Raw genomic sequence first — 144,179 nt, 5'->3', positions numbered from 1 at the left:
TTGATCAGCTGGTATACGTTGATGATTTGCCCAAAGTGGCCGAAATGATATGATGGGATGCCCTCAGAGGCTTGATGATGTTATGAACATGTATACCTATGCATGGTATGACATTTATACGCATATGCATGATATTATAAAAATGAAATGATTCACGGAGCTATGCAGATGTACATGTCGAGTCTTTTACTCCATGTTTCTCTCATGTCTATTATTTACTAATTTTCATTCCTTACATACTCGGTACATTATTTATACTGACGTCCCTTTTGCTTGGGGACGTTGCGTTTTATGCCCGCAAGTTTCGATAGACAGGGCGAGAGTCCTCCAAGTAGGCGATCAGCTCAGCAGAAGATATTGGTGCACTCCATTTTCTCCGGAGTTACTTGTTTGGTCAGTATGATTTAGATGTGTATGGTTTGGTATGGTGGGGCTCTGTCCCGACCTTTTATGATAAATATGTACTCTTAGAGGCTTGTAGACATATGTCGTGTACGTAAAAGATTGTACGGCCTTGTCGGCCTATGTTTTAAGTTTATAAATGATCATGTTAGCCTGTTAGGCCCGTATGTCATGTGTATATAATAAAGTAATAAGAAAGATACGTTACGTTGGTACTCGGTTGAGTAAGTTACCGGGTTCCGGTCTCGCCCTCAGGTTCGAGGCGTGACAAACATCGTCGGCCCTCTACCATCGGCTCCAGGTAAAGCTCAGTTTATTTTATTTATGATTGATTATTTTTCGAAGTGGGTTTAAGCATATGCTTTCGAGAAAGTCAGAGAAAAAGAAGTCATAGACTTTATTTGGAACCACATTATATGTCGATTCGGGATGCCTGCCGAGATTGTGTGCGACAATAGGAAATAATTCATCGTCAGCAAAGTGACTAAATTTCTCGAGGATCACAAGATTAAAAGGATTCTATCAACGCCATATCATCCCAGTGGGAACGGACAAGCTGAATCGACCAACAAAACCATTATTCAAAATCTTAAAAAGAGATTGACCGACGCTAAGGAAAAATGGAGAGAGAGATTGCCCGAGGTTCTTTGGGCGTACCGCACGACGTCGGAAATCTAGCACGAGGGCAACACCGTTCTCTTTGGTCTATGGTGTCGAAGCTCTTATCCCGGTCGAGGTCGGGGAACCTAGCCTCAGGTTTCGATATGCAACAGAAGAATCAAATAACGAGGCCATGAATACGAGCTTAGAGTTATTGGATGAAAGGCGCGAGGCCGCCTTCATTCGATTGGCCGTACAAAAATAGCGGATCAAAAGGTACTACAATAGAAGAACCAATCTTCGACACTTTAAAATTAGGGACTTGGTGCTAAGAAAAGTCACCCTCAACACTCGAAACCCAAACGAAAGAAAACTGGGTCCAAATTGGGAAGGGCCATATCAGGTCCTCGATATCATCGGAAAGAGATCCTACAAGCTCAGCACGATGAATGATGAACAATTACCAAACAATTGGAACGTATCACTCCTAAAGCAATACTACTGCTAAGGTACGACCTTCCCCATTTGCATTTATATTTTAAGTAACAAATTGCAGGTGTTCGATCGTGGATGGCGATGGATTCTTCAACACGGAATCTTTAGGTCTGAAAGCACGCGTTGTACTCTTTTTCCCTTAGACTGGTTTCTGTTCCAAATGGATTTTTTCCGGTGAGGTTTTTAACGAGGCAACCATTGTTCGTGCTAACGTAGAACAATTCAATAGTATCCGAGGCTTCTCTATAATCAACCTCAAATACTAGGGGATATCACCCCTGAATGACAACTTTGTTGTAAGAAAATCACTTCGTGACAGTAGGGTCTCGATAGGTAAATTTTGTAAGGGCCAAACGGTCGAGTGAACCATGCCCATATAGGTTGTTCAAGCCCTGATGTCAAACATGTACGCGTGTATCTATTAAGAGAAGTAATTTTTCCTTGCCAAATATCTCATGCCTTAAAAATTTTGTTTACTTTACAATTTCATACTTTTGATCTATTTTGTAAACAGGCTTAAGGGCCGACCACAGCTGAAATTTGAACAACTAACTCCACACTCGGGGACTGCCGTCCAAAAAATAGACAAGATAAATAGAAGAGATCGAATTATTAAAACCTCGAGATTATAAAACCTTAAAAAGGCAAACCTCGATTTTTATAGGCCACGGCCGCCCCACTCGGGGACTGATAATTCGGTCAAGCTCGAAGTAAAACGGGAGAATAAGCCCAAGGGATAAATCCAGAATTAAAAGGCTACGGGAAAATTAACACGGCTCAGAGACGTCCGAATTCCATAACAAAACAGTCCTTCAAACTTTTTCACAACCGGTTCTAAAAGGCTACCCTCGGCGGAATCCTAATACTTAAGATATTTTCGAGAAAAAACGTCAATAAATATAGAACTCCGATAACTCCCTAACCCAGAAAGTCAATTAAAGCAAGAATTTGTTCGAATTCTCGAATACAACTTCATTATTTCATGCTAAGGCATTACAACCTTTGCGAACATGAATTCTTGAAAACCAAAAGGGGTAGAAAGCCTTATATATGTTAAAACGATCGTTCTACAAAGGCCAGATCGGCCAAATACGAAAGCCTAAGGGCTATTCTCACTTCTAGTTCGAAATATCACTCTTACTCGGCTACTAACTCAAGTTCGAATAAACTCCCACTCGGGAACTGTTCTTCGAGCCTAAGGGCCACATGATTTCGAATTCGAGATAACATTCTCACTCGAACATCAAACTCAAAGATTACCTTATTCCGAGTCCAGATAAATAATCTCACTCGGCTCCGATTTATCGAAAACTGCCTCAGGTTAAGTTCGGATGTCCGATCTGGGACCGATGAATACAACCATATAACTTTGCGCTAAAATGCTTTGACATTTGCATAAAATAACTAAAAGACAACGGATTCGGGAACCATGGAAAGAAAAAAGTTTTCATATATCAAAGTTTTTCTTACAAGGGCGGCATGGCCCGATCAAAAAGTTCTTAACAAAGGCCGATCGACCTCAAAGCAAAAACGAAAATTACTAGGCCTAAGCAGCACAGTCATTATCAGAGGAAGTTTCTTCACCCTCGGAGTCTTCTCCACCAGATCCACTCGCATTCTCAGAACCCTCGTAAAGAAATGCTAACTTCCGAGCCTTTGCTTCCTCAGCCTTGGCGATCTCAAGTTCGGTAGATACGTCGAAGCTTTGCTCAACGACCCCTTCGAGAGCCTCCCATCGGGCCTGCCACTTCGAATGATCCACCATGCCCCTGACTTGCCCGAGAGTGGCTTCGGCGTCGACTCTATATTGGGCCGTAGTAGCCTGGGCCTTAGAATTGGCAATGGCCGCTTCATATCTGGTAACCTCGAGCTCTTTGACTAAATTGGCTAAATTAGACTCGAGCTCCTCGACCTTCTTCGCCTGAACCGAGGCATTCTCTTTTACATATCGAAGCTGTGACTTGGCCGAATCCAGCTCTGCTTGAGCGGTTTCCTTCTGTGCGGCCAAAATGTCCATGCATCCCTTGAACTCTTCAGCCTCGGTTAACACTTCATCTATTTGCTTTTGGAAGTCCTTGATCTGTTCAAACCTTTGTCGGACATGCAGAAATGGATCGTTAATCGTTATCTCCAACTCAACCTCATTATCATGAAGAACTCAGAATACCTGCTCAGCCATCTCGGCACGCTTTTCTCGAGCCTCCACCAAGTCTACCTGAAGCTTCTCACTAAGAAGCTTGTAAGCATCATATTTCTCTGTGAGTCCCCGGACCTCGCCCCTGCGTTCCTCTCAGATTCGGAGAAAGGCCTTGTGGTGCGACACCGAAGCTTACGAGAAAGGAAGAAGATGTTAGAGATATCTGCAATTCAAATTCATAAAAAGATAACGACCCTTAAACTTACCCGATTCAGAGCATCTTGGGCCTCGTTGAACAAACACGCAACGTCCGCTGCATCCATTTTTGCTTGGTCCTCTTCAGTGACCAAGCATCGAAGATAGCTTGTCACCCCTACGAGGGTAGAGAAAACTTGAGTATCTTCCGGGATCGAGATGAAAAGAGGCCGCTTACGATCAGGGTCAATGCTGGGGGCCGGGAATTGGTTGGTCAGTGTATAACTCGAGGACGCCTCATTCGAGTTCTTCCTCGGTACGCCCAAATCACCCAAATCGGTAACATCTTCCACGTCAATGAAATAGCCATGGAAAAGGTCTTCCTCTCTGTAGGCCCCCTCTCCGTGACAAGTCTCCGCAGCCCGAGCATTACGTATCATCAAATCCGGAACTGGAGGGAATGAGCAGGAGTCCCCGATCACTATTGCCCCAAGTGGGTCTTTAGAGGCATCATCTTCATTATGGGGGCCTCGAGCTCAGTTCTTGCACCTGCCTCGATTGCCTCCTCGGTAGCCTCCCAGCCTCGAAGTAAGGCATTTTTGACTCTTTCTGGCTCGGGCTCATCGGATCGGGGCAAAGCTGATTCGGCTCCCGCCAGTCCAATAGTTCTTTAAAGCTCGGTGATAGCTCGCACACGAGTAATCAATTCATAGTTTTCTTCTTCTTCTTCTTCTTCTTCTTCTTCTTCTTCTTCTTCTTCTTCTTCTTCTTCTTCTTCTTCTTCTTCTTCTTCCCATCCATTATTCGTTGGGCGGACTCCAGAGATACGTGGATGACATTCCCCTTAGGCTTACGGGGTCTCTTGACCGGGTTTTTCTTTTTCGAGCCCGAAGGACTCATAGCCTCTTTTCTCCTTTTCGCTTAGCTCTACTTCGGTGCAGATAGGGGGAGAAATGCCTCTCCTTCAGCAGATGGGGGCCTCATGGGCGCATCCTTCCCGAGACCTGCAAAATGACAAATATAAGTAAGCACAATAACAAAACCCGAATAGAAACCTTTCTAAAGAAAGAAGATTGCCATGGTTACGGGCTTCTCATTTGACCCTTTGATAACTCTATCCATGCACGCTCGGAGTAAGATTTTTGCGATACTAACCCCTCGACCCACTGCCTCAGGTCGGGGATCACTTCCGGCACAACAACCATAACTACAACATAAAAAACTTAGAAAAGAGTAAGGCAAGAAGCAAAATGGCGAAATGAATATTCAAAGGCAAAACTGTACTTACGTTTCATGTTCCACTTTTCGGGGAACGACGTGTCTTCGGCAGGGATTAGATTCGAAGTCTTTATTCGAACAAATCTGCCCATCCAACCTCGGTCTCGGGTCTCATCTATGCTCAAGAACGGGGGTTTGGTGGCTCAGCGGTTAAGCTTGATCATGCCACCACGATAAAGTCAGGGACTGTAAAGGCGCATGAGGTGATCGATGGTAAAAGGATGTCCCTCGATCTTGCTTACAAAGAATCAAAAAAGGATTACGATCCTCTAGAACGACGGATGAATTTGGCCTAGGGTGATATCATACCTCTTGCAGAAGGCGACGATGATGAGATCTAAGGGAGATATCATGAAGGGGTCAGTATAGACACTTAGATACCCCTCCACGTGAGTTGTGATGGATTCCTCGGGGCAAAGAATTACTATATCCTTTCCTACCCAGTTGCACTCCTCTTTCACCTTCTCGAGGAGACCTTCCGTAATCGTACACACGTACCTCGACATCGGCTTACATCGACTCGAAATCGGGGGTGTGTTCTCCACCTTGAAATCAACAACAGTAGCATACTTCGTTGGAACAAAGTCCTCAAGGGGACATTCCGCTACGGTCGTGGCGCCGACGGACTTTGATTAAGAAACGGTTTCCTTATGAGGGATAGTTTTAGAAGTCTTAGCCATTTTTGTGAACAAGGAAGAACATAGGTTAGGATATTTGGTGTTTTAAAAGAGGTTAACAATAAAATTATAAGATTTGCAGAACGAGGAACTTGAGAAATGCAAGGAGCTTTGAAGATTAGAGTAGAAGAGATTGAGAGTAAAATTTGAATGAATGGAAAAGAGTCCTATCTATGGGTTCCACGACGACGGTTCAAAGTTGCTAGTGGCCGACCGACAACTGACGTGCAATAAATGCATGGGAAACTGAATTGATGGGACGTTTCGGTCACCCCTGTCGCTTACGTCATGATGCTTACGACATGATAAATCGAGGGTAGATTCGAAGATTCATTCGTTTCTTGTCATTGCACTCCATAAAACGAGGGGACTATGTGTATACGGTTAGAATTGGGATTGTTTAATTTCATACGACTAACCAAAATCGGGACGGAAGATCAAGGTCCGACCTCAATTATATCGGAACATGGTACGGAGATGGATTGGTAAGCTCGTGGATCAATGGCCGATCAGGATCGAGGTCAATTCGAGACCGAAGCAGAGATTGAGCAAGATCGAAGGACGCCTGCTACGCCGAATAACATAAAGCCGAGATATCCGTGATCGGGCGAGGATCGTGGTGGGAATCTCGGCACATATCAAGTTAGGATTGAATATTTAGCCTATCATGGGATTTACTTCTGTAATTAGAACTATACCATAAATAGGATTCCTCTACTTTATAAAGAGGGTCTTAATCTTTTTGTAACCATCATACATTCATGCATAACAAAGCAATGTATCATATTTTCTCTTGCAAGCTCTGTTGTTAAAGTCCATACTTTTTAATAGCATATTTAGCTGGTTCGAGGGCGGTCTAGCTCGAGGGCCGTGGTTGTTCATCACATTGGTTAGCTTTATTTACAATTAATCCCTTGCATTAATTCTGACATTTATCAGTTAGTGCCAAGTGAAATTACATATCCTTAAAACCATTTATAAGTTTAATTATTGTCCGATTTTAAGGCAAAACAGATATGTTGAATGTAGGGGTGGCAAAAACATGCCCAACCAGCCCAACCCGTCAGAGTTTATATGGGTTGGGTTGTTATTAGAATAGCTGATGGGTCAAAATTGGTTCAACCCAAACTGACCCATGAGAGTATTGGGCTAAAATGAGTCCAAACGAGTGTAACCCAACGGGTTCAAAATTAACCCAACCCAACGGGTCAATACCTGTTATGACTTCTTCTTTCTTTGCACTTTTCCCTGCAATTGAGATGGGGCAGTAAACTATTCCATCTTTACAAATCAGCAAAAATAATTATCATGTGGATCCCATTCAATATTTAAATGTTTGTATCCATCCTTTTATATTATTATTTCCTTCGATTCCAATGAAATGATCAATGCACCTCCATGTCAACGTGAATTTATATATCAATGCTTTTATTTTTTTAAAATAAAATTTATATATTTACATATTATATAGGAAGTATTCCACCTACTAACTGTCTAAATTATGATAGTACTAACTTTTTTAGATGGCAGTAGTATGAATAAAATTTAAAACTTTCATATCAAAATCCAAATTTAAAGAATAGAATAATTTTTAAGAATAAAATAGTACGTGATCAATATAATAGCAGTATAAATTGTATGAGATACAAAAATTTGTCTTACATTTTAGAAATCACCTACGTACTAGTTACGATATACACAGAGCTTGTTGCTATGTGTTTCCGTATTCATTGTAATTTTGCGTCAAAAAATGCATGTTTAATTTTGTAATGGTGATCAGCATAGCTGAAAGCATATAAATGAGGGGATAGTTGGGTCAAGTTAGGCGGGTTAGGTCATGACCCGTAGTTATACACAACTTGGCCCAACTCATTTTGACCCGAACAAACTGTGGGCAGGTTGGAGTCTTGACCCATTTATGAACTTGACCCTTTTTGACCCGCTAAATTTAACCCAACCCTCCCATTTGACACCCTAGATGATGACCTTGATATAAGCAACACTAATCTTTTGGATTGGAATGGCCGACTATCATTCGCTGAACTAGTAAAAGATGACCTCCATGTCTTGGTATTAGAGGATTACAGGAAGCTCAAATGGACTGAAAAGATCATCAAGGTGACATTCTTGAAACCGGATAATAAGGAGTTAATGGCATTTATTACTTCTGCTGATAAGTCTCTATTATTCTTTCTGAGGCAGGACGAGAAATCTTTCTCCAAGTATGACATCAGTATGCAGGAGTTAATAACTCGTCCACTATCAAGCTGGCATCAACTATGGTGAAGAGGTCGCAGTTAATGTCGCACGTTTAATGTTCTTCAGGAGATGTGTCTAGGAGGGGTGGGGGTTTCAGAAGGAAACTACTATTTTGAGATCTTTGCTTAAGAGTTAAAAGATAATCTCGCAGTAATCTAGAGGCCCTGAGGCTTGAAAGCTAGACTCATTAAAAGAAATTTTATGACTCTTACTAAGAGCACACATGTAGGACATAAACTAGAAGATTTAACAGAGGGTAAACTCAAAACAAGAGACTGCAAAGCTTGTCGAACTGTAGGATAAGATGCATAAGCCAGACGAGCATGCCAAACGCTAAGTGATGCAGAATGAGCAGCGGGTGAGGATGGTTTCGATACATGAAGAAAATATAGTTCTCCACTACGCGACCCCGTGTGCAGAGTGTCCCTCGTTGCCAAGTCCTTTATCAAAAAATGGTTAGGACAAAATTCAATTGAAACTTGGTTAGACACTTAGACTTAGTAAAAGAACTAATAGATAACAGATTTTGAGTAGCATTAGGCACGCCTAAGATGTCATCAAGCATGAACTTCTTATCAAAAACAAGAATGGAACTTTTACCTATATGGGAAATAGGGAGTTTGGAACCATTACCTAGAGTTACTTCATCGGGATCTTGGTACTCAGAGTGAATACCAAGTTATCAAGCTCAGATGTAAGGTGATGTGTGGTGTCACTATACATTGACCAATTTTGTGTGGGTGGAGTTGGGGTGGTAGCTAGATTGGAGGTAGTTCGTCCAGAAACCTTGTTACTATTGTTGTTGGTCTTGGGCGATGGGCACACATGAGCAATATGACCTTTACCTTCGCAATTATGACAAATAATCCCTGACATATCTGAAACTTGTGATTGTACATTAGAACTTATTCGTTGTGTGAAATTCTGAAGATTGCGATTTAGAGGAAATTGAGAGAACCCCTGATTTGAGGAGCGTCCATGGCCTCGACCCCCACGACCTCTACCACGACCACGAGTAGTAGGGATCAAGCTCTGAGTAAATTGTGCTGTGGGTGAACCCCTGATTTGAGGAGCGTCCATGGTCTCGACCCCCACGACCTCTACCACGACCACGAGTAGTAGGGATCAAGCTCTGAGTAAATTGTGCTGTGGATGAACCCTTGATTTGAGGAGCGTCCATGGTCTCGACCCCCACGGCCTCTACCACGACCGCGTGTAGTAGGGATCAAGCTTGAGTAAATTGTGCTGTGGGTGCAATAACATTAATAGATTCATCTCTTTTCAACTGTCGTTCTTCATTCAACAAGGGCCCATATAAAGCATCAAAACTGATGTCCTGTTGACGCGATTCAAGTGACCTAGTGAAAGGGCGATAGGCAGGGCCTAGTCCAGCAAGAACAAATTCCACCAGATCATCATTAGTAACTGGATGCTTTAATGCAGCCAACTTATCCGCGATTCCCTTTGCCTTCTGCATGTAAGATTCAATACTTGCAGTGTCGCGTCGTAGAGTGCAATTACGTCTTGAGTTCACGAATCTGTGGCTTCGATCCCGAAGCATATGCAACAACAAGTTGTCCCAAGCTATACGAGCAGTCTCTGTTCCGATCAATTGGGGCAAGATACTCTCAGAAATGGAGGCAACAATCCAACTTAAAACAAGTTGGTATTCACGGGTTTGGTTGATTATTGACCAAAAATTGTGGTGGAACTGGTTCACTACCATCAATATGGTGGTTTAGACCATATCCGCATACCATAGGCATAAACTGCGTCTTCCAGCGCAAAAAGTTTGATGACGTGAGCAGTTTGGAGAAGAGAAGTAATTTTGCAGCGAAGGATTTCCTGAAGATGTTGTTGCAACACTTGAAGTTGAGGAAGAGAGAGTTTCATCCCCCATCGTTGTTTTTTTTTTGTTTAAAGGAGAAAGAGAGGAAAAATTGTGGGTTGTTTTAACCTCTTTTGGCTTCTGATATCATGTAAAAGCTCTTTTTCTCTATCTATTAGAACGTTTGGTTACATCAGAATATACATACAAGGAAAATCTTGGAGAGCAAGTCTCCTAAGTCTACAAGGAAACTCTTGGAGATCAAGTCTCCTAATTCTACAGGAATATCAATTCTATACATGGAATCCTTAGCAATATGAGTTACCCTTTACAGAGTGATTCATCACGTAAACCTGTCATGTTTCTGGTGACTCCTTTAAAATAAACAGGGTAAAGATTTACATGTGGTTGATAAAATACTACTGCTTTGCTTGCTTCCTCTGTTTTATCATATGTACACCAAGATTATAAACTTCAATGTTATCATATGGACACCAAGATTATAGTGACCAAACACTTAATTAGAACTGTGACTTAGCCACAGGCTTAACCATTTGATTAATTACCTGGCATATTTTCTACTGACTGTCTGGAAGCTGGTGCAAATTGTCCCTGTATTAAATTGTTCAAAAGCCTGGTATTAAAATTCATGGTGCACTTCTATAATTACGAAGTTGCACAAAACTTTCCAAGCAGTTTAACACAACTCCTCTTATAAATAGTGATATATGTATTTTCACTTTGATTTGTTAATTCTTAAAGTTAATTGTGAAGTTGCAAACAAAACTTAACAGGCAGACACAATTACTCTTATAATAGTAATATGGATTTTCACTTTAATTTGTTAACTCTTAAGGTTAATTGTTTAGTATGTACCAATTCGTACTCTCCACATTCATGGGCAAAACACAATTACAATTACCATTGCTACAGCTTCGACTTGCGGCATCAGGTAACAAAATACTACCGTACAAGTTAAAGCTTCAATCCTACAAAGGTACACCAATTTACAGCACCTCAAGATGAGCAGCTTCAACACATAATTGTTGAACTCTGCACAAGCAATCAAATAGCAGAAAAGATAGTACATAATTACGTACTATAATTTATTGCAATCCCAATAAAATTCATAATCTAAATTCTAAAGTGGACAAACTTCAAACACCAGTAATCCTTCTTTCTCAATACATCAAAATTTCAGGCAGTTAAGCCAGTTCGAACCACTACGTATTACAATATGATACCATAATCTTCAATTGGACAAAAAAAACCTAAATTTTGAGGTTCTCAAGCGACAGCAATTGGCTGTTGTTTCGAAGGCTCAACGTGTTTATTGGAATCTCCGAGGAAATCTTCCATATTATAAATAACAGTGATGTACAGGGAACAGCTAGGGCATCGAGCGATCTCTTCGCCTAGCTTCAGATCTTCCTTTGTGATTTGGAACAGGTCGCCGCACGGACAAGGATATGTGAAAGCTTGGAGCTCGTCGTTCCACTCCATGTCCTCAATCTCCACGTCGTCGTACGACATCCTCGCTGGTTTTTCTTCGTTTTTCACAGAGATTAGGGTTTTCTTGTTCGGGAATTTGGTAAAGATTATAAAGTCCGGTCGTCGAAGTTGATGGGTTTTTAAGGATGAGGAAAATTGCATCTGACGTCCTTTTAATAACTTAGAAAAAATGTAAATGACCCTGAACATTAGTAAATTGCCACTTCAGCATGTTCAGGGACTTGCGGCGGTGGGAAATAACAAACCATCATATACACGTGAAAACCAAATTTTATTTATATCTACTCCCTTCATTTGAAATTACTTTTAGAGGTAAACTTATTATTAATAAATGTTTAGACCTCAAAATATAATATTATTATTATTTTTTAAATAGAGTCTTTAAAATTCCTTAAGTGCCCAAGTAAATATGTTAAAACTTTATTTGTATTCATCAGCTTTAATATCATTTACTTGAGATTAATGTTTTAATGCATAAAACCAACAGTAGATCATCATGTAATATTTATCAACAACATTAATTGATATTTCCTCCGGTCCACAATAAGTGACCAATTTATCTTTTTATTTTGGTCCAAAATAAGTGTACATTTATATAATCAAAAAAAAATTTAATTTATTTTTTCAAAATTACCCTTATGTACGTATCCTTAAAAAGTCTTTTACCCCTCACATTAACTATGCTGCAACATTTAAATTAAGAGTAGTTTAGTCACACTAACTATTTTTGTCTAGAATTTTATATTTCCATAATGGGTGTGTCCAAGTCAAATTGGTCATTTATTGTGGACAGAGAGAGTATGAGGCTAATTGTGAGGAAGAAGATTAAGGTGTAACTTTGGATTAGGGTAAATTGCTCTTATTTTTTTACATTTTCTTTTTTGAGAAACAATAATAACTAAGGTTCAATTCCTAATATCATTGTAATGTCACACCTCCTTTATCCCGAGGGGATAAGGGATAGGGGATAGGGAGTTTTTTCAATTAAATTGACATTATTCAAAGATGAGATTATTTATTTTATTCAGAGTCGCCACTTGGAATAATTTATGGTGTCCCAAGTCACCGATTTATTTTAGAATCCCAAATCGAGGAAAATTAACTCTTATTTATGATCTGCGAACACAGAAGACCAGGTAAGGAATTATGTGAACCCGAGAGAAGGTGTGAGGCACTCCCGAGTTCCGTGATTTTAGCAAGGTCGCTCAACTATTAATAATTGGTCTAGTTATCTGATTTAATAAATATTTTAAACCTATATGTGTATTTTATTCCTTTTACCGCTTTTATTATATTACTGCATTTTAAACTTTTATGGAATTAATATGAGACGAGTTACATTGTCGTACACTCGTTGTTTATACACATCACAAATCGCGTCACGTGAAACGCACTCGCAATCTACGACGTGTTTAATTTTATTTATTATTGTTTGAAGTTGTAGTCGAGTCACGTGAAACGCACACTCGAATTGGGGATTACGTGTCGTGACCATGCCACGGGAACCGTACCTATAGTCACGATGATTTATTAATCGTGCCTGAAGCAAGCTACGAATGTATAATTAATTTATTTTTTCAAAAAGTTTGAGATTATTGTGAAGGTCATAGGTTATGAAAATTATTGTAGAAAAATGCAAGATTTGGCTTTTATGAATTACTAACAAAATCAATTGTATTGCTAAACGATTAGAGATATCTACGACTAAACAAATTACTAACATTCTATCTTGAAATCATTCAACGTTTTAAGCCTATTAGTAGAAATTACGTTTGGCCCATTTCTTTTACAAGACAATAACAACCAAAGCTCAATTATGGTGATAAGCTTCACCCAAAGCTAACAATCCTTTTAACTCTTAATTTTTAACTTTACAAATTAGTTTAAACTCAAATAAAGGGCAATTCAGTGAGATGAAAAATACCCTCTTACTTTTGTTAATCAACGATATTTGCTCAATTAATAATAGATTGTCTTGTTCACTCAAAACAATTAACCTCAACATAATTACTAAGACAAGATGCATCCATCCAATAATCAAACAATTGACATATTCATAGAAAACATGCCAAATAAAACCTCACATACATATAAAATTAAAAGGAACTAATAGATGGGGGAAGAATTTGGACCTTTATTGATGTATATTTTTTGTCATGTACAGTGAAATAAGATCTCTAAAATAGCAAACCGAAGTGAATGAGCTATTGACCAGAACCTCGAACCGGAAAACTCGAACACTCCCTCACTTTGGCAATGATTTCGGAATTAATTTTGCACTTATTTTGAATCTGTATTCTGGGTATTTTGGAGTGAGTTTACAGCAGGTTTTGTTAAGTTTTTTTTTTTTTTGAAAAGGAGCTGATTTTCGTCACTGTTTTCAACTGGTTTTGGGTGAGGTTTTCGGAGCTAAAATGAGGTGTTTCAAAGGTGCTTTTAATGGTGCTTTTTGGAGGTGGTTCAGCTGGATTTCGTGACTGTTTCTGAAGCTATTTTCGCAGTTGTTTTGGGTGAGATTTTGGGGCTGATTTAGAGCTGAAATTTGGGTGGTATTTTACAGCTGTGTTTGCTGCGTTTTTCAGCTGATTTCAGCAACTTTTAGCTCGTGTTTGGGGGCTGGTTTAGGTGATGAATTGCTGAATTTTTCGAAAGAAAGCCGAAGAAAGAATGACACGAGTAGAAATTCCCTTATGCTAGAAGAAGAAAAATAAATTTCTCTCAATTCCCTCCTCCCTCTTTTTTTTCTCCTTCTCTCCCTTTCTTTTTTCCTCACATTTCTCTTCTATTTTTTTTTCGAAATTTTCAGATTTTTTTAAAATTATTTTTTAATTAAAAAGAATTTTCACTTCCCATTTTTCTTATTTTTTTAAAAAAAATAATTCCCCACTTTCTTTTACTTTTATTTTTTAATTTCTCGCTTTTTAAAATTTTAATATATTTAAAATCCCACTTTTTTACTTTTCTTTTTTTATTTTCTACTTATTTTACTTTCTTTTTTTAAATTTTCACTTACTTTTATTTTTATTAAAAAAAATCAGATACCCTTACTTTTATTTTTTAATTCCAACTTTATTTTACTTTTCATTTTTTAAAATTTTCACATTCTTTTACTTTTATTTTTTTAATTTTTTACTTTTTTTTATTAAACAATTTCTACCTACTTTTACTTATTTTTGGTTTTTTAAATTCATTTTATTTAAAAATAAAGAAAATAAAAATAAAACTAAAAATAATACTAATATTAATAATTAACCTTTTAAATTATTATTAATTTTTACCCTATATAAAAAAATATAATAAAGCTAAAAATATATATATTAAATTTCTGAAAATATTTACATAGTAGAAGGTGATAAAAATTCAAATATAGTCAAATATTAGGTGCTCATAGCTGCCCCTCTTTGCTTGAAAACATGAAGAGTTTTTAGGCAAAGACTAGGTGAGCCATGTGACTAATGTTTGACCAAACCATTATTCAAAAGGAAAAGAAATAAAAGATAGGGTGCAACCGAGTCCTGATTTTGGACAGCCTACATATCCCGGGTTATAGGGGAATCAGGTCGCGTGTAGTTCAAGGAGAATGGTGTAATGATGAGTTGAGGAGTCGAGTGAGATTCCGTCGAGGCTCCGGTCCGCGGGCCTGCTATTATATAAAAATGAAACTAAACAAGTCTATCAGTTATGAGTTACAAGATTCTTATCTATGAGTCTTCAGAAACTTGATCTTGAGTCTTGACTGGTTCTTCATGCAGACTCTGATCTAAACCTTGCTGCTCGCTAGCTGTAGGTTCTAGTTCATTTTTCCTATAGCTTCTACTAATCAAAACGGGACTCCAATGCTCGTGGCTTCAGTCATGTCTTGAGCATTCCACATCTTTTTAATTGCTTTTGCATTTTGGATTCACTTATTTTTTCTTTTCTTTTATTCTGAATTGAGACTTCTTCTTTTGGTCATCTTGAACCATGTGCCTCGAGGTAAAACCTACTCAGACACCAAAACAAACAAACGAATGAAATTTTTCTGCCCCAGTTTGCACTAGGAAAATTTCGTGAGTTATTGTAATAAAATTCTAAACTACTTTTTTATTGAAAACAATAAAAGATCGAGAGTGGTGTACCCTGAAAAAGTCATGTTTTTTTTTGGATGGTGTTCTATTATTGTCAATAGGATGTCTCAGCTAAGGATTGGTGTACCTTATGTTGGGAAAATGTGGCCAAGGAATGGGATACCCTATATTTGCAAAGATATCAGGGATTGGTGTACCCTGCATTTAAGATCAAATCAACTAGGGAGTGAATACCCTATGTTGAAAAGGAGACTAGGGAGTGGAGACCATATGTTTAAAATAAAATCAACTAGGGAGTGGAGACCCTATGTTGGAAAAGCAGATTAGGAGTGGAGACCATATGTCTAAAACATCAACTAGGGAGTGGAGGACCTATGTTGGAAAAGCGACTAGGGAGTGGAGACCCTATGTCTAAAAATATCATCTAGGGAGTGAAGACCCTATGTTGGAAAAGCAGACTAGAGAGTGGAAACCTTATGTTTAAAAATTATCAGCTAGGGAATGAAGATCCTATGTTGGAAAAGAGACTAAGGAGTGGAGACCCTATGTCTAAAATAAAATCAACTAGGGAGTGGAGACCCTATGTTGGGAAAAAACCTAGGGAGTAGAGACCCTATGTCTGAAATAAAATCAACTAGGGAGTGAAGACCCTATGTTACAAAAGGCAACTAGGGAGTGGAGACCCTGTGTCTAAAATAAAATCAACTAGGGAGTGGAGACCCTATGTTGGAAAAGTGACTAGGGAGTGGAGACCCTATGTTGGAAAATAGACTAGGGAGTGGAGACCCTATGTCTAAAATAAAATCAACTAAGGAGTGAAGACCCTATGTTGGAAAAGATACTAGGGAGTGGAGACCCTATGTCTAAAAAAAAATCAACTAGGGAGTGGAGACCCTATGTCTAAAAAAAAAATCAACTAGGGAGTGGAGACCCTATGTTAGAAAGGGTGACTAGGGAATGGAGACCCTATGTCTAAAATAAAATCAACTAGGGAGTGAAGACCCTATGTTGGAAAAGAGACTAGGGAGTGGAGACCCTATGTCTAAAATAAAATCAACTAAGGAGTGGAGACCCTATGTTAGAAAAGAGACAAGGGAGTGGAGACCCTATGTCTAAAATAACATCAACTAGGGAGTGTAGACCCTATGTTGGAAAAGAGACTAGGGAGTAGAGACCCGATGTCTAAAATAATATCAACTAGGAAGTGGAGACCCTATGTTGGAAAAGAGACTAGGGAGTGGTAACCCTATGTCCAAAATAACATCAACTAGGGAGTGAAGACCCTAGGTTGGAAAAGAGACTAGGGAGTGGAAACCCTATGTCCAAAAACATCAACTAGGGAGTGGAGACCCTATGTTGGAAAAGAGACTAGGGAGTGGAGACCCTATGTCCAAAAATCATCAACTAGGGAGTGGAGACCCTATGTCTAAAAATCATCAACTAGGGAGTGGAGACCCTATGTTGAAAAAGCGACTAGGGAGTGGAGACCCTATGTCTAAATATATCAACTAGGGAGTGGAGACCCTATGTTGGAAAAGGAGACTAGGGAGTGGATACCCTATATCTAAAATAACATCAATTGGGGAGTGGAGACCCTATATTAGAAAAGAGACTAGGGAGTGGATACCCTATGTTTAAAATAACATCAACTAGGGAGTGGAGACCCTATGTTGGAAAAGAGACTAGGGAGTAGAGACCCTATGTCTAAAATAACATCAACTAGGGAGTGGAGACCCTATGTTGGAAAAGATACTAGGGAGTGGAGACCCTATGTCCAAAATAAGATCAACTAGGGAGTGGAGACCCTATGTTGGAAAAGCGACTAGGTAGTGGAGACTCTATGTCTATAATAATCATCAACTAGGGAGTGGAGACCCTATGTTGGAAAATCAAACTAGGGAGTGGAGACCTTATGTCTAATAACATCAACTAGGGAGTGGAGACCCTATGTTGGAAAAATGGCTAGGGAGTGGAGACCCTATGTCTAAAATATCAACTAGGGAGTGAAGACCCTATGTTGGAAAAGCGACTAGGGAGTGGAGACCCTATATTGGAAACATCAACTAGGGAGTGGAGACCCTATGTTGGGAAATAAACTAGGGAGTAGAGACCCTATGTCTAAAATAACATCAACTAGGGAGTGGAGACCCTATGTTGGAAAAGAGACTAGGGAGTGGAGACCCTATGTCCAAAAATCATCAACTAGGGAGTGGGGACCCTATGTTGGAAAAGTGACTAGGGATCGGAGACCCTATACTACCATGATTTTGAATTATTTTTTTATTTAAGAGAATGAGTAGAATCCGGGAAAGAATTTGGAGAAGACTTCCCTTTTTAGAGTGGTTGTTGCTGTAGAACTATTTTAGTCTCCGCGCGGTTTCTTTTTGGTTGCACCTGCTTCTTGCAAGGTTGCTTTGTATTGCACCTGTTTCATGTGGTTCAAACAAAGAACAATTTGTCAGTTTGAAACGGTGGTTGGTTTTGCGGCCTTGAGTGTTTCAGTCACTTAATCTTGACCGACTTATTTGATGGTACTTTCAATTGCAACTGGTTGTTCCCTGAACACCGATTTCATTTCTATCCTTGAGAACCCTTGGCTTTTCCAAAACTTTACCATGACGGTTAGTCGCGTGGAATTTAACCTTTTTCAGCTTCATTTTGCCTTTGTAGGCTTTTCACTTCTTTCCTCTAAATTTAACTTCAGAGCATTGGGAAACCTTTGGCTTTTCAAACTTTGCCAAGACGGTTAGCCACGTAGGACTTAATTTTTTCAACTTCATTTTGCCTTTGTAGGCACTTCAATTTTATTTCCTCCTTCTAAGATTTTTTGATTTTGGAGCATAGGCTGCCATGGCCAGTCAAGGTTGACTTGATGCCCCTGCCAAGGCTGTGGGTGTCTTTTTTTGCATATTATCTTGTATCAAACGAGAGCCCTATAAATCAGTCTTACCATCCTTTCTTTGTCTTAATTTCGGAATAGAGTTAGACCGAAAGGGATTCAAAGAAAAACAAACAGTAGAATAGAGAATGAATTTAGGCAAGAAGTGTCCCTTTCGGGGAAAGGAAAGAAGGACTCATCTAGAGTACATGCAGACTTCAATGAACATGACATACCATTTGGACTGGATGACTGATCTGTGTAAACTGTCCGACTCTCAGAAATTCATCACAACTTTTGCCTTGAAATCGAGAAACCTTGCCTAGGACTGTGTCAATGCCAATGGCTGTGAAGATCCTCTTTTCGATCAGTGGCGCCCTTTGCGGGTTTTCACCAACTGACCTCTCTCATTTTTCTTCTCACCATCGCCTTATAGTGCTCTTTGCGAGTTTTCACTAACAAAACTCTTATTCTAATTTCTTTACTTCCCATCGCCTTACGGTGCCCGTGAAGATTTTCACCAACAAGACTCTCTCATTTCATTTCTCTCATTTTGGTTGCATCAGATCCTGTGACTGTATTCTCCAATTCTTGAACATTCTTATTGATTGATTGGACGGACTTTGAAAAAGGTTTGGGTGAAAAGGATTTGGACTGACTTACAACTTTGGAACCCTTCGGGCGAAACCATCACCGAACCATTATAATTTCTGCCCTAGTTTCAACTTTTGGGGAATGTGAATTTTTATTTTGGTGTAACTGAACCCCAGAGAGAGACTGCCTACATATCCTTTCGAAATCAAGTCAAACGTAGTTCAAGAAATTTTGTTTCTAATTTTCTTTTTTGTTTTGGTTTCCTCTCTTTCTTTTTCCTTTCCCTTTTTCTCATTTTTCATTTCATTTTCTTTTTCTATTTTTTTTTTTTTTTTGTTGCAATAAAGCTTTGAGGTTCCAAAGAGGGTAATCAAAGAAAAGGTAACCGACTCAAAGGGTTTGCAAGGGGTTTATAGTGTTTGGGTATCAAGAATGAAAGCCTTCGTCATCCCAATCAGAGAGCATTAAAGTTGCGTAAAAGGGTCAAACATAATACCTTTTGACCGCGTCTGCATTGACAGTTATCTCGGGGTCATTTCCTTCGATTCTTCCTAGGTACAATGCTCCCTTTTGCAGTACTCTCGTTACAATGTATGGACCTTTCCAATTTGGAGCCAATTTTCCTTTAGCTTCTTCATGAGGTGGGAGGATACGTCTTAGAATGAGTTGTCCTTTTTTAAATTTCTTGGGCCGCACTTTCTTGTTGTAGACACGAGCCATTCTTTGTTGGTACAACTGCCCGTGGCAAACTGCGACCAATCATTTTTCATCAATCAGTGTCAATTATTCAAATCAGTTCTTGACCCAATCTTTATCCTCAATCTCGGCTTCAACAATGATCCGAAGAGAGGGAATCTCTTTGTTCCAATTTTCTATTTATTTTCTTATAAGCCTTGTCTTCAAAACATTCTGCTTCTTGATTCATTATTTCGAGGTCTGACAACGTTTTAGGATCTGGGCATGAAGTCCGCAAGCATGGCATGTTATTAAAATCTGCATTATAAAACTGAAAAGAGAATAAGAAAAAGTGACAAAACTAAGAAAAGAGACATTCTTGGACAATGAAATATTAATTTCATTTGATTTTTTTTTTTTGAATTTTAAAGATAGAAGGGTTTACATCGGAAAGTAAGACAACAAAATAAAACATCCGGATCACACCCTGAGATAATTCGGACACAGAAAGGATAGCAAGACTGGCTACCGAAACTCCCATCTCATAGGGAACTTTCAGGCTTGGCGACAGTTTTTCGGCTTTTCTTCTGTCTCGGCAATGGTTGCAATGACCTTCAGTGCCGGATCAAATTCCTCATCTCTCAAATTTCTGTTAATCAAACCCACTGAACCACTCTGAACGGCGTGTGATGTGTCCTTAAAGACAACATGACTCAAGATTCAGCCCGTTTTTAACCATTTTCGACCATCTCCCCAATTTTGATAGCCTCGGCGAATGGTCTACCCATAACAGACATCATGTTGTGGAAGTAGTCTGCCTCTTGGGGCTGTAGGAAAACCGTATCCATTTATGCTTCATCCATTTGAGGCTTTATCCTTGCGGCTTGCTCGCGCTATTTGACAACATATTCACAAAAATATTCTGCGGTTTTCTGGACACATAGTTCTCTTTTTGGATTTTTCACTCTTGCTTTCTTTTTTATCTTTGTTTTTTTCCCCACTCTTTTCTTTTCTTTTTTCTCACTTAGTTTATTTAATGGCTATGATCGAATCCGATGGGGAATGCCTACGTATCATGACGCCGCATGAATCAGATCTTGCGTAGTTCGAGAAGATCGGGAATAGGCTGATCCATTTTTTTAATAAAGACTTTTAAATAATATATATATATATATATATATATATATATATATATATATATATATATATATATATATATATATATATTGTTTTTTTTGAGTTTTTTCTTTTTATGAAATTTTGATTTTTTTTAAAGGAAGGAATTCTAAATAAGGAAGAAACTATTTAGGATTTTGATTTGAATTTTTTTTTCTTTTTTTTATCAAATGAAAGACTTCGAAAAAGAAGGAAAATATTTTTGGATTTTATAAGGAAAGAATTCTAAAGATGGAATTAAGGAAAGGGAAAAATATTTTTGAATTCCTTTTTTGAAAATTGGGATCGGAACCGATGAGGTTCGCCTACGTATCTCACATCCGGTGAGAATCAGACCCGCGTAGTTCGGTCAGGTTTGACGGAACAGGAGAATCATGACTTTTGAAAATATTTGCTTATTTTTTTATTTTTTTTTCAAACTTTCGGCAGAGTTTTTGAATTTTTCAAATATTTACCTTTCACTCTTGTTTTTTTTTTTTCCCAATTTTTTTTTTGATTTTCTTTCCCTATTCTAGAAACCGGTCAACATGCAAGCCGAAATAAATATATGCACAAGTAGCACGTAAAAATGCATCAGGATGGTCTTTTATATTGGGTACACCTGTCCTAGACGGACCCAACCCCTGTGTTGAGTCCCCAAAGTCAAATGCACGTGATGCAAACAAACGTTCCTACTAGGGATCCGGCATGAGGGTATGTTATTCTAGGTTTAAATCCTCGGTGTGTTGTTCTAGACCTTGCTTACCTAAGCGGACAACGTACCGGGAATACAGAAGCTTCACCGGCTTTGCAACTTGTCCGATCCTCGTTCTAAAATTAGGGGTATGACTCTAACAGAAAAGAAGCCACACGAAGCACACGCTTCCCAAAAGATTTAGAAGACTTAGAGAGAAGAAGAGTGTCGTAACAATTTTATATACAGTTCAAGCAATATCAAAGCGGCATTTAGTACATTATGCTCAAACACGTAAAAATCAGATGATAAATAAAAGCTAAGTATAATAACTATTCTAAGCTCGGATTCTGAATCCTGAACCAGAGATTCTGGGTTCTTATCCCCAGCAGAGTCGCCAGAGCTGTCACACCTCCTTTATCCCAAGGGGATAGGGGATAAAGAGTTTTTCCAATTAAAGTGATATTATTCGAAATGAGATTATTTATTTTATTCAGAGTCGCCACTTGGAATAATTTATGGTGTTCCAAGTCACCGATTTATTTTAGAATCCCAAATCGAGGAAAATTGACTCTTATTTATGATCTGCGAATACAGAAGACCAGGTAAGGAATTCTGTTAATCCGAGAGAAGGTGTGAGGAACTCCCGAGTTTCGCGGTTTTAGCACGGTTGCTCAACTATTAATAATTGGCCTAGTTATCTGATTTAATACATGTTTTAAACCTATATGTGCATTTTTATTTCTTTTACCACTTTTATTACATTACTGCATTTTAAAATTTTATGGAATTAATATGAAACGAGTTACGTTGTCGTACATTCGTTGTTTATATACATCGCAAATCGCGTCACGTGAAATGTACCTGCAATCTACAACGTGTTTAATTTTATTTATTATTGTTTGAAGTTGTAGTCGAGTCACGTGAAATGCACACTCGAATTGGGGATTACGTGTCGTGATCATACTACGGGAGCCGTACCCATAGTCACGATGATTTATTAATCGCGCCTAAAGCAAGCTACAAATGTATAATTAATTTATTTTTTCCTAAAGTTTGAGATTATTGTGAAGGTCATAGGTTATGGAAATTATTATAGAAAAATGCGAGATTTGGCTTTTATGAATTACTAACAAAATCAATTGTATTGCTAAACGATTAGAGATATCTATGACTAAACAAATTACTAACATTCTATCTTGAAATCATTCAACGTTTTGGGCCTATTAGTAGGAATTATGTTTGGCCCATTTCTTTTACAAGACAATAACAACCAAGGCTCAATTATGGTGATAAGCTTCAACCAAAGCTAACAATCCTTCTAACTTTTAATTTCCAACTTTACAAATTAGTTTAAGCTCAAATAAAGGGCAATCCAGTGAGATGAAAAATACCCTTCTACTTTTGTTAATCAATGATATTTGCTCAATTAATAATAGATTGTCTTGTTCACTCAAAACAATTAACCTCAACATAATTACTAAGACAAGATGCATCCATCCAATAATCAAACAATCGACATATTCATAGAAAATATGCCAAACAAAACCTCACATACATATAAAATTAAAAGGAACTAATAGATGGGGGAAGAATTTGGACCTTTATTGCTGCATATTTTTTGCCATGTACAGTAAAATAAGATCTCTAAAATAGCAAACCGAAGTGAATGAGCTATTGACCAGAACCTCGAACCGGAAAACTCGAACACTCCCTCACTTTGGCAATGATTTCGGAATTGATTTTGCACTTATTTTGAAGCTGTATTCTGGGGTATTTTGGAGTGAGTTTACAACAGGTTTTGTTAAGTTTTTTTTTTTTTTGAAAAGAGCTAATTTTCGTCACTGTTTTCAGCTGGTTTTGTGTGAGGTTTTCGGAGCTAAAATGAGGTGTTTCGAAGGTGCTTTTAATGGTGCTTTTTGGAGGTGGTTCAGCTGGATTTCGTGACTGTTTCTGAAGCTATTTTCGCAGTTGTTTTAGGTGAGATTTTGGGGCTGATTTAGAGCTGAAATTTGGGTGGTGTTTTGCAGCTGTGTTTGCTGCGTTTTCCAGCTGATTTCAGCAACTTTTAGCTCGTGTTTGGGGGCTGGTTTAGGTGATGAATTGCTGGATTTTTCGAAAGAAAGCCGAAGAAAGAATGACACGAGTAGAAATTCCCTTATGCTAGAAAAAGAAAAATAAATTTCTCTCAATTCCCTCCTCCCTCTTTTTTTTCTCCTTCTCCCTCTTTCTTTTTTCCTCACATTTCTCTTCTATTTTTTTTTCGGAATTTTCAGATTTTTTTTAATTATTTTTTATTTTTCAATTAAAAAGAATTTCTACTTCCCATTTTTCTTATTTTAAAAAAAAAATAATTCCCCACTTTCTTTTACTTTTATTTTTTAATTTCTCACTTTTTTTTATTTTAATATATTTAAAATCCACTTTTTTTACTTTTCTTTTTTTATTTCCCACTTATTGTACTTTTCTTTTTTTAAATTTTCACTTACTTTTACTTTTATTAAAAAAAATCAGATACCCTAACTTTTATTTTTTAATTTTAACTTTATTTTACTTTTTATTTTTTTAAATTTTCACATTCTTTTGCTTTTAATTTTTTAATTTTCTACTTTTTTTTTCAAAACAATTTCTACCTACTTTGACTTTTACTTTTTAATTATATATTTCTCCTTTTACTATTCTTTTAATTCCCATCCGCAAATTTTTAAAAAATAAAATAATAATAATTAATTTTTATTTATTTTCTATTTTTTAATTCATTTTATTTTAAAATGAAGAAAAAAAAGTAAAAATAAAAATAATCCTAATATTAATAATTGACTTTTTAAATTATTATTAATTTTTACCCTATATAAAAAACTGTAACAAAGCTAAAAAATATATATTAAATTTCTGAAAATATTTACATAGTAGAAGGTAATAAAAATTCAAATATAGTCAAAAATTAAGTGATCACATGTAACACATGCCTAGTTGAGCACATTGCAGCGAAATCTATATTATAAGGAATTATCATGAAATGATAAGTTTTATGCTGGTTATCAACTACCGCTCTTATTTATTTGGACTTGAATCCGGCAATGTGAACAAACTCAAAAAAAACAGGTAGTTATATAAATCAATAATCTTTACTATGATATATAATATATTGAATAAGGTAAAAATTTAGTAATTAAAAGAACATAAAAGAATGACGTGCAAATTAAAATTGATGCAATAGGACTGCAAATTGCGCAAAAACTCTTCTAGGCCTTACTTGGCTAAAGAGCAAAGCTTCTCTGTCCTACGGACTGCAGCAGCGAGATGAGAAGTGTCAACGCTCTCAGAAGCTCCAAGGTTTATTCACTCTCACTCCGCCATTTCTCTACACTTACTATCTCCAAATCCAAAAAATCTGCCCCTTCTCCTTCTCCCACACTTCCCATCACTGCGGATACGCTACGAGATTCAATCACTTCTTCTCAGTGGCAATTCATCAAACACATTTCAGGCGAACTAAAACCCACCTTAATTTCAAACGCCCTTCCTAACCTTCGTTCATCTCCGGACCGTGTACTCACTTTCATCGAAAATATCAGCCCCAATTGCTTAGACATTACCTGTTATAGCCTCGCTATTTCCATACTCTCTCGTCTCCCCTCGCCTAAACAAGCCGCACACCTTCTCAAGCGAGTGATCAGTGCACGCGTCGCAACGCATAAGGAGTTTTTTGATGGACTTGTGAGTGCTCGGGAGAAGCTGGAAATAAAGAGCTCAATTGTGTTGGATTTGCTTGTAAGGGCGTATTGTGAATTGAAGAAAGGCGAGGAGGCGTTAAAGTGCTTTTATTTAATGAAACAGAAGGGAATTTTGCCCAAGATTGAAACTTGTAATGATTTATTGAGTCTTTTTAATAAATTGAATAGGACCCATTTATCCTGGATTGTGTATGCTGAAATGTTTAGGATGAAGATTAGTTCGACTGTATGTACGTTTAATATAATGATCAATGTTCTATGTAAAGAAGGCAAGTTGAAGAAGGCAAAGGAGTTCATTGAAAACATGCAGTGTTTAGGGGTTAAGCCGAATTTAATATCGTATAATACTGTGATTCATGGTTATTGTTCGAAGGGGGATGTTGAAGGAGCAAATAAGTTTTTCGAGACGATGACAGTAAAAGGAATTGAGCCTGATTCGTATACGTTTAATTCTCTAATCAGTGGGATGGTGAAGGAAGGGAGGGAAAAGGAGATGTTTTCATTGTTAGAGAAAATGAAGTCGTTCGGGTTGACCCCTACAGCTGTGACTTACAATACTCTGATAGATTCATGCTGCAATAAAGGGGACCTAGAAAAGGCATTCTTTTATAGGGATGCGATGGTTAAGATTGGGGTTGTGCCGAGTGTTACTACCTATAACTTGTTGATCCATGCATTGTTTCTTGATGGCAGAATGGCGGAAACTGATGATTTGGTTAAAGAGATGGCAGAGAAGAGAGTACTCCATGATGGTATTACGTATAACATATTGATCAATGGCTATTGCAGGGCGGGGAATGCAAAGAAGGCATTTAAGTTCTATGATGAAATGTTGAGTAGGGGTCTTCAACCAACGATTGTCACTTATACATCACTTATCAAAGTCTTGGGCAAAAGGAATCGGATGAAAGAAGCAGATGATTTGGTTGTTGAAATATTGCGGAAAGGGATATTCCCAGATCTAATTATGTTCAATGCATTGATTGATGGCCATTGTGCCAGTGGTAACGTTGTGCGTGCTTTTGATATACTGAAGGAGATGAATAAAATGAACATTCAGCCTGATGAAGTTACCTACAATTGTCTGATGCAAGGGTATTGTAAAGAGAGTAAAGTTGAAGAAGCTTGTGCTCTTCTCGAGGAGATGAAGGGAAGAGGAATTAAACCTGATCATATCAGCTATAACACTCTAATCAGTGGGCATAGTAAGAGAGGTGACATGGATGATGCATTCAAAGTTCGTGATGCCATGTTACGTGCAGGTTTTAACCCTACTCTTCTCACTTACAATGCTCTCATACAAGGTTTATGCAAAAAACAGGAAGGTGTACTTGCTGAGGAACTTCTCAAAGAAATGGTTAGTAAAGGCATTACCCCTGATGATAGCACTTATCTTGCTCTGATTGAAGGGATTGGTGACGTTGATAGTTTCTTGGGGAGAAAAGATCCATCATAAGGTAACTTGTCAGGTTCCTGTTTGCAGCTGACAACTCCTTGGCGATTCTTTGGATAAAACTGACTTGATTGATTTGGAGTACTTGCTGGAACTGAAACGTCCACACAGTTCATCCTTCCCTAGTTGCTTGCATTTTCACATTTTTCTCATCAGATTGACATGACAGTCCAACTACATAGCCAGACATGCTCTGCTTCATCGCCCCTTAGTGTTTGGCCAGAAAGGGACCATCTCGGTGTACCCATGTGTATTTTGCAAATATTTTACTCGTGGATATAGCCCACAGGCCAGAGCTACTTCTCTGTATTGATGATGGAACGCCATTTCATCGTCCTCCTGAAGAAAAACTGAGTGTTGGGGGAAAACCATGCCAAGAAGCTTTCCTTATTACAGAAAAGGGAAAAAGCTTCCAGAATAAATGGTCCGGACCTGTTAAATGAAGAGGACAGGAAATGTGATAATTATTTTGTTTTAAGATCAGCAGCTGAGTTTCTGGAGCTGTGAAAATATTTATATCAGGATTTCTTGAAGCAATAATTTTTATCTCAAATTTGTTTGCCAATGAGTTAAATGTACTTGAATGGACTTTAGACTAGGTTTTCACTCTGTGTGAGAGCTGTTTCTATAACATATTCACAGATGTTGAAGAGCAGTGGAGGTATGTGTAGTGAGAATGGGCTCTGCTAGTTGCATGCACTGTAAGTTTCAAGCTGATATTGGCTTGTAAAGTATTGTACATCAGTAGCAATCTTACATTGGCCAATTGATTCACAATTTTCAGAGCTAGCTGATATTACTTGATGAGCCCCAATCATTGTTTTGCTTTTGCAGTCTCCAATCTTCAACATATTTGTCTATATTATACTCATAACTTGGTTGAAGTTCTTTTTCTTTCTCTCATTGTCTGGGTAAGTAGGGCTGCTTAATTGGGCTTAATTTCTGAAAATACGTCATATATCTATCTGCAGTTTGTACAAGCTGAGTCGCTGGTTACACCTCAACTGTTTACTCTGTTTATGTTTCTCCGACATATGTGCTAGATGCTGTGAATGATAAGCTCTTCTCATTTAAATGTTTAAAATGCAATAGGCTATGACCTACTTGCAGGATTAGCTGGTTTCAAGAATACCACAGAATCGGGGTGTTGCTTAGGTCTGGTTATATGTAATATCGGTAAGTTAAGTATGTAGCCTATAAGTTTACCACATCTTCACCTTTTACATCCTTCGTAAAATCTACTTTTTCTTTTGGTCTTCTCTGTCACTGGTGAAGAATATTGTAGTTTTGAACTTTGCAGTCTGGGAAACAGTTTTTCCACATCTTCAGTAAAGAAAACTTGGAAGCTCTTTAACCTTACTCTCCAATTTCATGTTTAATGAATGGTAAATATGCCAAGAAATTGTTGTCTCTGGAACAAGGGGGAACTGCTGTCACAGTTAGTAGTAAAGGATATAGCATTATCCACTACATGCTAGTGGGATAATATCCTTTCTATGTTTACTCACAGAAACACACTTTTTTGGCTTCAACTTACTGAGGCTTTATTTTCATGCAAAACTACATGTGGGATAACAGTTACTTGTGGAAATACATGCTAGCTATTTCAGTGCTAGTCCAGGGTAGCAGTAAGCACTAGTCCTCGCTTCTGAACCATTTGCAATTTGCTAATGGTTGCTGGCAACCGAAGGTGAAGCCATGGAACTGTTTGAGGAGTGCAATTCTTATAAGCTTGTTAGTTGAATCAATGTATGGGTGGTGGTCTCGCGGGCTTTGCTTCTTGGAAGCATCATATTCTACTGATTGTTACACTCACTTACAATCTCACTATCGATTCCCTTCCTTTTTCTTTGATACCTGAGTTGTCTTGACCGATAAAAAATAACTTCATATTCATCAGATGACAGATAAGCACAAAGCTATTCGAGTCTTTGAGACTTTTGTACGCAAAGGTGGTATTTAAGCCATACTAATCTAAAAGGATCGACACTATGCAGGAGAAACATCCTTGTAACCTTTTGTGTAATTACTATTCGACAACCTTGGATTCCAGATTTGGGCCTGCCTTACTAACTAGACTACCTAACTATAAATCTCAAATCTCAAATGAGTGGAAGCCTGAAGTAACATGTTCTTCCCCTCTCCCTATGGGGTTTTATATATATATATATTATAAAACATTTAATTTGTCTCATGACAAGAGTGGGTTGCTCTAGTGGTGAACACCCTCCACTTCCAACCAAGAGGTTGTGAGTTCGAGTCACCCCAAGAGCAAGGTGGGGAGTTCTTGGAGGGAGGAAGCCGAGGGTCTATCGGAAACAGTCTCTCTACCCTAGGGTAGGGGCACTAGTGGGATTATACTGATTTGTTGTTGTTGTTGTTGTATATACTGGTATAGAGTTTGTTTTGGGGTGGGGTGGGGGTGGTGGCGAATATGGTACTTAGAATTTAAGATCAAAGCGCTCTACCTAAGGTGTGACTTAGCATTACTATTATTATTTTTATCGACAGCACATGTGCTGCGTTTTTATATTGGGCGTATTGTAACCCACTGAAAATATACATAAGTAATCAGTATTTGGCAAGTTGTCTTTGTTGGCCGACGGTCGACGTTACTTAGTTGCTTCCCGGCCAAACTTTATCTTAAGAAAAGGGCAAATGAATCCCAAAAAAAAAGGTCATAAAGGCATCCAAAGGGGGCAATTACGTAGTTTGGAAGCCCCCTTCTTTTGACCAAATAGTCTAACTCTTGCTCAATAGAGTGAAAGCTGTATACATGGCACAAGAATAGCAGAATCAATAGAATCTTAGGTTTCAAAGTTGTTTTTGTCTCGAGATCCAGGAAATACTATAAAAAAGTTCACTTCTTTTAACCTCATCTCTACTCCAATGGGTCTCCTTTTCTCTTTTTGGGGCCTGAAATGAGCTATATGTTAAGACTAATCTGATAGAACTTCTGACCACCAACTGCAGTCCCTTTAGCAAAGCTTTGCTTAACCCATGACTCGATTCTCGTCAAGAAGCAGATGCTCATACCCTTTACTGGTTTGTAGCTTGGTGGGGTTCTTTATTCTGCTTCATTTCTCATCCTTGGGTAGTTACAGAGGTTCTCAAGATGGGCAGATCCGAGAAGGGACGAATACAAATCTTCAGCCCTTTATTCATGGATATGAAGAGTTGGAGGAGATCAAAATTTCTCAGCAAAGAGGAAGCCAATCTTCAGAAGCCAATGTCCTAATTGATGAATTCCTTGATAAGTCTTCTAAACTCAGGCACAATTTCTTTCCTGACCGGAGAACTAGCATAGACCCTCGAAAGAATACTGAAGATGACAGCTTTTACTATTATCCCGGGAGAATATGGCTAGATACTGATGGACATCCTATTCAAGCTCATGGTGGTGGAATTCTTTATGATAAAAGATCAAGAATGTACTATTGGTATGGCGAGTACAAGAATGGTCCTACTTATCGAGCCCCTGGGAAGAATGTAGCTCGAGTAGACATAATTGGTGTTGGCTGCTACTCTTCTAAAGATTTATGGACTTGGAAGAATGAGGGTATTGTATTAGCCGCGGAGGAAATGGATGAGGCTCATGACCTTCACAAGTCTAAAGTGTTAGAGAGGCCTAAAGTGATATACAATGAGAAGACAGGTAAATATGTAATGTGGATGCATATTGATTATGCTAACTATACCAAAGCCTCTGTTGGCATTGCTATAAGCAATTCCCCTACTGGTCCTTTTCGATATCTATATAGTAAAAGGCCTCATGGTTTTGAAAGCAGGGACATGACTCTGTTCAAAGATGATGATGGAAAGGCATATGTCATTTACTCCTCTGTTCACAACAAGGAGCTTCATATTGGTCTTCTTGATCAAGATTATGTTGATGTTACTAATGTTATGTCAAGGGTTCTTGTAGGACAGTATAGGGAGGCTCCGGCTTTGTTCAAGCACAAAGGAACTTACTACATGATCACATCAGGGTGCAGTGGTTGGGCACCAAATGAGGCGCTGACTCATGTGGCTGAATCAATTATGGGACCATGGGTGACTATAGGCAACCCATGTATAGGTGCAAACAAAGTTTTTCAAGTCACTACATTCTTTGCTCAGAGCACATATGTGCTCCCTATTTCTCCTGGTTCGTTTATTTTCATGGCTGATCGATGGAATCCAGACGACTTGGGTGAGTCTAGGTATGTATGGCTTCCTTTAACTGTGGAGGAAGAAGCTAGCAGTTGGCGACAAAGAGTATCTATCTTTTGGCATAAAAGATGGAAGCTTCTTAAAAGTCTAGCTTAGAAGTCTGCTCATAGTTTTCTTATGAAGCAAACCATTCTCATCATATGAAGTATTTACAATGTGAAGTGATACAAGTTGTTAATTAGAATAACTTGTTCCCTTGTTGGAACTAGCATTACATACAGCTTTAAGCCATATATATCAAGATGTATGATTGCAGCTTCTTATGTCTTGTTAAGCAACTATCATTAGGAGATACATTATTTTAGGGACAAAGGCAACCAAAATTAAAACCCCCACCTAATTGCAATTGGTAAACTTTTGAAAATGATTTTGTACAATTTTCCTCATTCTTAAAGGAAGAGTAGAGTTTCATCCCATAGCAAGGAATTCAATTCCATTCTTATAATGAGTTAGCTATCCAGATATATGGTATTCTGAATATGGTCCACAGCCCCATACGCAAAATCTTTCAAACAACACAGATAACACTTAAAAAAGAAATGATTGTACATTAAGAGGGTCAAAGTTTCTAGAGGGAACCCATAGTTTATTAGTTTAACTTATATATATTTCCAAAACAAATCAAATTCTACATCAAAACAGAGAATTAAACAGATAAAACAGAGAGTGAATCTTAATGCAGGAAAAAGAAATTGTTAAACAGACCAAAGTTTCAATCAGCTTCCTCTACAGTAGCTTCAATCCGGAGGAGGACAAAACCAACAGCAACTCCAACAAGAACCAAGCCAGGAATGATGGAAGCAATCCTGAAAATCTCACCAGCAACACTGCAGGTTGAAGACAGAGCTCCACCTTTGGCTTGTGATGGAGTTTTCAATGAGCTAACAATCTTTGCAAAAGACTGCTCAGTGCACATAGGAAGGCCTAATGAGGCAACATTGTTATTTGCCTTTAGTCCTCCAAATGAGTTCAATCCACTAATGTAATTCACTTTGGTTCTTTTCTGGGAAGACATCCTTGTACCTAGAATGGCTGGTGAACTTACTGTTGCTGCAGAGAATGTTGTCATTGTTGCCATTGTTTTCTGACCCCCAACCTACACAAAACAAGTGAAGTTGTTAACAAAGTTTATACAAAATCTTGGAAAAGGAAGAACTAAAGATTGGGTTTTTACCTGGTTGTGATGGCTTGTGGAGTGCTCTAAGTTTGCCAAAGTAGAGAGATAATAAAAGGGTGAACATTGGATATTGTTTTTTGTGAGGTGAATATGAGAGCAATGGATAAGGGGGGGGTGTTGAGATGGTTGGCTGACAAGGATAATTGGATGAGGCATCTTATAGCTCACGAACTTGTAAAACTGGCCAGGAAATTGTGTGGGGTGTGGACCTTTTGTCCAAATTTAGATAAAGAAGAAGCATAATTGACTTCTTTGTCCTTTCTTTTCCTTTTAAAGAAATTAGTTCAAATTACAATTTTTTGGATATTGGATTGGTTAATGTTATTTTCCTAGCTTACGAATACATTTCTCCTTAGTTTGTAGCAATTTCAAAATTTCGGCACCTGAAAATGTTAATTCAAAGGGGAGTCTTTTATTTCATGTTTTTATGGATGATGTAACATTTTCTGACCTCAAAATATTTGGGCAGGTAGACGAAATTTACTCTTTTTTAATTATTGGGTATTTTTTTTTTAATTTATGCGGAAAACGTAATGTAGTTCATCATCATTCTTGAAAAAATTGAAAATACTTGTAATGACCAGCTCATTTTTGCCCTTTGGTCTAAGATTAAGGATGTTCATTGTCTGATTTAAAATGTAAAGGGGTATTATTTTTCAAACCTTAAAGGTTAAGGGGGTTAAGAGAAATTACTCTAACATTCCAAAGCAAAATTGTTATAGAATGTCTCAAAAGCTGAAGAATGATGAATTAAACAACTCATAAATGATATAAGCATTTTGACCAAACTTTGCCCACATGAGCATTTCCAACATAAGTAAATCAACCAGAACTTAGTCTTAACGCCAGTCAACTGGCTTAAATGCCAAAGCTATTAATACAAACTATAACAACCTTCAAATTTTGTCAACAGAATGCAGTACTTAACAAACTAGTATAGAAGTCTTCAAAACTAGTCATCAATAAATAATACTGTAGTACTTAAGGCCATACAAACTGAAATGCTATTTGACAGGATTGGAAACTCCTCCTGCTTTGACAAGAGTAACCTGTAAATAAAGGACTTCATTGGCTTTTCCTCTCATAAACTCACAGATGCACCTGTCTTCTTTTTCAACAAGATTCCATCTGCATATTTTGCGCCATCCTTTTTTGAGCCATATCCTACCATCCTTCCAAATATTGACCTCTGTTTCAAATTTTCTCCCCTCAGAATCACGAAAGAACATTTTTGGAGGAAGTTCAAGGTTGTAGTCTCTCACCACATCAACTGGGACGTACTGCAATTTGAAACAAAGACTTGTTTAATGAGAATGATATAAGGTTGTCCTATAAAATTGTTTCACCGGAACAGTTGTAATGCTTTAAATTACAAGTTGATCTCTTCTTTTTGCTCGTATTTTCGCAACAAAGTAAGGATTTTTAGGCTGAGTCGCACGTCCACTTCTGAAAATCTCCGCACCATATTGGTCAGGGACATCCCTCCTCTTGATAGTAGTGGCTCTTTTGAATACACCTAAATCAAGAAAGCTAATTGGTCAGTTTCACAAATAGAAATGTCAAGGATAGCTTTCTCATGGCTAGTTTTATGGACATGGGGAGAGCAGGTGTAGGAGAGGTGGTAAGAGACTCTAATGGAGATCTCCTCATGGCTTTCTCAATATCTGTTCAATGCAAAAGCAACAACGAGGCAGAAGCTGTAGCAGCTAAAATTGGCGGTGAATGCTGTATACAACTAGGCTACACTAGATTTCATATAGAGCTTGATTCTCTGATTGTGGCCAACATGATTACAAAAGGATGTACCAAAAATGTAAAGATGAATCAGATCATCAGAGATGCCAAAAGAAGTATCAACCAAGCAGAAGTTGTGGTCTCTCACTGCTATAGAGAAGCCAATCAGGTGGCTGACGCTTTAGCCAAAAGAGCTGCAATCTCTGGCAACAACTCCTATTTCTACAATTTTCAGAATCTCCCGAAAGAAGCTAGAGGTCCTTTCCTACTAGATAAATGGCAATTGCCTAGTATAAGAAGTAGATAGGACAAAAATAATTTTTTTGTAAGCTAATTCAGTTAGTTTTTCTCATGGAAGTGTAGTAGTAAATTTCTCCATCTTCCATGGGTTTTTTGAAGACTGTCTTTGCAACATTCTTGGGTACATGGAAGGTCAGGTCTATGCCCCCCTTCTTTTGTCATCTTTACATTCTATATACATGGTAGGGGTCAAGCCAAACCCCACAACACCCGGGAACCTTTCCCTGGGCGATGGCTTAAAATTTAAAAAAAAAAAAAAAATGTCAAGGATAGAAGGTTATTCACGGAAAACTTAGAGATAATCCAATTCATTTTATTTTTATACGGCTGCATTTGATTGAATATGGAGTTTAAGAAAGAAAGAAGACAAAAGTATCATTAGGCTTGTTCAATTACAAAGACTATGAAAATAATCCACTGATACAAAATTTGATATTATTTTACTGTTCGTTTGGTAATATCAATGTAAATAACTTAAACTCCGATAATGTACTAACAAGAAAAGAATTGAATTGCATATAAAATGAAAAAGAGGAATGGATGTAGAGGGTCTTTAATTGTGTCTACCTTTTGAACATAGCGCCTTTTTCTTTAACATTCTTGCCTTTTCATTATTTTTTTCTTCCTCCTCAGTTTCTTCCTCATCTTCTTCATATTCCTCCTCCTCATCCTCATCATCATCTTCTTTTTCCTCTTCCACGTAACTACCTTTTGAACATGGCGCTTTTTTCTTGCATATTACTATTGCCTTTCCATTTGTTTCTTCTTCATATTCCTCTTCCTCGTCTTCTTGTTCTTCTTCTACCATGTATTCCTCATCCTCATCTCCATAAGAAGAAGAACTAGAACTAATGCTATCACTGGCCAAATATTTCTTCCCTTTTGGCTTTTCACTCTTTCGATGTGCAATATTGATCATTTCTTCCTCCTCCACTTTTACCGCCACTCCAGCTCCTTTCTTTTCACATGCAGTTTTTCCAAGTAATTTGAAATCAAATACACCACTCCCATCGTAGTCAAAAATCAAAAAATCTCCAAACTCCAAACTATTGTCCTCAATGAATTTCACCCATCCATCTTGGAAATAAAGGTCTCGGCCTTTTTTTGCCAGTTCAATTGGCCATACATTCCCAAATCGATCCCTAAGGGAAATCCTTTTAGGTAGCTTCCCATTCTTGTACTCCGTAAAAGCCGTGGGGATTTTCTGTATATTAAAAAAAATCTTCATTTTTACAAAAATAATACTGTAGTAGAACATTATCAAATTCTTAAGATCAGATTGTTCATATCATACATAAAAGCAACCAATATTAGGCGGAAAAATATTTCAAGTAAACTCAAGTTTGAAATTATTGAGGTAATAAATCTAGTATTTCAGATATTAAAATTTAGTAATTAAATAACAAATTAAATCAGAGGCGCTCTGTGGTTTTACTGCAAAGTAACTTTCTTAAGACTCATATATATGGTCATTTGCAACTGCAATCAGCAACTTATGACATTTAGTGACTGAATTTAATGTAACATTGCAAATCTTCTGACTAGCTGTGAGATCTATTACGTAGTCCAATCATATACTAAGGTTAAACTCCAAAATGATGATTTAGGAGAGGGGTTACTGAACTGGTTTAATTATAAAATACTCTAAAATTAACTTAGTTTTAAGAAAAATATAATAAGTGATACTAAAGTTACAGCTTTGTAACTTTATTCGTATCCAGTGCTAATTTACATCTTACTCACAGAGACGGATCTATCGTGTAAGCTATAGGTTCATGTGAACTCAATAGTTTAAGTTCAAATCATGTATATTTGTTACAAAACTCACTAAATAAGTACAATAAATAATAAATCTTGAACCCAATAAATTAAATCTGCGATAGAATCACGAAGCTGAAATCATACATTTCAAATCCTGAACACGTCTTTTTACTCTTTTTACTTCCCCTTCCCCCTATTAACGGCCCACATCCACAAAAAGATTTCTTGAAAAAAGGGGCAAAAACCCTTGATCAAATACTTGAAAAATAGAAGGGAGGAAAAACGATGAGAAGGAAGTACAGTTACCAGCTTCTGGGAGCTGTTCTCTGGGTAGAAGAATTTGAAGAAGCCCTTTTCCATCTTCTTAGCATCATCCATCTCACCCTCCTCTTTCTTTTCTCTATAGAACAAAATTGCTTTTTTCTTCTTTTTTTTTTTTTTCAAAGTTTACTTTAACCTTGTAACTAGGCTAGAAAACTGAAACCGTGTGGACAACTAAAGATTTATGTAATCTGAATTGTGATTACATAAAGTTTAAGGCATTTTATCAAGCAATAAATGTAGAAAATGATATCAATTGAGAAATGCGAGGAATTATTGCGTATGAGCTGGGATTTTCCCATTTTGGATTTGAAGAATTCAGCTAGTTTTTTCCTGCAGCATTGCAAAAAAGGGAACTCCATTATTTTACTCACTGTATTGCAATAATTCAGTCAGTGCCAATCCTTTTCACGTTAGTAATTCAAGATGTGTAACAAGTAACTATCATCTTTTGCAATTAGTGAAAACTCTGTTTATCTTTTATCAGTTTATAGGAAAACATGGTAGGTGGATTACATTCGTAGCGAGATTCCTTTTTGGCAATTATCCTCAAAAAAGACTCACCCATTAAAAGAAGGAAAAAAGAGCACATTTGCGTCTGACTTATCTTTGACTAAAATACCTTCCGAAATTATTCCTTTTCAAAAATTACTTCGAAACTCAATGAGAATTGAGGGTTTTAACCATTCGTTTAAAGGAGCTTTTATTCACATTTGCGATTCAGAATTTTATAAAGAAGTCTAGTTATTAAATGTTTTAGGAGCTGATAATTTATAAGTTAAAAGCTGAAGTATCCGCAAATCACAGGGATTAGTCGTCCTGAATTAGATAAGTGCTTGACCAGAAGAATTGTGCGAAATAAGTGAATATATCAGACTTGAGACATTCTTGACTGACTTAAACAAAATGATTACCTCAATACAACTTAACTCCGTCAAGTTTGTACGAGTAGTGAAGAAGTATAGAAAACCTTGGTTGGTTGTTGACTAATGGAAAGCATGAGAGAAAAAAGATGCAAAAACAAAAAGGGGCAGAAAGAACATCAAGAAAATAACCTCTGCATTTCATTATGGACATGTTAGCAGATAGATTTACAAGGCTCCAATTGGAAAAAAGAGAAAGAAGACCATGAAACAGAAATCACCGATAGAGAGTATTTGTTCAGATAGCTACAAGTGTGTCAATTTGTTGATTTTTCTTACGTGTAGCACGAAATATATGCACCTTCAACATAAGTTCATCAGCCTGAATGTCGTTGATCAACTCAACGACACAAGTATCTCCTACAAGTAAATCATTATCTCTAACAAATTTCACCCATCCTTTGCTTAGAAACATTAACGTTTTCCTCCTAACGCAATGCGTATTCCACTTATTGCCATCAGAATCTTGAAGTTCAACTGGTACTGAAGTCTTTGGCATATAATCTCGAACAAATTCAGGTGGTATATACTGCAGAATAGGACAAATTGCAAAGTAAGAACATATTGAGATGTAAAGCAGTTTACGGCGAAAAAAGTGAGACCTTTAGTTTAATGTATAGGTAGAAAGGCTCACCAGAATATAGTTCCGTACTATATTATATACTCCAAGAATCGTCATGAAGTAAGGATTTGCTGGCATTAACATTTTGGCAGCATTAGTGGCCATGTTTGCTTCTGCAGCCCTTGGTCGCCCTCTTTTGCGAGGATTATAAGGCTTTCCCCGCCCTACAGATTTCTCCTGTTGCTGGCCGGTGAATGATTTCTTTGTATCTGCAATTCATCAAATTAATTCTCAATGTGATACGAGTAAGTTTTCGAGCTTACAATTTTCTGTTGGAAAAACAAACTAACCGTTCTTGCAATTGCTTCTATTTGAAGATACAGGTCCGAATGCATCTGAAGTCCCCGTATGCTTACTTTCATTGAACTGAAGACAGTTTTTTCCAATAGATAGTGTTGGTTCAGATACGCTACTAGTTTGTAAGTTTGTTGAATTTTCTTCCACCCTAGAGCGAAATATGTGCACCTTCAGCATAAGTTCATCAGTCTGAAGGTCCTTGATCAACTCAAAGACACAAACATCTCCTACCAATAAACCATTATCCCTAACAAATTTAAACCATCCCCCACTTAAAAACAGCTGCATTCTCCTCCTATTGCAACGAGCTTTCCACTTATTTCCAGCAGAATCTTGAAGTTCAATTAGTTCTGACGTCTTTGGCATATACTCTCGGACAAAATCAGCTGGTATATTCTGCAGATTATGACAAGTCACTAAGTATGTGTCAAGAAGAATGCGAGATTAATATACGTAAGTTTGAACATATTGAGATACAAAGCAGTTCACAGCGAAAAAAATGACACTTTTAGTTTAATCTATAGGCACAAAGGCTCACCAGAATACAGTTTCGTACTATGTTATATTCTACAAGAATCTGCATGAAGTAAGGATTTTCCGGCTTGAACATTTTGGCGGCAATAATGGCCGTGTTCATTTCTGTTGCTTTTGCTCGTCCTATTTTGTGAGGCCTTCCACGCCCAACAGGTTTCTCCCATTGCTGGCCTGTGAATGATTTTCTTGTATCTGCAATTTATCAAATTAGCTCTCAATATCATGCGAATGAGTTTTTGAGCTTACAATTTTCTGTTGGTAAAATAAATTAACCAGTCTTGCAATTGGTTCTATTTGAAGATATTGGTCTGAAAGTATCTGAACTCTCTGTATACTTACTTTCATTCAACTGAAGTATATCGTTTTTATTTCCCTCTTGTGCATTGTTTGGATTAGCCACACCTCCAGTTACAGCTGAAGAATATATAGGAGTATCCATATTCTGCTGAACTAATTTGCCCATGAGTGGCTTCGTTAAATTGCTATCGCCCGAAATGTTTAAATTCTTTTCATTTGACACCCGTCCCTCGTCATGCAATTTGTTTGATCTGAACTCTTCCCAATGCCGAAATTTACTCCTTCCGGATGCAATTTTATGTCTTTTGGCTCCAGATGACTTAGCTGAACTCTCTGGTCCTTGCTCGGTTACCAAGGGATCCACAATTTCAACAGAGCTCTCGTCATCTTTATCATCACCAACATAGCAGATTATTTCCTTCCCGTAAGACAGGCTCTGACTAATGGCACCTAATTTAGCATTACCATGATCCTTACACTGATAATCAATCTCAGTAGCGTTGAGGTCAAATATGTGAACATCAAAATGCGAGTTCTTCCCATATTTGAAGAGTAAAAAGTACCAGCACCCGATAGAATAATGTTCCATAAATTCTCGCCAACCATCATGAAGCCAAATCATTTTACCAGCCTTCTTCACACTCACGCCCCAAAAATCATCAGTCGGAACAATAAGCTTGACAGTGTCAAGGAGTTCATCTCCATGTTCCTGGACAAAGGGATCTGGCATGCGCTGCACACAGAAATAATAACAAACATAGATTTGTATAAGGTCAGAAAAGAATGAAGTAGTAACAACTTATGGCACAAAATGGTGGTGTAGCAATTGTAATCTTAATTAGAAATATACAATAGAAAACTCATACATCAGATTTTTCTCAGTTTCAAACAGAGCGTTTATCCACCAGCAAGCTGAAAAAACGTTCTTACCAGAAAAGGAGACGAGAGACTAGAAGAGCAATGACTGAAAATCCCGAGGATATAAAAATTTGAGTGCAACAGTGTAATGAAAAGCCAAAGAATAGCAGATTTTCTATAGATACTGAAGTATCAATATATGAAACGATGCCACGAGTATCTCTAGTTTTTGGTTCTTTATGAACTATAGATTATCCATCTTTTCTTTGCCGAAAAAAGGTCGAAGTACGCAATTCAATATAACTTAAGGAAAGGTCGAACAACTCCTTGAAGAAGTACTGACAATGTTACTTGCAGCATCAAACTCTGTCACTAGAATGACATTTTGTACATAAAATCTTCATCATTGCGAAAATAAACAAATCCCTTTGTGCAGTGTCATGTAAAATGTAAGAAGAAAATTCAAAACGTCCAATGACATATGCTAGACGATCGTTACAGAGGCAATCTTAGAGAAAGGATGACAGCGATGATACAGAGCGGTCAGTGCTCACGCTCATACATGTTATCTGACCCTTCTACGTGATAACACGAGTGACTCAAACTATCATAAAATAGAATTTCTTCAACCACGGTTTCATGGTAAGATTTGCTTAGGGGTCATAAAAACTAGAAAAGTTATTTTTGGGTTATTCTCTACATAGCCTAATCAGCTTGCTTTTTCAGGCACCAAATTACAAAATTTCCATCAATGACTATACTCTTAAGTTGTCACAACCTAATAGAAAATAAGAAAAGAAAAAATTGGAAAAATATAAATCAAGGAACATTTCTGAGATCGGAGCCAGCAAAATATAGGAGTTCAGACATGTTTCCACTCGTTCCCGAACTTTTACCTTCATTTACACTATTGAATAAGGCAAAAAGGGATGACCAATTGAACATCATCAATTCTCATTTAGGTGTAGGACATCAATTCAAGAACCAGGATATATACACTGCAAAAGCTGAAGATTTTATGCATGAAGGTCTTTTATATAACATTGTCAGAGTAAACACAACCTTAGTCCTCCTAGAATCAGATGTGCACATCGCCATATCGAATTTAAAATGCAACAGTGAAATAGCTTATGAATCACCATGATAAATGATAATATAACCATCCATCATCCCATAGGATCATTGTTTCACTTATGTACACAAAGTGAAAATATTTCGCTATTTCTAATTAGAATCATTGCAATGTATGTGCAGCCAATGCATATGCACTTATTATTTTTGGTTGACCTCATATATAGTTGAAGTATATATTTATGTTGTGTTCCTACTGATTGTGCACCCACTAACTTCTTACTTTCAAATTTTGGATCCACCTTTGAGAATCATTGGCTTACATGTGGAGTATAGTAGTTTCAAACCATCTAAAGATTCTACCGATAAAGACACGCAACCTAAACTAGAAATCAAGATTCTAAGCTAATCATATCGACAAGAGGAGTTGCTCCGATGGTCAGCACCTCCCACCTACAACCCAAGGATTGTGGGTTCGAGTCACCAAAGTAGCGATAGCTCCAACAAAGGGGAGGGGAATAATTTTTTTTTAAAAATAAATAAAAAAATTAAAAATCGTATCGGGATTGTTCATGGGTTTTCAAGAAACGTCCTTTTGTTCATATATTAGTTAATGAGTTCAACTTCAATGCACTAAAATCTTAAATTTTTACTACGATTAGCTCACCTAAAAGATAACAACTTGTAATTGTCCATGATAAATGAAACTAGCAACTAGTATAATAAGACGCTCAACTAACCTGCTACTACAACAAAAATTAAATTACACTATGTATATAACTTAAATCCTCTTGTTTATTTGATTGAATAATTGAGGGTTTGAGTGGCAAATTAAAGGGGGGGGAGTAGTGCTATTGAGTAAGAACTTACAAGTTGGCCGTCATCAATGACGGAAGGCTCGACGATCACGTAGAAACTGGCGGACGAGTAGGAGTAGGTTCTGGGTTCCATCCTCACGGCGTTTGCACTAATTAACGATTTTCCGGTTGAGAAATTGGCAGAGAAAAGAGCATTGACCATGCAGGCAAGTGTCATAACTGTTGGGAAAAATAATAATCCCTCCACACAAATAATATACGCGAAAAATAATAATAACACAATACAGTAACAAGGATATTAACTCTTTTAACGAGATAAATATAATATTCGAACGGAGCAATATTAACACTATAATATTACAACTTAGTAGTGTCAAGAGACTACTACAATCTTAAAAGAAACAACACTCTTTATTTAAAATACCTCGCTACAATATTATTGACACTTACTATTTATCTCACAGACTACAATCTGTGTATTAATGTCTCTATTGCTTCTCTTTGTTTTGGTGTGTTTTAAACTGAAACAAAACACTTTCTTTTATAGGCAAAGTTGCCTCCAAACCAACTAATTAGATTGGCTCATTCAACAATTCAGCCGCCCACTTGCTTTCTGCGACTTTTTTCAATCCTTTTCTTTATTTCCTTTATGGGTCCAACAAATCTTCCCCTTAATTTTGAATTTTTTTGGTTGCGTCAAGCGTTGATCTCAACCTCTGAAAATCTTCGAACTTGAGAGGCTTTGTGAAGATATCTGCAGCCTGGCCATGAGACTTCACATATTTCAGTTCGACTTCCTTCTTGACAATGTATTCTGTGATGAAGTGATACCTTGTATCTATATGCTTACTTCGATCATGATACACTGGATTCTTGGCAAGTGCCTGTGTGGATTTGTTGTCAATACAAATCTCTGTAGCTTCAATTTGTGGCAAATTGAGCTCCTTCAATAATCTTCTCAGCCAAGTAGCATGACACGTACAAGATGTTGCTACTACATATTCAGCTTCACAAGTCGAGAGAGTAACAATTGATTGTTTCTTTGAACTTCAAGAAATAACAAAATCACCCAAGAAAAATACAAATCAGTTGTGCTTTTTCTATCATCAATATCTCCTGCATAATTACTATCACAAAATCCCATAAGGTGTAAATCACTAGAGCAAGAATAAAATAGCCCAAAGTTAATCGTAGCTTTTAGGTAACGAAGAATTCTTCTAGTGACTTTCAAATTGGTGCACGTGAAGGAAGGAGATTCCATGAAGTGGCTTACTACTCCAACTGCAAAGAGTATATATGTCCTCGTACAAGTCAAGTACCTCAAACTTCCCACAAGACTTTTGAAAAATGTGAATTTCATCAAACTTGGACAATTTTGTCCCACTCTCCATCGATGTGTTCACGGGGTTGCAATCGAGCATGTTGAACTTCTTCAATATCTCTTTTGTATAGGTTTCTTGAGAGATACAAATTTCATCATCTATCTGCTTCACTTCTAGGCCCAGGTAGTATGACATGAGCCCTAGCCCCTACGTATGTCATCTCGAATTCACGGGACATATCTTTCTTAAAAGCTTCAAATAAACTTGAGTTATTACCCGTGAAAATAAGATCATCAACATAAAGACAAACAAGCAAGATATCTCCATTAGTATGAACTTTAAGGTAAAGAGCATATTCATAGAGACAACGAGTGCACCCATTATCTTGAAAATACTTGTCGATGCAACTATTCCATGCTCGTGGGGCTTGCTTTAATCCATATAAAGCTTTTTTCAACCACAACACTTTATCTTCATGGTTTTTGACCACGAAGCCCAATGGTTATTCAACATAGACTTCTTCTTCAAGATAGCCATTCAAAAAAGCTGACTTGACGTCTAGTTGACGGATCTTCCACTTCATTTGCGCCGCCAAAGAGATTAGCAAACGAATCGTCTCCATGCGGGCAACATGTGCATAGACCTCTTCATAGTCAATGCCTTGCCTTTGCTTGTGTCCTTTAGCCATAAGTCGTGCCTTATATTTCTCCACATCTCCATCAGCATTCTTCTTTGTCTTGTATATCCATTTTACTCCAATTGCGCGATGGCCCTTGGGAAGTGTTGTTAACTCCCAAGTGTTGTTCTTCTCTATTGACTCGATCTCCTCCTCCATGACTTGTCTCCAACTTTTGTATGTAACAACTTTATCAAAGTTCATTGGTTCACTATCAGCAAAGAGACAATATAAAAAATTAAAATTAGTAACTTCTTCCGTGCCATCATAAAGCTCTTGAATATTCCTTGTCATTTGCGGTTGCTCATTTGAATTTTGTTGAAAGGAAGGATATGCAACATTGGTTGGAGAAGGAGGTGGAGTAATATCCTGCACAAGTTCCACGGTCTCTAAGGTGGAGTCTTCTTCATCGTCAAAGTATGGAAGAAAATCATATGAAGTTTCTTCCTGAGCTTCCCAATTCCATGCCAATTCTTCATCAAATTCAACATCACGACTCACCACCATCTTGCCGCTACTTGGGTTGTATAGCTTGTAGCCTTTTGAACTCGTATCATAGCCAACAAACACATACTTGACACTTCGATCTTCAAGCTTCGCTCTCCCTTGATGTGGCATATGAGCATAGGCTACGCTCCCAAAAATTCTCAAGTTTTTGACACTTGACTTTCTTCCACTCCATGCTTATTGAAGGGTTTGATCTCTAATAATCTTTGTTGGAGACCTGTTGTTCAAATAAACTGCCCAAGATACAACTTCTGCCCAAAATTTCTTGGGTATATTTTAAGTTTTTAACATACATCTAGCCATAATAAGAATCGTTCGATTCTTTCTCTCTGCAATTTCATTTTGTTGGGGTGAATAAAGTACCATTAGATGGCGATAAATTCCATGATATTGACAAAAGTCATTAAATTCTTTTGAAGTGAATTCACCTCCTCTATCGGACCTTAAAGCTTTTATTTCATAGCCACTTTCTTTTTCTACAAGAACTTTAAAATTTTTAAAAGCAGCAAAAGCTTCAGATTTTTGGTTCAAGAAATAAACCGTAGTCTTTCTACTAAAGTCATCAATGAAGAGTATAAAATATTTACTTTTACCAAAGGAAGGCGGATTGATTGGCCCACACACATCAGTGCGAACAAGTTGGAGCGGTTTGGTAGATCTTGACATGGCATCCTTTGAAAAACTCCTCCTTGCATGTTTTCCAAGAAGACAAGCTTCACACAATTGATTGGGATGGTTGATTGATGGTATACCATGCACTATGTTCTTTTCTCCCATTGATTTGAGCGCTTCAAAATTTAGTGCCCAAATTGCATGTGCCAACACCATGATTCATTTTGCACATTAGCCTTCAAACACTTTGCATCAATTATTTTAAGATTCAGAGAAAATAGTCTACACAACAACAATAATATACCCAATATTATCCTACATCATTGGGTCTGGGAGGGTAGTGTGTACGCATACCTTACCCCTACATTGTGAGGATAGAGAGACTATTTTCAATAGATCCTCGGCTCAGGAAAGCATAAGCACCACAATAATGAAAATATAGACAAGAAGAGTCAAAGAAAATAATCTATTCTTTGCCATATGCACTTTAGCAATTAGAATTCCACCTGAATCTCTAAGACACAAATGCATATTTTTCATGTGAATATCATATGCCTTTTCAAGAAGTTGGCCCAAACTCAAAATATTATTTTTTTAATTTTGGTACATAATAAGCATCTTGAATTAGCTTGTGACTACCATCTTTATAGGAGATCAGAATCGTACATATTCCCTTGATTTGAATCTTTGAGGTATCTCCAAAGGACACATTACCTCTCACCGTTTTATTGATCTCCACAAACTTCTTTTTGCATTCACACATATGATTGCTTGCTCCATTGTCCAAATACCACGAGTTGCAATCATCCATGTTTTCTTCCTTGAGTGCCATCAACAACGTTGACTCATATTCTTCTTTCTTGTCGTCAACAAAGTTAGCTTTTTCTTCAAAATTGCTATGACATTCCCAAGAGTAATGACCAAATTTATGACAACTATAACACTAAATTTTTAATTTGTCATACATTTGTCCATTATTTTCTTGGTAGTAGCCACGTTCTCTTCCTCCTCTATGTCCACGACCACGACCTCTGAATGTCTGGTGAATTTTAACTTCATTGTTGAAGTTGTTACCGTTACTTCTTCCTCTTCCATGACTGCCACGAGGTCGTCCCCGTCCATTCCCTCGATAGCGCTTTTCACCTCCATAATCCTTGTAAGGATGCTTGAGTTTTAAGAAATTGCTCCAATGGAACTTCTTGTCTCCTTTTGATCTTTTCTTCGTGGGCCTGTAAAGAGCCCTCCAACTGCTCTACCATCATAGAGTCTAAATCTTTAGATTCCTTAATAGCATACACCACAAAATTAAATTTAAGTGTTAAAATGTGAAAGATATTTTTTACCACATGAACATCTTCTATATCCTCCCCATATCTTCTTAGTTAATTTACAACAACCTTCACTTTTGAATAATAATCAAAATGCATTCGGATTCTTTCATTTTTAAAACTTCAAAATCAGCCCTTAGAGTTTGAAGTTTTACCTTCCTCCTTGAAGAAAATTTTGTAAAATCCCTCAAGCTTCCTTTGAGGTGGTAGCATCTGCCACCTTCTCAAACATGGTATCATCCAAATATTGGTGGATGAGCGTGAGGGCTTGTTGATCCTTCTTCCTCGTCTTTGCCATGACCTCCTTTTCATTTTGAGGCAGAGCTTCCTCATGGCTCTGATACCACGTTGTTGGGAAAAATAATAATCCCGCCCAGAAATAATATGCGCGAATAATAATAATAACACAAGAGAGTAACAACGACACCAACTCTTTTAACGAGGTAAATACAATACCCGAGCGGAGCAATATTACCACTATTATATTACAACTTAGTAATGTCAAGAGACTATTACAATCTTGAAAGAAATAATACTCGTTATTTAAAATACCTCACTACAATATTACTGACTCACTATTTATCTCACAGACTACAATCTGTGGATTACTGTCTCTAACTTCTATTGTTTCCCTTTATTTTGATGTATTTTAAACTGAAGCGAAATACTTTCTTTTATTGGCAAAGTTGCCTTTAAACCAACCAATCAGATTGGCTGCAAATTGTTCAGCCGCCCAATTGCTTTTTGCAACTTTTTTCAATCCTTTTCTTTATTTCCTTTATGAGCCCCCACAATAACTTTATTGTAGGGTAGCAGAATTTTCGGCTTCATAGAATATGTTTCTCATAAATAACAAAAAAATATTTTAAATACTTATGACATTAATGTTATTTAAGAAATTACATAATCTTTCTTTGACTAAGAGTTATTTTTTTCCAAGTCTTTAAAATTAAGATAACACTTACCTGGGATTGTCCTAGACCCCTGCATTTGTTTGAAATGAGATTAATACTAGCTTTTGAGCTAATGTGGATGAATGCGCGTGAAAGCCGCAAAATTTTATTTTTTTTTCCTTCTTTTTCTTCTTTTCTTTTATTCTCTTTCTTGTTTACTTCTCCCTTATTACTCCATCCGCCATTTTCACACCCCCCAGCTAGCTTCTTCCATTTTCTTTTATTTTTTTCTTTTTTCTACCTTTTTTTCTATTCTTTTTTTTTTGTAATGCCTTTACTTTTTCCTTTTTTTTTCTTTTCCTTTTTTTTATTTTTACATTTGTCTTCTTCCTTGTAGTATTTCGGAGAATAAGTTAATGATTTTAGCGAGAAGCAAATTTTGTTTTACAATTATGTTTTTTCCTTTTCATTTTACTTCTTTTTTTCTCATCTATATTTTTATTTTCTTTTTTCTTTATTTCCCTTTTTCTTTCTTTTTCCTGTTTTTTTCTTTACAATATTTCTCACCGGGAAAAATGGTGATTCCGGCGACATCATCTTTCTGCCAAGTTATCTCTACCATTTATTGTCCTGTTTTTTTTTTTTTTTTTTTATAAATTTAGAAGATTAGTTTTACGCTATTCAAAAGGCCTCACAACTTTATCATGTCTATTATCTCCGGCAATCTTTTGATTTAATATAAGAGTTTTTCGGTGGGTGATGTAGGATGGTCGGCAATGAGGAGAAAAGGGGGAAGGGGGGTGTTATGGGTACAAGAGGAATCAGAAATGGTGAAGAAAGAGATATAGAGAGAAAAATGTAAAAGAAAAAGAATAAAATAAGATTAAAAAGACAAATAGAAAGGTAAACTCAAAAAAATCAAAACAAAATAAATTTGACATTCAAAGATTAGCTCACTAATTTCAATTATTGTGTAAGTATGTGAGACACCCTTTTTGATTAACTTAAGGCTCACTGATTAAGAATGATTAGGGGTTGTCTCGGTCAAATTAGAAATAAAAAAAGTTTGGGGTAAAATTTAAAATACTAAAAAATAAAAAAAACCCATCTTCTAATCTAACTTGTCTCTTTCTTCCCTTTTCAAAACAAGACACGATTATCCCCTAAACTTTTCCAACTTTTCTCTCAAATTCAATCTCCAAAATCAAGAGTACTATATGGCTCCAAAAATCGGCTCCATTCCGTTTAAATTTGATTTGGAGTTGAGATTCCATCATCAAGGTAAGTTTTTTTTTCTTTTTTCTACCATATTGATAAATCCTAAACTTGTTATTTCAATCCTAAAATAATTTTTTGAGTGTTTTTGTATCCTCTGGTTGTTATGTATTTTTTTGTGCCTAAATTGAAGAGTTGTTGTGTAGTTAATATTTTTGATCGAAAATTTGATATTTTTATGTTGTTTAATTGTAGTCGTTGATGTGGTTATTCCACATGCCCATAAAATTAGTTGTTGTGATATTGAAACAGCTATGTTACTCTATTTTGGGGAACACTTTTTTGCCGAGATGTTTCAAGCATGTGAGTTGAGTGTTTGAAATATCTTAAGATATTGCTAAATATTCGTGTTGTTATTGTTGTTATTGTTGTATGTTGTGAAGTTATTGCAATGTTTATTTGGGTTTGGTTCATGATATTTTGAGCTGAGTGTTTAAAACATCTCATTAAGATGTTCGAAATATCTATAAGGATATTTAACAATCCCTGAGATGTTTCATCAAAAGATACTTGATTATCACAATGAGATGGTTGATTATTTTAGCGATTAAGAAAATTATTGATAAAGACATATAGATAAAGAAGTTTGGAGAACTATAATATGAATATTGTTAGCTTGCTTTCAAACTCCATCTAACTAGCTAGAAACTTAAATTACTATATCTTGCTTAGCATTTGTAGATGACAGAAAATTGATTTTGCCTCTTAAGCTCAATCTTGTAGACCAACTTCCACAATTCAGCACCTTTAGAGATGTTTGAAATATCTCTGTAAGATGTTTCAAATATCTTGTTGAGATGTTTGAAACATCTTATATGAGGCTTCAAACATCTCAATGAGATGTTTTACCAAAAAATACTTGAATACTTATTGTTTTTTGTTTTTATGTGTTAGGAATAAATTATTTATTTATTTTATTGATGGTCGTTACTTGTTTGTGTGTGCAGATAAAATAAAAAAGGAATGTGTGTCAAGGACAGGTGGAAGAGGAAGAGATAAATCTTTTTCCAAAAGATCTAGCAAAAGAATTAAGACATGTCAAGAGGATGAACTACAAAAATTAATTGTAGTTGAAGTGGAAGCCAAACCTTTTCAGGTAGTAGTAGGAGGAAATGTTGGAGAAGAAGAAAAAGAGAAAGAAAATGAAGAGGAAATTGAGAAAGAGAATAAAGAGGAAACATGGAATGTACTACGAGGGAATGCTAGAGAAGAAGAAACAGAGAAAGAAAAAGAAGAGGAAACAGAAAAGGAAGAAGAAGAGGAAACAAGGAAAGTAAGAGAAGAAAAGGCAAATGTTGATCTTCCGCGAGATGACACATATTGATTAAACGTCAACCTATCGATTAACCTAAGAATACTTCAACATAATGATCTTGTAGATTTAACGACAATGATAGGTGTTTGAAACAACAACGTTAGATGTTTCAAACATCATTGCATATGGAGCATATATTTAATTTCCTTTCTTGTACTATGAGGGAATCCTATAAATTTAATTACCCCAGCAAGTGTCCATGTTATAACTTTATTGCAGGGTAGTAGAATTTTTGGCTTCGTAGAATATATTTCCCATAAATAACAAAAAATTATTCTAAATACTTATGACACTAATGTTATTTAGAAAATTACATAATTTTTCTTTGACTAAGAGGTATTTTTTTTTAAGTCTTTAAAATTAGGCCAAATACCTAGACAATTCCTTAAACTTGGCTCCAATTTCAATTTAGATACTTTAACTAGGGCCAGTACCTATTAAACGCTTCAACTTCATCCCATATGTGCCCATTAAACACACATTTGACAACTATAAACTTACATAAATGCGTGGATGCTACTTGTTGGTCACCCTGCTAATAAGACCAATAAGAAAATGACAAGTCAGCAAAATAAAAACAGAGACAAACATTATTTTTTCTTCCAGCAACCCCCCCGCCCGTCTTCTTCTCTTATCTCTCTCCACCTTTTGTCATCTTCTTTCTCCCAAAAAAGTATCATATCAAATACTTCACAGTCAACTAACTAATATATTAAGATTTCATTTCACTTATTATCCCCCAATTTCTAAAGTCCTCCATTTCTTCTGCAATCCATCTTTAATGTCTACCTAATTTCATGACCAGCAAAAATAACAAAAAAAATTCACAACCTACTATATTCACTGTTGTGACACCACCGCAAGTTGATAAACATTTGATTGTTTTTTCTTTAAGGAGAAAACGAGAAAATATTGAAAGATAAATCTATTTTTTTTCGTTTCTAGTCAATCGATCTTATTGGAAGAATAATGGTTGGCTTGACTTTGTCGGCCAATATTGTTTTGGAGCTTCCAAGTTTTTTTCGATTTCGTCAGGACTGCAGTGATTTACGAAATTATGCCTCATCACTTTTGAAATTGCTTGATTTAGATGTGAAGAATCCATTTTGATTTATTAGTAGGTAAAATTATTGGTTTTTCTTGCTGGGTTTCTCTCTGTTTTGTTTAATATTGTGGTGGCTTTGCCTCTAATTTCTGGGATAAATCACGTTAATTTTAAAGATTCTCAGATTCTCAAATTCTAGCATTTTGAACTTTAAAATCTTTTATCTTTGAACTATGGTGAGTGGTGGTAGAATGTGGTGAGGAAGAAGATTGTATTTTTTTTAATAGGATGTCACATGTTTGTAGCTGATCGATCTTTGGGGAATGATGGAGAATGGTGGCGGTAATGGATAAAGAGTGGCGATGGTCTAATGGTTACACGGTGAGTGTTGGTGGCTGTTGTATAAGTGGGGGAAAAGAAATGTTTTGAAACAAATAAAAAAAAGAAAAAGAAATGATGAACATTATTTCACGCGCCTAATTTAGGTGCAACTCACACAAATATTCCATGTCAACATTTGTGTTTAATAGATACACTTTTGTTTGAGTTACAGTGTTTAATAGGTACTGTCGTTAGTTGAAGTGTCTAAATGGAAACTGAGATCAAGTTTAATGGGTTGTATAGGTATTTAGCCTTAAAATTAAGATAACGCTTACCCTGGGATTGTCCTACTTTACCAGTTGCACCATCATACTTTGTAGGGATTGCATTTGTTTGAAATGAGATTAATACCAGATTTTGAGCTGATGTGGATGAATGCGCGTGAAAGCCCTAAAATTTCATTTTTTTTTTTTTTAATTCTCTTTCTTGTTTACTTCTCCCTTATTACTCCATCCACCATTTTCACTCACCCCAGCTAGCTTCTTCCATTTTCTTTTATTTTTTTCTTTTTTCTACCCTTTTCTATTCTTTCTTTATTAATGCCTTAACTTTTTTCTTTTTTTTCTTTCTTTTCTTTTTTTATTTTCATATTTGTCTTCTTCCTTGTAGTATTTCGGAGGATAAGTTAATGATTCTCGTGAGAAGCAAATTTTGTTTTATAATTATATTTTTTTCCTTTTCATTTTACTTCTTTTTTTTTCATCTATATTTTTATTTTCTTTTTTCTTTTTTCTTTATTTCCTTTCTTATTTCTTTTTCCCATTTTTTTTTACAATATTTCTTACCGGAAAAAATGATGATTCCGGCGATATCATCTTTCTGCCAAGTTATCTCCACCATTTATTTTACCGTTTTCTGTAAATTTCGAAGATTATTTTTACGCTATTCAAAAGGCCTCACAAATTTATTGTGTCTATTATCTTTGACAGCCTTTTGATTTAATATAAGAGTTTTTCGGTTGGTGATGCAGGGTGGTCGGCAACGAGGAGCAGAAGGGGGGAGAGGGGAAGTTATGGGTACAAGAGGGATCAGAAATGGTGAAGAAAGAGATATAGAGAAAAAAATACAAAAAAAAAAGAATAAAATAAGATTAAAAAAATAAATAAAAAGGTAAACTAAAAAAAACAAAAAAAAAATGAATTTGACATGTGGCATGCAAAGATTGGGGCATGATTTGCACTTTTTCTTTTGAAACTGGGGATGACTTGGAAAGGTGGTACTTATTACAATTCTAACAGGCACTCACAACGTATAATGGTACAACTGCTAAAGTGAAACAATTTGAGGGGGTAATTATGTATTATCTCCATAATTATACATATATAATATATAAGTTATGCATATATTATATCTCCCATCGATTATTTTTAGTTTAAATGGTTGAGTGTGCAGCTATTTGGGTTTAATTTTAAATATGTACTAGGAGTGTATGTTAGAATCTCTATTTTAAAAGGCGTTTCTGGGGCGAGTCCCGGGGCGAGGCGTACCAAAAATGCCCCGGGGCGATGGTGTGGGGCGAAAGTCTCAAGAGGCGTCCGCCCCGCAATTTGGGGCGTACGCCCGGGCGTTCGGGGCGCGTTTTTTTAGTAAGGAGTAAGCCCCTTCATATAATACCCAGATTCTCAAAAGTTAGTTTGGTAATTACTCAAAAGGTTTAAAAAGGAACTCAAAAGTAAAGACCTTTTTTTTATTGATTTAAGCCCTAATTCTTGGGTTTTCTAATTTTTTATCTTGTCCGCTAGTCTGCTAATATCTCCCAAAAGCAACGAATATTTTTTTTACAAATACAAAAAGAACTACATTCTTCTTCATAGCAGCAAATTCAAAGTTCAAATTGCAGGTTAATCATCCTTTTTGTTCCTCCATATAGAAAACTTTATTCTTTGACTCAAATTACTTGTGCTTGTAAGTAACGTATAATAAATTGTTTTGATTAGTTTTTTGTGGGGATGGAGCACATATATATATATATATAGTTTTCTTCAATATTTATGCAATTTTACCTGTTTATAAATATTTACTGTCATTATATTATTTTATAAAATATTAAAAACTAAATACCTATGGGGCTTACGCCCCGCTGAGTCATATGTAAAACGTCTCGCCTTACGCCCACGCCTTTTAAAACACTGGTTAGAATTAAGATATTAATTGTTGAATTGTCACCAAAAAATAAAAATGCAAATACTATATCATAAGCAAAAATAATTGATATTCTAGCCTAGAATGTCTGAATCCGCCATTTTTTAAGGGATGGAGGAAATAAAAGCTAACAATGCTTTAATTTGAAATTATAAGCTTTTTATATTGATTTATTTGCTCATTACAATGAATAAATGCTTGGATATGAAAAAACTTTCTAACTCATAGAATTTCTAAAACATGGGTACCCCACCAAAGAAAGGAAGAAAAAATTGCAAGTGAGAGTTAATCCATGTTCATTTGGGTAAATAACTCAATATTGAACCAGGTGCACTATTGAGCCTTTGTGGAGTATGGGTGCCAACAGATAATATTAGACTAATATTTAAAAATACATACATAAAATAATAATTTGGCGGAAAAATCATGAGTTAATGTCTCCCATAAACCACCCAATAAATTTTTCCCTCTATTTATACCAATTCAATAAAAATATAAGACAATTGCTTATGTTGATTAACACAAATGCTGCTAGAAACATGTCTTCAAAAACCATATCCAAACATGTAATTCTTACATATTAATATTAAAGAAAAAGGAAAAACTAGGAGAAAGTCTTATAATTTCAGTCCACAAGATTTTTTTTTTTGGATATAGGAATCATCTCTCTAATCCATTCTTATTGAAAATGCGTACATGGAATGTGATGTTCCCATCATATTGAAAAAGTAGGAAATCACCTTCCTCCAATTGTTGCTCTCTTGCAAATTTGTTCCACCCACCTGCATTGAAGAATAGCCCTTCTTCATCCTCTCTTAATTTCATGTTCCAATGTTTGCCAGATGGCCCTTTTAGAATTGTTGTTTCTGTTGCTTCTTCTGTTATATGCTTCACAAATTCTGGTGGAATTCTCTATAACACGGAGGGAAAGATTTTAAGTTTTTTAGATAAAATGGTTCGTACAATTTAATTTATATCAGATCAAACGGAGCTGATCTTGAGTTTGAGTTTCATATATTGCCATCTATTAAAAAAAAAATAAAAAAATAAAAAAAATAAAAATAAAAATATATATATTTGCACGCGCTCCATCCTAGAGAAATAATCAGGTCGCACGTGGTAGATCTAAAATTGATATATCTCTATGTGCTAAATCTAAAATCAATAAATAAAAGTATTTACTCATAGCAATTTAAGTTGAATTCAAGTGTCACCTGCGCCCATGAGTAAGATCAAACAAGCACGTGAGAAGCATGTTGTATAAACGAAAGTGTTTACTCTCTAACGGCTTAAATTTATGAGTAAAATTTGTAGATCTGAAATAAATAAATAAAGTCAAATTTGTGAGGTTTTGGACTTAAAGAAGATTTTAAAGCTCTTAATCAACCAGATCTCTTAAAATCAAGTAATATATGTAAGACGAAAAGAAGATTTAATAGCAAGTACTCTGTATTAAAGGATCCAAATTTACCAGTTCTTCAACGCGAGGATCGAAAATAACCTTGTAAAAGCAAGGGCTATCATCTCTAGGAATGCTACTGCTACTACTTTTTCTCACCATTTCCTCTGCCAGTTTTTAATTCTGGTGGGTGAACTTTAAGGTGACAAAGAACTTATTAAAATGCACCTTTTAATGGCATTGTGTAGCTTTGACTATAGCTTCAATTGGGATTGATAAAATTTGCTTATTTAGTAATGAAATTAACTAACAGATTATGGACCAGATTTCATACATATGCTTTCTGGATTTCATCATTTAATGACAGGATTGCTTTTTCAACCTCCTCATTTTATTCTCTTATGGTTGCTGGTACATAATTTGTGAAATTATAAAGCAAATGGTTTGCATTCTTATTCAATCAATCAACTAAGCCTCAATTCCAAAGTAGCTTTGTTGGCTACACTGGTTGTCGATCAGGGTTTAAATTTGATGGGTTCAACATTCAGATTTTATCCTTGAATCCATTGCGCTTTTGAAACTCTGGGTTTAAAATTTAATATTTCTTGAAATTATAGTGATTTTCATATAAATTTTTTATATATCTATACTCTGTATATAAAATTGTGGATTTAGTTGAACCCGTAACTATATGATACATCCACTACTAGCTATATGAGACAATATATATATATATATATATATATATATATATATATATATATATATATATATATATATATATATATAAAGTACTTTAAAAATGGTTAATTTAAAGTACTTGGCACCCTGAACACTACAAGCCTTTAGGGGTACTGGTTGAGGAGAATACCGTGCCCCGTCGCACTGGGTCCGCCTCTGAATATATTAATTGGTATTGCACCATAGAACTCTAGGTAAATCTGCACTCTGGAATAGATCTATACATTTTATGCACCATTTTCAGAAATACAATCAACATTACCAGATCTCTGATGATTGTACATACAAAATTACTGAATTCTAAGAAGTTAAAAGAACTTTGATTACTCATATACATAAAAAGGAAAATGGGAACATGCTGTAGAGAAAGATGTAACATAGCTAGTTAAAAAAAAGTCATTAGAGTAATTTTCTATAGTTAATTAGTTGGTCCCTAACAGCTACTTTAAGCTGTTAATGTCAGTTAATTAGAGATAAAACTAATCCTATATATATCTCTAATCTTTGTACAGATGGGGGTAGTGCAATGAAATATAATTCTCCCATTACACGCATTCTTCTCCTTCTCTCTATTTCTCTGCTTCTTCCTTCTTCTTCTTCAACTGGGTAAGCACCCATTATCAGTTCATGGTATCAGAACAGTCAAGCTAAACTATTAAGCTTGAAACTTGATTCTTCATTTCCGCAATTTTTCAAATCGTAAATCAATTTTTCAATTTTTTTGAATTCTTGAAGAAACTTGGCTATGGCGATTGATGAACAACCTGTTCCAGCTGGGAGTCAGACTTCAAATTCCGGCCAAGGAGTTCTGCCTACAATTGCTCCAGGCATTGACTACAATACCCCCTTATTTTTGAGTCCGTCAGATGTAAGTGGTATACAAATTATCTCCTTTCAATTGACTGGTATTGAAAACTATTCTTTGTGGTTTAGGTATATGAGAATGGCATAGTTAGGAAGAAACAAATTGGGATTGATCGATGAAACTTGTTCCAAAGAAAATTTCCCAAAAAGTATGTGGAATCACTGGGAAAAGGGTAAATACGATTGTGCTATCTTGGTTAATGAATTCTGTTAGTAGTGGCTTACTTGGTGGTATAATGTATGCTTCAAGTGCTCAAGCCGTGTGGAATGACTTGCATGAAAGGTTTGATAAAATAGATGGCTCAAGATCCTACAATTTACATAAAGAAATTGCCAACATAAGTCAAGGAACTGTATCTGTGTCAGCATATTTTTCAAAACTTAAAGATTTGTGGGAAGAATTTGAAGCCTTGGATCCTGCTCCTGGGTGTGATTGCCCAAAATCAAGAGATTTCGTGGTTCACTTGCAAAAATTAAAATTGTTTCAATTCTTGATGGGCTTAAATGATTCCTACAGCCAAGCTAGAAGTCAGATTCTGTTGATGAGTCCTATACCAACAGTCAATCAAGCATACACTATGGTGATTAGTGATGGGAGTCAAAAGTCAGTTGTTGGTTTACTAGGGGCAAATCCTACTACTGTTACTGGGCAATATGATGTGGCAGTGTACACCAAGACTGGAGAAAATTTTCAAGAGTCTAGGAAGAATTTCAATCTATTTTGTGATTTCTACAAAATGAAAGGTCACTGTAAAGAAAATTATTACAAAATTATTGGTTATCCTACAGATTACAGACCAAGAAAGAAGAATGCCAATACTCATAGTGCATACAATGTGCTGTCTCAAATAAGTATGCAAAACAATCAGCTGCCAAGAGGGAACTGGACTGAAAACAACTTACAAAATTCTCAATTGACAGGTAATACAATGGGTACTACTAACTCACAGAAGATGGGGCAGGTGAACAATGCTCCTTTGCTGGGAAACTGCACATTTACTAAAGAACAGTTTGATCACATTGTGCAACTCCTAAACAAAAATAACTTAGCTTCTTCTGCAGCACCTCCATCAACCAATACAGCAGGTATACCCTGCGCTTTAATAACTTCAGATAGTTTACAAGATTGGATAATAGACACAGGGGATACAAACCATATGGTAGCTGACCTAGAGTTATTAAACAAAGCCTCTTTAGTTCAAACAAGCCAGCCAAAGAAAGTACATCTACCTAATGGAGAAATAACTCAAGTCACACATATTGGAACTAGTACTTTATCAGATCAAAACACAATAACTAATGTGTTTTATATTCTTCAGTTCAAATATAATCTTCTGTTAGTTTCTAAACTAACCAAGGAACTGAAATGCTCAGTTGCTTTCTTTCCTGATTTTTGTGTGTTTCAGGAATTCTTCAGTGGGAGGGTGAAAGCGATTAGTAGAGAAGACATTGGTCTCTACATCCTCAGCAGACAAACAATACCGGGAAGTGATACAATTAGTTTAGCAACAAAGGAGACAGAAGCAAATGAAGAGATTAGTTCTAGTGATATAGATCTTTGGCATAGAAGGCTTGGTCATGTGTCTACTACTGTCCTTAAGAAGCTACTACCAGTCAAGACGCAAGATATATCTGTTAGAATAGACACATGTAGTGTATGCCCTTGTGCAAAGCAAACAAGGCAACATTTCCCTGTCAGTAGCATTAAAATTACTACTTATTTTTAATTAGTTCATATGGATTTATGGGGGCCTTATAAAGTGCCTACTATGGATGGAAATATTTTTTTTTTAACTTTAGTTGATGATTTTACTAGGATGATATGGATATTTCTATTGAGAATGAAGTTTGATGTATGCGTGGTTATACAACAATTCTTTGTCTTTGTGAAAAAATAGTTTGAGACAACAGTGAAAACAATTCGAACAGATAATAGGACAGAAGTTTTTAACTCAATCTGTGGAAGTTTGTTCAACAGTCTAGGAGTAATTCATCAGAATACATGTCCATATACTCCTCAGCAAAATGGAGTAGCTGAGAGAAAATATAGACACATCCTAGAACTAACTAGAGCTATCAGGTTCCAAGTTGAAATACCTATCAAATTTTGGGGATATCGTGTACTTGCTGCTGTTTATCTCATTAACAGACTGCCTAGCTCTATCATTGATAACAAAAGTCCCTATGAAAGATTGTATAGCAGAAAACCAACATTACAACATCTTAAGGTTATAGGCTGCTTATGTTATGCTAAGATAATTCAACAACATAATAAACTAATGCCTAGATCAAGACCATCTGTACATATGGAATATGCTACAACTCAAAAAGGATACTTATTATATGATTTAATATATAGAGTATTCTTTGTAAGCAGAGATGTTCAATTTAGGGAAGGTATATTTCCCTTCAAGAACAAGCAAGGCAACAACCAGTCTATATTCATTCACCCCAACATAGAAGACAACTTATTTCACACTACAGATTCAATCACATATCCTACAAGTACTGGAAGCCACATACATACAACTCAACAGGAAGTTCTTACACCACCAGAGTTCACACAAGATCTCACACAACATACTGAATCTATTCATTCAGAAATCTTACAGCAAACTACTCAACATACATCAACCATACAATCACCAATAATTCAAGTATCACATGCTGTTCCTATTAGTCTTCCAGATCAGCCAGATATCAGAAAGTCATGTAGAGGAAAGAAACCACCTATATGGATGAAAGATTTTGTTTCATTGAATGTTCATCAAGATGAACCTTATGCCATATCAAAATTCCTGGCCTATGAAAATCTAACATATAGATATCAAGCTTATTTGACAGCTGCTTCAAATATTATTGAACCAACCTTCTACTCAGAACCTGTGAAAGATCCTAGGTGGGTTGATGCAATAAAGACTGAGATTGAAGCCTTACAAAACAACCACACTTGGGACATAGTATCATTGCCTGAAGGTAAGATTCCAATATGGTGCAAATGGATTTATAAGATAAAGTACAAAACGTCAGGTGGAGTGGAAAGATTCAAAGCTAGGCTAGTGGCAAAATGATTCAGTCAAAAGGAAGGAATAGACTATCAAGAAACCTTCTCTCCAGTCATAAAAATAAAGGCTGTAAGGACTGTACTGGCTCTAGCTGCTACAAGGAATTTGCATATACACCAAATGAATGCATATAATGCTTTTTACAAGGAGATTTGTTTGATAAAATTTACATGACTCTGCCACAAGGATTCACAAGTCAGGGGGAGAACAAAGTGTGTAGACTTATTAAATCCTTGTATGGCTTAAAACAAGCTCCACGTCAATGGAATGCTAAGCTAACAGAAGCTTTACTAGGCTCTCAATTTCAGCAAAGCCAATATGATCACTCTCTGTTCTTTAAGAAAACTACAGAAGGCATTACAATGGTATTGACTTACGTAGATTATATGCTCATTACAGGTGATTGTCTGAGATTAATAGAGGAAACCAAAGCAAATCTACATCAAGCCTTCAAAATGAAAGACTTAGGAGAATTGAAATATTTCTTAGGCATAGAGTTTGCTAGATCAAAACAAGGAATATTTATGCATCAGAGGAAATATGCCTTAGAACTTATTTATGAAATAGGTGTTGCAGTTGCTAAACCAGCAATTACACCACTGGATGCCAATATGAAACTCACAACAACAGAATATGATGAACATCTTAGAAGAACTAAGCCTACTGCACTGTTAGATTAAGAACTGTCAGATTCAACTCCCTATCAAAGACTGATAGGTAAACTCCTATACTTAATAATGACAAGGCCAGACATCTCATTCAGTGTACAAACACTAAGTCAATTTTTACAAAAACTAAAGAAATCTCACATGGAAGCAGCTCTAAGAATTGTGAAGTATATCAAGAACAGTCCTGGACAAGGGATACTATTCTCCAGTAAATGCAACAGCACAATTTCAACATATTGTGATGCAGATTGGGTTGCTTGCCCACACTCAAGGAAATTTGTCTCAGGTTATCTAATCAAATTTGGAGACTTCTTAATATCATGAAAATCAAAAAAGCAAATCATATTTTCAAGAAGCTTAGGAGAAGCTGAGTATAGAAGTCTTGCAGCAACTGTGGCAGAACTTATCTGGCTAGTGGGGTTTCTAAAAGAAGTGGGAGTTGATACCCAACTACATGTGGAGATATTCAGTGATAGCAAAGCTGCAACGCAAATTACAGCAAACCTTGTTTATCAAGAAAGGACAAAACATATCGAGATCGACTGTCACTTCATTAGAGAAAAAATCATACAAGGTCTAGTCAAAACAACATACATCTCTACTAAAGAACAACCTGCAGATCTGTTGACTAAGGGACTCAACAAAGTTCAGCACGAATATCTTTCTTCCAAGCTAGATGTTCTTAATATATTTTCAGTACCTAGCTTGAGGGGGAGTGAAGAGAAAGATGTAACATAGCTAGTTAAAAGAACGGCATTAGAGTAATTTCCTACGGTTAATTAGTTAGTCCCTAACAATTACTTTAAGCTGTTAATGTCAGTTAATTAGAGATGGAACTAATCCTATATATATATCTCTAATATTTGTACAGATGCGGGTAATGCAATGAAATACAATTCTCTCATTACACACATACTTCTCCTTCTCTCTATTTCTCTGCTTCTTCCTTCTTCTTCAACTAGGTAAGCACCCATTATCAGTCCACAGGCTAGTCAATGTTAAGTAGCTACAAAGTTCAGGAATCAGGTTCCAAGACATTTCATCAAATTACTAATATTTATATTCTTGCACATTTTTATGCAGCAAGTTTCAGTAGAGATTCAGGAGGATCGTCGAAAACGGAGACCTTCAGTTCATTTGTATTGACAAGCTGAAAAACACAGACATCTCCTTCTTTAAGTTTGTTATCTTTCACAAACTGTTTCCACCCTCCACAAAAAGCATGGTATCCTTTTTGTAATATACAATTCACTTTCCATTGTTTTCCTTCTGAATTACTGAGTACAACTGTTGTCTTATTGGCTGATTCTGAAAGTTGTTCACACAAAGGCTTTGGAACATGCTGCATTAGAATAACTTGGTTAATAAAATATAGGAAAAAAGGGTCGGATATACCTCTCTACTATCAAAATTATTTAAATCTATCACCCACCGTTCACATATACCCCGCCGTCCATCAAAGTTTTAAATACACCCATTTTTAACGGATATGACACGTGGCGACCTCTAATAATATTTCCCAACCCGGAAACAAGAAAAAACAGACTAAAACCCATGTCTGACCGACCCGTTTCTCTCTTAAAACCTTTTAGTCTGGTTGGTTTTTTTTGTTTGTTTCTGGGTTAGAAAATTCGGCAAAGGGCCAAATATATCCCTCTATTTTCGAAAATGGTCTAAAAATACCTCTCGTTATACTATTGGATTATCTATACCCCGCAGTCATACTTTGGGTTCAAATATACCCCTCATTTAAACGGAGGATCACGTGTCATCGTCCTGTTGGTCAATTCTAAATATCTCCTAATTAATTAAAAAGACTCATTACCCACACCCGAAAAGCAATTTTTTTTTGTAAAAACTGAAAAAAACTGAAATTATTTTTACTAAAAACTGAAAAAATGAAAATATTTTGTTTTTCAGTTTTTACAAAAAAACTGCTTTAGAAAAAACTGAAAAATATTTTCTAAAACAATATTTCTGTAAAAACTGAAAAAAAAAAGCTGAAAATCAATTTTTCAAAGCAATATTTTTTGTAAAAACTGGAAAAAATTGAAATATTTTTTACTAAAAACTGAAAAACATGAAAATATTTTTCTTTTAAAAAAAGCTGAAAAATATTTTCTAAAACAATATTTTTATAAAATCTGAAAAAAAAACTAAAAAGCAATTTTCTAAAGCAATATTTTTGTAAAAACTGAAAAAACAAATATTTTTTTTTCAGTTTTTAGTTAAAAATATTTCAGTTTTTAATTGCTTTAGAAAATTACTTTTCAGTTTTTTTTATAGTTTTTACAAAAATATTGTTTTAGAGAATATTTTTCAGTGTTTTTAAAGCAGTTTTTTTGTAAATACTGGAAAAAAAAATATTTTCATTTTTTTCAGTTTTTAGTAAAATTTGTTTTTAGTTGTTTCCAGTTTTTACAAAAAAATTATGATTTTTCGAGTATGGGTAATGAGTCTTTTTAATTAATTAGGAGATATTTAGAATTGACCAACAAGACGATGACACGTGTCACTCCGTTTAAATGAAGAGTATATTTGAACCTAAAGTATGAGTGCAAGGGTATAGATAACCCAATAGTATAACGAGGGGTATTTTTAGACCATTTTTAAAAGTAGAGGGGTATATTTGACCCTTTGCCGTAGAAAATTTGATTAGAGGCCGTCACATGTCATGTTTGTTAAAATAGGGGTATATTTAAAACTTTGATGGACGGCAAGGGTATATGTAAACGGAAAGTATATCTGGAGGATAGATTTAAACAATATTTAAAACTTTGATGAAGGATCGGGTATATGTTTTACATTTCATATAGCTTACTGGTCACAAAAATCAATAAAGCATGGAATTAAATTAGTTTTAGAAAGTACTTACTATGAAACAGGACTTGTTCACATTGTAGCCTTTCAAACATTTCACAAATTGAGGAATATCTGGAGTTAGAAGGACCTCAGTTTTCTCAAGTGCAACTTTTTTTCTTGGAGTTTCATGTTCTGAAGAAAACACAACATAGCACATTGAGTTAATTCAACTTATTACGCTGTAATAAATCATAAAATTACAAATTAAATCACCAGACCTGTGCCATTTTCAACGTCCACATGAGTCTGTTTAGGGAATTTGGAATTGTAAGGGTATTTTGGTGGCATTTTCTGGTTCTTGTCCATATCAAATATTGAAGCTTTTTGATTTTTGTCCATGTTTATTGACTTCACTTCTCTCTCCATTCCATTTTTGCTGAAAATTCTTATTGTAAATTGTAGAGCCCCGTCGTACCTAAACAAGAGAAACTCCCCACCTTCTATATGGTTATCTTTGTGGAATTTCTCCCAACCTTGGTTTATAAGCAACCCATTTTCATCAATGTGTAATTTTACATTCCAAGTGCCTCCAGAAAGACATTTCAGAGTTGCTTTATCAGGTGAATCTTCTGAAATATGCCTTAGAAAATGGGCTGGTATTCTCTGCAAATTAAGAGAGAGTCAAAAGAGTAACATTAGATTTGTTTGGTATGACAGAAAAATATTTTGCAAAAATGTTCTCTAAAATACTTTTTTAGGGAACATGGTTGTCATTTTCCTTCACAATTATCTCAACTCTTATTCTGCAGCTTTAACCAACACTTAATCATTCTTACTCAAAAAAATCTATCACTATTCTATACAATTTGCTAATTGTATTATCAATCTTTTATACTATTTTTTTTTGGGAAACTATTTTTCACCTTCTAGTCAAACTGAAAAACATTTTTCAGGAAGATTTTTTGAAAAAATGACTTTCTTGACATACTAAAAACTTCCTCAGTAGCAGCTCATATAAAGATCGGCAGAGAACATATTAAAGCAGAAAAACAAAGAGAAAAGTAGGCATATGCTTGTAAAATGATGAAGGAAAGAAGAATATTACCAGTTCACTCTTGACTGTAGGATTAAAAATCTTGAAGAAGACTGCTCTTCTATCTATCTTCTTTAAGGCGTTTTCTGTCATCACAAAAGCAGTTGCACTGGTCTTTTAATTTAACAACATCTCTTTAGAGCTAAAGTTTTATTACAGGACCTAGAGTCTTTATATCAAAAGGAAATTAAAAGAGTGAAATAATGTCCTTTAAACGTTCAGTCTTACCTACATTATTATTATTATTATTATTATTAGAATTGATCAGATTTCCTTATTAGGTTATAATCATGGAGCAATAATGAAGATAAGTTGCAAAACTAAATACCAAGAGAAAGAAATATGAAGATGGCAAATTTTCCCAAAAGGAAATTAAAGAAAAAGTAGTAGAAGAGGTTGTTGATTCACATAATTGGAGGGTAGGACCGACCTTACAAGAAAAATATAGAAAGTTGCTAAAAATAGTGTCTGAAATGCATGAGAGGATGGGAGGATTCAGGAACAATACAGAGCAAACTGATGGTTTGACACCAATATGGCGTTTACGGCTTGGAGTGGAAGTAGGAGAAGCCAAGCCGTATTATATTCTAAAGAGGATTTTCACATGCAAGCCATATTGCGTCTGCAACATAAAAATCAATCCCAAGCCGTGTTTTATAAGTCGGGGGCGCCTCCAGGCATGGGGATGGATCTTTAGAATTTTAATTTATAAACTAATAAATTAGCATAATAACATAAAAACTATAGAGAGTACATTAAAATCTAAGATGATTAAAGAAACTCATAGAAAATAAAATATCTAGCATGTTTGTACCAATATAAACAATCAATAATGTTAATGTTACTACGTAATACAAATAAAGTATAATGTCTTAACTTTCAAATAATAAGAAAATTATAATTTCTTAATAAATATTATTGAACTAAATATTTTACCTTCCTAAATGTTACTTAATAATTAATAAACTTCACCAATTCTGTAATTTAAAACATTTCTCCTTCATGAATAAGTACAAAATTATTTTCAAATAACAAAATAATAAAAGTTTGATAATTTTGAGAGACACATAACTAAGACATGAAGCCCATAGCAAGTGAAGATATAAATTTTCGTTATCTATTTTAGAAGAATATTCAAAAAATATTTATCCTCACAGTGTTCTCAGTTAGTAAATATGCAATATTATAACTCGTTATTTGATAAGACTTTATCTTTTATTTGTTAAAGAATTTTGAAGGTCTACAGTGCTAATTAGGAAATTTGACATATGATTTGAGTAAGAACTGTTGGGCGAGGCCCGAATGTTGGACGTTAGATGTGTTAGAACGCGCAGTCGGGCGCTTGAGGCGTAAGCCTCATAAAATTAAGCCGACTGCGCTTGAGACGTAAGCCTCATAGAATTAAGTCTCACACGTAAGTGACGTTTTGATAGTGCCCTTCCCAGCGACGAGTCCCAAAAAAAGCCTTTAAAACACTGATCCCAAGTACATGTTCTACATTAAGTATGTAATAGCATGAAAATAAAAAAACTGACTGAATCCAATCAAATTGCAAATTAAACTTACTTTCCTCTTTCAAGCTTTAAATTTTTATACAACGACGGTAAAGAATTTTTACACAATCTTTATCTTGTAGTTGCGCATAAAGTTTTTACAGAATCAGGCAACTATTAATATTGAATGTGGGCAAAATCTAAGAAGTTATGTAGCATGCTTCAATCGGCCAAAACTACGACTTCCGTTAAAAATTTATACGGCTAAAATGAACTAAAATCAATTCCTTCATTCTTCCATTCCTACAGGTGTAATTACGATATCCGTTGAATTGTTACAGCGCAGTCCTAGCAATTAGTTGCAATATTTCAGAAAGTAATTGAAAGGCCCAAGCCTGTTACAGTTGAATGTGGAGCCAAAAGCCCAGTAGTATAATTTTCCTCTGTCCCCACTAGATCAAAGGAAAGGTCAAGGAGCCAGCAGCAAAAACTAAGAGATGATATTAAAGCAAAATTTGGACTCATAATGAAGTGAATTTAGTATGACTAGCATCAGCCCGACTGGATATCATCCAATTGAGGTGGTTCCAAATGAATATACAAGACTGCACACCAAAACCGACTACTGTACAGATTCTAATGCACACTGTACAATAAGAAGCAAAAGTAGAGCATTTGTTCCTACTTTTGGCATCCCATAAAAGAATTTCCTGCATTCCAAGATGCTAGACTGAAAAAAGAATGAATCTGACAAAATCAAGTCACTAAGTTTTCATACCCCTGCTTAGATTCACTCGCCTTCCCAGCTTTTCAGGAGGATTTGGAATCTATAGCCAGAGAGCCGAGTTAACGAGCTCATTAACTTCTTTTCTTTATCAAGTAGCGCATAAACATAGTTACTGAGAAAGAAAAAGTGCCATAGCCTACACAGGTTGAGCTTGTGCCTTTTCATGGATATCCTTCACAACATCCCTCAGCTCAGGGAAGACTGATATTAGTACAAGTTCAAGGACACCATATGTAAGCTGCTTTAAACAGATGGTAGACTGCACATACAATTCATTTGTCATTGTTAGTTCAGCGGAAAAAAACATGTAAATAGGAAACCAATGTTCTCGCAACGAGGTCTTTACCTGAAGGAAATAATACAAATCTCTAGCACAACGTCTGTACTGCTTGTGCCCAATTAAGCTGACCAATGTGGCGGGAGCACCATCTAAGAATTTAAAGAGGAACTAGTTAATAATTTCATCCATGGCCCTCTCAAGGCTGGGCGGCTAAATACCCCAACTGTCTGTCCCCCCATACCCCCCCCCCCCCCACAACCCCCCCCCAAAAAAAATTTAGAGTTGCAGGGCAACAGGGTAGGGCCAGCTTTGGTTAAATTGAACAGGGAACCCTAACCTAAGTGAACATGAAGTCATGAACCACCCAGTGGAAGTAAGGAATTGCGTGAATCAATATTTGAGCAAGACATCTACTACTTGCTAGCTGAAGGAAAAGTGTTACAGTTTGAAAACAATTTAAAAAGAAGCAACAATGGGAGACGTTTTTTACTTCTGCACAGTCAGTTACATAAAAGAGTAGAAAATGGCATTTTTAAGGAACTTCCATTCATACAATAGGTAAGAAAGTAATGTTGGCAATTCATGCACAATCGAGAGCACACTTACCATAGAGCATCTTTTTCACATCACTTGCTCTACGAGTAGCCTCAAGCTGTTCCTCAAAAGATCCTGCCTTAGAGACCTTACTTCCTACAGGTTGTCTCGTGGTTCCTTGATCTGGTTCGCGATTGTTGATTTCAACTGGATTTCTTAATTTTATAAAGAAAATGCCATTCGGCCAGAGAACCTAGGAACCAAATCAGCAACAGACCCAAAAAGTCACTACCAAATGATCCTTCTACATAACTTCCTCATTTTATAATCTTAAAGTAGCACAATGATGACACAAGTGAAAGTCGAGAAAAAAGCCAATAAGCAAAGAAATTAAGATGATATAGCCAAGTTCCATACATTATGAGTATAGCATGCTCCATTATTTTAGTTGACTAAACCACATTATAAATCTTAGTCTAAAAACAAACATTATAAAGCTTACAAACAAATATAAAGGTGCATACTTCTCAACATTTTATGTTGCAGCACAAAGTAACAATTCTTTCCCGACATTGATTTCCAAATGCTGTTCTCTTTCCATCAGATAGCTATTTTCACATATGCCACATCAAGTTCAAAATAAGTATTGCAGTAAGACATACTATTTTACAGAAGTTGCAGCAATTATAGATGGCAGACTTTGAAATCTAATAAGGAAAAGACTTAGCTGTAAGTGTCATGCTAAATGATTCAAATACAACATTAAATACATTAAAATAATAACAACAATACTATTACCATTTTCAAAAAAAATAAAATAACTAAGTTTATGATACCAATGATCAAAGATCGAATTATCAAATATTCACGAATTGCCACATTCATTTATTTTATAAAAAAATCTCAAAGAGGAAATCCATGGGTGTAAAAAGATTTGAGGCATAACATGTCAAAACTCCCAAAAGGGAACCTGCACTAAGGTTTGCTAAAAAGGGACTCTGCACCATTGTCCTTTTAGGAATTCCAAACTATGTCTCTTCACCAATCAACAATATTTTCCATTTGTCATTTAGTTAATGCAATCTGTAAATAATGTAACTTCAGAAGCAGAAGCCAAAAAGAATTTGGCTTCAGATGTAAGCAATTAAGGCGGAAAAGTTACAATCAGAAAACTAAATGCGTACATCTTTAATCCATCCGATTCCCTGAGCAATAACATCCTCTCTCCGTAGCCAATGGATTTGCCTTAACAGCCAATCATCAATAGCATCCTCCATCATTAACTGCATTATTTCCTTTGATATCCAAAATACTTGTCTTCTGCAAGAACAATAATGGCTATGTTAGATGTTCTTTAATGATGGCATATCATGGAAATAATATGCATACAAGATATCTTTCATGCAGTATCAGCAGTTTTAAACTTGCAATAAAGTTGACACCAAGCAGAGCAATAATGCAGAGACAAGAAAAATGGGGAATGTAGTTGACGGACATACAAACCCCTATATTTAATGTGCTGGCAGCCAGAGAGGGGTATTTTAATAAAAAGCAGGGTTATTTTGGATAAACAAAAAGTAGATACATTGCTAACCTGCTACATGAATCTACTACCTTCATGTCGTAGGTCAGGAAAACATAAATATTAAAAATGTATAGATGTTCAAAATCTGTGAAGTCCTGGACAGCCTTCTCTCCTTCATGTATTCCATTGGAAATATTGTGCAAGCTTTAGTAGTTCAGCTTATCAGGATGGAAGATTGTAATTTTGGCATAATTACAAATCAAATGTTATATTTGACCCTTCTAAGTCATTTTTAGGAACCAAATTAAGCATGAAAATGTTAAAGATGGATGATGAAACCGGTTCAATAGTTAAACTATTAAAGAGAAGTTAAATGTAGGAAAACAGTTCTCAATTTGATACCAGCAGGGAATGCAATAGGAAGTAGAGAAGTACAAAACATGTTGTTGTCACCTTAGCCAGCCTCTTCTATTCAGCTGAAAAATCTTGTCCACTAAATTCAAGATAGGTACACTTAAATTGGGCGGTGTCCACTGAAAGAAAAAAAACACCCATGAAAATGAGTAAGTAAAACTGAAGCATGTGAAGCACCCCTCAGCTGGAAGGAGAAATATATCAGATGAAATACTGTTGATATCATTTGATCAGAAGGTTGACAAGAACAAGATGGATATACCTCTGGTGGCACTCCAGCTGGATCCTCTTGTTGACTGGGAACTACTGCCAAGCTTGTGTCTGGAAATCCTCCAGAACCGTACTTCGAGTCAGCCGCTGAGCTTCTCAGCTCTTCGTCACATTTAACCACCCGAGGGGGTAATCCTTTTGAATTCAACTCATTGTCCGAATGCCACCCATTAGCTTCTGAACTAGGTCCTACTTCCTCCTGCCCGTGGCTTCCATCTTTATCACCATCATCATTGTCAGAAAAGCTATTAAGTGACTCGGAGGTACTTTGGGTTAAAGCCAGTTTATTCATTTCCTCCACATTCCAGGACAAATTTCTGTCTGAAGTAGAGGTAGTAGGTTCATAAGAAGAAGATGAAGGAGAGCCAACAACTTTACGCATCAAACCATCAGAAACGCCTTTAAATTGACGCACAATATCATCCACAGCATCATCCACGTTAACTGTTGTCACAAAGGATAAGTTCAGTCAGATTTTAACAAATAAAGTAACTACCATACACTAGGTAACTCACTCATTATGTTCATGCTTAAGCAATCAGAGAAAGAGAAAGTATATATTAAGGTAAAAGAACAGTCATCATTAGTAGTTATTCACTTAGCTGACGGATTGAATGTGACATTAAAGCTTCTTAAGCATTGGTACACCACAAAGGTTTCATTAGTGAACATTTTAATAACTGCTCACTTAAATCCCTACACAGAACAGCCAAAAACCTTTCCTAATAAATAGCCTTGAAAATAATCCATCCTCCGCCTTATTTTTTATGCATGGAAATGATTTTATCCATTTTATAGTCAAGGAGTGGTGGTGCCAAAATGGTCCAAGAAAGGCCAAGAAGAGGAAAATTAAGAGAAGAAACTTTGGTTGAGAAACGGCATAAGACTGCCCTGCTGAGGTCTATCAAGATTGTAGCAGTTCTGATACCATGTGAAAGTTTGAGCATCCAACCCAAACCTTAAGACATAAATGAAGTTGCCAAAGACCTTATAAACCTAATTGGATTTCACCATATACTCGACATGTGTAACTGACTCTAAGGTTCACTCATGTATTTGAATGTGGACTTACAAGTGCGAGAATGACCTACAAAGTTAGGCTCAAATATCATGTGAGAGAATGATAAAAGAGAAAGATATATTGATAACTTGACAATTCAGTGACTAGAAGACATTCATATTTAAAGGTGTCAAACATAATACACATGGTGTACTTGTCCTACACGGGGCAATATCTAACTTAAGAACTTAACTCTTTTCTAACACAATTCAATGAGCAACTACTTCAGGTTCACGACTGGAGATGCTATAATGTGAAAAAAAGTAACACAATGTTTTGCCTCACATTGTGATTTAATTAGTACATCACTCTGTTCAAACTAGTTTTACAATTTAGCAAAACGGACTCCCCAACTCACTACAAGAATATTGCATTTTTTGCAGTTGGAATCAGACATCCACACTGCATCCTATGTGAAGAAACATGGTACAAGTTATTCTGGCCTTCACTGGAGATTTATTATTGCAATCATCAACAGGAATACCCACAGCACTCCATGTCTACGAGTATATAGATGTCAAAATATCCAAATGGAAACACCACTCATCATCACATAAATAAAGAACACAAACATGTTGGTTGAGAGAAGTTGAAGTACCTGCCAGTGTTCTCATCACTGAAGAAGATTTTCCAAAGGAGTAGTTCTTCATAGACACATATCAGGTATTAGTTTGGGTTAAAACAGCCTAGATCTGTAGGAAATAATGGTAAAAGACCTAACAAACTCCAAGAAAACATACCTTGGAAGAGGCACTGAGAAAATCCCACACTTCATGTTGCTCAGCCACATTGGCAATTGACAAGAGATCCTGTTGGAGAAAAGAACATCTAAAGCAACCAGAAGGCACAAAATATTCCAAATCGATATAAAAGCAGTGCAGAACCGTACTTGCAGATATTTGTCAAGCTGAATGCAACGATGATGAACGAATGCATCTTCTGTACTCGATGAAAATATCCTCTTAGGAGGCAAATGTAACGTGTAATTAGGAATATCCTTCAGGTGTCTATGCAATCTCTCGAAGTTCCTATATCTGCTTAAACGGCACCCCAATAGGATGATATCAGCTAAACAAAGCCAGAGCGAAAGTTGAGAAAAGAACTTGTTCAGTGTTTAAAGGAACTTCTTTAAATGCAATAAAAATCATAACACAATAACATGAATTGAAGATGTTTTCAGATGACAAGGCACCATTAAGTAGTTAAAGTATGACCATAGAAACAATACCTTCTCTTTACGAACCAAGTGTTATTATTGGCATCAGTAACTGCAATGGAATATACAGCAAAAGATTTTGAGCCCAGCTTCTCAAAATATGCACCCAAAACCTAGGGGAGGAGGAAACAGTAGTGAGCGACAAGAATCTTAAAAGGCAGAAGGCAAAGGTAAGGATTTGAGACATAGCTCATGAAGTTGATTATACAACACCACACAAGTTTTTAATTTCTTATGAGCCAGCTTGACCTCTTGGGACATATGTTGGAGTACGAGGAAAAGATTGAGGAGAATGCACATACCCTGCACTTCAGCTTTGGACGATGATTTCCCTCACCACGAATCACCATGTCTGAAGCACTCATAGTGCTGGGTACTGGATTGTTTCTCCTATATTCTGCACTATAGAATTCTGATATAATGGATCCACCACCTTTGTTCATAAGCAAATCTTCAGTATTTGATTGGATAACTAAATCAGATGTACTATTTGATCTCTTCAGCCTAGTCTTAGTCTCATATGCAACAATGGCAGAAGCATTGTCAACATCATAGGAAATTCCTCCCTTGGATGGCACTTCCTTTTTCAGCTCTTGAGACAAATGCAGGGCATGACTTCTCTGATTATGTGGTTGATTTGGATCGTGTTGTTTATCTTCCATTTTCATGACTACTTCAGACTTCTGAGTTGGTAATTCTTTTCCCGCATCTTTTCCACTGCTTACTGCAACCTTTACTCCAGGAGCCTGAATTCCTCCCGAGGCAGAATACTTTTGGATTTTTTTCTTATAATTTCTGCCGATTGCCCACATGTTTTCAAGATTTTCAGGCATCAGAACTTCTGTTCTTCTCTGGGTAGCTGCTTCAAGGATACGAGCCCAGTCAGCAGGCCTTGGATGATTAGCCTCATCTTGAATCGAACTAGAAATTGAACTTCCTGCATTAGCTGATGATTGCTCTCTTCGATGGTCATATTGGCAGATTGAGGCATCAGTCCCTTGATTCTTGGTAGGTTCTTTCTGTTTATAATCAGTTTCTGAACATTTTACAGTGTCTGAGGGAGCACCCTGATTGCGATTGTGGCTTTCTGCTTCAGTCGATTTACCATCGCCGGACTGCTTACACCCCTCATCATTATATGCAAGGAAAATGTATTCAATCAATTCATTAATATACCTGCAAGAAAATACATCAAGTCCAACAGCAAATCAGTGAAAAGTTGATAAGGAACAGGTAATTGAAAATGGAACAAGCCAGATTGATCAACCAAAACACAAGAAACTTAATGAACTGCAAGAAACTTCCCGTTACACAAAGCAAGGCAGTTATTTATACTTGAGGGGGAAATGCAGCTAGGATAAGATGTCCTCGATTCAAATTATCAAGAGAATCTAACACCAACGCGATCATAACTTTTTGTTGAACATATTCAACATGTACGTGGCATTATAAAGGATAAATTAAAAGTATCATTTGTTCCTGACATCTGAAAGGGATATTGGTTTGTCTTTCAGATTGATTAGAAAGTCGTATCAGGACAAAGATATGCGTTTGAAATGTCCTTGAGGAAATAGTTCCCTAGATAGCAATGTTACTGGTTAAGTAACCACTAGACCTTTCAAGTTCTCGTTTCCATGAGGATAACATAAAAATGCTCTGTAAATTGTACTAGTTCTTTGAGCTTCATCCGATTGTTTCAATTCAAATACTTATCTATGTAAGCTGAAAACATATACTGTGTGCCTCTGACCTAAATCTTCCTCCTCCTCAAACACCAATGCACCAACAAAAACGGAAAAAGAAAAGAAAACGAAACAGAAGCTAAACCCAAAAATATGCTGAGGCAGGAGGGTGAAAGGTGAGTAGAAGAAAAGACTTGACTTTCCTTGGTGTAAGCATCCATCTATCTATAGAAGAAGTTATTTTCATCTCTCCCAGCCTCTTCCTATTTTCTTTTGTGTGTGTTCGGCAAACAGCCTCTCTACCTCCACGGGGTAGGGGTAAGGTCTGCGGATACACTACCCTCCCCAGACCCAACTTGTGGGATTTCGCTGAGTATGTTGTTATTGTTGTTGTTTGGGTGGAGCGGATCAAGATCCTCTCTCTTGTTTTTTTTCCAATCATCTCAGTACTCAAAAAGAAATAACATATAGAATCAGGAATAGAGCAAAAAAGAATCATCAAGAACTCCTAACCATAAAGAATGACCAAGAACAATCCAACCTTTGGACTAGCTGACTTAGTCGTTCAAGTGTAATATATTGATGACATTCTAAACATAAATACTCAAATTTCATAGCTATACAGACCCTGATATAATGACCAACAACGACTCTGAATCTAAGATATTCCACATGAAAAACATAAAAAATACTCGATACCCCTAATTGTGGAGGTAGTACAATGCGTCTTAGCTCTCACAGGTAACATTTAGTCATTTATTGTACAAGTAAGGGACTAATCAACAACTTTAGATCTTACAATAAATTAGCAGCTATAAGCCTCCTCCTTCTCTAAGTAATGCAAAATATACATATAACCTTCTATTTTGCATGGTATAAACCTAGACAACTGAAAGCATAACAGATATACATTAGACAAAGTTTTGTATACTGAGACAATTGAATTTTGATGATACACATTCGCAAGAGATTAACTCACCCGGGGCTTGCAAGATTCAGAAGAGGCTGTACCACTAAAGAAGTTAATAGTTCTCTGGCAATACATCGAACTAAGGGGCTTTGTGCTTCCCTGGGTCTTAGCACAACAGCTAATATTCCACCAATGAGCCGTTGAAGTACCTATAAAAGAAGCATTAGATAGCATGCCGAGTATGCCAACTGAGAAAGAGACAATTTTTCCATCAGAACACTCCACTCACACCTTGTACTCACTCTCAGCTGATATCAAAGCAGGGTGAAGTTCTTTAGAGACCAACAGATGGTGCTTCAACCTTTCATCCCTTTCTTCCGAAGACAATGTACCCATGACATCCACGCCAATAGCTGTTTGGTTCCTGCGGAAAAGGTCTAGGTGATCTCCTATCAGGTCCACCACATCCCTAAAGAATTAAATAACTTGGTTCAATTGCTGGTGACTCAAAATCAGTACAGCAGTCACGAATTTGAGAAACAACAGATAGAATAATGGAAGAATTATGTCTAAGAATGGCAATGGGAGCAACAAATCAAGGAAAGGCCCCACCCTGCCCGTAGAGGAGTGGAAGAGAGGGTGTATTAAGTGGGAAAATGGGCACAAATGAGGGACTGTATTCTTTCATGACTAAGTTATTGCCAATGTAAAATATAGTTCACAAATAGGATAACAAGTGAATAGTGAAAATAGTTAGCGCAAAAGCATCTCGTCTTAAAGACTTCATATTTTCTTTTGTAAATTCTTTGGATGACTTTTTTCTTTAAATTCAATTCTCTCAAGCGTTACAACAGCAATTAAAATCTGAGAAAAAGTTCCCCATTCTCAAGACTAGTAACCTTTAAGGAAGAGAGGGGATGGGCCGGTCATGGGGATATGTGTTCCCTGCCCCATTGCCATCTCTATTTGAGTCAGAGAAATGACAGGGAAATAAATACCTTGTCAACAGTTCTACAAGGTTAATTCCTTTCACTCTTCCAGATATTTCACCAAGGACATCCATGATTATTTCATGTATCAGCTCTGGTGCCTCCCTGTCAGGTGTAATATCCGAGTACCACAAATCAATCACAAAATCATGCAAAACCTTGTCAATGAACTCCTCTGCTGCTGCCTCTACAAGTGGAGAACCAATTTTCCTCTTCCATTTCAGTGTGGGTGGTGAGGTAGAAAGTCGACTATCATTCACAGATAGCTGCTTCTTTTCTAAGTGTGCCAAGTATGTTGGTGGTCGCACATTCCGAACTTTCCAACGGAAGTCCACTTCATTAAACAATATCCGTAATCCAAAAACCAACAGTACAGCTATAGGTAGATTCATCCACATCGATGTACTGGTGTCTGCGATCAAGAGTTGAATCCAAAAACTATCATAATGCAACAATAGAGAGCAAATTGATGGTTGTGGCAAACAATTTACCAGAAACATTGCAAGGAAACTCAGAATTAAGTATGATAATTCGGTAAAGAGACTCAAAGAAAGATTGGTTCTTGCCATACAAAGGGTGGTACTGGTAACAAACTTGCAAATTCATCCACCTTATTTCCCTTTTCCTTATCCCCTTTTTCATGAAAATTTTGATGAAAGCTACCAAATCTATGACCCATCTGGTCATCTCCAATTATGCAGCTAATATTGGGTTCACATTTTATGACAACCTCTATGTTCTAAATCTTATGATTTGATACTAGAATGAGACTTTTAACCATGGTCACAACAAACATCTTTATAGTCTAGCTTTTTTTGTGTTTTCAGAGTCATCTGCTAGACAAGCAACAGTCTTCCGTGAATAACTCTCTTTGTTAGCCCTTTTTTTATCAAGTAAGGATTGTTAGCCCTTTATTTTATAAGTAACTTCATGAATAACTCTCTTTTGGCCCAGGAAGTAAGATCAAATATATATGTAAACCAGACACGAAATAGACTAGACTTCAAGTGACAATAAGGGTGCCTTAGTGCGAGGCGGGCTGTTCACAAGAAGCCACTACAAGTTCTCCCTTCTAACATCTCACTAAAGGTAACTCGCTCAGTAGCAGTTAGATTAAATAACTTTTTTTGAGTTCCAAATGTAATTGCTTTGCTGAAAAATACAAATTTGAAGTAGCTGAAGTGGTCAATAGAACAACACACCAGAAGACTAAACATATCATATTAAAACAAAAGGGACAAAGAATCAATAATTTGAGAGTTTTTCTTTTAAATTCAATCTCGCACGGAATTGAGTTCACTTTTAAGCATTTCACTACAGTGCCATAGCCAGCCCAATGTAAAGCTCCAACAAACACAGTAAGCAATGTCTTAATCTTCAGTCATAAAACACTACTCGAGAACACCACAAAAGAACATAAGAAAAGAGAGTTTAAGTTATATACACCGGCATTGTAAGCAATTGTTTACACTATCACGTCATCCAAATGATATCTACAAGTCTCCTTAAAATGTGGAATTTGTAATCTTGAAAAATAAGACAAGTTACCTCTACAAGACCTAATGGTGTAAAAATTGCTTACATGTATACAACTTAAACTCAATTAAGAAAGAGTCTTTTCAGGGCCATTGATCAAAGGAACGCCAAAACACGTATGAAATTATTGTGATCAAAATAGTGAAAGTTACACAGGTAACAAATTATCAGAAATAAGATGAGCAAAAAATGAAAAATAACGGAGTACCAGAAAGACCCTAATGGGCAGTGTATTTTTCTACTAAGAAGATACATCATGTGAAGAAAAAAAAGAGAAAATTGAAATTGAACTTACGTGTTAAAAAGTAACAGACAGCAAATATACACAAACCCCACCAAACCGTTCGAATTTTTACTTCTTCAATCAGATCTTGCAAGGTCTCCATGGCCTTCATTGTCTCAAACCCTAGAATTCTTCCAAGAATTTGAAACCCAATAAAATCCCAAAAGATTAGAAAGAAAAAAGAAATTGGAATCTACTGCATCAAAATCGATTGATTTAATAGGACACAAAAATCTGGTCCTAGTCAATTTTTCCCCAGTCGAAAAGCTTTGAGACCAAGAAGGAGGAGAAGATTCTGGGATCCTATGGTTTTCGGTTCTGTAGTTGGTTGCGGTGGAAGAGAGAGAAAAAAACGTGGGAAAAGGAGAGGTGAAATCGTCGTTACCAGTTGGAGAAACACGTTAGCCAACCTTTGTTTTGAGTTGGCCAACCTATTGATGTTCGATTCTTAATTCTACCACTGTCCGCAATGTTAGTTTGATGAAATTTGCCCTCTATGCTCATTTATTTTAGTCGTATCGTAATTTGACATTGTCTAACTTGTACAAAGCAATATTATAAATTTTAAGCTTTAAAACTTTCATGTGACTATTATATTTTTATTTTATTATTTATAAGCGGTTGTAACAACTCTAATATACAGATCACATTGGTAATATTATATTGATGGTAAAAGTAGTAACTAACAATGGTGGTAACTAACTATACACCTCAATGAAGTAGAACAACATTAAGGGAACTACAAAATGCAAAAGCCAAGATAGGAGAGAACCAAGAACGGAATGAGAAGCTTGTTGAGGTTTTTGTTTTTAACATGAAATAGTCTTAAAATGAGGGTGAATGGGAAATGGAGGGAAAATTAAATTTTTGAGTAAAATTTTAAGTTTTCCCCTCTTGACAATGAGACATTGTCCCATATTTGAAGAGGAAGAGATTTTTGGTGGGTATATATATAATTGCTCTTCTTGTAGCTCTTAAAGAGTTAAGAAGAAAGCAAGCCTCGCGCCGTCGTCGTCGTCGCTCCCTCGGCTCGGCTTCGGCTACGGCTTCGGATTCGGATTTGGTCAATTGATTGATTAATTTTTTGGACCAAATTTAATTGTTAATAGTAAATATTAACGTAAGATTATCCGCATTTGTAACGGATATTTTTCAATCCGTGTATTGACCACAAGGCAGCCGCCTAATGCTCTTCCCACCAAGAATGTGCTTGCTCCACCATGGAGGGTGGACGATTGTTCTTCTTCAACAATGGCTGCTATATATATGTGCAACAATTGTTGAAGAAAGACACACAACACACAATACACAAGACTGAAATCGCTCAACAGATTTGGCTATACATTGCACTCCTTCCTCTCAGCATTTCCATACGATTTTCTGAGTTTCTACTCCTTCGTTCTGCATTGTTTTTAACTTCAAACAAAGCAATTGTAAGTGTGATTTGCTACCGAACTTTGTGTTCGCTGAAACACTGGGGTTTGAAGTACCGCTACACCAGTGTGTGATTCGTTCTATCCTGGGAGAAAATAATCTATTACCTTGGGTATTAGGAGGGGATTAAATTCCTTAAGGAAACACTGTGAATTCAGTGGGCTCGAATTATTTATTGTTTCATTACGATAACTTATATTTTGCAGAATTATTATTTACATATACAACAATATTGGCGGGACTAACAAGCTTAAGGAATTTAATAATTATTTCTGTATTTGTGTTATTCTTATTATTCTGCAAACTAAAACCTTTGTGGTTTTGTGTACTCCCGTTTTGGAGAGTAAAGCCTTCGTGGCGTTTTGTTGGAGATTAAAATCTACGTGATTTTTACTCCAGTTTGAAAATGTGTATTAAACGTTTCTTTGTGTCATTCTTTTACAGGTAAAAATGACGACTGAAAGCGAAAACCAAGCTATTCCGATGGTGACTGCCAACGCATCGACAAGCCGAACACCGGCGTTGGCACCGGCAGAAAAACCCGAAAAATTTTCCGGGATTGATTTCAAGCGCTGACAGCAGAAGATGTTCTTCTACTTAACTACGTTATGTCTACAGAAGTTCATCAAGGAAGATATTCCTGATCTGCCAGATAAAACTCCAGAGAATGAACGCTTTCTCGTGATTGAAGCGTGGAAGCATTCTGATTTTTTATGCAAGAATTATATTCTTAGCGGACTGGATAATAATCTGTATAATGTATACAGTAGCGTGGAGACGTCAAAAGAATTGTGGAATGCGCTTGAAAAGAAATATAAAACTGAAGATGCCGGGATGAAGAAATTCGTTGCCGCAAAATTTTTGGACTACAAAATGGTAGATAGCAAGTCTGTTATTACCCAAGTCCAGGAATTGCAAGTGATTATTCATGATCTACTTGCTGAAGGTCTTGTCATCAACGAAGCATTCCAAGTAGCAGCAATGATTGAGAAGTTGCCTCCGTTGTGGAAGGACTTCAAAAATTATTTGAAACACAAACGAAAGAAAATGTCCCTTGAAGATCTCATTGTTCGGTTGAGAATCGAAGAGGACAATAAAGCTGCTGAAAGGAGAGGCCGTGGAAATTCAACAATAATGGGAGCAAATATTGTTGAAGATAACAAAAAGAGGAAGAAGGCTTCTGGTCCGAAATACAACCCAAGCAAGAAGCGGTTCAGTGAAAACTGCTACAACTGTGGGAAAACCGGACACAAATCTACGGAGTGTCGTGCTCCGAAGAAAGACAAGAAAAGGGGTCAAGCAAACATGGTAGTAAACCATGATGATGTTGATAACTTGTGTGCCATGCTTTCTGAATGTAACTTGGTGGAAAATCCTAAACTGTGGTGGTTTGATTCAGGAGCCACTCACCATGTTTGTGCAGTTAGAGAAGGTTTTGCTACTTATGCTCCTGCTGGACCCGGAGAGACAGTTTATATGAAAAATGCTTCAATAGCAAAAGTTGAAGGATATGGTAAGATATTTCTGAAAATGACTTCTGGCAAGGTCATGACTTTGAACAATGTCCTTCATGTTCCCGAAATGAGAAAGAATTTAGTCTCTACTGGACTTCTTGTTAAGTACGGTTTTAAGTGCGTTTTTGTGTCCAACAAGGTTGTCATTAGTAATAATAAAATATTTATAGGAAAAGGTTACCTCACCGAGGGCCTTTTCAATCTGAATGTAATGGTTGTGAAAAACAATAATAATATTTCAGCTTCTTCTTACTTACTTGATTCAAATGATTTATGGCATGTACGTTTGGGTCATGTCAATTATAAAACCTTGCGGAAAATGATTAACTTGGAAGTACTGCCCAAGTTTGAATGCGAAAAATCAAAATGTCAAACATGTGTGGAATCTAAGTATGTTAAATATCCTTATAAGTCAGTTGAAAGGAATTCAAATCCTTTAGACTTAATTCACACAAATATTTGTGACATGAAGTCAATACCATCTCGCGGTGGAAAGAAGTATTTCATAACTTTTATTGATGATGGTACTCGATATTGCTATGTTTACTTACTGAATAGTAAAGATGAAGCAATAGACGCATTCAGGCAATACAAAAATGAAGTTGAAACGCAACTTAACAAGAAAGTTAAAATGATAAGAAGTGATAGGGGTGGTGAATATGAATCTCCTTTTGAAGAAATATGTTTAGAATATGAAATTATTCATTAAACAACAGCCCCTTACACGCCCCAATCTAATGGGATTGCGGAAAGAAAGAATCGCACATTAAAGGAGATGATGAATGCGTTGTTGATAAGTTCTGGATTGCCACAGAACTTGTGGGGGGAAGCCATTCTTACGGCTAATCGAATATTAAATCGAGTGCCCCATAGCAAAACTCAATCCATTCCATATGAAAAATGAAAAGGAAGGAAGCCCAACTTGAATTATTTTAAAGTGTGGGGGTGTTTGGCAAAAGTGCAAGTTCCTAAACCCAAAAGGGTAAAGATAGGACCGAAAACCGTTGATTGTATTTTCATAGGATATGCGACAAATAGTAAAGCATATCGATTTCTGGTTCATAAATCAGAAAATCCCGACATTCATAATAATACGGTTATAGAATCAGATAATGCTGAGTTTTTTGAAAATATATATCCGTATAAAAAGGAATGTGAGTCATTTGGTGAAGGATCTAAACAACCTCGGGAAGAAATAAAAGAAAGTACATGTAATCAGGAGGATCCAAGACATAGTAAACGTCAAAGAACGTCTACTTCATTTGGACCAGATTTTGTGACTTTCTTATTGGAGAATGAGCCTCAAACATTTAAAGAAGCTATGACTTCTTCGGAATCATTGTTTTGGAAAGAGGCAGTCAATAGTGAAATAAAATCCATATTGAACAACCATACATGGGAATTGGTTGATCTTCCTCCTGGAAATAAACCTTTGGGTTCTAAATGGATTTTTAAGAGAAAAATCAAAGATGATGGCACTATTGATAAATTCAAGGCAAGGTTCGTAGTCAAAGGGTATAGACAACGAGAAGGTCTAGACTACTTTGATACATACTCTCCAGTTACAAGAATTACGTCCATACGGATGTTAGTAGCATTAGCTGCAGTGTATGGTCTTGAAATTCATCAAATGGATGTTAAGACGGCCTTCTTAAATGGAGAGTTGGAGGAAGAAATTTACATGGAACAACCTGAAGGGTTTGTGGTTCCAGGTAAAGAAAAGAAGGTATGTAGACTTGTTAAGTCTCTTTACGGACTAAAACAAGCACCCAAACAATGGCATGCGAAATTTGACCAAACAATGTTGTCAAATGGTTTTAAGATAAATGAATGTGATAAATGTGTGTACATTAAAAATGTTCCAAATCACATAGTCATTGTTTGCCTATATATGGATGATATGCTGATAATGAGTAATGACATTGCCAACATAAATGCTACTAAGCGTATGCTCAATAGCAAGTTTGATATGAAAGACTTGGGAGTTGCTGATTTAATTCTAGGAATCAAGATCCATAAGACTCCTCAAGGTCTGGCATTGTCACAATCTCATTATATTAAGACAGTACTTGAAAAATTCAAGCACTTGGGTTTTAAAGTTGCAAAGACTCCAATTGACGTGAATCTTGCATTAGCAAAGAATAAAGGCCAAAGCATATCACAATTGGATTATGCTCGTGTGTTGGGATGCTTAATGTATATCATGAATTGTATACGACCAGATATAGCTTGTGCTATAAGTAAACTGAGTCGATATACGAGCAATCCAGGCCAATCTCATTGGATGGCAATGAAACGAGTTTTGGGATATTTAGAACATACCCAGAACTTTGAATTGCACTACAGTAAATTTTCTGCGGTGATTGAGGGATACTGTGATACAAATTGGATCACCGGTTCAACTGATTCTAAGTCCACGAGTGGATATGTATTCATTATTGGTGGAGGAGCGGTATCTTGGAAGTCGTCCAAACAAACATGTATTGCCCGCTCTACAATGGAGGCTGAATTCATAGCCTTAGATAAAGCCGGTGAAGAAGCTGAATGGCTCCGGAATTTCTTGGAAGACATTCCATTTTGGCCCAAACCGTTGGCACCAATATGCATACATTGTGATAGTCAAGCGGCAATTGGAAGGGCTGGGAGCGTTATGTATAACGGTAAATCTCGTCATATACGACGAAGACATAAAACCGTTAGGCAATTACTCTCTAGAGGAATTATCACGATTGACTATGTAAAGTCAAGTGATAATGTGTCGGATCCACTTACAAAAGGCCTAACTAGAGAGGTAGTTGAGAAATCATCAAGGGGAATGGGGCTATGGCCGAGAACAAGTCATTGTGGCGGTAACTCTACCTAGAAGACTGGAGATCCCAAGATCTAGGTTCAAGGAGATCAAACAAAGTCATTAATGACGGTTCAATATTGTCAAATAAAATTTTAGTCCGTTCTCGTGATGAGACAATGTTCAGTACCAAGGATAAAGCATTAAGGCTTTTTAATGATTTCTAAATTTAATACGGGGTATATCAAAAAGTGTATCTACAGGATGACACGTTTAGGAATCACCTATGTAAGTGTGAAGTGTTAGCCGCTTCAAGGAGAACTTTGTAAGGCCAGTTCTCTACGCACCTATGAAACCAGGCGGTGTTCATGGCTGAAACGAATACAACAATGAGAACCAAAGACGGTTAAGGGTTGATTGTGTGACTTATGGTTGTCTAGTTTACACCAAAAATCGACGGTTCAAAGATATCAAATCTACCGATTGACCGAGTATATCCGACATAAGTTTACTACAGAAAGTTCAAAGAGAAACCTACTTATCCAGATGCGATTAATCCTTGCTTGTAAATCACACAGTTTTTTCATGCATACTTCCGTGATATAGCCATTCCCCATTCATGTGGGGGATTGTTGAGGTTTTTGTTTTTAAGATGAAATAGTCTTAAAATGAGGGTGAATGTGAAATGGAGGGAAAATGAAATCTTTGAGTAAAATTTTAAGTTTTTCCCTCTTGACAATGAGACATTGTCCCATATTGGAAGAGGAAGAGATTTTTGGTGGGTATATATATAATTGCTCTTCTTGTAGCTCTTAAAGAGTTAAGAAGAAAGCAAGCCTCGCGCCGTCGTCGCTCCCTCGGCTCGGCTTCAGCTACGGCTTCGGCTTCGGCTTCGGATTCGGATTTGGATTTGGTCGATTGATTGATTAATTTTTTGGGCCAAATTTAATTGTTAATAGTAAATATTAACGTAAGATTATCCGCATTTGTAACGGATATTTTCCAATCCGTATATTGACCACAAGGCAGCCGCCTAATGCTCTTCCCACCAAGAATGTGCTTGCTCCACAAACAAGCTAATGCTTGCTCCACCATGGAGGGTGGACGATTGTTCTTCTTCAACACTGGCTGCTATATATATGTGCAATAATTGTTGAAGAAAGACACACAACACACAATACACAAGACTGAAATCGCTCAACAGATTTGGCTATACATTGCACTCCTTCCTCTCAGCATTTCCATACGATTTTCTGAGTTTCTACTCCTTCGTTCTGCATTGTTTTTAACTTCAAACAAAGCAACTGTAAGTGTGATTTGCTACCGAACTTTGTGTTCGCTGAAACACTGGGGTTTGAAGTACCGCTACACCAGTGTGTGATTCGTTCTATCCTGGGAGGAAATAATCCATTACCTTGGGTACTAGGAGGGGATTAAATTCCTTAAGGAAACACTGTGAATTCAGTGGGCTCGAATTATTTATTATTTCATTACGATAACTTATATTTTGCAGAATTATTATTTACATATACAGCAATATTGACGGGACTAACAAAGTTAGATTCAGAATCGAAAATATTTTTCTCAATAATACTTCTAGTCCTTTTAACCGGTTGTCAATTGGGTCTGGGCACGCGCATTGCGCGTGTATTCCATGTGAAGATCATTTTTTTTTTGTAAAAATCACATAATATATCGTTGAAAAGATATAAAAAGTTTTATAAACAAATTATCTTTTTTATCTATTACTAAGCTAAATCAGATAAATGAAGATTTGGTTTATGAATACAAATAGAACATTTTCAAAACCATAGTATTGAGGATTTCATTATCCTCATCCGAAAATGGATCTGGTGAGACATAGATAATCAAGATTTTTTATTCAAGATCTTGTTTGAAAGTAATTAATTGCATCATCAGTAATCCTATTTTACTCAATTAACTAATTTTTCTTTTCATCGTTCTTATATTACACAAGTTAGTCTACTTTGTGAGTCCTTAATTGGTTCTAAAAAGGTTTTTGAAGTTTAGGAAAGATTTTTTAGGAAATGTGCATGTTTGTTGCAAGTGTTTTTAGAAATTTTTGATTTATTACCAACCACATAAGACTCAAATGAGGAATAGCCAAATCAAGCTTAGCAGCCTGTAAACAAATTCTGAAAATAATGGCTTAGGCAACATTGATATTATTTGTTAGGATACAAGAAATAACAAATCATACAGTTAATACTGCAGCTTCAATGTGTTTGCGAAAGAGTAACAGAAGGGATAAATATAATGTAGCAATTAAATCAGAAAATAACTCTGCTATACGAAGTTAACCAAATATTCAACTGAATAACTAGGGTTTTATTCAACCAAAATGAAATCCACCTCCAGGGTAAAAAAGGAAGCAACCATAAATATACAGCAAGACCAAAACAGCATCTCTAGAACCTTGGTGCTTCATGCCATCATCTAGTTACATAAAGTAGCAAATTTATAAAATCAACAATCAATCCAATGTTAATTGAATAACTTTTCCTAATGCATGTAAAATAGCAATTCTTGTCTTCCTGTTGAAAAGAACAAGAAACAAATTTGTTGGTAACCTCTATTCATGTACGTTTCATTCTTGAACCCAAAGTTTTGCTTACTACTTTAATAACACTCGAAAAAAATAATATGGATGCAAAAAAGAAAATTTTTTCCTAGCAAAACCATTATTATCAATGTCTGCAGCAAGAAACTATCAACAATCTGGCATTTGCAGCCAGAAGAGTGGATGATATGCAAGCATATAGGTGGCCAAGGGCGCCCAAAGGAAATATGTAACAAGATTCCTTACTGATTTTCTAAGATGAAAAATGAGAAAAATAAGCAACTCAATAGCTTGTCCTTCAACGTATGAAGTTAAGAATTTATGAACAATCATTATAGTCATATCAAACATTCTATGAATCTGGTTAGGAATACCAAAAGATATTCCGACTCTTCATAATCTGCTAATTTAGTGATCCAGCAATAATGATGTTTAACCGCCGTTGATTCAGTAGACCAACATTAATAATTTGATTGAACAGTAGGCTTTATTTCCTTCAAAACTCACGTTATTAGCAAGATTATCATTCATGGCTATTAGTATGTACTTATTTATATGCAATATTTTTTATTTACATTCTTGTCCAAAAACATTACTGACAATAGTGTTTAATAGAAGGGCAATAGTGTCGTTCCACTTTTCAAGGGTATTTTAGTATTTAACTTTTCACTTGGGGTGTTCCCACTTATAATATAGTACGATGATAAGTCCTTACAAAGTCACATTGATTCACAACAACACTCCCGCCCTCAAAAAGAACCTTATTATCAAGGTTCGAGTATGTCAATACTGATATAGTTATATCAGTGAACCTTGTATGTGATTCCTTTTCCTTTAAATTGAAGTGAAAATTCAGATTTCCACCAGGGTCGAGAGGAAAGCTAGATGAATCTGCATTAATCCTCATCACATTTTTGTCATGTACGTTTGAAGATATCTCCACAGTTGTAATTCATTGTAGCAGCTGGTTGATTGAATTAATGTACCAATTTCTGCTCAAGATGCCAAATGTATTTGCTGCAAAATGCTTGGTTTTCACAGCAAGGTGACTCATGCTTTTAGTTGCCTTGAATATGATGTACTGTGTATCATCCACAAGAAGGCCACCAGGGAGAGATACTTTATTTGAATAGGCCTTACTCTTCTTAAAATGAAAAACATTAACTTCCTTCACAATATACTTGGAAGCAACATGAACTCCAATACTTCTATAGAAAAATTCTTTGTGAATAGTCTGTGGATTTGCAATCACACTAGGAAGTGGGTGCTCTATTTCTGAGATCGAGTTCCCAAACTGATTTGTGCTTGAAGTGTGCCACTATAATTTCATGTTTTATCATCCAAGTATCCAGCATTAGAGACCTAATAACTGCCCATGTCAAATCAAATTGCATAATGTAAGAATGCAAACACCATTGTTGTTCGGGATTCCACACTTTAGCCATATAGTTAGAATACGTGATGAAATAAAATTTGTCAATATATCCCAATAATAATATTGCCTCAATGGTCATTGTATAACTTGTTAGAGCCATGAACTTGGAACTTATTCTTGGATCCTATACGCAAATATTTATCTTAGGTTGCTGAGCCAGTATATAACAATGAGTTGTTCTTTGGATGCTGAAATATTATATTTCTACAAGGTGAAATAGACGAGTCAGGGAAAGGGAGGTCTTCTTCGCATCTAGGCATATTTTTCACAGTTCCACTACTACAGCGACTCATCCAATCAAAAAGAGTTTGATCTTCACTTAACTTACACAAAGTGCAGTAATCCAAGCTTGTTAAGTCCAAACAAGGCCAAAGTGTTCTAATTAGATGCATAAGTATCATATTCGATGAGTGACCTGATAATATAAATTCAGAAGCAAATTCTGCTACCAGTGCTAAAGAGCCAAGATCTAATTCAATTAATAAAAATTAGCCGCGGTGATTTCCTTAACTATTTTATCTTTAACATTCTTTTCCGCGATGACACATCCAGCAGACAAATGCCAATAGCAGTAGTATTCTCTATTGACCCAAATATAAGTTCTCTCACTCTAAAACACCGAGAGCATATGTAAGAAATATTTGGTTCTCTTTTACTCGGAGTTGTAGCATGTTTCCAGTCGCATAAATTAACCAGGGGAGCAGGGAAATTCACCAAAAGAATGTGATGCTTAAAGTCTTAATGACATATGCCGATAATGCGACGAGTGTAGGACAATAACAAAAAAAATTATGAACATATTAGCACCAGGATCAAAGGGGACTTGATTCAAATACATGGACCATTGGATGTTGAACCAATATGACACTCAAATATCCTAAGAATTTACTTGAAATCATCTCCAATCATGACTGAACAATATCTTACAACACCAATAAATGTGATAAACAAACTAGAACATGATCAAATAGGAAGTCTAGTCCGAATTTATTAGGTGGAAATGTATGCAAGGATAATATAAGTTTAGCATGATCGAGTTCACTGAGGTGAGAAAATATACCATAATAAAGATAAGGGCCAGGATCAAAGGCAATAGATGACGAAGTAGACCTTGTGTTATGAATTAGACCAAACATAACAAGCAAGAGTGTTACAACTCTATTAACAGTTTTGATGACTACTTGGAGTGACTTTCAGCAAATGTCTAGAGAACTCCCTGTATGTTACTCATCCCCAGAACGTATGCTCGAGTGGGACAACAAGAATCCAGGAAGATTGCGCGCATACACAATATCAATCCAATTGCATTTGTGTAAGCCAAAGTCAACGTAAACGACACTTTATTTTGTTTACCCACAAATTTCTTCAAAAGAATTATCCAAACATAAAATTATGCGAAGCCATAAGACACTATCAAATAGATATTCCATTTCAGCAATTTGCACACTCACATTCGACATTGCAGTTCCTTGGATAGCAAAAAAACCCAGAAAACTAGATCTATCTTTTTTAGGAGATTTGTCAAAGAAAGCTACATTATATTTTGAGTTTTCCTCCTCGATATTAGATTCTTTTGTTATCATCTAATACCGCAGTGGGGTATAAAATTCACCTACTCATGATGACACATAACCCAACCCGTTAGGTAAGCCGATTAACAACTAACCAATTTAAATGAGATTTATTATGAAAGAAATAAGATTACAACCGCTTTTATACAAGAACTTCCCAAGGATTGGTAGTACAAATCATGAGCTTCTAAGATTAGAATTTACAAAACTAGTGTGAAATAAAAATACGTCATTTGTTTGAAATATACATGAACACATTAAAAATTCTAAAGCTACCATGAACAAGAGGCAGCAATGGCTGAAACACAGGTACATTTTCAGATCCAGCTCCTGTCGTACGCAGCAACATCAGCGTAAAAAATAGTATGAGTACGACCGACTGATCTCATCCAATTTCACTCCTCTATTTGAGGATATAAAAACGGTCGATGTAATAGTAATACCCAACAAGGAGTCGGGGTCGATTTTCCACATGGAGCTATGAATGGGTCTTAGGGATATATATTATAGTGTATGAGCCTGAATTATCTGAAATTGCACTTTCACAAACTTGGGTTGTTTCTAGGTCTAATTTAAACTAAGATTACAAACTAAGAATTTAAACTAGGAAATTATTTTTGGTTGTTTTTCAATTGATATAAAAGTCCTAGGGCTATGACCTTCACCTAGGTGTTCGCTTAATGTGTTGTAACCCTTAAGGCTTGTTTTATTGTTCGGGGTATATTATAGCTATCAACACTCAAGTACTCACTCAATACCTCTCGGTCAGAGAGTGATTTTGCCCAATTTGGCTTTCTCAAGTCCAAACAGGTATTGAACAAAGCAGTTGATAATAAGCTCAAGACGAGTTTTACTATCTCTAGGTTCAACCCTTTAATTGGGCTTATCAATCTCTCGATTGACCCAATTTCTTGATAGCCAAGTTTTTCTAGACTAAATCTCTCTTTCTCAAGTAGAGACCAAGTCAAATAGGCATGAAATAATGTTTGCAACCATTAATTCTTCAAATTAAAGCAAGAACTAGGCTAAATAATCATCACCTAACCATAAATAAGCAATAAATCAAATACCCATTAAGTTCACACACTAGGGTTGAGTTATAACCCTAGTGAGAATCTAGCTACTCATGCTTAAATTGGAAGAGAAAGAAGAAGTGATAATTAAATCCATATTGATACTTAAATAGATGAAATCAATGTTCAAGAAACTCAAAATAGCAAAAACTACTAAAAAGAGTAAAAAGGGAACGTCTACTGTAGCTGCTGATGTCAAAACTTAACCAAAAAAGTGAATCTCTTCTATTTATACAGTGCTGAAATTTTCGGATAAAAATGCCCTTTCGGAGGTTCTGCGACCGCACAATTCCATGTGAGGTCCGCACTTTGCTTCAGCTTGACAGGATTGGATTCTTGCGGCCGCATAATTCTGAACTGCGGCCGTATCTCTCTCTTTCTGTGGTCCGCACATTTTTGAGTGCGGCCGCACATATCTCTTCTGCGGACCGCACAAATGCAACTGCGGCCGCATAGCTAATCTTCTGCGGCCGCACTTCTGTTGAACTTGATATGCATGTTCTTTGAACTTCCGGTCTTGCCTTGCTTTTGCGGCCGCACATCTCATGTGCGGACCGCACTTCTCACAGATCTCTGATAAATTCTTCTGCAAAATCTGCAACCGCAGATGATAACTTACGGTCTGCACTTTAGAGCTTCTGTGACTGTTTTTGTCCTTGGTTCAGATTACTCCTTCTTGAGTTGGATTTCATATTTTAGGCTCATTTTCGACCATTCCTGCAATTAAGCATATTTCATCAGTGTTTGAGAACACAATTAAATGCTTTTGGACTAAAACGAAAGCAAAAAGGTGCCAATAAGTAGTCAAAATCCCCACTCATTAACTCCCCCAAACTTAAGTTTTTGCTTGTCCTCAAGCAAATAAGGTAATTCCTACCTCCACAAGTTAAGAGCTATTCCAGTACATCAATCACATATCAATTGGGACCAACAATTACCCACACACTTATGAATTATTAACAAGGCAATAGGTTGAACTTTTAAGCACAAATAGTTTTAATCTGACACTTGAGCATCAAGAGTTGACTTAATTCATCAAGGAAGCTCGCTCTTTCATGTAGGTCATTGTGGATCCCAAACTCCTCCTCTTCCACTCTCCGTTTGCTTATCTCACTTAAGAATGTAGCACTCAATTCAAAGATTTGTGAAAGGTTCGCTCATCTCTCTCAAAAGAATGTTACAAGTACGACTTTAAGTACCATAAGCTTGCCCCTCATGTAAATCACTACTAATGTAAGCTCACACGGCTTGAAATCACGCATGCTTTTTCGGAATGCAACGAAGGCTTTTGGACTAAGGTTGGATATGCTATGATAGAACGAGTTCATCTTTCCTTAAGCACTCCATTTTCTCTTATCGACTCATGCTTTGCCAACTTTTTGAGGCATTTGTTTTCCATAGGGGTATTGGAGAGACTTAGTTTCACTCTTTCTTGGTTATGATATTCATTTTCTCCTTCTTCTTTTTTTCTCTATGCCTTGCATCATTACTATTCTTTGAAATCCCTTCAACTCTTCAACTTATTCACTTTCTTTTTGCATTTTTCTTTTTGTTCTTCTTTCTTTTTCTTGCCTTTTCTTCTCTTCATTTCTTTTCATTTTTTTTGATAACTTTTTCAAACTCCTCGTCTCTCCCCCAAACTTACGTTTTTAGTCAATTATTTCACAAAAGTGTTAAGGAAAGCTCGGGTGCCAAGAGAGGGTCATGACAGAAGTGGTAAAGGCTTGTAACATGGTGATCAAATGAGAAGGGTTTTAGGCTCAAATGGGTTGACTAGGGATAACAACATTGGTGGGCCATGAAAAATTTCAAGCGGGTCAAGGAGAGCCTACAATCACTTCTCAAGCCAAGCAAAACTTAAAATTTTGCCTAGAAACACATTTCGGGCAAGTTCTAGACCATTTGCATGGGTACTTGGACTTGTAATAAAAATATCTCACCTCTTACGCAACTGGATTGTTAAAAAGGATAGAGTTGAGGGCCCACAACGACCATAATCAAGATTTGAAAATCACTATGGCTCGACTAAACCACTCGATAATTGCCTAAGTCAACACAAAAGTCACAAGGTCACTAACTAGAGCTATTTCTTTCCCAAAAAAAAAACTTGTTTCTAACCATAAGCATGTAGTTAAGTGTGTTGGTACCAAGTGAAGCATATTTGACTCTTCGAGCTTGACTCAATTAGGTCTTTTTATTCCTTATTACTACTATTCTTACCTAAACACCAAAAACGGATTCAATCCCTTAAAAGGTTGTCACGCCATCCATCGTTGGGAAGAGTCACCCGGTTTGCACAAAAACTACCATTGGAAAGAACCGTGGCATTAAGAAAACCAAAGGCTTATTGTCCACTCAAACATAAAAAGAAGCTACTAGATTAAACAAGAGGCTACTGAATTAAACATTGACTAATAAGAAAATAAAATAAAGAAGCTACAAAGCAAGCTACTGCAAGCATAATGAATATACATAATGAGGGAGGAAAGAGAAAATATATACATCAATAGAGAGAGAAAGAGGAGAATCTATACATGATAAAAAGAAGAAGGAAAATATTATCAGTTATTACAAACCAAATGTCAAATCATCCAAATATCCAATAAACTCCACCCCCCTTCCCCCCCGAATAAAAGTAAGCATTGTCCCTAATGCTTAACAAAATAAGAATAAAGAAGGGTAAGAGTGAAGAGGACACCCTATGTGGCTGTGTCCATAGAAGCGTCACCGTCCTCAGTCCCCTCTAACTGGATCTCATCATCCTTGACTCTAGGAGTAACTGGGTTGATGAACATCTGGCGTACCGCCTCAGCAGTGTCGGTAGCCATGTCTGGCTCCTCAGACTGGCTAGCTGGTGTCACTGGAACAGATGGTACAGCTAGAGCTGCTGATGCTGGTGGGTCTGACCCTATGAGCAAATGGAATGGAAGCTCCCCAGCTGCTGCTATCTTGGTCACCTCTCTCCTCAACCTGTCAACTGATTTCTTGGACGCCTGGGATTTCCTCATTTTCTTTACCTACTCCCCCATCTGCTCAATCACTGATCCATGTGCTACCAAGGTGTTCATGATGATGGTTTGGTTTTCCAAGAGCTTCTTCAATGTGTCTTCTACTGTTGGAGGAATCTGGGTGTCGGGGTGGATGACTGTGCTACAACAGCACTGGATAAGTCAGACAGCTTTGCAGTAGCTGTCTGCATCTAGTTGTTGAGGTTCGCTAGTGTCTGGGAGACTCGCAGCGCAGATAGTAGATGAGTGGACATAGGCACCGGGCTTAAAGTCGATGTGGAGGGAACTGCTGCTGAAGGCCCTGAAGAAAGAGGTGGTGGTATGGAAGTTGTACTGGTAGAAGGCACTGCTGGAGGGGAAGGCATGTCTGCTGACTCTGCCACTATCACCGAAGGCTCATCAGACTGGCCCACGGTAGTAGTTGGCTGACCCTTATTCTTCGGGTTCCTCGGGTCCTTCAGAGAGTACCAAGTGAAAGGATTCTTTGCCCGAACCTTAGTACAAAATTCCTCGGCTCCACCCCTGCATTCGTAAGGTACTCCATGATAGTGCTGTGATACGGGTAAGAGCTGTTACTTTGCCTGCCAACCAAAGACATGTTGGCCGATATCACGACACCCATATTGATTGGGTATTCAGCCATGATAGAGGCGACTAGCACTGCCCGCAGGATTGGGAGAATTGTTTCATTTTGGCACGTGTCTATTCTGCTACACACAAACGTCTACTATCCCTTTGCCTCAAAATTTAGGGTGTTTCGCTGAATAGGAACCCCTGCTGTGATCCATGGTGGTGGTGGTCCTGAAGCTGTCAGAATCTCAGCTATCCATGGGCGAGCTGCATTGCCCATAGCCAGATTTTTCAAGTATTACACCAACTCAACATTCTCCAACCCTAAGTATGTGTTCAAGGTGCTCTGGTCAAACCTCACTTTCAGATTCCTCACTTTTGTCACTTTGGTCCGCTTCTTTATGTGCGCCACATTGGCGTAAAATTCCCGGACCAAGTACTCTTTGGCATCTACCACACTTTGAGTGAACCATGTCCACCCCTTCCGCTCCCCGAATTGTCTCAACACTGCCGGGTTTTATTTATCAAGATCTTTCAACAAGAACAGACGCTCAAGAGTGAGCGATCTCGACGACCACCACTCTCGGAAACTATTGAATGCAGTTAGACTAACGAACATATCTTCCCAAATTTCTTTCTTCTTCGACCTTTCAAGGCTGGCAACTCTGCTATCACCCCCTCGGCCTTCATTCGGGATCTCATCCACATCTACTATAGTAGCTGGTGCGTCAGGGGCATGTGTAGATGAAGGCTCCGAAGCCTGACTGTTACCTTCTGACCCCTCAAAAGTGCTCTCAGAAGAGGTAGGCTCATTTATCAGTTGGTATCTGTTCTGAAGCGGATGTGGCTGTGATTGCACAGCAGACCGCTCTTGCATTGAGTTGCCCTCCGATGCTTCCCTAGACAGCGCATATGAACTTGATTTGGAAGGCTCTAGCTGTCTTCGTTGGTCTGCTGTGGTTTTCTTACTGATTACTCTTTGGAGGGTGAGAGGTAAATTGCTTTCCCTCCCCTTTGATGTATCACCACGACCACGAGATCTAACCATTTTCTACAACACACAGCAACAGGAGTCAGTTCTAATTCAATCGTAGATAAACAAAAAGTCACAGAACAAAACATATTGCAGGGTGGGGAAGTGCGGTCCTCACAATTGCAAGTGCAGCCGTAGGTTGGGTTGTGCGGACCGCACAATTTGAAAGTGCGCTCGTAGAGATAAAACTGCGGTCCGCACAATTTTTAGTGCGATCGCATATTTTTGAGTGCGGACGCACAGTGAATACCTTAAAATGGCAACTCTCTGAAGACAGAGAATGCCCCGATCTGCTGCCGCACACACCTTTTTGCATCCGCGATTGAATTTCTACGGACCGCACAATTTCAAGTACGGTCCGCACTTTTGCCTAACCAAATGCCCTAAGCACGTAATTTTGTAGACCGCACAATTCCTTGTGCGGCCGCACATTTCAAAATTAAATCGGGCACAGTCCTATAGGGTTTCAATTGTTTTACACAAATTGGGCATGGTAGTAGCAATTAAACATGATAAACCAAATACCCATTCCCCAAATAGCAACTTGGAGTTTACCTAATACAAATTACACCCCTTATAGATATAAAATTGACAAATGGTCTAAAATAACTAATAGATTATAAACTAACTAAGAAACTTGAAGAATTCTAGAAATGATTTGAACATACCAGTGATGAAGTGGTGTTAAGGAATGATCAAAGATGCTCAATTAAGTGGTAGATAATTGACTCAGTAGTGTGCAAGATTTTAGCCTTTGTTTTAATTTCTCAGAGAGTGTAAAGTCTCAACAGTAGCCTTAGGGATACTATTTATACTATACGGGTTTGGCTAAGGGTTCAAGAGACGAGTGCGGCCGCATAATTCCTTCTGCGGTCCACACTCTGTTACCTGTTGTTCAATTTTCATCCGTTGATCTGCGGTCCGTAGAATTATGTGTGTGGACCGCAGATTTCCTTGTGTGGCCGCACTTTGACCATTTCTCTGACAGACAAACTTCAGAGAGTTTGTAATTTTCCATCTTAGTTTGTGCGGCTGTAGTTGACTTCTGCTATAGCATTCAAAATTGTGCGATCCACATAATACATGTGCGGTCCGCACTTTTTCCATACTTAGCCAATTTTTCTGAGCACAGTTCCTGCAACACACTTCAAAACTAGTTAGCATAAAATAATACCTATCTTAAAGAAAAAGAAACATGGGTTGCCTCCCAAGAAGCGCCTGATTTAACGTCGTGGCACGACGCAGATTATCATCATTCAAACAAATCATTTCCACCACGTGGCCATCATCAGCTTTGCCCAAATAATGCTTCACTCGGTGTCTATTGACTCGGAATACCTTATCACTTTTGTTCTTCAAGTCCAATGCACCAAAAGGTGTCACACCTACAATTTCAAATGGACTACTCCATTTAGATTTTAGCTTTCCGGAAAACATCTTCAACCATGAGTTGAATAACAAAACAAGATCGCCTACCTTGAACTCCCTGTCTCCGATGTATTTGTCATGAAGGCACTTCAGTTTTTTTTGTACAAGGACGAACTTGTATATGCATGGTTCCAGAATTCATCTAATTCATTCAAATGTTCAACCCGCAAGTTAGCAGTTGCATCCTAATCAAAATTTAACTTCTTTAAAGCCCACATGGCCTTGTGCTCGAGTTCCACCGGAAGATGACAAGCTTTGCCAAACACCAACCGGTATGGAGACATCCCGATAGGATATTTGAAAGCAGTCCAATAAGCCCATAGTGCATCATCAAGCTTCTTTGACCAATCCGTCTGGTTAACATTCATTGTTTTGGACAAAATACTCTTTATCTCCCGGTTGGAGACTTCCACTTAACCGCTTGCTTGAGTAGAGCAACAACCTCTACCCATTTAGACACATAATCAACTGCGACCACGATGTAGGTATTTACACAAGAACTCATAAAAGGTCCCATGAAGTCTATACCCCACATATCAAAAATATCAATCTCCAAAATGGTGGTGAGGGGCATTTCATTTTTCTTTGAGATTCCACCGGCCCTTTGACATTCATCACAACGTTTGACTAGATCACTTGCATTCTTGTAAAGAGTGGTCCAATAGAAACCGCAACTTAGTACTTTGGCTGTCGTTCTTGCTCTACCATGGTGACCCCCATACGGCAAAGAATGACAAGCCCCAAGAATTTCAACTTGTTCCTCCTCCGGTACGCATCTTCTAACCACTCCATCCGTACAATCCCGTTTGAGCTTCTTCTTTTGGTTTGAAAAGAACTCATCCGGGATGATACCACTCACAAAAAAATTTGCTAGATCCACGAACCATGGCACCTCTTTCATTGAAATGGCTAAGAGCTGCTCATCGGGGAAGGAGTCATTGATTTCAAGGCCATCATACGACCTCCCCTCCTCCTCCAAACGAGACAAGTGGTCCGCCACTTGGTTTTCACTTCCTTTTCGGTCTTGGATGTCTATGTCAAACTCTTGCAACAAAAGCACCCATCTCATCAACCAGGCCTTGGAATCTTTCTTGCTCATAAGGTAACGAAGTGCCGCATGATCCGTGTGGATAATCACTTTTGCACCCATCAAGTATGGGTGGAACTTCTCAATAGCAAAAACAATGGCAATGAGCTATTTTTCGGTCACATTGTAATTGACTTGTGCATCATTCATTGTTTTACTAGCATAGTAGACCGGATGAAAGATCTTGTTGATACGTGCCCCAAAACTGCTCCAACTGCCACATCACTAGCATCACACATGAGCTCAAAAGGAATGCTCCAATTAGGGGCGGTGATAATGAGAGTAGTTGTCAACTTGAACTTGAGCAATTCAAATGCTCTCATGCAATCATCATTGAAGTGAATTTTAGCATCTTTCTCCAAAAGTGTGCACAAGGGGTTCACCACCTTGGAAAAATCCTTTATGAAACGCCGGTAGAACCCCGCGTGACCCAAGAAACTTCTCACGCCCTTCACGGATGTTGGAGGTGGAAGTTTAGAAATCACCTCTATTTTCTCCTTGTCGACCTCTATTCCCTTCTTTGAAATTTTGTGACCAAGGAAAATACCCTCCTCGACCATGAAATGGCACTTCTCCCAATTCAACACCAAGTTCATTTCTTCACACCTTGCTAAAATCTTATCCAAATATGCCAAACAATCATCAAATGAATCCCCGACTACCAAAAAGTCATCCATGAAGACTTCAAGGTAGTCCTCTGCTATATCCGTAAAGATCACCATCATACACCGTTGAAAAGTTGTCGGCATTGCATAAGCCAAATGGCATCCGCTTGAAAGAGAAAGTGCCATAGGGACAAGTGAAGGTTGTTTTCTCTTGATCTTCCGGGGTAATAAGGATTTGATTGTAGCCCGAATATCCATCTAGAAAGCAATAGAACGCCCGACCGGCCAACCTATCAAGCATTTGGTCAAGAAAGGGTAGTGGGAAATGGTCTTTCCTTGTGACTTTGTTTAGCTTCCAATAGTCCATACACACTCTCCACCCGGTCACCGTTCTTGTTGGAATCAACTCGTTCTTATCATTGGTGACCACAGTAATGTCCCCTTCTTCGAAACACATTGTCGCGCCTCTTCTTTCTCACGAAATCGGGTTTCGACACATGACAACTCTTTTAAAGGAAGGGTGTTAAAAGAGAGAGTCGCCATCTAACGGGTTTGAGGTGCGTTAGGGCACCTATTTGCAAATAACCATTGTTTAATCAGTTTGCGTCACCAAAAATCGGGTAATGGCTCAAATTACCTCGAGGAGAAGGTATTAGGCATTCCTCGAGGTCCACAACTGTGGGTCTCGGACGAATTCGAATTATATGAATTAGTCAAAAACAAGAGGGAAAGACAAGAAGTTTGGGCAATTATTATCAAAAGTCTACAAATAAACACAAATAATTGACTTTAAGACAAGATGGGGGATCCTAAGTTTTTTAGCCTAAAGGATCACCCCGTACAACATAAATAATACTTTGTAACTCCCTCAAGGTGGGGTGTTACTCGTATTATTCAACAGGCATAAACTATCATCTCCTGCTACCCGATTACTATCTTTAAGTTTTTACCTAAAGCGCACTAGTTGATTCTAACCCGTGCCTTATGCGTGCACTACCCGTTCCATGCCTATGGTCCAGGAGGCGTTTGGACATCTATTTTGGGTGATTCTAGACTTAACTTAGGTTTCTCAAAATGATAAAATTAGGCGACATACAAAACAAGTTAGACTTCATGTGAAGGCAACTAAGGGCTCAAGTTAGCCTCCACACTTAGACAACAAATGCACGCAAACAAATTAGGCATTTAACAATTTCAGAATTGAGATAAGTTAAATCCATTAAGACCTATAGACATGGTTTCTATGTGACCTTGGGATTCAAGCGTGCAGACAGTTTCAGAGCAAGATGCCATTTTAGAACAACTTCTAAGTGACTATGCAGTTGCCTATTGATTATAGGTTATAAGAGGTTAAACCTATAGGCATGATATCTAGGTGATTTATGCAGTAATTAGCAATGATAATTGCGAGAGAATATTCAGAATTTCTTAGTTGGATCCTATAGGCATGCTTTCTAATAGTGACAATGACACAATGTTGAAAGTTCAACATTAGCACTTAAAGGAAACGAGCAAGAAAATTAAGACTGATTTTTAGATCCTACAAGCATGATTTCTATAGTCATAATGACACAATGTTGAAAGTTCAACATTAGCACTTAAAGGAAACGAGCAAAAAAATCAATAACTAAGACTGATTTTAGATCCTATAGGCATGATTTCTATAATCAATAATTAAGACTGATTTTAGATCCTATAGGCATGATTTCTATAATCAATAATTAAGATCTATAGGCAGGATTCTTAAATTGCAGATTAGGTAGCATGTAAATTAACAGAATCCTATAGCGCCTAATGAGTATGCTGTAATGCACATTGAGACATTGGTTATTTCATTTCCTATAGGCATGGTTTCTAGCATGTGGAAGCAAAATATGTCAAATAAATTAAATAACTATAGGCAGGTTATCTAACACACACAGTAACAGAACATAGTTGAGCAAAGTAAACACCTATAGGCATGTCATCTAACACACACAATAGCAGAACATATTTGAGCAAAGTAAAAGACCTATAGGCAGGTCATCTAACACATACAATAACAGAACATATTTGAGCAAAGTAAAACACCTATAGGCAGGATTTCTACCCATTTCAATGCAAGTATTAAGATAAACCCCCTTTTTCCAATTTTACTAATACCCCAATTGTTATTACAACATTATTACAGACCCAATGAATAGCAAAAATTACAGAGTAAAATGACTATAGTGAGCCTACAGCAGGCCCAAAGATATACCAATCTAGGCCAGACCTTCATTCTCAAGTCCACATAGTTCACAACAGTCCAGAAGTCATATTTTCATTTACATAAGGCAACTAGAAACCAATTGATTCAACCAGTAGGTGAAAACAGAGTTGAGCAATTAGAACTATAACCTAGCGTGTCAGAGTTCCCAAGGGCTTCAAGAACCCAGGGTAATGCTCACACTAGGGAGGTTGATAGAGGAAAATCAGAGAATGACTAGGGACCATGTCCTAGTGTGTAAGAGTTCACAAGGATCTCAATTGGACCCCAGACAGTGCTCACACTAGGGAGGTCAAATGATAGAACCTAAGTGGCCTTGGTTTTCAGTCGGCTAAAAATAAGAAATCAAAAAAAAGCTCAGCTATCAAGTGAAAGAGAGTGGACCAAGGTTGAGAGACAAGGATTGGGGTACACTTATAATTTAAACAGACCTGACCAAATTGAGCATATAGAGCAGATAATCGAACAAGTCACAAACTTAGCAGGTTTAACTTTTAGCACATAGGCAGTCGCATATTGAAAGAGTTAGGGAAAGAACAAGTTTACAGGATTGACAATGATTATTATGCACAGATGCACAATACTAAACAAGTTGAAATATGGTTGGAAATTATGCTAAGTATACATCCTAGTATCATTATCGAGAAACAAGACATCATTTAGACATGATGGAAAATGCGCATTGTGATGAGCCAAGTAATCACAGAAGGAACGAGGCATCAAGTGGGTCAAAGACATACTGGGGGACGTGTTATCAGAGAGGCAAGATCATAGTCAATAGAAAAGGTCTCAACACAAATTAGGACACTTAAACATATGCAAGACTATAATTACAAAGATTCATAATAGAGTGGAAAGTAAATTCATGTCAAATAGCAGATGTAGGCATTCAGACATTGACATAGTAGACTAATTAACTAAAGAAGGTCCAGTTATATCAAAGATTCATCCTAATATCAGAAAATAACAAATCAAACAGGCTGAGATAACTGTTCTAAATCATAAGCAAACACTAAAGGGGTATGGGATCGAGTGAGCATACTGAGTGACACAATAGCAGAGAGGCAAATTATAATTGACAATGAAAGTCTTAACACAGGTTACTACAAATGTGAGGTATTCATTACAGAGATTTAGGACAAAGCAAGTAAACAAATTCATGAACATTCAGGCGTCAATACACTAGCTAAACAATCTTAGGAAGATTCAGATTACCCAGTTAGGCGTAGATAATCTCAGAACTAGCACCATTAGGTGTAGTTAAATGCTAAAGAGACTTAAAGCGCGTGTAAAGTTAACAGAGTGGTGCTTAAAAGTAACCTAGAAATATATTACGCCATGGATTTCAGAAGTAAGAACACATGCAAATCAGAAACACATAAGGATGAAATTGCAAAGGTCAAGTAACTTACCAGTTAAACAAAAATACAAGAAAGAACAAAAGTCCATGGTATCCTGAACATCAACGAGAAGCAAGAACCCAGAATTTCTAGCCTTGGCTTTCAGCCGGCCAAGAACCAGAATATAGAGCAAGAGTATTAGAAAACAAAGAGCACGCAACTTTAATTTTTTTTAGTAAATTTCTTAATGATTCCCCCCTCCAAAGGGGAATGGGGAGGGGTTTATATAGAAGTAGAAATCGAACACCCAAACAAGGAAAATCATCAATCAAACACTAGAAAGGAAAGAACATCACATGCAATCGAAATCAGTAAGGAAAAGAAAAAAAATTCAAAACCCTAATTTTAGGGAAAGTACAAAAATCGGCAGAATAAAAAATCAAACGTTGCACAGAATAAGTTGAATTTAGACAGAAACATCGCTTAAAATCAAAGAATCGAACCAATTTTGGTTCGATCTAAAGAGATCTGAAACCCTAATTTTTAGGGTAAGTAAGAATCAACAGAGATACATAGAGATTCATACCCATAATAGAACAAGAATGAACATAGACGAAATAGTAGAAAGGTCAAGAAGTTGAACCGACTTTGGTTCGATTCTTATAAGGTCCGCTTGCCATGTTTAGGAAAGCGGTATAGAGAAGGATCTAGTACCAAAGAGAGGCCATATATGGCATAAGGTAGCCACAAAATCCCATATCGTGTGGGATTAGAAGAGATTTTAGGGGAGGCAGCGGCTAGGGTTCTTAGGAGGAGAAGAGAAGAGAGGATTTAGGGGCAGCGGCCAATGAGAATGATTAGGGTTAGGGGGTTTGGGTGGTAATTAAAACAGAGGGAGTAATGTGGACCGTTGATCTCAGAGATCAACGACCACGATTTAAAATGGGTCTTGGGTCGGGTGGTTAAACGGGTTATAACCGGGTTGTGGGGTTGGGTTAATTGGTTTGGGCTGGGGGTTATTTGGGCTATGGTGTTAGGTTTGGGCCAGCAATTGGTCCGAAAATGGGTAGATTTTTAGGCTAGTTTTTAAATACCCAATATTTAATATAACTAATTTATAAAAATAATTAATAAATAGAAAAAATATCATTTATGCCCTAAAATGATTAAAAATAATTACTTAACATTATAAAAATATAAAAAGTCATTTTCTGCATGAATAATGTAATTATATATTAATATGGGCTATTATTGCAAAAATGTGCCGTTAGCCCTAAAATGCAATGGTAATTATAAAAAATGCACTGAAAAATATTTAAAATATCATTTTGATATAAATGATAAGTTTAGATGATTAAATCATTATAAAAATAATTTTGATGATAATTACTGGATATTTATATAATAAAATACAGAAATAAATTGGTTTAAAGTCTTAAAAAATTATGGAAAATTATGAAACATACTTGTGTATGCTTATAAATCAAAATGATGATGTATATGTACTATTTTGAAAGTGTATATATATATATATATATATATATATATATATATATATGAGGAAAAAATTGGGTATAAACAATTGCCCCTCTTTACCCGGGAATGATGAAAGAGTTGTCGGGTAAAAGAATGATGACCGATTTTGACCGAATAGGGTAATTTTGAAATATATAGGCCTAACCCTGATTTTTGAGTTGCCTACATATCCCCGGTTTTATAAGAATCAGGCCATATGTAGTTCTGGATCCAACAATGGAATAAACCGATGGAGTTGCTGTAGGAATGAAAAAACTTTTCTGGACAGGATGATATCGGGATTGTAAATGGATGTATCTAGGGGGTGGATATGGATATTTGAACGGTTATCAGATGGGAACGGGTAACGGACGGTGGTTGGTTACGTTTGAAATAATTGCAAGATATGAACGTTGAACGAAAATCGGAGCGAAAATTGCTCCCATTAGGAGAACGGTTACTTCCTGGATTACCTGCAAAACTTAAAACACAATGCATACAAGTATATATGGATTATTGCGAGAATTTAAACATGATGCAAATTCCCTTTGGACCATGAAAGTTGTCTTTGGACGATGGGGATGGTGTCCTTAGACCAGGATGTCCCGGGCCATGAATTGTGAGATAGGGGATTTGCATGCCATGAAATGATGTTCTCGGTCCATGAGGATGGTGCCTCTGAACTATGACGCCTTTGAATAATGATGTGCAATATTGAGAGATCCTCAGGCCATGACATGGTGTCTTCCGGCTATGAGGATGATGCCTTCGGACTATGACGCCTTTGGACAGAATGGCGATATTTCAGCCCATAAGATGAAAAGAAATGATGCAAAATGAAACAAGACAAAGCTTTGTCTCGTGTAAGATCGAGGGCAGAGCTTAGCCCCGAGGTAGAGAATAGTGCAAGGTTTCGAATAGCATAGCATTTGTGGTTATGTAAGGAGAGACAATATTTAGTCTCATGCAGGAATGGAGACAATGCTTAGTCTCGTGCAAAGGGAAGGTAGTGCTTAGCCTTATGAAATTAAGGAGGCATGGCTTAGCCTCATGCAAAGATTGGAGACAATGCTTAGTCTCATGCAATGGAAGGTAGTGCTTAGCCTTATGCAATTAAGGAGGTAGGGCTTAGCCTCATGCAATGGATGGCATTGCTTAGCCTTATGCAATTGAGGAGGCAGTGCTTAGCCTTATGCAATTAAGAAGGCAGGGCTTAGCCTCATGCAAGATGGAGACAATGCTTAGTCTCTTGCAGGGGAAGGCAATGCTTAGCCTTATGCAATTGAGGAGGCAGGGTTTAGCCTCATGCAAAATAGAGACAATGCTTAGTCTCATACTGGGGAAGGCAGTGCTTTGCCTTATGTAATTGAGGAGGCTGGGCTTAGCCTCATGCAAAATAGAGACAATGCTTAGTATCATGCAGGGGAAGGCAGTACTTAGCTTCATGCAATTGAGGAGGCAGGCTTAGCCTCAAGCAAAATGGAGACAATGCTTAGTCTCATGTAATGAACAGATAATAAGTAGTAGCAGAGTATTTCTTAGCCGGAAATGTGTTTGCGTTTGGCAACTTTGTCGTTATGAAGATAGTGATCCTAAGGTGTGCACATATTTGTGAATATTCCTTATTCCTGCATCCAAAGGGAAATCGTGAGTTCTAAGGGGAAGGTTGGTTCGTGCCTTCACCTGCTTGCTTTGCCTTGCTCTGCATAGAAATCCTACTCGAGTTACCATGGGTAGCATCTGGCTGTTTCATAAAATAAAGTTTTCAAAAAATATGCGTACATATGATGAATATAGTTATTTAAAATACATTAGTATGCAATATCGGATAAATTAGATGAACCAATGACTATGACACTTTAGAGGCATTGCGACTTCCTTAGAATTTTGAGGGTCCTCCTCAAAATTCTACCCAGTTTGACCGTTCTGCATATGATGACGTTGGCTGGACTTGCTCCGGAATTTTGAGGGTCCTCAAAATTCTGCCCCAGTTTCTGGTTGTGGGGAAAATAAAAATTTATTGAATTGTGACCGAACCCACAGGGATGCCTATGTATCCCCTCTTAAACGGGAATCGGGTCGAGCGTAGTTCAATTACGTCAGATAAAGAAATGCAAACATTCTAAACATAATATCTTTTGACTGCATCTGAGTTGATAGGCTTTGGCCAAATCTCTCCGTCTATTTCTGCGAGCATGAGTGCTCCTCCTGTTAGTACTCTATGAACCATATAGGGCCCTTGCCAATTGGGCAAAAATTTCCCTTTGGCTTCATCTTGATGTGGGAAGATCCCCTTTAGTACCAGCTGCCCCGGTGCGAACTGTCTAGGTTTGACCCTTTTGTTGAAAGCTCTGGACATTCTATTCTGATAGAGTTGACCATGACACACTGCATTTATTCTTTTCCCGTCAATGAGAGCTAATTGTTCATAGTGGCTTCTTATCCATTCCGCATCACTGAGTTCAGCTTCTTGTATAATTCTTAAAGAAGGAATTTCAACCTCGGCAGGAATGACAGCTTCAGTACCGTAGACCAGCAAATAGAGAGTTGCCCCGGTTGATGTGCAGACTGTGGTACGGTACCCCAATAAGGAAAATGGTAACTTCTTGTGCCATTGCTTGTGGTTGTCTACCATCTTCCTTAGTATTTTCTTGATATTCTTGTTTGCGGCCTCCACGGCTCCATTCATTTGAGGCCTGTATGCTATGGAATTCTTGTGCTTGATTTTGAAGGTTTCGCATATAGCTTTCATTAGGTCACTGTTGAGATTGGCGGCGTTGTCAGTGATGATGGACTGTGGAACCTCGAATCGGTAAACAATACGATCTCTGACAAACTCTGCGATGACTTTCTTGGTTACAGCTTTGTAGGATGCAACTTCGACCTATTTTGTGAAGTAGTCTATGGCCACTAAAATGAACCTGTGCCCATTTAAAACGGCAGGCTCAATTTGTCCAATGACGTCCATTCCCCAAGCGGCAAAAGACCAAGGTGCACTCGTTGCATTGAGTTCATTTGGCGGCACCCGTATCATATCTGCGTGTATTTGGCACTGATGACATTTCTGGACATACCTGATGTAGTCTGTTTCCATAGTCATCCAAAAATAACCTACCCTTAGTATTTTCTTGGCTAAAACGAAACCATTCATGTGTGGTCCGCAAGTTCCAGAGTGTATCTCTTCGAGGAGTTTGGAATCTTCCTTGGTGTCAACACACCGTAATAACCCTAGGTCTGGAGTCCTTCTGTACATAATTCCTCCACTTTGGAAGAAATGGTTGGACAATCTTCGGAGCGTGCATTTTTGAGTATGATTTGCATGCTCCGGGTACTCTCCTTTTGCCAAGTACTCCTTGATATCATGGAACCATGGATTCCCGTCTACTTCTTATTCAACGTGAGCGCAGTAAGCTGGATGATTATGAATCCTTACCGGAATGGGGTCGATGAAATTTTTGTCAGGATGTTGTATCATGGAGGACAAAGTGGCCAATACGTCTGCGAACTCATTCTAGATTCTCGGGACATGTCTAAACTCTATCTTCGTGAACCTCTTCATCATCTCTTGCACATGATATAGATATGGTAATATCTTGGTATTCTTTGTAGCCCATTCTCCCTGCACCTGATGTACCAGAAGATCTGAATCACCCATTACCAGTAATTCCTGGATATTCATGTCAACGGCCAAATTGAGCTCCAATATGCAAGCCTCATATTCTGCCATATTATTGGTGCACGGAAATCTGAGTTTCGTGGATACCGGATAATGTTGACCTATTTCTAACGCCAAAACGGCTCTAATACCCACTCCTTTGAAGTTTGCGACTCCATCGAAAAACATTCTCCATCCGTCGTAGGCTTCAGCGATATCTTCTCCTACGAATGATACTTCTTCATTAGGAAAATACATTTTTAGTGGTTCGTATTCTCCTCCTACAGGATTTTCCGCAAGATGATCCGCTAATGCTTGTCCCTTAACCGCCTTCTAAGTCACATAGATGATATCGAATTCACTCAACAATATCTGTCATTTTGTCAGCTTCCCTATAGGCATGGGTTTCTGGAAGATGTACTTCAGAGGATCCATCCTTGATATGAGATATGTGGTATAGGCGCAGAAGTAGTGCCTCAGTTTCTGGGCTATCCAGGTCAAAGCACAACAGGTGCATTCCAGCAAAGAATACGGTGCTTCGTAGGGTGTGTACTTCTTACTTAGATAGTATATGGCCCGTTCTTTCCTTCCCGTCTCATCGTGTTGTCCCAAGTCACAACCGAAAGCCCCATATAATACAGAGAGATAGAGTAGCAGTAGTCTACCAGGTTCTGGCGGGACCAGGACTAGCGGTGTGGACAAATATTCTTTGATTCTGTCAAAATCTTTCTGGCATTCTTCTGTCCAAATGGTTGCGGCATCCTTCTTTAACATTTTGAAGATCGGCTCACAAATCACGGTTGATTGTGCTATGAAGCGACTGATGTAATTAAGATGTCCCAAGAAGCTCATCGCGTCTTTCTTGTTGTTTGGAGGTGGCAAATCCTGGATAGCCTTGACCTTTTATGGGTCTAGCTCAATTCCTCGGCGGCTGACGATGAATCCTAACAACTTTCCTACGGGGACCCCGAAGGCACATTTTGCGGGATTCAGTTTCAAATTGTACCTCCGAAGCCAATCAAAGAATTTCCTCAAGTCTGCTATGTGATCTGTACTTTTATTGGATTTGATGATGACATCATCCACATATACCTCTATATCCTTGTGTATCAGGTCGTGGAAAATAGTTGTCATGGCCCTCATATAAGTGGCCCCAGCATTTTTAGACCAAACGACATCATTTTATAGCAGTACACCCCCCATGATATGATAAAAGCTGTCTTTTCGGCATCCTCTTCATCCATCCAGATATGATGATATCCCGCGAAGCAATCCATAAAGGATTGGAGTTCATGCTTGGCGCAATTCTCGATCCGTATATGTATGTTGGGTAACGGGAAATCATCTTTGGGACTTGCTTTGTTTAGGTCCCAATAATCTACGCATACTCTGACTTTCCCATCCTTCTTCGGAACTGGCACGATGTTAGCCAACCAAGTTGGATATTCAACCACTCTGAGAACCTTAGCTTCAAACTCATATCTGTCTTGAACTTTCTGAGCTTTTTCTTTACTGACGGACACATTGGGTTGGTCGGTAGTTAATGAGCCACTATGGACGTGCTCAAACCGGTCATATCATCATAGGACCAAGCAAAGACATCCTCATATTCCTTCAGGAAACAAGTGTATTCTTCTTTCTCTGATGGTGACAGGTGAATGCTTACAAGTGTTTCCTTGACTGTTTCGGAGTCTCCTAGATTAACTGTTTTAGTCTCATCCAAATTGGACTTAGGCTTGTTTTCAAAGTTTTCCACTTCTCTAACAATTTCCTCGGGTATTATATCCTCTTCCAGATCCTCTGAATCATTATCCTTATATTGCGTTGTCTCATTACATGTCACAGTCGTAAGTTCATCGGGATAGGTAATAATAATGATGTAGAGAAAAACGTAATGAATAATAATAAATACTAGAAACAACAATGCATTAGATAAATCTTGAAAACGTCAAACAGGTACGGCTCGATGACCCGGGCAATTATTTCAAAACGAAACATGCTTAAAACAAAATACTGAAAATGTCTTAAATGCTCATAAAAATTGCTTTTAAAATAAATGATGCTAATGCCTACCCAGGAACTCGACGGACCCTTGATGGTGCAGCAGTCCAGTTCTTGAGAACAACTCCCTTCTCCACGGTCTGAATAATGAGGCCTTCCTCCTCCTCCTCCTCAACTATCGCACTGCAATTCATGTCTTCATCATCCAGAAACAGATTTCTTATACCAGCTAGAACTTTATCTTCTTCAGACTCCCACATCATGTCAGCTTGATGAAATGACTGGCTCAAATGTGGTACTGGTTGCTCTAGAGGGTAATAAGGACCACGCCATAGTGGCGACCAATTCTGATACTCGTTCCAGGTGTATTCATACCCAAGCCCAAAAGTTGTGCCGTGACGTTTTAGCTGTATTGGTTTGGTGATCCCCTGGAGATTCTTACCAAGACCTTTGCCAGGGTCATACCCTATCCATGCCAATATGCCTTCTATCTTATTGCTCCACCATTTGTCCTTTTCAATTGCGCTGACGTGCTCGATGCGATGGTATGTTTCTCCACCCAACTTCCTTTTATGCTCGATGACCGGAATAGTTTGACTAGTATAAATGGGATTACTTCCGTCCCCATAGATGATCACTTTTTGATGGTTCCACTCAAACTTTACAACCTGATGTAGAGTAGAAGTTATGGCCCCAGCGGCATGTATCCAAGGTCGTCCCAACAATAGGTTGTAAATAGCATATATGTCCAACGCTTGAAACTCAACATCAAACCAGGTTGGGCACATCTGTAGACTGAGGTTGGTTTCCCTAATTGTGGCCCTTTGAGACCCATCAAATGCTTTCATATTCATACTTCCCGCTCATATCTCGTGCATGCCTTTACCTAATCTTTTCAGAGTAGTTAGTAGACATATGTTAAGACTCAAACCCGCATCTATCAGGACTCTGGCAATGAACTTATCCTCAAACTACACTGTGATATGCAGTACCCTGTTGTGACTTAGTCCTTTTGGTGGTAGCTCATCTTCATGAGAAGTGATCTTGGGGCTTTCCAACACTTGTCCTACCATATTGGCCATCTCCCCACTGGTAATGTTATTGGGTACATAGGTTTCGTTCAACACCTTCATTAGGGCATTCCTATGTGCCTCAGAGTTTTGCAGTAGTAATAAAATTGATATTTGAGCAGGGGTTTTGTTCAGATGATCAACCACAGAATAATCTCTTGCCTGCATCTTTCTCCAAAGATCATATGGGCCAGTCTCACTGACAGGCAGTTTAGAGGCCGCTTCTTTGCTCGTTCCTTCTAAATGCTCGGGTGTATACATTCTACCAGTTCTGGTCACGCCTTGCGCTGCGCCTGTTTCTTCCATTTTTGCCTTTCCTTTCCTTTTTTCTTCCGCAACATAATCCCATGGTATAGCATTAGACTTATAAGACGGTGTAGGTGCTACCGTCACGGTGAAGGGTGTTGTTACTTCAACCTCAAACGGAGTTGGTGCAGCTACCTCAACTTCAATTGGTTCTTGAGTTTGTACCATGATAGGTGTGAGAGTGACTGGAGATGTTTCAGGATTATCCCCTTCTCGAATGAGTCCAATTGACCCCTCTGAGTCCTATTCTTCATCGGTCTCTATCATGTTTACCCCTCCGCCCCTGTGATCCGGGAGAGGATTGTTACGGACATTGGGTGCAGCCTCCTTTGCCAGTATGACTTTGGTGTCAATTAATGTTTGAATCTTATCCTTCAAAGTACGACACTCATCAATAATATGACTTTTCATGCCTGAGTGATAGGCACATGTCTTATTTGGATTAATCCACTGGGAAGAGTTTTCCATAGCAACAACAAGAATGAGAGTGATATAACTGGAAACCTTCAGTCTCTCGTACATTTGGTCTATAGGTTCAGCAATTAGGGTGTATTGTCTGGGTGGTCTACGGTCGAAATTTGGTGTAGGTTTTTTGTAGTTTTGGTGGGCTGGTGGTGAGTGGTAGTATGCGGGTTGGGTATTATAGGTATGGTAAGTGGTGGAAGGTTGTTGGTATATGGGAGGTGAAGGTTGATATTTAGGTGGAGGTGTTTGGTATGTGAGAGGAAACTTCGGACCTTGGGCTACCATTACTGCACCTACTTTTTTCTTCTTGGAGATACCTCCTGACTGCAGGGCCTTATTTGTGGCTTGGAGTGCTTCAAAATTTGTCACCATTCTGCTTTTGATCCCTTCTTCTATTCTCTCTCCCAACTTGATGATATCAGAAAATTTATGGTTTTCAATAACTATCAATCTTTCGTAGTATTGCGGATCCTGAGCTCTGACGAAGAACCTATTCATCTATTCTTCTTCCAGCGATGGCCTTACTTTTGAAGCTTTAGACCTCCACCGAGTAGCATACTCACAGAAAGTTTTCGTTGGCTTCTTCTTGAGATTTTGAATGTAGAAAACATCTGGTGCGTTTTCTGTGTTAAACATGAACCGATCCATGAAATCTGATGCCATGCTTACCCAATTAACCCATTTCTTTGGGTTCTGACTGATGTACCAAGACAGGGCATCTCCAGTGAGGCTTCTCATGAACAACTTCATGCGGATATTTTCATCCATGCCAACTCTTACAAGCTTGTCATAATATGTTCTCAAGTGCACCTTCGGATCACTAGTTCCGTCGAACATTTCGAACTTAGGAGGTTTGTAACCCTCTGCAGTTCTACATCTGGCTGAATATATAAATTTTCATAATTCAAACCCTCAATGCCTTTGCCCCCTTCAACACTTTCAACCCTGCCGGTAAGTTTCTTGAGTTCCTATGCCATATTCTTGATGAGCAGGTCCTTATCGGTGGATTCGGGTATGTATAGGGTCTGTTGTGGGGTGTGGGGTAAGTTTTTCACATATATGGGATTACTTTGGTGGACTCCGGGAATATGGACATAATGGTGGTCATTGGTTGAGTTTTGTGGGTCGGGAGTAGGCTATGGTGCATTCTGAGGAGTGTGGTATGTGGTAGTTTGTGGGTACTGGGTCGGATGATGATGATGTTGTAGAGGAGTTGGTACTGGTGGAGGATTAGGATTTTGGGAGGCGTGGCGTATTGATGAGGTGCGAGAGGATTTTGCGGGTGCTGGATTTGTGTGTTTTGAGGAGGTGTTGGGTTTTGGGCATTTTATTGGTTGATGTCGGGAACATTCAGGGTAAGGGAAAGGTTTGCCAAGTTACGGACCTGCTCAAGTTCCCCTTGTAACTCCAGTATCTTTTGCTCTAATCGCAAAACCAAGTCGTTCTGTGCCGGAGTACTCCGACCATCCGAAGTCTCAACATTCTCTGCATGTGTAGCATTGTCTTTCCTGATACCGCTCAGATCATCCATCTTAGCCTTTCCTTTATTCTTAGGATCACTTGGAGGAGGAGGAGGTGGAGGACCTCTAGATCTGGTATGATATGCTGATGATGCCAGTATGCAGAAACCAACCTTAGAGGATTGGAATAAACAAAGAAGAGAAGAAAAACAAAAGGTAAACAAGTCAGTAAGGAGTATTAAAAGGATATTTACGATATTTAAACACATATTGCGGAATTATAAATTCGCGTCCTAATTTGGGGACTTCATCGTGCTCGAGGTAGGCCTAGAGACATATAGCGTTGGAGAAAACTCAATGCCGATAATTATGTCATTTCATTAATATGATAAATAGACCAAATCTCTACTAAAACGACAATAATTATAAAGAGTCACTAGTGGCATTTGCCTTATTACAATCAAATTCTAAAACGAATTTAGAAAATATCATTCCTAATCTACTCGGTCCTAGAGGGACCTTCTCCAAGCTTGGCCTTCTTAGCCCCGTTAATCAGATTCCCCAGGTCGCGCATGTCCAACAGCAGATACGCCCTTGCTAGATGTCCTCCTTCATTGCCCTCTGCGTTCTGACAATCTGAGACTCTTTTTCTCATCTTTCCCTCAAGTTCCATCAAACCCTGCTCCAAATACTCCAACCTTTCTATTGATTTAGTAGCGATTTCCCTCCATTCATTGATTGCTTCTATGTCTACTCTATGTTGTTTCAAATGCCTGGTCTCAAATTCAAAGACCCTTTTGCGCAACCTCCTGTATTTGACTTGTGCTTCAGCAGCGTCGTCTATGACCCTATTTCTCAAATCAACCCCTGGCTTGACCTCTCTTGTTATGTCATCGACCAACCATGATGGGTATAAGTACACATGGCTGGCATGATACCTGTCTGGCTCGATGGTATCTTTCTCCACAATAATCTTTTGATGCCACATGTTTTGTGCCTCGAACTTGAATGGAATGACATTCCCTTGGAAGTCTGCTTTGTAATGAACCATTTTGGAAACTCGTGGTATAACCTGTTTTCTCCCAGCTTGCCTCATGACTCTGATAGGAGCGTAAGGATAGATTCTCCTTAATCTGATTAGCACTAGATGAGTAATATCTCTCAACCTGATGATGAATTCACTACTAGGGAACCACTCGAACATCCAATGTACCTTGTCATCAGTCAAATTGCTAAAGAAATGTACCCAGCTCACAGTGTTTCCCAGTTGTGCAAATCTGTCTGGGATAAAAGTCATTCTCTTCGGATGGTGATAAGCTATGTGGTCATTCCATGGTCGTCGCGAAAATTCTTGACGGTATTATCCTCTCTGAAGGTGTTCCAATAACCATATTTACAGCAACAGATTGCAACCCTCGAAATGCCTATATCCCTTTTTGCAACGGTCTAAGGCTCGGTACATCTCAGCCACGATAATTGGGACAATAGTGTAAGTTTGCCCCTCAATTCCTTCCATTAGGTTCTTAGTGACCATAGCTATGCGAGTATGGATCCTTTCTCCTTGTATCGGGAATATCATCATCCCCAGAAAATAGACAATGAATACAAAAACCCGGCGGTGAGTCCAACCCAAAGAAAAGATGGCAAATTCATCATGGTAAAGACGATATGACTTGCTGTGACCATAATGCTCGTAAAGGAAGTCGAATGGTATGTAAGATTTCTTCAGACAGACTAACTCATTATTTTTCCTGAAACCCACCATTTTTAGGAAACCTCGAGAAGTACGGTTTTTCGGTACCAACAAGCCAGGGCTATCTCGTGGGAGCCCAGCGAAGCCTCCTATTTCCTCTAGAAAGGGAGTCATTTCTATATCATCAAAACGGAAGAATATCTAAGAGAGTTATTACCCGGACAGCGTTCTAACCTATACTAGGTTTAGACATGATGCATGCACAGTTAATATTAGAGTGGGGGTTTCTAGAAGAGTCTATACAGGTACCCTTAAGTAGACAACTTGAGAGGGGAAGGCACGGAACCGTCGATATTGCTGCTGATCGACTAGTTTTACCGCAAATAAGCCTTTCCAAATTTAAAAGGGTGATTTAGGAAGAGCGCGGGCACTCATCAAGCGTCTCTATGGTATTGATTACGTACGAGTGGAATATGATGTAGAGCATGCTTTATGTAAAGATAAAACAATATGTGGTCAAGTATTTTGCATGATGAAGACAATAAACGCAGTATTAAATGGAGCGTAAAGACATAAAAAAAAGGAAAACAAGGAAGAAGTTAGTTCGCGTAATATGAAAGAATTGTAATAAAGCAAGCAAAGGGGGTAGGGGTAGGGAGAGACATGATGTAGCAAATTTTAAAATGATTCGGAGCAAGTGAACATGACTAGAAAATAAAGGAAAACGCACATTGTAACCAAATTAAGCAAAGATTTGCATATTAATACAAATTCAAAATAGAGGGAAATAGGGAAAAAGGTGTGTATGTAGCCATAAAAAGAGAAAATAGAAGCGGGATGTTCATGTAACGATAAAGAACAAGGAAACATATTCATCAAAGAAGACTAATTCATATAGACCAAGTTCGCTAGGGTAAGAGCCTAAAAATATCCCCAGCAGAGTCGCCATGCTGTTGCACCCCTTCTTTCTCCCGTGAAATCGGGTTTCGACATGTGACAACTATTTTAAAGGAAGGGTGTTAAAAGAGAGAGTCGCCACCTAACAGGTTTGAGGTGCGTTAGGGAACCTATTTGCAAATAACTATGGTTTAACCAGTTTGCGTCACCAAAGATCGGGTAAGGGCTCAAATTACCTCGAGGAGAAGGCGTCAGGCATTCCTCGAGGTCCACAACTGTGGGTCCCGTCGAACTCGAATTATATGAATTAGTCAAAACAAGAGGGAAAGACAAGAAGTTAGGGCAATTATTACCAAAAGTCTACAAATAAACACAAATAATTGACTTTAAGACAAGATAGGGGGTCCTAAGTTTTTTAGCCTAAAGGATTACCCCGTGCAACATAAATAATACTTCGTAACTCCCTCGAGGTGGGGTGTTACTCGTATTATTCAGCGGGCACAGACTATCATCTCCTGCTACCCGATTACTATCTTTAAGTTTTTACCTAAAGCGCACTAGTTGATTCTAACCCGTGCCTTATGCGTGCACTACCCGTCCCATGCCTATGGTCCAGGAGGCATTTGGACCTCTATTTTGGGTGGTTCTAGACTTAACTTAGGTTGCTCAAAATGATAAAACTAGGCGACATACAAAACAAGTTGGACTTTATGTGAAGGCAACTAAGGGCTCAAGTTAGCCTCCACACTTAGACAACAAATGCACGCAAACAAATTAGGCGTTTAACAATTTCAGAATTGAGACAAGTTAAGGCCATTAAGCCCTATAGACATGGTTTCTATGTGACCTTGGGATTCAAGCGTCCAGGCAGTTTCAAAGCAAGATGCCATTTTAGAATGACTTCTAAGTGACTACGCAGTTGCCTACTGATTATAGGTTATAAGAGGTTAAAACTATAGGCATGATATCTAGGTGATTTATGCAGTAATTAGCAATGATAATTGCGGAAGAATATTCAAAATTGCTTAGTTGGATCCTATAGGTATGATTTCTAATAGTGACAATGACACAGTGTTGAAAGTTCAACATTAGCACTTAAAGGAAACGAGCAAGAAAATTAAGACTGATTTTTAGATCCTACAGGCATGATTTCTATAGTCACAATGACACCATGTTAAAAGTTCAACATTAGCACTTAAAGGAAACAAGCAATAAAATCAATAATTAAGACTGATTTTAGATCCTACAAGCATGATTTATATAGTCACAATTAAGGCTGATTTTAGATACTATAGGCATGATTTCTATAATCAATAATTAAGACTGATTTTAGATCCTATAGGCATGATTTCTATAATCAATAATTAAGATCTATAGGCATGATTCTTAAATTGCAGATTAGGTAGCATGTAAATTAACAGAATCCTATAGCGCCTAATGAGTATGCTGTAATGCACATTGAGACATTGGTCATTTAATTTCCTATAGGCATGGTTTCTAGCATGTGGAAGCAAAATATGTCAAACAAATTAAATAACTATAGGCAGGTTATCTAACACACACAGTAGCAGAACATATTTGAGCAAAGTAAATACCTATAGGCAGGTCATCTAACACACACAATAGCAGAACATATTTGAGAAAAGTAAAACACCTATAGGCAGGTCATCTAACACACACAATAGCAAAACATATTTGAGCAAAGTAAAACACCTATAGGCTGGATTTTTACCCATTTCAATGCAAGTATTAAGATAAACCCCTTTTTCCCAATTTTACTAAAACCCCAATTGTTATTACAACATTATTACAGACCCAATGAATGGCATTAATTACAGAGTAAAATAACTATAGTGAGCCTACAACAGGCCCAAAGATATACCCAGCCAGGTTAGGCCTTCATTCTCAAGTCCACATAGTTCACAACAGTCCAGAAGTCATATCTTCATTTACATAAGGCAGCCAGAAACCAATTGATTCAGCCAGTAGGTGAAAACAGAGTTGACCAATTAGAACCATAACCCTAGTGTGTCAGAGTTCCCAAGGTCTTCAAGAACCCAGGGCAGTGCTCACACTAGGGAGGTTGATAGAGGAAAATCATAGAATGACTAGGGACCAAGTCCTAGTGTGTTAGAATTTACAAGGGTCTCAATTGGACCCCGAGCAGTGCTCACACTAGGAAGGTCAAATAATAGAACCTAAGTGGCCTTGGCTTTCAGCCGGCTAAGAATAAGAAATCAAAAAAGAGCCCAGCTATCAAGTGAAAGAGAGTGGACCAAGGTTGAGAGACAGGGATTGGGGGACACTTATAATTTAAACAGACCTGACCAAATTGATCATATAGAGCAGATAATCGAACAATGGTTGGAAATTATGCTAAGTATACATCCTAGTATCATTATCGAGAAATAAGACATCATTTAGACATGATGGGGAATGCGCATTGTGATGAGCCAAGTAATCACAGAAGGAACATGGCATCAAGTGGGTCAAAGACATACTGAGGGACGTGTTATCAGAGAGGCAAGATCATAATCAATAGACTAGGTCTCAACACAAATTAGGACACATAACATATGCAAGACTATCATTACAGAGATTTAGAATAGAGTGCAAAGTAAATTCATGTCAAATAGCAGATGTAGGCATTCATACATTGACATAGTAGACTAATTAACTAAAGAAGGTCCAGTTGTATCAAAGATTCATCCTAATATCAGAAAACAACAATTCAAACAGGCTGCGATAACTGTTCTAAATCACAAGCAAACACCAACGGGGTATGGGATCGAGTGAGCATGCTGAGTGACACAATAGCAGAGAGGCAAATTATAATTAACAATGAAAGTCATAACACAGGTTACTACAAATGTGAGGTATTCATTACAGAGATTCAGGACAAAGCAAGTAAACAGATTCATGAACATTCAGGCGTCAATACACTAGCTAAACTATCTTAGGAAGATTTAGATTACCCAGTTAGGCGTAGATAATCTCAGAACTGGCAACATTAGGAGTAGTTAAATACTAAAGAGACTTAAAGCGCGTGTAAAGTTAACAGAGTGGCGCTTAAAAGTAACCCAGAAACATATTATGCCATGGATTTCAGAAGTAAGAACAGATGCAAATCAGAGACACATAAGGATGAAATTGCAAAGGTCAAGTAACTTACCAGTTAAACGAAAATACAAGAAAGAACAAAAGTCCACAGTATTCTGAAAATTAACGAGAAACAAGAACCCAGAATTTCTGGCCTTGACTTTTAGCCGGCCAGGAACCAGAATATAGAGCAGGAGTATTAGAGAACAAAGAGCACGCAACTTTAATTTTTTTAGACAGAAACATCTCTTAAAATCAAAGAATCGAACTAATTTTGGTTCGATCTAAAGAGATATGAAACTCTAATTTTTAGGGTAAGTAAGAATCAACAGAGATACACAGAGATTCATACCCATAATAGAACAAGAATGAACATAGACAGAATAGTAGAAAGGTCAAGAACTTGAACCGACTTTAGTTCGATTATGATGAGATCCGCTTGCTGTGTTTAGGCAAGCGGTATAAAGAAGGATCCAGTAGTGTGAGATTAGGAGAGATTTTAGGGGAGGCGGCGACTAGAGTTCTTAGGAGGAGAAGAGAAGAGAGGAATTAGGGGCGGCGACCGGTGAGAATGATTAGGGTTAGGGGGTTTGGGTGGTAATAAAAAGAGAGGGAGTAATGTGGACCATTGATCTCAGAGATCAACGGCCACGATTTAAAAGGGGTCTTGGGTCGGGTGGTTAAACGGGTTGCGACCGGGTTGTGTGGTTGGGTTAAGTGGTTTGGGCTGGGGGTTATTTGGGCTAGGGTTTTAGGTTTGGGCCATCAATTGGTCCGAAAAAGGGTAGGTTTTTAGGCTAGTTTTTAAATATCCAATATTTAATAAAAATAATTTATTAAAACAATTAATAAATAAAATAAATATTATTTATGCTCTAAAATGATTAAAAATAATTACTTAACATTATAAAAATATAAAAAGTCATTTTCTGCACGAATAATTTAATTATATATTAATATGGGCTATTATTGCAAAAATGTGTCGTTAGTCCTAAAATGCAAACATAATTATAAAAAATGCACTAAAAATATTTAAAATATCATTTTGGTATAAATGATAAGTTTAGATGATTAAATTATCATAAAATAATTTGAAGGATAATTACTGGATATTTATATAATAAAATGCAGAAATAAATTGGTTTTAAGACTTTAAACTTTATAAAAAATTATGAAAAATACTTGTGTATGCTTATAAATCAAAATGATGATGTATATGCACTATTTTAAAAGTATATATATATATATATATATATATATATATATTTAAAAATATGAGGGGAAAAATTGGGTATCAACACATATTGTACCGGAGAAGTCCACAAATGGGTAGACAGCCTCGACATCTAACCACTTTATGATCTCCTTTTTGACCATGTCTTGCATGGCTTCATTGTGTCTCCGTTGATATTCAATGGAGGGTTTGACATCCTCCTCCAAGTTAATCTTGTGCATGCAAAATGCGGGGCTTAATCCCCGAATATCTGCCAAAGTCCACCCAATAGCTTTCTTCCTCTTGTGGAGCACCGCCAATGTAGAGTCAACCTGCACGTTAGTCAAACAAAAGAAAAAAATAACCGGTAAAGTAGAGCAAGGGCCAAGGAATTCGTACCTGAGATGTGGAGGCAATGGCTTCAACTCAGTGATAGGAGGCTCTTCAATTGAAGGCTTTGTAGGAGGAGTTTTCCTATTTTCGAAATCCAAGGAAAGTTTCCGAGGTGAATAATTGTATGACCCCATCCCTTTCAAAGAATTTACACATTCCATGAAGCCATCCATTTCCTCATCATCAAAATTTAGCAAAACGGCCTCCAACATGTCACCCACATTAATCGTGGCACTTGTATCATCAATAATCACATCGGTCACCAAGTCCACGAACGAACACACTTCATTGTTATTCGTCGCCTCATAGATTTGCACACGTGGAACACCGCCTTTTCATCACCCACCCGAAAAGTGAGTTCACCGGCTTCTACATCAACCAGAGCCTTTCCCGTAGTAAGGAAATGTCTACCAAGAATAATCGGCACCTCATAGTCCACTTCACAATCAAGAATCACAAAATTCGCCGGGAGAATGAACTTGTCAATCCGAACCAATACATCCTCAATCAACCCCCAATGGTCTCTTCATTGTACTATCAGCCATTTGTAATCTCATAGATGTGGGTCTTGGTTGCCCAATTCCCAATGTTTTAAAAACCGAATAGGGAATCAAGTTGATACTCGCCCCAAGGTCACAGAGAGCTTTTGCAAATTCGATACTTCCAATGGTACAAGGAATTGTGAAAGCACCAAGATCTTCCAACTTTGGAGCCATCAAATGCACAATTGTACTCACTTGGTGAGTGACTTTGATAGTTTCAAAATTCATTAATCTCTTCTTTGTCTCCAAGTCTTTCATAAACTTAGCATATCCGGGCATTTGCTCCAAAGCTTCAACTAATGGCACATTTATAAAAAAGACTCTTCATCATATCAATGAACTTCTTGAATTGATTCTCGCCATTTTTCTTGGCAAGCCTTTGAGGATAGGTAGGAGGTGGCTTAGGCAATGGTGCCTTAGCTTTTTGCACTATCATTTCCGGTATGTCAATCACATGATCCCTAGACGGGTTCACATCCTCTTGAGTCTCTTCCACAGTGTCATCAACATCAATCTGTACTTCATCATTTGTTTGCACCACATTGTTCGAGATATCCTCTTCTTCTACCACTTGCTCATCATCCACAAGTTGCCTTTGGCTTGAGGTATGTGCATTCCCACCATTTCCACTTCTTGAAGTAACAGCCATGGCATGCCCTATAGTGTTCCCACCCTTCGGGTTCACTACCGTATCACTTGATAGTTCCCCTTTAGGACGAGAATTTAAAGCTTGAGAGATTTGACCCATTTGCACTTCTAAGTTACGGATTGATGTGTTGTGTGAAGCAAGTTGGGTATCGGAATCGGCATTTTTCTCCATCATTTGCTTGAACATGTTCTCAATATGACCCATTTAATTGTTGGAGGAACTAGGACCACGAAAAGGATAAGGAGTTGGGTTGCTCGGTTGTTGGTACATCGGGGGCCTTTGAAAACCCGACCCCCGATTTCCTTGGTTGTTGTTCCACCCGCCTTGGTTGTTGCCTCCCCAATTTACTTGATTATTATTGTTTTGCCAATTCCCTTGGTTATTGCTTCCACTCCAATTGCCTTGATTGTTTTCACTATTCCAATTGCATTGATTGCCATAATTCCAATTGCCTTGATTATTCGAAGGTCTCCATTGTTGTTGACTAGGGCTTTGGTAGTTATTTCTTTTCTCTTGAAAGTTGTTCACATATTGGACATCTTCATCTTGATCATTGTAAGAATCTCCTTGATCAAACCCACTATCATCTTGCACAAAATTGTCCATTTTTTGTTGCACTTGTGGACTTCTTGGTCTTCTCTTGTTTACCATCATATTGACTCCCTCCATAGCATTGACTTGCCTTGGATTTTTCACCTGTTGAAGTTGAGCCTTTGCCAATTGGTTCATAGTGGTTGCCAACTCGGCTATTGCTTGCCCATGGTCATGTAACTCTTTATGAAGAAGAATCACATTTGGATCATCTTGTGGGACATTGGCTCTAGATTGCCACGTCGATGAAGTATCCGCCATTTCATCCAAAATATCACATGCCTCCGCATAAGGCGTAGTCATGAAGTTCCCACCGGCAAGTTGATTCACTACACATTGGTTGGTGGTGTTGATCCCCTGATAGAAAGTTTGTTGAATCATGTTCTCCGTCATATCATTGTTGGGGCACTCTTTCACCATTGTCCTATATCTTTCCCATATCTCGTGTAATGGTTCATTAGGCTCTTGCTTGAATGCTAGAATTTCATCCCGAAGAATGGCCATGTGTCCGGGAGAGAAGTACTTTGAAATAAATTTCTCCGCTAGTTCATCCCAAGTATGAATGGAATGATTTGGCAAACGTTCCAACCAATCTAAGGCTTTCCCCCATAGAGAGAAGGGAAAAAGCCTTAGCCTCAAAGCGTCCTCGGAGACATTTGTTTATTTTCTCCCCCAACACGTATCAACGAACTCCTTCAAATATTTATATGAATTTTGACCCGGTGCACCGGTGAAGAACCGTTGCTCAAGCAAAGTGAGCACCACATTGGTTATTTGAAAGTTTCCCGCCCTAATATGGGGTGGGACTATAGCACTTGCATACCCTTCATTCGGCAACACCTGGTGTGGAGCCGCTCATGGTGGAGGCAAGGGTGGAACAGGCACATTGTCTTGAGGCGGTCGACCTCGTCTATTGGCTTGAGGTTCAAGAGGGACCTCATCCATTGCATCATCATCAACGTCCACATCCCCCACGGATATGTTTTCGAACTCGTTATTTTCCATGATTGCACCTACAATACTCACATGTTACTAACAAGGAAGGAAAAAAAGATAATCCAAAAACACACCTAAATATATAGCTAACACCGTTTTTAGCTCCCCGGCAACGACGCCAAAAATTAATCTCGTCCAATTTCACTCATCTATTTGAGGATATAGAAACAGTCGATGCAATAGTAATACCCAACAAAGAGTCGGGGTCGATTTTCCACAGGGAGCTATGAATCAGTCTTAGGGATATATATTATATTGTATAAGCTTGAATTATCTCAAATTGCACTTCCACAAACTTGGGTTGTTTCTAGGTCTAATTTAAACTAAGAATTTAAACTAGGAAATTATTTTTGGTTGTTTTTCAAATGATATAAAAGGCCTACGGCTATGGCCTTCACCTAGGTGTTCGTTTATGGGTTGTATGCCTTAAAGCTTATTTTATTGGTCGGGGTGTATTATAGCTATCAACACTCAAGTACTCACTCAATACCTCCCGGTCAGAGAGTGATTTTGCCTAATTTGGTTTTCTCAAGTCCAAACAGGTATTGAACAAAGCAGTTGATAATAAGCTCAAGTCGGATTTTACTATCTCTAGGTTCAACCCTTTAATTGGGATTATCAATCTCTTGATTGACCCAATTTCTTACTAGCTAAGTTTTCCTAAACTAAATCTATCTTTCTCAAGTAGAGACCAAGTCAAATAGGTTTGAAATAATATTTGCAACCATTAATTCTTCAAATTAAAGCAAGAACTAGGCTAAATAATCATCACCCAACCATAAACAAGCAATAAATCAAATACCCATTAAGTTCACACACTAGGGTTGGGTTACAACCCTAGTGAGAATCTAGCTACTCATGCTTAAATTGGAAGAGAAATAAGAAGTGATAATTAAACGCATATTGATACTTAAAATAATGAAATCAATGTTCAAAAAGCTCAAAAAGGCAAAAACTACTAAAAAGAGTAAAAGGGAACGTCTACTGTAGCTGCTGATGTCAAAACTTAACCTAAAAAAGTGAATCTCTTCTATTTATACAGTGCTGGAATTTTCGAACAAAAATGCCCTTTTGGAGGTGCGGCCACACAATTCCATATGCGGTCCGCACTTTGCTTCAGCTTGACAGGATTGGATTCTCGTGGCCGCACAATTTTGAACCGCGACTGCATCTCTCTCTTTCTGCGGTTCGCACATTTCTAAGTGCGGCCGCACATAGCTCTTCTGCGGACCGCACAAATACAACTGCGGTCGCATAGCTGATCTTTTGCGGCCGCACAATAATTGTGCGGTCCGCACTTCCGTTGAACTTGATATTCATGTTCTCTGAACTTCCGGTCTTGCCTTGCTTCTGTGGCCGTACATCTCATGTGCGGACTGCACTTCTCATAGATTTCTGATAAATTCTTCTGCACAATCTGCGGTCCGCACTTTAGAGCTTCTATGCCAGTTTTTGTCCTTGGTTCAGATTACTTATTCTTAAGTTGAATTTCATCTTTTAGGCTTATTTTCTACCATTCCTGCAATTAAGCATATTTCATCAGTTTTTGGGAACACAATTAAATGCTTTTGGACTAAAACGAAAGAAAAAAAGTGCCAATAAGTAGTCAAAATCCCCACTCATCACCGACCTCATGTACTCAATAAGTAAAAAACCCAACCTTAGGTTGAAAGTAGAGACCATCGGGTACACAAGTCAAAGCCCAATACCAATAGCCAACAACGGCTCATAACAATATAATAAAAAGTGGTACAAGAAATAACTTAGAAATATAATGTTCAACTCGTCCACAATTCCAAAAAAATAGGCATGTTTTTCAATTATATCAGTGAAAACCCAAATCTTTTACCGAAAGCACCAAAATATGAGTAAGTTTGTATTTTCCTTTCGAAACTTTTCAACAGATAAAAGTTTCATTATCAAATGGCATGAGGAAAAGTAAATCCCTATGCCTACATGTCAATGTGTATGAGAAGTCATGAATGACGTGATACCGTACAACATGAGAAAAAAATACGTCTATATGCTTGTATGTCTAGTGTGCATGCCAATGCAGTACAACATAGTGAACAACCATATGCATACTCTTAGAGTATCAATTCACTCAGTCCTCCCAATCACTTGGCACTCGCACTCAATAGGTACCTGCGCTCACCGGGGGTATGTGCAGACTCCGGAGGGGCTCCTTCAGCCCAAGCGCTATAATCCGCACGGACAACTCACGTGTTGTACGGACATCTCACGTGATATAGTATTAATATCTGGATCCGCATGTGACAACTCACGTGTTGCACGAAAAACTCACGTGCTGCACGGATAACTCACGTGATATAGTATCAATATCTGGATTCACACGAATAACTCACGTGTTGCACGGACAACTCACGTGCTATAGTATTAATATCTCAAAATCAGGCCCTCGACGTCACTCAGTCATCAATCTCTCCAGTCTCTCGGGCTTACAATGTCATGAAACTAACCCAAAATGATGATATGATGTATCAATAAATAACAATAGAGACTGAGATATGATATGCAATGAATGAATATGTTTGAGTATGAAATTGCAATGTAAGCAAATAACTCAACAACAGTAATGACCATACTGTGTCCCAACAGGATAAGTATATAGTCTAGACATGGTTTCTAACATAAATCACAGCTCGATAACTCTAGTACGTAGAGATTTCATGATTACAGATAAGTTCAGGTAACTACACAGTACCACAAAAATAATGGAGTCACAGTTCAAACGGTGCATACCCACACGCCCCTCACCTAGCATGTGTGTCACCTCAACACTAAACACATAACATGTATAATCAAGGTTCATACCCTCAGCTCCAAGATTAGAAGGGTTACTTACCTCGAACAAGCTGAGTCCAATATCGAGCAAGCTAAACAATGCTCCAGAAATTCCATTCTACGCGTATCAACTTCCGAACGGCTCGAGTCTAGTCACAATTATTTCGATTCAATCAATACAAATTATAGGAATTAATTCCATATAAAAATACTAATTTTCCACCAAAATCTGAAATTTCACTCAAAAATCGCAAGTAGGGCCCATGTCTCGGAATCTGAGAAAACTCACAAAATACGACAACCCATTCAATTACGAGTCTAACCATACTAATTTTACTTAAATCCGACTTCAAATCGACATTCAAATCTCGAAAATTCATTTTATGGAATTATAGAAAATTCCTCCGATTTCTCTTGAAAAATTAACAGTCTAACGCCAAAAACAAAGATTAATTCAAGCAATATAATCATAAGAGAGTCAAGAGCACTTATCCCAAGTTGTGTGAAAAAATATCCTCTCGAAGGTCACCCAAACCGAGCTCCAAAATCCGAAAATGGCTAAAAATAGCGAAACCCCAAACTTAAAGCTTCTGCCCAGCGTCTTCCGCATTTGTGGTCGCATAGTCGCATCTGCGAGTCAGCCTTAGCCAGCAGTGGTCGCTTCTACGACCTCCAAATCGCATTTACAATCGCGCTTCTGCGCGAGTTGGGCTGCTTCTGCGATGCCTCCCAACCAACCTTCCCCAGGTCGCTTCTGCGAGCCGGCACCTTTCTGGGTCAATTTAGTCATAGGCGCTGCAATAGATGAGAAACCCTCTACAAAGTGACGATAATTAGCGGCCAAGCCGAGAAAACTCCGAATCTCGGTAACTGAAGATGGCCTAGGCCAACTTTGAACTGCCTCTATTTTCTTCGGATCCACCTTAATCCCTTTACTGGACACTATGTGTCCCAAGAACACCACTGAACTAAGACAGAATTCACACTTAGAGAATTTGGCATAAAGTTTCTCCTCTCTCAGCCTCTGCAATACAATACCCAAGTGATTTGCATGCTCCTCCTGGCTAAGTGAGTACACCAGGATATCATCAATAAATACCACGACAAATGAGTCAAGATACGGTTGGAACACGCTATTCATCAGGTGCATAAATGCTTCTGGGGCATTGGTTAGCCCAAATGACATAATAAGAAATTTATAGTGACCATAACGAGTCCTAAATATTGTCTTTAGAATATCCGAATCCTGAATTTTCAACTGGTGATACCCGGATTTCAAATCAATTTTGGAGAATACCCTCGCTCCCTGAAGCTGGTCAAATAAGTCATCAATACGCGGCAAAGGATATTTATTCTTGATTGTAACTTTGTTCAATTGTCTGTAATCAATGCACATCCGCATAGTACCATCTTTTATTTTCACAAACAGAACCGGTGCACCCCCAAGGCGATACAATAGGCCTAATAAACCCCTTATCAAGAAGTTCCTTAAGTTGCTCTTTCAATTCAGCTGGTGCCATACGATACAGAGGAATAGAAATGTGCTGAGTTCCCTGCACCAAGTCAATACCGAAATCAATATCCCTGTCGGGCAGCATACCCAGAAGGTCTGCAGGAAATACATCTGAAAAGTCTCTCACTACCGGTACTGAATCAATAGTAGGAGTATCTACATCAACATCTCTCACAAAAGCCAATTATGACAAACACCCCTTCCTAACCATACGTTGGGCTTTCAAATAAGAAATTACCCTGATGGGAACATAATCTAGAGAACATCTCCATTCGACCTTCGGCAACCCCGGCATTGCCAACGTCATGGTTTTTGCGTGACAGTCCAGAATAGCATGACATGGGGACAACGAATCCATACCCAGGATTACATTGAAATCAACCATACTAAGCAATAAGAGATGAACTCTAGTCTCCAGTCCCCCAATATTACCACACATGACCGATACACACGGTCCACCATAATAGTATCGCCCATAGGCATAGATACACGTACAGGTGAAACTAAGGACTCACGGGACATATCTAGATAATGAGTAAAGTACGATGATACATACGAATAAGTAGAACCAGGGTTAAATAATATAGATGCCTCCCTATGGCACACTGAGACAATACTTGTGATCACTGCATCTGAAGCAACAACATCTAGTCTGGCAGGAAAAGCATAGAATCGGGCTTGACCGCCACCTGATCGGCCTCCCCCTCTTGGGCGACCCCTAGCTGACTGACCCCCATCCCGAGCTACCTGGGCAGATGGTGAAGTAACTGGTGCTGAAGTCGTAGTATGACTCCTCTGCTACACTGGACCTCCCGAGCTACGAGGACACTGTCTCCACATATGCCCAAATTCCCCGCACTCGAAGTAGCTCCCGGTACTGGTGGTGGTGCGTACTGAATCGGGCCCCGAGAACCAGAATAACTGCTAGAAGCACCCGGTGCAAATGAACCCTGAACTGAAGGGGCACGAGATCCCTCATGCACAGGTGCGAAGATACCAGCAATAGAAAAATTCCAGCATTTCCTTAAGTCCAAATATTGATCCGTTAATCATCCGAAACTCTCCCGAGGCCTCCGGGATTTCAACCAAATACACCAACAAGTCCTAAAATATCATACGAACTTAGTCGAACCTCTAAATCACATCAAACTACGCTAAAACCACGAATCATACCCAAATTCAAGCTTAATGAAACTAAGAATTTTTAACTTCTACATTCGATGCCGAAACCTATCAAATCAAGTCCGATTGACCTCAAATTTTGCACACAAGCCATAAATGACATAACAGGCCTATTCCAATTTCTAGAATCGGATTCCGACCCCGATATCAATAAGTCAACTCCCCAGTCAAACTTCCAAATTTAAACTTCATATTTTCGCCATTTCAAGCCTAATTTAACTACGTGCTTCCAAATAATTTTCTGGACACACTCCTAAGTCCAAAATCACAATACGGAGCTATTGGAATCATCAAAACTCTATTCCGGGGTCGTTTACACATAAGTCAGTATCCGGCCAACTATTTCAACTTAAACTTTAAATCTTGGAACTAAGTGTTCCAATTCATTTTGAAACCTTCCCGACAAGTCACATAATTATAATAGAACACATGATAAGCAATAAATGGGGGGAACGAGACTGTAATACTCAAAACGACAAGTCGAGTCGTTACGGGAACTTTGTTTGCAAACTGATATCTCCGCAGAAGCTATCGTCGTACACCTTGGTTAGTGTAGTTGCAGAGTATTCTCTCTCATGGACAATAGCGTTAAGATCATGAATTGCAGAGCTCATTGTTTTGCGTGAAATTTCGTCCAACACCTCAGCTTCTGTAATAGAAGAATGTGCACGTACCAATTTTGCAACCTTTTACTAATTTTGCGTTCCTAAGTTGAGGTGTTTTCATGTCGTCAAGAGTTTCAATCTCAATATTATTCCCATTAATCAATTCCAAATGAGCTACATACGTATACTTCTCCCCCAATCTATCGAACACATGCACTACTTTTAGGTTCCCAGCTTCCTAGAATGCAGAAGACTGCGAAAAATAACTCAAAGCAGGAAGGAAAAATGTCGGAGCTGATTGTGAAATTATAGGGACAAAATTAACGTAGTTAAAACGAACTAGAGAGGAACTAGATAGACGCCCTACTGGATCTGTGTTGGTTTGATGTCAAAAATACTAATCAAAGTTTGCCTTGAAATATTTCCAATCGAAAATTTTCTATTCCAAAACAATCAATTGAACCAAGTAAGAGCTTCACCATCAAGATAAAAGAAAGGAATAGGTAAGCAATCCTTCTTGGCGAAGCCAAGGTAGGTGAAGTACCGCTTGGCTCGAAAAAGTCAGCTCCCTGGATTGTTGTTACCGCTGTGTCGATATAGTATTGCCATTAAAGTCCGATGGATGAAAGCACCAATGTAACAACTTCAAAATACAGATTATATTGATGATAGTAACTAATGATTACAACCCAACGAAGTAGAATAGCATTAATGAAAATACAAAATGCAGAAGCTAAGTAAGATATGAAAAAACCAAGAAGGGGATGAGAAACTAGACATGAGAGAAATTCAGATATTTTTCTCAATAATATTAGCATAAACTCCTACTTTCTATTCTTGGTCCTTTTAACCAGTTGCCAATTGGGCATGTATCTCAAATAAAAAAGAATTTTTGCACAAATAGCCGGTCATATTCATTATTTACTTTTTATAGCCAGATACATAGATTATATATTGATTATACATCTACAATATATTAAAAACATGAAGCCCTTAACTTAAAAGTTAAATTACTTAAATGCCCTCCTAATTTATCCTAATACCCTATTTAATTTAGTTATACCCTCTTTAATTAAAAAGAACTACAAATAGGCGCTTCATTTAGACACCTGTTTTGAGAAAAAGTGGCGCTTCATATTCTTCTTAAAAAGTCACAACCATTAAAAAAAATCTAATGGCTACTATCAACTAAGCCATGGCTACACTCATTTAAAATTAACTGCCAAGTTGGTGTCAGCAAAAAAAAATTATTTTTTATTTTGCTTTTTCCCCTTGTTTATGTGTTATGTCCAGATTTAATTTCCTGCTTCTTATTTTTGTCTCAAATTTATGAAAGAATTGATAACTCTTAGCATCCTTACCTTATCTATCACCCAGAGATGTTGCGGCCCAGTTAACCAATTCGTTTCATTGCGATTTGCGAGGTGCAATGTGCTTTTGCAAACGTAGCGTTGAGCCACTACCGACGCACACTTAATTTTGGTCAGTTTTTTGTTATTCCCATATATATATAAGAGATATATATTCAGTTGACTTGTTTATTAGTTTAATAATATGTATTTCTTTTGAAAATGAAAAGATATTTTTCCCGACGAACATGAGTTATGATCTATACACGGTGCTTGCTTGTGTAGTATGACTTCAACCTAATCACATAATTGTTTTACATTTTTTGAGTTTTAGTTTTCACCTTGCAAGCCGTTTAGTAAAAAAAAAAAAAATTCTCTCTTGAACTTGTATATGCATAAACAGGGTTACGTTTATTATGTGAGTATTTAAGTTTCACTTGATTTCTTACACTTGGTTGTGAATTGTGAAGTGTATAATTGAATATATATGCTTGGGTAAAATATGATATGACGCGTGGCTAACTAAAAGGAGGACACGTGGAATCCAAGATGGGATGGTTGATGACCGAACGCAGCTACTGCGCTTGACGATAGGCTATTATTACGTATTTTAGTCGCTTATTACACTCTAATTTACTGCACTTTAGTTGAGTTTGAGTTTTAATCGCGAGTGTTTTGCACTAATTGGGTGTTTTATGCCTTGTAGGAGTGATTCCGAGCTATATAGATGTTATGGAATGAATTCAAGTGATTTGGAGCTTTGAAGTCTGAGTAAAAGCCCAAGGAATTAAGCCGGGATCGTGTTCGGGGATCAACAGATGACAGTTTAAAACGAACGAAGAATCGAGCAGGTATATTGTGCATTGTCTAGTAAAATACACATACCTTTTCGATCCGAACTCCATTTGCTATACACAATATATGGTTGGAAATTTAATTCAAAGGACTACAACTTTCATGTTTTACGTTTTTTCACATTCCCAACAGAACATGGTGAAAGGTGCGCTGCAAGTGCACGGCCGCGCATATGGGGCAGAAAGTGTGAAAAGTGCGCGGCCGCGCACGTCCTGTCCGGAAAAAGTATCCTTTTTCATGTAGGAGAAGGTATAATTATTTGGGTCCGACCCTACTTGGTATATATACATGAAAAACAGTATTTTGAGGATTTAGACACCACTTTAGGGTAAGGCAACACCCAAGGAGTTAAGAATACGCTAGGATCAAGGAGGAAGATTTAACCACGAGTTTTTCCCCTTCTTTTTCTTCCTACTTTTCATTGTTGGTTATGACTTTTAGTATTGTAGTCTTACATACTATTATGAGTAACTAATTACTTATCTAGAAATTTGATGGAACCTCTTGGAGGATGAATTCTTGTTATGTTTTAATATAATTTAACCTTTGAATTTATCTATTTGTCAACTACGTGCTTATTTCAGTTGATTGAATGGCTATCGATTGACTGTGCCTATATATTATGTGTTTCTTGAGAAAGGATACATATTTAGGTGGTTGTTAAACAATGTCACTCCTAACGTATGTGAGAAATCAATACAACGGGTTTAAAGGTAGGTTTAGAAATAACAAAGCCTTGACGTGGTCATAGTGAGCGGTTTGATAAAGCCAACTAGCGTAGTTTGAGAGAATATGCCTAGTAAATTGTTGTAGTTGCTCAAAAGAGAATTACGGCACCTAAAATGCTCACGATCAGTAGAGAATACATAGGCGAAATTGTAGGAAACATAGCGGGAAGAATTCCGATAATTGGGGAAATCATAACTCTAGACCTCCTGAATTTAGTCTCCAACCCTTAGTATCTTTAGTTGTTAATTTAATCCTTTAGTTTATTAGTTAATTAGTTAGATATAAGAATCGTAATATTTATAACTTAGGAATTGTTCAAGCTTGTCTTCTTGGTGATAGTGAACAGTTGTAGCTAAACCTTAGTTCTCTGTGGGATTCGACTCCGGACTCTTAGATCGGATTATATTTGCAGTGACCGCTTAGTCCTATTTATAAGGCATAGTTGGGCGTAATCAAATTTTGGTGCCATTGCCGGGGAACTAACGGTGTAGCTGTAAGTGTACATATTGCTAGGTTTCAAGTTTGAACTTTTATTTTTATTTTTTTGTATTTGATTTTTTTTTATTTTGTGTTACTTGTTTATTTTAGAGACATGGCATCTTGGAATTATGAGAGTTTTGATGTTGGTAATTCTACTTTTGATCCTCCTTATGCATATTGTGGAGGAAACCACCCATTGCAAAATTATCAAAATATTCCCGAGAGCGAGTTGTGTGCACTAACTCAATCTTATGTGTGGAATGTGTGTGATATATGTGGTGGTCAAGATGATCACTTTCATGGTTGTGCGTATATTTCTTATCCTCCCCTTATCTCTTGCTATGCTGGTTCTACAATTTTTTGGTGAAGTGAATAGGAACAAAGAACCTACGGAAGCTGAATTGAAGGAGATCAAAGATATGTTAAAGTGCCTTCTGGAACAAAATAATGAGAAACAACTATAGATAGAAAGGCAAGAGGCAACTATTCGCAACTTGGAGGCTCAAGTGAGTCAAGTGGTTGAAGCTTTTAATGCTCAGCAAGGCAATTTTATGGATAGTAGCCAAAAGGAGCATGTATTAGATGCAGAAATCGAGGTGCTAACGGAGGAGGTCAGAGTAGAACACCAACAATCATTCGAACTAGATTTTGAGGATGTCATTGTTGTAGAAGAGATACTAGAGTCAACCAAGGACATTAATGATACATATTTAGCTGACTCTAGTGTCATTGGTGTTGAGGATGTAGACAGTCCAAATGTTCATGTAGTTGAGCGCATTGGTCCACACTCTAAGTATTTTTTCACATTGTGTTTGGATGATGATATAGAAATAAAGTCATCCGGGCCACTTGAGGAGTCAAGGAATGAGAAACAAGGTGCCTACATTCTGGAATTCTTCTTGCCAGAAAGTCAGAATTACACACCTCATTTAAAGGCCAAGAAGTGCAGAATACTACATTATTTTCTTGGGCCAGTTAGATTCATTCCACCACCCCAGGAGTATAATCATAAGCTTGAATCAAAACTTGGGGTTCAATTCATAAGCTCGAGGTGGAGGCAAAAAGCGATTCACGTCGTGCCGCGACGTTAAATCAAGCGCTTGTTGGGAGGCAACTCAGCTTTACTGCTTTCGTTCATTTTTTATTTTTTAAATTGTACTATGTTTGTAGTGTCGATTTTTGATTTTTTAGGAGCATGGAAAGCAAAGCCATTGGAAGGATGCAACAGCAAACCAGATGGTTGGAACTAAGTGTGAGGTACCCGCACGAAGGACCAAGCCTGGGAGAAGTCTGAGTACCTCATGAGCTGCTAGTGCTTCGGCCTTTGGCCGACCAGGGAGTTTCTTTTACCCTCTTGTATTTATGGGTGTGCATTGGGGACAATGCACAATTTTAAGTGTGGGGTGAGGAGATTGTCTGGGTGACTTTCTATGCTATTTTAGTCGTGTTAGTTTAATTGAATAATACTTTTTATTTTTTAAATAGAAAATATTGGACTTTTCCCGACGATGGATCTATTAGACAATTTTCTTGAGGGATTTAAGTCGAAAGGAAAAAGACAAAAAGATTTTCTTTTGTTAGGTAGTGTAGCAATTACCCCTTGGTTTTTCTTTGTGCCACGGTTCCTTTTCAAGGGTTTTGTTTGAACCGGGTGTAGCTAGTTTTATTTTTTTAGGAATATGAGCCATTGTGATGTGTTTTGAATTGAAGCTATATCTATTGACTTTGTTATGCCTTGATAATAGTGAGTACTTTGGATGTGACACTTAGGCTCAGTTTTTGACTCTTGTAAAAATATCTTAAATCGTATAATCTTAACTTTACTTAACTGCTTTGACTAGAGTGTCTTGATGAATCTAATCCTGAGTGAGTTATGTGCCATGTGTGTGTGAGGTTTGTGTGTTATTCTGTGCATTGCATTTGATGTCTAGAACTTACCCCGTGTGTTTGTAAAGCGAAATAGTAGTTTTGTTCAGTCTTGGAAGTGATATAGGCGTTTCTTTGTTGAGCCCGATATATATAGTTTACCCGCATAATTGTTATGTAATGTAGTTAACCCCTTTGAGCCTGTAATTCTGTTTCTTTGACAACCACATTTCAAGCCTTACCTATTTATTTGAATTAACCATCTATTTGAACCTGTTCACCTCTCATGAGCACTTGAATTGTTATGAACTTTGTAAAGGTTAAAGTGTGGGGTGGATGGTGGGGCTTTTGAATGGAACTAATAAAATAAGGAGAAAGGTGCACTGTGTTGAAAAAAAAATAAAAGCCACTTGAATTGAAAAAGAAAGAAAAAAAAATATATAGTTGTATTGTTGTGAATAATATTCCTTTGGTGGCTTTTGATGTAATTATGCTTAAAGAAGTATGGGGTAATATATATTTATGTGAAGGTGGAGTTATGGTTTCACATAAGTGTGAGGTTTTAAATGTTAAAGTGTATGTATTAAAGTGCTTAGGTAGGTGTAGTCACTCTTATATCTAAATGTATCCTATCCATCCTGCAGCCTACATTACAACCAAATAAAGTCCTACTTGATCCGAGACTGAATGAGCTCGATTAGTAGAGTAGTACACTACGGGCAAGCCTATGGTGCATCTTTTGTGGCATATGAATGTTATTTCTGAGAGTGAGTGAATACTTTCTATCTTGAGTTCCTAAGTGTTCTTAAATTTTATTGTGTGGAACTACTCTCTTTTGTTGTGTGAGGGAACTTGATTCATGAGGGAAAGGTAATGTCAGTGACCTCTATGTTAGGTTAAGTGGGTGAGTTGTGAATAATGCGTGGTACTTGTGAGTCAAATCTTGAGGTGAAGATGTTACGCTTTTGTGCTTAGTCTATTTCAAATATTGTTGGTGTGATGAGTTAGGAGAATTGTTTAAAAAGGCCGTATCTATATAAAGTGTAGTTTGATTGCTCGAGGACGAGCAATGGGTTAAGTATTATTTTAGTCGCTTATTACTCTAATTTACTGCACTTTAGTTGAGTTTGAGCTTTAATCGCTAGTGTTTTGCACTAATTGGGTATTTTATGCCTTGTAGGAGTGATTCCGAGCTATGTAGATGTTATGGAATGAATTCAAGTGATTTGGAGCTTTGCAATCTGAGTAAAAGTCCAAGGAATTAAGCCAGGATCGTGTTCGGGGATCAACGGATGACAGTTTAGAACGAACGAAGAATCGAGCAGGCATATTGCGCACTGTCTAGTAAAAAGCACATAACCTTTCGATCAGAACTACATATGGGATCCACAATATATGGTTGGAAAGCTAATTCAAAGGGCTACAACGTTCATGTTTTACGATTATTAAAATTGCAAACAGAATAGGGTAAAACTTGCATGGTAAATGTGCGGTCGCGCACTGACCGCGCATATGGGGCAGAAAGTGTGAAACGTGCGCGGCCGCGCACGTCCTGTCCGGGAAAAGTGTCCTTTTTCATGTAGGAGAATGTATAATTATTTGGGACCGACCCTACTTGGTATATATACATGAAAAACAGTATTTTGAGGACTTAGACACCACTTTAGGGTAAGACAACACCCAAGGAGGCAAGAATATGCTAGGATCAAGGAGGAAGATTTAACCACGATTTTTTCCCATTCTTCTTCCTACTTTTCATTGTTAGTTATGACTTTTAGTATTGTAGTATTACATACTATTATGAGTAACTAATTAATTATCTAGAGTTTTGATGGAACCTCTTGAAGGATGAATTCTTGTTATGTTTTAATATAATTTAACCTTTGAATTTATCTATTTGTCAACTACGTGCTTATTTCAGTTGATTAAATGGCCATCGATTGACTGTGCCTATCTATTATGTGTTTCTTGAGAAAGGATACATATTTAGGTGGTTGTTGAACAACGTCATTCCTAACGTATGTGAGAAATCAATACGGCGGGTTTAAAGGTAGGTTTAGAAATAACAAAGCCTTGACGTGGTCATAGTGAGCGGTTTGATAAAGCCAACTAGCGTAGTTCGAGAGAATATGCCTAGTAAATTATTGTAGTTGCTCGAGAGAGAATTAAGGTACCTAAAGTGCTCACGATCAGTAGAGAATACATAGGCTAAATTGTAGAAAACATAGCGGGAAGGATTCCGATAATTGGGAAAAGCATAAATTTAGACCTCCTGAATATAGTCTCCAATCCTTAGTTTCTTTAGTTGTTAATTTACTGCTTTAATTTATTAGTTAATTAGTTAGATATAAGATTCATTTAAGGATGAGTTAATTAGTTAATTTATTAGTTAATTTACGGCTGGGGGGAGCAGATCAGGTCTTAACAACAAGAACGATTCATTTAAGGGTGAACTTTTACGGTTCATTAGGGAAATAAACACCCGTATGGATCAAATCCCGGGTGCACCACTAGTATTGAAAGGCCCAAACTCGAAGAAGTATGTTCAATTACCGTACAAGCCAAGTGCGGCACCAGAACTAATTCCGAAGCATTTCACAATGCCTGAAGTTCCAAAGTATGATGGAACTTCAGACCTGTAGAAACATATTACCACCTACACAATGTCGCTGAAAGGAAATGATCTAGCTCCTCACGAAATTGAATTTGTGTTGCTAAAGAAATTCGGCGAAACTCTCACGAGGGGAGCCTTAACGTGGTATTCATTACTTCCCGAGCATTCTAGAGATTCTTTTGAAATGCTCACAGATTCTTTCATTAAAGCTCATGGCGGGGCCAGAAAGGTGCAAACCCGAAAAGCCGACATATTCAAAATCGCACAAGGAGAATCAAAATTATTACGATAGTTTGTTACCCGGTTCCAGAAAGAAAGAATGTTGATCCCGGCTGTTCCGGATGAATGGGCAGCTGAAGCATTCACCAAAGGATTGAATCTGAGAAGTTAAGACACTTCCCAGAAGCTGAAGGAGAGCCCGCTTGAGTTTCAAGCAACAACCTAGGCAAATGTTCACAACTGGTACGAGTCGAAGATAAGGATCGAAGATGACCGGCTCGGTTTTACGTCATCGGCCAAAGGACTGGAGAAGAACAGAGAAAAATCAAAGGATGACTACGACGTGGATAGGTGGACTACGAGGGATCGGTTTTTGCCCTACGAGCATACCAAAGGCCGTGGCAGTAATTTCTAAACAACAAACAAGTTCATAGTTGACGGAGGGACTGATCATGGTCAAAACGATAGATCACTTCAAGATAAACAAACGTCGGGGTCTCGAGATCTTTCTTACCCCAAGTTATCAGAATATAACTTCAACGCCAGTGTAGTGGAACTGGTGTCAGCCATGAGGAACATTAAAGAAGCATGATTCGTGAGACCTATGAGGTCCAATTCTAGCCAGAGGGATCCCAATTCATAGTGCGAATACCACGGGACGAACGGTCACCGGACAAGGGACTGTCGACATCTTCGGGAGGAAGTGGCAATACTATTGAAGAATGGTCATCTCCGAGAATTCTTGAGTGACGAGCTAAGAACAATTACAATCGCAACATAGACAACGCGAAATCCTCGAAAGCAGGAGAGTAAACCCTACGCCAAACGATTAACATGATCTTTGGGGGGAACAAGATTAACGGGGTCACCTTTTCGGCGGCAAAGAAGACTAAAGTGTCGATAACTCACAGCAAAAGACTCCGGGAGGACGATATCACTTTCACGGAGGAAGACACGGATGGATTATTATTACCACACAATGACGCACTGGTAATCTCTTTAAATGTGTTAGATTTTAAAATGACAGAATGGCCTAAATAGCACCTATACTTGTGCCACTTTGTCATGCCGGTCCCCCAACTTAAAAATTTGTCAATTGAACACTTACACTCCTTCAAACCGTGTATAATAAATGCTTATAACAGGAGGCTTCCAGTGCATGTAATACAATCTCCTACACATAGGACACCACGTCAAGAAACTTAAACCACGTAGGCTCCAGGTCATTTATTATGGCCACATAGGAAAATAATACGTGAAATAATTGTTAACCCCCTCCCCCCAAACACAAATTTCCCCCTCATTTTAACTTAACTGCTTAGTTAGGGATTAGAAAGTATCGAATCACTTCTATCTCTCCTCTCTTCTCCGTCATAGTTGGCGGAAGTTTCATCATCGCAGTTGTTATCGAAGTTTGTGGGGTAAGTTTCTTCATCTGTTCTTCATCTTTTGTCTTTATTGATCTTCATTTTCCTCAATGTATGGGTCTTTTGCTCTGTCTAGGGTTCTTAGGGGAAGGTTGGGTTAGATCGTAATTGCTGTTTAATTTTCCTCAATATATGGGGCTTTTGCTCTATTTCGTTACATTTTGAAGTGAAAACCCTTTTTTATGTAGTGTCATGCATGCAATGGCATATTTGGTTATTCCGTTTAATTTTTGGGTTTTTTTTTGTCAAATCAGAATTTCATCTTAGATTTATGCATATTTTTTGTAAAATTTGTTGGGTCTCGTTCTTGTTAGTGGTCCACCAGAGTATTTCTGAATATTATAGGTTATTCTAGGGACGGAAAAGGAATCTTGGAAGCTTTTTACTTAAAAAATCTATCTTTTTTGTTAGTTTGTTTATGGAGTTGTGTAAAGATGCAACTTTTGATAACAAATAGTCATTGATAACCCTATTTGTTTTGTTACTTTGTAGGTATAAGAAGAAAATGGCTTCAAGCCTAGTTAACCTATAAATCTACCACAGTGGTAATTTTGTATCGGACCCTGAGCTAAGGTATGCAAATAGACTAACTTGTCCTCAATTTGCTACAGTTAATGTTGATGAGCTACATATTATGTTGTTTCACAAGTTTTCTAGGGACTTAGGATTTTTAGAAGTTGATTTGTTTGGATGCAAAATTAACAAAAAGGGTGGCTATTACATTTTAAAAACAGATGCTAATGTGTTAAAGTTTCTTAATACATTGAATTGTGGTGACTTTGTTGATGTTTATATTGTCCATAAAATTAGTAATCATATTCTTGTCGAGGACATAACTGAACTGGACCCCACTCTACAAACACATGGGCATGACAGTGGGTTAAGTGCTAGAGTTAATGTGTCACCTCCTAACAATGATATAAATAGGACTGAAAATGACAAAGATAAGGGTAAGGAGGCAGATATAAATGGAGAGATAGAAGAATAAGATGAAGGTGAAGGTAATAACTTCTCATCCTATCACCTTCAAACATCAGAATCTGATTTTGATGAAGACTTTGATGATTCTAAAGAGTCCAACTCACTGTTTGATATAGATAAGAACATTGAAGAGTGTAGTGATTTGAAAGATGACTCAGCTGAAATTAGACAGTCTAAAATCAACAAAAAGAAGGATGCCCAAGTAAATGTAGATGAGATACCATTTGGTCCTATAACACACCGAATTTTTACTAATATTTGCATTTTCGATTGAGCATCTTTATAATGAGGAGATATTTTTACTTCGCTCTTCCTAAACGTGAAATTGATAATACATGAAAATTCCTTACTCTAGGTTGTGTTAATATTAACAAAGAAATTCCATGGTATTGCTATGTGTAACACTTAATATTATTTTGATGAATTGTTGTTAAATATATTATAATTAAGTTTTTGGGCTGTCACCCTTTTGTATTTATCTAAGGATACTTAGTAGTTGAGTAGCCATTTTTATTTCATATTTATCCAAAATTCTTAAAGATAACTTTGATTGACTTAGTCTTCCATAAACTCCTCATTTTCATTCTTTCAAGAAAAAAAAGAAAAACCCTACCCTCTATCCTTCTTATCACCTGAAAACTTCATGAAAACCACCATAAATTTTCACTAAACCAACCAGCAAAATTCGTTCTTGGTGAAGCTCAAGTTGCTCCTCTCTTTTGTGGTAAGTTACTAAACCCGTTTTTACACTAGACAACTATTAGTGTTTTCTTCATATCATTTTGTATAGAGCTCCGTTTTAAGTGATCTAGGACTTTTTGGAAATCCATTTCATAGATCTATAACTCTTATGAAGGAACCAAAACCTGATTTGTCTTTTATTTACCTGAAAATAGGTGATGAAGTACAGGGCAGATGTTGTCCAGATTTTCTGTTTTACAAATCCTCCTTGTACTACTGTTAGTAAGTTTAGCATAACCTTTTGTATGAAATTGACATGGGGGTGATTCAAGATGGTATGAAATGTTAAGAGACATATCTACAACTGTAAAGAAGACCACACAGTCTAGTTTGTCCTCTTTCATCTTCAAATCTGAGTCACAACACGAGACAGTGATACTGTCTAGAATTTATGTTTCAAATATTTTGGGTAATTTTCACCAATATCATGTTTAGTTTGACATGTTAAATCACTGAACTTATATAGATATTTTATTATGTATTTAAGGTATATATATCCTTGTAAAAGCTATATAAAACCATGGTGTATATCCTTGTAAAAGCTAAGGGGAAGTATTTGAGGAAGTGGACTGATTTGGTTTATCTAGGGCGTAGACGATTCGAACATCCTCAAGTTGTGGTTGAACTATTTTGTGGTAAAACACCAAGGTTTGTGTATAAACTTTGTACTCTTTTTACTTGCTGAAATATTTTTAAATAACCTGATATTTTTTTTTTGTCTTCAATTAATAGCATTGTATTCGTGTTATATCAAGTATTGCAAGATATTTGCTAAATAGCCCACTCGTACAGATTGTTTGATCATTTTGCATTCTTGTTGGGACTTTGTCCTTCTTGTGGTGGTGACTTTGTCACTCATCTTGGCATGCCTCTTGATTTGGATCTTTTGCCATCTTACTTTGGATTTGTAGTTCGTCTTAAATTATGGAACTTGTCCGTGTTAAGTATGAATTAGGAATCCATTTTTAATATGGTTCTTGATTCTCTTGATTATTGGGTTTTGACCCTACTTGATTTGGGGCTTCGGTCTATACTGATATCTGATTTTGCTTAATGTGATGGCATGACGCACACATTGGGTGAAAAATGGATATTTGACAAGCTTTCTTGGATTGATAGTATACGCTTTCTCAACTCTTGAATCTTGAACATTGTTATTGATATTTGGAAACACTTCAAGGGTTGATATTTGATACTTTTGATATATTTGTTCACTTGTTTTAAATTATGTTTCATGTGAGCTACCTATGACTGAAAATGAGAATTGGAGAAGTTAATGGCTCCAAGCCCAAAATTTATACGCCACTAAGCTTTATGCTTAGCGATATATGGGATGAAATTTGAAGACGGCCTTATGAAGTAGTCTTTTTGGGAGCACTTATGGAGATCACATTTTCATATACACCATGGTTTTGTATAATTTTGGAACTTGTACATGATATATATGTCACACTTATGTATGTTATTTGGAGGCTTGGATATTAAGACCAAAATCTTGTAACTTGAATATGGTAACTTTTTTTGCTATTTTAAGGTATGTTAATAACTCATGTCTTGTAATATGTAGAATTTACACTTTGTCTTATATATATGTACAAAGGAGAAAATTAGTTTTCCTTTTTATACCCGATAGTTTAAAATTTATGTACAATACAAACATGCAGTGATGTTGATTATTCAAGAAGGGTTATATCACCTTATGTTGATATTTTGACATTGTATTTTATTTTTAAAAAAATAAAATAAAATTATGAAAAGAATTTTCAAAAATAAAATAAAAAGAAATATTGCACTTTGGACCTCATCGCATGGGCCTATTTCCGCTACTAAATTATTCTGAATATTTTTTTAATTAATGTCTTCTTAATGTTGTAAGTAGTAAATTAGATTTGTTTCGTAAGTAGCACCCTCCCAAAGGGGTTGCTACAAATTTTGATATCAGAGTCTACGTTTCTGATTCTAGAATTTTTGTTGTGATCGTACCTAATATTTTTGTTATTTTCTTTCTTGAAAATGACTTGGAGATTATAAATTTTTGCATACTTGTTTAATGTAATTTGATGTATTACTTGCGCATATGCATCATGTACATGTCCCTAATGCAGTGTGATCTTATCTTTTACAGGAATTTAATATGGTCTCTTCTTCGAATAGAGCTATTGAATCCGTTGATGAAAGTCAGGCCCATTATAATGCTCCACCTCACCTCCAAGAAGGAGATGAGGTACCCTTGCCTAACCTAAATCATCAATGTGTTAGTGAAAATGAAGTGGACAATAATCCAAGAGCAATGGGTCATAGTACTTCTATTATGACTCCTTCATTTCAGCAGATGGCTGAGTTCTTTCGTCACTTGGCTGGGACAATGTTAGAACCTAGTGAAATGAATTTTGAGAAGATGAGGAAAATGGGTGGAGTTGAATTTGAAGGTAATACTGATCCCACGGTAGCTGAACAATGGCTCGAGTGCATGGAGATGGAGAGGGTCTTTGAACAACTAGAGTGTACTAATGATGCCAAATTTAAGTATGTTATCTCTCTTTTATAAATAAATGCTTATGATTGGTGGGTAAGTGTGCCAAATGCAAAAGCAAAACCTCCGGTACTGACTTGGGATGACTTTGTGAAAGCATTTCGTGTGAAATATGTCCCCCTGTCTATTGTGATGCAAAGAAAAAAGAGTTTCTGAATTTAAGATAAGGGAGTATGTCTATTGCAGAGTATCAATAAAAATTTCTCAGGCTTTCTCATTATGCTGGTGGTATTATTGATGGTGAAAGAGACAAGTGCAGAAGATTTGAAGAAGGTTTGAATGGTTACATTCGAAAATCTGTGGCAATCTTGCAACTTGAGGATTTTTCCAAGCTAATTTCAGTTGCTCTTACTTGGGAAAGAATTGACAAGGAAGAAGCTAGTAGGAGAAAAAACATGTTTAGGAAGGGTAATTCAGATTATGGCGGTCCATCCAAGAAGGGAAAGTTTGACTATTCCAAGACTGAAAGTACACAGAAGTCATCATATCATAAGCAGAATAAGCCAAATTTCTCTACTGCTAGTACTCCAAGTTATGCAAGGCAAAACTTATACACCTACTTCTGCATAATGCGGAAAGAATCACTATGGTGCCTGCAGAAGAGTTTCTGGTACTTGTTTTAATTGTGGAAGTATGGATCATAAAGTGAAGGATTTTCCTAATCCTAATCCTCTTTCTTTTACACATATAGAGGGCTCAGTTCAAAAGCCTATCATTACTCATTTCTCAAGCTAATAGTGGCGTAAGACCTAGAAATATGCAAGCGGCGGGTTCAGGTGGAGCTAATCAGGCTAGTGGGTCGAGATCTACTGCATGAGTCTATGCTATGAGACAAAAGAATGACCAAGATGGACCGGGCATGGTTGTTGGTAAATTTCACTTATTTGGCATACCTGTTGTTACATTATTTGATCATGGATCTTCGCACTCTTATATTTGCTCATCACTTACATTTCCTGATACTGTTAAATCTGTGAGACTTGACTTTGATGTGCTGGTCACGAGTCCTTTAGGTCATCAGGCTGTTGTTAACAGGATTTACTGAGATTGTCCATTCATGATTCAAAATCTGGTCTTCCCTGCAGACTAGCTTGAAATGCCCTTCCAAGACTATGATGTTATTGTTGGTATGGATTGGCTCCATAGGCACCATGCATTGGTTGATTGTAGGTTGAAGCAAGTGACTTTTAGAACTCCGGCATACTCACACATAGTAGTTCAAGGAGAAAGATCATTGACAACTAATATTATTTCTGCGGTCTTGGCAAGGAAGATGATTTGTCAAGGTTGTGATACCTATCTTGCTCATATAGTCGATACATGATTGGGGAGTCCAAGTCTTGAGGACATACCAATCGTGCGTGACTTTCCTGTTGTATTTCCTAATGATCTTCCTGGGTTGCCTCCAGAAAAGGGAGATTGAATTTCCTATAGAGCTTGTCCCTGGAACTACTCCTATTTCTATCGCTCCTTATAGAATGGCTCTAGCTGAATTAAAAAAGTTGAAGGCTCAATTGCATGAACTTCTTGAGAAAGGTTTTATCCGTCCTTAGTATTTCGCCTTGGGGAGCTCCTGTTTTATTTGTGAAAAAGAAAGATGGCACTCTTAGGCTTTGCATTGATTACTGATAACTGAACAAGGTAACAATCAAGAACAAATACCCACTGCCTAGAATCGATGACTTGTTTGACCAACTGAAGGGTGCCAGCTTGTTCTCAAAAATTGACTTGAGGTCTAGATATTATCAGTTGTGCGTGAGGGAGCAAGATGTTCCTAAAACTACTTTTAGGACCAGGTATGGCCATTATGAAATTTTGGTAATGCCATTTGGTTTGACAAATGTTCCTACTGCATTTATGGATCTAATGAACCGTGTATTCAAGCCATATCTTGATCAATTTGTGGTTGTGTTTATTGATGATATTTTAGTCTATTCCAAAAATAGAGAAGATCATGATAATCATCTCCAGATTGTCATACAAATTCTGAAAGAGAGGCAACTCTACGCGAAGCTTTCCAAATATGAATTTTGGCTGAGTGAAGTGGCATTTTTGGGGCATATTGTATCAATTGAAGGTGTGCAGGTTGATCCTAGTAAGATTCAAGCTATTGTTGATTGAAAACCTCCTAAAAATCCAACTGAGATCAGAATTTTCTTGGGTTTAGCAGGATACTATAGGAGGTTCGTGAAGGGCTTCTCTATTATAGCTTCTTCTTTGACCAAACTTTTGGGGAAAGACGCCAAATTTATGAGGGAAGACAAGTGTCAAGAGAGCTTTGAAAAGCTCAAATCCTTGTTGATACAAGCTCCAATACTTTCTTTGCCAGTTGAAGGGAAAGATTATGTGGTATTTAGTGATGCATCTCACTGTGGCTTGGGTTATGTTTTGATACAAGAAGGGAAAGTAATTTCTTATGCGTCTCGAAAGTTGAAATCGCATGAGTTGAATTATCCCACTCACGATCTTGAACTTGCTGTCAATGCTTTTGCCTTAAAAATTTGGAGGCATTACTTGTACGGGGAGAAATGTAACATATTTACTGATCACAAGAGTTTGAAGTACTTGGGTACACAAAAAGAGTTAAACTTGAGACAATGTAAATGGATTGAACTCATCAAAGATTATGATTGCACGATTGATTATCATCCTGGTAAAGCAAATGTGGTTGCAGATGCGTTGAGTCGTAATTCCTTTGCAAGTTTAACTCTAAGTCCTTTTGCCCTTGCTTCTTGAATTAAGAGCCATGAATGTTTGTCATTTATTTAATTCTAATGGTTCTATCATTGCTAATTTGTAAGTCAAGCCAGTCTTACTTGAGCAGGTCTAAGAAGCACAGAAGTTAGATGAGAAGCTTGTGAAACGGGTTGAAGAAGTCCAAAATGAAAGAGAATCAGATTTTCCATTGAAGAAAGATGATACCTTATTTTATAAAAATAGGTTGTGTGTTCCTAATGATGATGAATTGAGGAAGCAGATCTTGATTGAAGCACATAGTTCGCCTTATGCAATGTATCCTGGAGGTACTAAAATGTACCGGACCATCAAGGAGCACTATTGGTGGAGTGGTATGAAGAAAGACATTGCAGAGTTCATTTCTAAATGCTTGGTATGTCAACAAATAAAAGCCGAACATCAAGTCCCAGCTGGTCTACTGCAACCCTTGTCAATACCTGAGTGGAAATGGGAAAGGATAACGATGGACTTTGTTTCTAGACTTCCACACACTCAAAGGAATTGTGATGCAATTTGGGTCATTGTAGATAGACTAACTAAGAGTGCTCATTTCTTGGCAATCAGAATGGACTACTCACTAGAACGTTTGGCAGAATTATACATTAATGAGATTGCG

General features: G+C 37.4%; 9 protein-coding genes and 1 long non-coding RNA gene across 10 annotated transcripts; 3 read left to right on the top strand and 7 right to left on the bottom strand.

The window, feature by feature from the left end:
* Positions 1-10,941: 10,941 nt before the first annotated feature.
* On the bottom strand, positions 10,942-11,540 carry LOC104101381 (diphthamide biosynthesis protein 3-like). The gene has a single exon (XM_009608818.4). The coding sequence runs from the start codon at positions 11,522-11,524 to the stop codon at positions 11,159-11,161; it is 366 nt and encodes a 121-aa protein (XP_009607113.2). The 5' UTR covers positions 11,525-11,540; the 3' UTR covers positions 10,942-11,158.
* Positions 11,541-24,651: 13,111 nt separating this feature from the next.
* On the top strand, positions 24,652-27,539 carry LOC104106391 (pentatricopeptide repeat-containing protein At2g15630, mitochondrial). Its single transcript, XM_009614933.4, has one exon. It carries the CDS (start codon positions 24,750-24,752, stop codon positions 26,637-26,639), a length of 1,890 nt encoding a protein of 629 aa, XP_009613228.1. The 5' UTR covers positions 24,652-24,749; the 3' UTR covers positions 26,640-27,539.
* A 1,964-nt stretch (positions 27,540-29,503) lies between these two features.
* Positions 29,504-31,109, top strand: LOC104106392 (uncharacterized). The gene has a single exon (XM_009614934.4). It carries the CDS (start codon positions 29,637-29,639, stop codon positions 30,942-30,944), a length of 1,308 nt encoding a protein of 435 aa, XP_009613229.1. The 5' UTR covers positions 29,504-29,636; the 3' UTR covers positions 30,945-31,109.
* A 267-nt stretch (positions 31,110-31,376) lies between these two features.
* Positions 31,377-32,196, bottom strand: LOC104106393 (uncharacterized). The gene is made up of 2 exons (XM_009614935.4): positions 32,023-32,196; positions 31,377-31,944 (listed from the first exon to the last, which is right to left on the bottom strand). Exons 1-2 carry the CDS (start codon positions 32,179-32,181, stop codon positions 31,561-31,563), a joined length of 543 nt encoding a protein of 180 aa, XP_009613230.3. The 5' UTR covers positions 32,182-32,196; the 3' UTR covers positions 31,377-31,560.
* A 579-nt stretch (positions 32,197-32,775) lies between these two features.
* LOC104106394 (B3 domain-containing protein At5g60140-like) lies at positions 32,776-36,556 on the bottom strand. The gene is made up of 4 exons (XM_009614936.4): positions 36,127-36,556; positions 34,627-35,263; positions 33,399-33,541; positions 32,776-33,305 (listed from the first exon to the last, which is right to left on the bottom strand). Exons 1-4 carry the CDS (start codon positions 36,196-36,198, stop codon positions 33,030-33,032), a joined length of 1,128 nt encoding a protein of 375 aa, XP_009613231.1. The 5' UTR covers positions 36,199-36,556; the 3' UTR covers positions 32,776-33,029.
* Positions 36,557-37,183: 627 nt separating this feature from the next.
* Positions 37,184-41,786, bottom strand: LOC104106396 (B3 domain-containing transcription factor VRN1-like). The gene is made up of 6 exons (XM_009614938.4): positions 41,614-41,786; positions 38,857-39,547; positions 38,522-38,709; positions 37,977-38,379; positions 37,699-37,895; positions 37,184-37,593 (listed from the first exon to the last, which is right to left on the bottom strand). The coding sequence occupies exons 1-6, from the start codon at positions 41,776-41,778 to the stop codon at positions 37,303-37,305; spliced, it is 1,935 nt and encodes a 644-aa protein (XP_009613233.2). The 5' UTR covers positions 41,779-41,786; the 3' UTR covers positions 37,184-37,302.
* Positions 41,787-47,122: 5,336 nt separating this feature from the next.
* LOC104106397 (uncharacterized) lies at positions 47,123-49,682 on the top strand. Its single transcript, XM_009614939.4, has 2 exons — positions 47,123-48,180; positions 49,122-49,682. The coding sequence occupies exons 1-2, from the start codon at positions 48,117-48,119 to the stop codon at positions 49,496-49,498; spliced, it is 441 nt and encodes a 146-aa protein (XP_009613234.1). The 5' UTR covers positions 47,123-48,116; the 3' UTR covers positions 49,499-49,682.
* Positions 49,683-53,356: 3,674 nt separating this feature from the next.
* Positions 53,357-54,763, bottom strand: LOC104106398 (uncharacterized). The gene is made up of 2 exons (XR_011410857.1): positions 54,529-54,763; positions 53,357-53,969 (listed from the first exon to the last, which is right to left on the bottom strand). It is a non-coding gene; the product is annotated as an uncharacterized lncRNA (long non-coding RNA).
* Positions 54,764-60,456: 5,693 nt separating this feature from the next.
* On the bottom strand, positions 60,457-63,975 carry LOC104106399 (B3 domain-containing protein REM16-like). Its single transcript, XM_009614942.4, has 4 exons — positions 63,702-63,975; positions 62,875-63,259; positions 62,670-62,788; positions 60,457-61,136 (listed from the first exon to the last, which is right to left on the bottom strand). Exons 1-4 carry the CDS (start codon positions 63,780-63,782, stop codon positions 60,870-60,872), a joined length of 852 nt encoding a protein of 283 aa, XP_009613237.1. The 5' UTR covers positions 63,783-63,975; the 3' UTR covers positions 60,457-60,869.
* A 1,710-nt stretch (positions 63,976-65,685) lies between these two features.
* LOC104106400 (uncharacterized) lies at positions 65,686-77,149 on the bottom strand. The gene is made up of 15 exons (XM_009614943.4): positions 76,681-77,149; positions 74,859-75,261; positions 74,152-74,329; positions 73,930-74,069; positions 71,571-72,444; positions 71,281-71,381; positions 70,942-71,086; positions 70,793-70,861; positions 70,651-70,696; positions 68,985-69,436; positions 68,762-68,841; positions 67,968-68,103; positions 66,856-67,036; positions 66,316-66,398; positions 65,686-66,228 (listed from the first exon to the last, which is right to left on the bottom strand). Exons 1-15 carry the CDS (start codon positions 76,778-76,780, stop codon positions 66,106-66,108), a joined length of 3,111 nt encoding a protein of 1,036 aa, XP_009613238.1. The 5' UTR covers positions 76,781-77,149; the 3' UTR covers positions 65,686-66,105.
* Positions 77,150-144,179: the final 67,030 nt, after the last annotated feature.

The sequence above is a fragment of the Nicotiana tomentosiformis genome, chromosome 1, assembly GCF_000390325.3.
Source record: "Nicotiana tomentosiformis chromosome 1, ASM39032v3, whole genome shotgun sequence".
Lineage (NCBI taxonomy): Eukaryota > Viridiplantae > Streptophyta > Magnoliopsida > Solanales > Solanaceae > Nicotiana > Nicotiana tomentosiformis.
The sequence above is the reverse complement of the archived record's forward strand: the minus strand, read 5'-3'. Positions and strand labels throughout refer to the sequence as shown.

Excerpts from the sequence above, each read along its gene's own strand:
- LOC104106393 (XM_009614935.4), bottom strand. The coding sequence starts at position 32,181 with ATGCCTCATCCAATTATCCTTGTCAGCCAACCATCTCAACACCCCCCC. Across the intron at positions 31,945-32,022 it reads CCACAAGCCATCACAACCAG|GTTGGGGGTCAGAAAACAAT; the intron begins GTAAAAACCCAA and ends TGTTTTGTGTAG.
- LOC104101381 (XM_009608818.4), bottom strand. The coding sequence starts at position 11,524 with ATGCAATTTTCCTCATCCTTAAAAACCCATCAACTTCGACGACCGGAC.
- LOC104106397 (XM_009614939.4), top strand. The coding sequence starts at position 48,117 with ATGGCTCCAAAAATCGGCTCCATTCCGTTTAAATTTGATTTGGAGTTG. Across the intron at positions 48,181-49,121 it reads GTTGAGATTCCATCATCAAG|ATAAAATAAAAAAGGAATGT; the intron begins GTAAGTTTTTTT and ends TTGTGTGTGCAG.
- LOC104106396 (XM_009614938.4), bottom strand. The coding sequence starts at position 41,778 with ATGACACTTGCCTGCATGGTCAATGCTCTTTTCTCTGCCAATTTCTCA. Across the intron at positions 38,380-38,521 it reads TAGTACGAAACTGTATTCTG|AATATACCAGCTGATTTTGT; the intron begins GTGAGCCTTTGT and ends CATAATCTGCAG. Across the intron at positions 37,896-37,976 it reads TAGAAGCAATTGCAAGAACG|ATACAAAGAAATCATTCACC; the intron begins GTTAGTTTGTTT and ends GATGAATTGCAG.
- LOC104106392 (XM_009614934.4), top strand. The coding sequence starts at position 29,637 with ATGACTCGATTCTCGTCAAGAAGCAGATGCTCATACCCTTTACTGGTT.
- LOC104106399 (XM_009614942.4), bottom strand. The coding sequence starts at position 63,782 with ATGACAGAAAACGCCTTAAAGAAGATAGATAGAAGAGCAGTCTTCTTC. Across the intron at positions 62,789-62,874 it reads GGACGTTGAAAATGGCACAG|AACATGAAACTCCAAGAAAA; the intron begins GTCTGGTGATTT and ends TGTTTTCTTCAG. Across the intron at positions 61,137-62,669 it reads TGAACAAGTCCTGTTTCATA|CATGTTCCAAAGCCTTTGTG; the intron begins GTAAGTACTTTC and ends ATTCTAATGCAG.
- LOC104106400 (XM_009614943.4), bottom strand. The coding sequence starts at position 76,780 with ATGAAGGCCATGGAGACCTTGCAAGATCTGATTGAAGAAGTAAAAATT. Across the intron at positions 72,445-73,929 it reads CTGAATCTTGCAAGCCCCGG|GTATATTAATGAATTGATTG; the intron begins GTGAGTTAATCT and ends ATTTTCTTGCAG. Across the intron at positions 68,842-68,984 it reads CAGCTGGAGTGCCACCAGAG|TGGACACCGCCCAATTTAAG; the intron begins GTATATCCATCT and ends TTTTTCTTTCAG.
- LOC104106391 (XM_009614933.4), top strand. The coding sequence starts at position 24,750 with ATGAGAAGTGTCAACGCTCTCAGAAGCTCCAAGGTTTATTCACTCTCA.
- LOC104106394 (XM_009614936.4), bottom strand. The coding sequence starts at position 36,198 with ATGGATGATGCTAAGAAGATGGAAAAGGGCTTCTTCAAATTCTTCTAC. Across the intron at positions 35,264-36,126 it reads AGAACAGCTCCCAGAAGCTG|AAAATCCCCACGGCTTTTAC; the intron begins GTAACTGTACTT and ends TTTAATATACAG. Across the intron at positions 33,306-33,398 it reads CAAAAAGAAGAGATCAACTT|TACGTCCCAGTTGATGTGGT; the intron begins GTAATTTAAAGC and ends TTCAAATTGCAG.